The 144,179-nt window shown below is 43.9% G+C and overlaps 3 protein-coding genes across 11 annotated transcripts in view; 1 reads left to right on the top strand and 2 right to left on the bottom strand.

The window, feature by feature from the left end:
* The window catches only part of LOC142151670 (uncharacterized), a 12,154-nt gene extending 8,704 nt beyond the window's left edge, over positions 1-3,450 (bottom strand). The window contains exons 1-2 of the mRNA XM_075207553.1: positions 3,116-3,450; positions 118-149 (exon numbers count right to left, since the gene is read on the bottom strand). Coding sequence (XP_075063654.1) covers positions 118-149; positions 3,116-3,188 — 105 coding nt within the window. The 5' untranslated portion in view covers positions 3,189-3,450. The remainder of the gene's footprint in view (positions 1-117; positions 150-3,115) is intronic.
* Positions 3,451-16,320: 12,870 nt separating this feature from the next.
* On the top strand, positions 16,321-30,509 carry ANP32A (acidic nuclear phosphoprotein 32 family member A). Of its 8 annotated transcripts, none has more exons than XM_075207561.1 (7): positions 16,321-16,495; positions 21,829-21,978; positions 24,530-24,652; positions 24,851-25,049; positions 26,969-27,096; positions 27,790-27,844; positions 28,400-30,509. In XM_075207561.1, exons 1-7 carry the CDS (start codon positions 16,442-16,444, stop codon positions 28,453-28,455), a joined length of 765 nt encoding a protein of 254 aa, XP_075063662.1. In that variant the 5' UTR covers positions 16,321-16,441; the 3' UTR covers positions 28,456-30,509. The 8 variants fall into 8 exon arrangements, with proteins under 8 accessions (XP_075063662.1, XP_075063657.1, XP_075063660.1 ...); XM_075207556.1 differs by having other exon boundaries at positions 16,322-16,495; positions 28,397-30,509; XM_075207559.1 differs by having other exon boundaries at positions 16,324-16,495; positions 26,969-27,051; positions 28,397-30,509.
* Positions 30,510-41,650: 11,141 nt separating this feature from the next.
* CORO2B (coronin 2B) lies at positions 41,651-102,868 on the bottom strand. 2 transcript variants are annotated; one of them, XM_075207563.1, is made up of 13 exons: positions 102,722-102,794; positions 96,568-96,674; positions 48,476-48,676; positions 47,903-48,019; positions 46,060-46,209; positions 45,643-45,807; positions 45,250-45,366; positions 44,359-44,463; positions 43,937-44,033; positions 43,477-43,589; positions 43,287-43,377; positions 42,842-42,981; positions 41,651-42,606 (listed from the first exon to the last, which is right to left on the bottom strand). In XM_075207563.1, the coding sequence occupies exons 3-13, from the start codon at positions 48,674-48,676 to the stop codon at positions 42,475-42,477; spliced, it is 1,428 nt and encodes a 475-aa protein (XP_075063664.1). In that variant the 5' UTR covers positions 96,568-96,674; positions 102,722-102,794; the 3' UTR covers positions 41,651-42,474. The 2 variants fall into 2 exon arrangements, with proteins under 2 accessions (XP_075063664.1, XP_075063663.1); XM_075207562.1 differs by lacking the exon at positions 96,568-96,674 and having other exon boundaries at positions 102,722-102,868.
* Positions 102,869-144,179: the final 41,311 nt, after the last annotated feature.

Genomic DNA, 144,179 nt, shown 5'->3' on the forward strand with positions numbered 1-144,179 from the left:
CGTGGATCCAGGCTTTCTAAGATTAGGCAGAACACCTTGATCTTAATAAGTTTGGCCAGTTTAAGGCTACCCCACAGTTTCCTAGTGCTAATACACATGCAAATACATTATAGTTACCTGTATTAAATCCCTTTCAATGGGAGGCAGAGCTGAAACGAAATGTGAATTGTATTACAATGTTGAATCATAAGTACTTCATTTATTCTTAAGTTCTTATTTCTCTAGAAAGAAACGCTAGGCAAATCTTACAAGACATGTATCTTGGCATCTAACATTTGGAAGTCATTTTAACAGCTTTAAAGAGAAGCATTGCTTTCCTAGTTCCTTAAAACAATGTATATTTCTACTAGATATGATTGAATGGCCCCAAAATACTAATAATTTGTGATATTTGTAGAAACAGAAGATCCTAAAACAGGCCTGGTCGGCCTGTGGCTCTTCAGCTATTGTGAAACTACAAGTCCCAGCATGCCCTGCCAGCTATCAACTGGCTATCTACTGACAAAGCATGCTCTGACTTGTAGTTTCACACCTAGAGAGCCAGAAGTTGGCCAGGCCTGTCCTAAAACATTATAGTGCAGAGTTCAGAGGACCTCTTAACTTCACCTAACGAACAACCCACTTTCATCATCATCATCATCATCTATTTATTTATATAGCTCCACTAATTCCGCAGCGCTGTACAGAGAACTCATTCACATCAGTCCCTGCCCCATTGGAGCTTACAATCTAAATCCCCTAACTTACACACACACATACCGAGAGAGACTAAGGGCAATTTAATAGCAGCCACTTAACCTACCAGTATGTTTTTGGAGTGTGGGAGGAAACCAGAGCACCCGAAGGAAACCCATGCAAACACCGGGAGAACAGATATGGTCAGTGTTACGAGCTGCGGCTTGCTCTCTGTTCTGCCCCGCGTCCCGGCTGTCTCCTTGACGACCAGGATGTCACTTCCGGGTCCTGGCCGACCGTTGCTAGGGCAACGGTCGGACGCCAGTCCTTGCAGCGCCGCGTCCCGGAAACGGAGGGCAGCTAGGCGCGTGCGCAACTAATTCACAAGCATGTGGGATAATTAATATCCTTTGTTATTTAGGCTGAGGCTGGGGGTGATTTCAGAGCTAGGCTCTTATTGGCCTCCCTGCCGGTTATAGCGTCCCAGTACTGGACTGTTGCTGACCTACTCTGGATTCCTGAATTGCTGATTACCTGTTGTGACTCCTGACTGTTTCCTGAACCTTGCCTGTTTGCCTGTGACCCTGACCCTTGACCTGTATCTTGGACCCTGCTGTTTTGCCTTGTGACCCTGACCTTTGGCGATTTACCAGACCATTCTACCATGCTAGTGATCCCTGACCTCGGCTTACGTCTGACCATCCATTACCATCTCTGCTGCCTCCTGGCCTGCCGCTGCGGTACTGTATAACGAACCTACACTACATTGGAGTGAAGTCCTGGGGGCATCTAAGTACCTGTGAGCGTGTAAAGCTCTACGGGAAAGGCAGCTGCTATAGGTGAAGACCTCCGTCTATCAATTCTGCAGGTTCATTATCTGACCAGGCAGCCTAACAGTCAGCATATGTTGTATATCTATATATTTTGAATGTAACTATAATACTCTAACAAAAAGAAAGTAAGCGTGATAAGATAGATAATTAACACAAGCAAATCCTCTGGTGAATACTAATGAAACATGGTCTCTACCAATTGGTGGGTTCAAACAGAGATGGCATGGCCTGTTATATTACATGAGGTATAATGTCTATTCTAGGCTTTGCTATTTTAGTTTTCTAACCTATATCAGATATTACAGATGTCCACTTGTCTGGAAACAGTACGGACAAGCATGAATGTAATAGATTTTATTTGACTGAGTCAACATAAACAATCTTACAATGAACAGTGAAATAAATGAAGGCTTCAAAACTACTGGCCTTTTGGTGCATTTTTAACACTAGCAAATATGCATATCAAAAGCATAAGCGTGTGATTCACACTTGAAATGTTTTTATTAGTATTTGTAGGCAATGTGTTGACCTGCAGAAATGCTTGGAAATGGAACAAGTACTAGTCCACAAATGCAGCAGCAAAGCAAGCAAAAACACCAATGGAAGTGGAAACAAAAGAAATAATGATTTCTAGGGTCAAATCTTCTGCATTGTACAAATGTTAAACATTCTAGCGGGTATGAAGCCTACATAAGACAAGAGTTACTTATTATGAGTGTTTAATCAAAGCAATAGAACCACTTTGATAGTTTAATATGCTTACCGAAAGCAATAGAACCATTTTCAGTAATGGATGATTCAAATTAATAAACTTGGCCAATCATGCATATATAGTGTAATATTAATTGGTATCTGATGATATATGATCGCTGTGCACGAAAAGAAAATTGCATCTGTGAATGGATAAAGTGCTACGTGCTTGCACAAAGCGCTTTCACCCGAGAAAGTCCCAGCAAAGCCGGAGAGGCTTCAGCTGGATCCCAATGAAAAAAAGACAAGTAACTCCATCCTGAGATGGTGTCACTTTCCTGCAAAAAGATTGGCTATTCACTGCTTAATAAATGACCTAATACTGCTTTCCCCATAGAGGTCTATGGGGACACTGGTAAGTGCCGATAATTAGGTTAATAACAGAGAAATCAATTTCTCCAGTGTTAACCCTTTGCTCAATATGAAAAAGTGTGGAAAGAGCCTTTGCAGGCAGCCATGCCAGCATTTTGTTAGATAGACCCCACAGGGACAAATCATTAAAACCTGGGACTGCCCCCTGGAAATTAAGGACAATTACCTATTATGCCCTGCACTAAATAGTGGACTAGAAGGATACACAGGGATCTAAGTGCATACAAAGCTGCTTATATATTTAGGGGAAATGGCCATTAAAGGACCACAAACCAGATCAAATACTTTTCCCCCCAAGCGACAGCACTCATGTGGTTAGTTAGTGACGACGTGTGAAAGTGAAAGTAAGAGTAAGGTGAGTGGTTTATACCCCCTGAGCCTATATCACCGTACGGGAGACACAAGAGATGTCACTGCCGTACAGCAGTATGGGGGGGAATCAGCATTTTCATAACGATATATGCGGCATTTACAGTTAGTCTTACCGGCGGCCTTGCCCGGACACATTACACAGGCTGCCGTGCAGAGTAACAGGTAGAGGGGCGGCCATCCCCGCATGGTGCTCTGCGGCGACTCTGCCCTAACTGACACCGGAGAGCCGTTATCTCCTCCTGCCACAGCGCGAGGGGTACGGCGGGGCACGCGGCAGACAGGGGATGCGAGGGCCCCCCGGAGAGCTGGGGAAGTGAGGGGTCCCCGGAGATCTGGGGAAGTGAGGGGTCCCCGGAGATCTGGGGAAGTGAGGGCCCCCCGGAGAGCTGGGGAAGTGAGGGGTCCCCGGAGAGCTGGGGAAGTGAGGGGTCCCCGGAGAGCTGGGGAAGTGAGGGGTCCCCCGGAGAGCTGGGGAAGTGAGGGGTCCCTGGAGATCTGGGGAAGTGAGGGGTCCCCGGAGAGCTGGAAAAGCGAGGGGCCCCTGGAGAGCTGGGGAAGTTAGGGGCCCCCCGGAGAGCTGAGGAAGCGAGGGGCCTCCAGAGAGCTGGGGAAGCGATGGGCCCCCGGAGAGCTGGGGAAGTGAGGGCCCCCCCGGAGAGCTGGGGAAGCGAGGGGCCCCCAGAGAGCTGGGGAAGTGAGGGGTCCCCGGAGATCTGGGGAAGGGAGGGGTCCCCGGAGATCTGGGGAAGTGAGGGCCCCCCGGAGAGCTGGGGAAGTGAGGGCCCCCCGGAGAGCTGGGGAAGTGAGGGGTCCCCCGGAGAGCTGGGGAAGTGAGGGGTCCCCGGAGAGCTGGGGAAGTGAGGGGTCCCCGGAGAGCTGGGGAAGTGAGGGGCCCCCGGAGAGCTGGGGAAGTGAGGGGTCCCCGGAGAGCTGGGGAAGTGAGGGGTCCCCTGGAGAGCTGGGGAAGTGAGGGGTCCCCGGAGATCTGGGGAAGTGAGGGGTCCCCGGAGAGCTGGAAAAGCGAGGGGCCCCTGGAGAGCTGGGGAAGTTAGGGGCCCCCCAGAGAGCTGAGGAAGCGAGGGGCCTCCAGAGAGCTGGGGAAGCGATGGGCCCCCGGAGAGCTGGGGAAGTGAGGGCCCCCCCGGAGAGCTGGGGAAGCGAGGGGCCCCCAGAGAGCTGGGGAAGTGAGGGGTCCCCGGAGATCTGGGGAAGGGAGGGGTCCCCGGAGAGCTGGGGAAGCGAGGGCCCCCCGGAGAGCTGGGGAAGCGAGGGCCTCCCGGAGAGCTGGGGAAGCGAGGGGCCCCCAGAGAGCTGGGGAAGTGATGGCCCCCCCGGAGATCTGGGGAAGTGAGGGGTCCCCGGAGAGCTGGGGAAGCGAGGGCCTGCCGGAGAGCTGGGGAAGCGAGGGCCCCCCGGAAAGCTGGGGAAGCTAGGGGCCCCCAGAGAGCTGGGGAAGTGAGGGGTCCCCGGAGAGCTGGGGATGCGGACACCACAACTACAGGGCAACAGATGGTGTAGCAGAACTTCTAGTAGCTTTTAATAGATCAGTTATTACACCTTGAATAGTAGTATATTGATTTTGCAAGGCAGGTAAACACTTGCAGGGAAGTAACTAGAACTTTGGGGGCCCCACAGCAAACTGTAAGGGGCCCCCAAGCAGGGCCTTCTCAGCTCTTTGTCTGTTTTACCCAGTTTGTTTCTTACTGTATTTGTCCACAATTGTAAAGCGCTACAGAATATTTTGGCGCTATATAAATAAATGATGATGAAGATAGGGACACCGTGTGTGCACGCTTGCTTAGGAGAGAAAAAACCTTTTACATTCAGCTTCTTTTATGGAAATATGAAAAATAAAGATTGAAACTGTTTGTTCAGCTAGAAACTTTCATCATCCATATAAACAAGTCCATACGTTTAAACCCTACTTAAAGGATTTCCCATTTTAAATATGAATTTTTAGTACATCCCCCTCCATTATAATAGTACTTTGATGGGAAATCCGCTTCAAGCTCTGCTTGGCCCTCTCTGTACCAGGAGGGATTAGGCGCAGTATCTCTAATTGAAAACCTTAGAGCTGCTGTGTCAGATCCCTCCTGTTACAGAGAGGGCTGCAAGCACTAAAGGTGATTGGCAGACCTCCTGGCTGTATGTGAGGGCCCGGACTCTGCTGTGTAGTTAATGGTTGGGCTCCCACGGAAGGGAATGGTAAGTGGGCTGATGAGAACATGGAGGGTCAGTGATAGTTTTATACCATTTATTAATTCATTAGTGAGAGACAAGACGTGTGATTTTGGTTAGTTGGACCAGGATTTTGCCCATTTTCAAATTGACTGATATTATGGGCCAGATCTGTAAATATTTGTAAATGTTTTTAAATGGAACCTGATATCTAACACACAGTCAGCAAATGTATTTATAAATTAGAGCCAAATAGGTCTTTCAGGTGAGTTATACCACAAGATACACTGTGTGTATTAATAAGATTTGGTATGCATGTGCATAAGGACACCAGGGGCAACGCCGAAGATGGAAGTTGCATAATTTGTCCCAAACCAGTAGGCTGTGAAAGTTAATATGGTAAAACGTACTAGGGTACAAGAGTCTGTAGAGGCACCGAATCCATAAGAGATTTGCTAATGAGCAAGACAGGTGACTTTCCTGAATGCAGAAAATGGTGCTAGAAACAGGCTGTAATTCTTAATATTGGGATAGACACGCTTACTGATGTTGCGTCAGTGCTTTAGGTAAGCAGGGTTTGTTTTTTTTCAAATAAAAGCCAATATGAGAATAAGGACCTGTCGAAAGTAGGATTGGCAATGGAATGGTTTGGAATGAGTAGAACATTTTGGGCAGTGTCATAATTTTAAATGCGCTATCCTCCCTAGTCATGAGATGTTATGTAGGCGCCACTTGTCAAATAAGGAAGGATTGGAGCACAGCAAGGATAGGAGCATAGTTGAATTAATAAAGGTCCTGGGGGTATATTCACTAAACTGCAGGTTTGAAAAAGTGGAGATGTTGCCTATAATAACCAATCAGATTCTAGTTAGTGCATTCTACAAAATTACAGCTAGGATCTGATTGGTTGCTATAGGTAACATCTCCAATTTTTCAATTCCACAGTTTAATAAATATAACCTCTGGAGTCTAAAAGGAATGTTAACTTCTAGATCTGTAATAGCTTTATCTGGCCAGGAATATGATATTTGTTTATCAGCTGTCAAAGTATCTTAGATGGAACATTAAAACTAAGAACCTCTGTTTTGTGTTTTTTCAGTTTTTTTATATGATATTCTACTATAGCCCTATTTGAGGATATTGTACGCTCATTTCATATGTTTGCATTCTAATTAAAGAGCCATAATAGAGCCTAATGTGTGTCTTTGGAAACCAAACTTATAGAGGGTGTACTTCATATAGAGCCAGGGCCCGATTAAGTTTTCCGTCCGCCCTAGGCTATCACAGCAGTAACGCCCTCCCCTCCCCCCTATAGGCATATAGGAATACTTCTGAATATGAATATTCAGGAGCATTCTACAGAATTCAAATTTAGACAGATTGTGCATTCTCTCTTTCAGTTCTTGCTCTTCTCTCTTGCCTGTTCTTGCAGCTTTGTTTTCTTCAAGTTGACTTCTGGAAACTTGAATTCCTGTTTGAAAATGCAGCAATTGTATTATAATGCAAAATGTTAAGAAACCCTGAATGATTAGGCTCTAGTCCAAACACAACACTCCATTATGGCCAGATAAAACTACCCCTTAGCACAAGCATATGTAAGCAACAAAATATATGAAATTGTTGTCAAAGAGCTATAATCAAATACAAACATCTACTAGCCCCACCTGACTAATATTTAGCATTCTAGTGACCCTAGAGTCCACAGAAAACATCCTAATAACCACTACACAATAGAGAAATCATGCTCCCCAAAGCTGCTCTATTTTTAAAATACCCCGTTCAGCCATTTCATCTGCCCCCTCATCTTCTTCTCATTTAAATGCCTCACGTTTGTCTCCTGTCCTGCCTGATAGTGGCCCTTTAAAACATACACCCTCTCCTTTGTTTGCTATTGATTGTAACCCCCCCCCCCCCCCTATGCATCGGGATTCACTTACCTGCTGTCGTTCCGGCACAGCAGTCAATGCTATATATGACAGGCAGCCTGGTAGCTAATCTGATTGCTGCTAGCTGCCTCTCAGTGCGGCCACGGAAAGCTGGGAGCGTGTTTGTGACAATATACTCTTTGCAAACATCTTATAAAATAAGTTAGTAAAACCATCAAAGCTCGGTGATATTACTTGGTGTAATGGCTCAATAGTTTTTCTCAATAGAATTTTAGCCAAGGGTATTGGTGGATTCGAACAATTTGGCAGCAATCATGGGTAGATTGAGGGGGTGTAGAATGGCCTGAATTTGATCTAATGGGTGGTCTCTGTTCAGATTTACAAGGTAACATGATAATCTGCAAAGATATGAGCAATCTTACCATTGTTAATTAGTTTGATACAATTAGTGTTGTACAAGGCTTGGATATGAGAGCAGGCTTGCTGGTGTTTAAGCTTAGACACTAACATTTTATCCACTTTATTTCCTTTGTCTAAAAACTTTGTTTCATATTAAGAATTGCTTTCTCTGTATGGACTATGTTGGAATCGTTTAACTGATCTCTAAGGCAGGGTACACACTACAGTGTTTTCAGCTGATTATTGCAGGGCCGTAACTAGGGCTGTGCGACAGGAGCGACTGTCCAGGGCGCAACGCTGATGGGGGCGCAATTTAGGAATATTTTAGGTTCATTTGGTTACAATTGAGGGCTAGGGGGGCGGCATTTGTCATTCTAGCCGCAGGCGCTAGAATTCTAAGTTATGGCTCTGCATTATTGGGCTAATCACATGACAAACGACCGCTCGGCCCAATATACACTACAACAATGAACAATTATCGTTCCAAAAAACATTGTACGGTACCATTTGAGTCATGTTCTTTTCAGCCGATGACACATGAAGAGCACAGATTTGAAGGTAAATTGTGTTTAATGTGTACACATGAATCGGAATGCTGATTAGGACTTTTTTGTTTCAGTGGTTAAATCGTTAAGGATATCTCGTCGGGAGAAATTCTGTATAGTGTTTACCCAGCCTAAAACACAAGTTCTTTTGTAAGTTTTTGGGTTGGGAAGTTATTGTATGTTTATCATAAATTTAAGCTATGAGAAGGACAATTTCTGAGAAGCCGCTTAAATAGCCATGTCTCTAACAGTAGCGGAACTGGGGGGAAATCCTGCACAGCTATTCCAATTATAAGTGAAGGAGGGGCAGGGTTATGCTAAATTGCTCCTGGTCTCTAATTACTGGTTTAATGCATCTGAGTATATAGAGGGTGAGATTTCAAGAGCATTATTGTCAGGGGAGTCCAGTCTTGCCTGGGGGGCAAGAATTGACTCAGCAGCCTGTTAGGAACATTTTAAAGGAAAATAAATGCAGGTGGCTCAGTGACCCAGCCCAAGGTAGCCCACTATGGGACCAGCCCGGAGGGTGGATGCCCCCTGCGCCCCAGGCCAGCCTGCCCCTGGTTATTGTCACTAAATTAGTTAACAACATTTCTGATGTATTTTGCAGGGTGTGGATTGCTGAAAACGTAGCAACACAATCTCCATTGTCTAGAATGGTGCCTGAGTCATTTCCTAAGTGGGGCATGGTCAGACAATCTAGTGTTAAGAACATCTATTTCACTAAACACATGGAGGAACCGTTCATCTTCTAGGGTCAAGTCAAATATGTTGTAAGTGTCATGGACATATGAAAAGTATAGTCTTTCTCACCAGGATGTAGTACACCATCCATCATATTATAACTGAGCTAGGAAGTGAGTTCAGTACAATCACGTCCGAGCTTGAAGATGTATCAAGTGCTGACAATGCTATATTAAAATATTCAAGCACTACCACAGAGCTGCTCTTGTATGTATCTTTTAATGAAACACCCACCTTAAAAATAAACCAATGTGAAACTGTGTCCCTTTAACTTGCCAATTAAAAAAGGTATGTACTTTCCCAGATCTCTAATAATCGCTTTCTGCTATTTAAAGGTGCAATATTTAAAGAATAAAATGGGGTTTGATGTAAAACACTAGGGAAAGTGTTTGTCATGAATTTGAGGTGGTGCTGGCGTACAAATTGGTACCTTGACCTCTGATGAAACCACCCCTTAAGAGGCGGGTCTGTTCTTCATCATTGCTCATTTGAGATTAGTGTGCATGTAGAAGTTCCAGCCTCCATTATGTCTAAGGAAGCTTCTTTCAGATCTAAGGTACAGCAATCAATTTATTCTTTGGTAATAAGAATAATTGATTTTCCAAATGGCCTCTGTTGTTGCCTAAAATGGATTGAACTGGTTGCTCTCTGCATGGCTGTGAAGTTAGCCCATATTGTGAACATAGGATCATATTGATTGCTATTTGCATATGCAGGGAATATCCCTGTGAAAAAAATGTCAGCTCCAGTAAATCATCTTGGTTTTTTTAAGGGGGTATACAATTTGGAACTCTAAAGTACAAACGTTTGAATTATTGGGGACAGATTCAATTCCCCGCATTGTTATTTCCAACAACATGGCTTGCGCATTATTACCGTTACTACGGTAATTTGTCCACAAATGTTTGCTTGCGGCTCATAGAAGAACTAGCAAAAATCAGTGGAGAAATTACCGTAGTAACAGTAATAATGTGCAGCCATCATCACCTTTTATTTATATAGTGGCACTAATTTTGCAGGGCTGTAGAGAGTCCCTGCCCCATTGGGGCTTACAATCTAAATTCCCTAACATACACACAGACAGACACACAGACTACGGTCAATTTGTTAGCAACCAATTAACCTACCAGTATTTGAATCTACCCCCTTTGAGTGGATAAATCTCTTCATAAGGATTGTTGTAGCCAAAGGATTGGAGAATTCTAATGCACATATGAGTAGTCTATAAGCATTATCGAGTCTGAGAAAATTAGACTATATCTTGGAATTTGATTTTTATCTATATACTAGTTACATTTAGCATGTTTACGATATGCTATGTTTTATGTGTGATTTTATTACTGCTTTAAGTTTAAGGTTTACAATAAATGCCAAATATAAATGTCACTTTAACCAGTGCTCTCTTGTTTATTAATTTGTTGTTCTCTTGAACCCCACAACACTGGCTTTGGTATCCTGGAAGGTTTTCAAGCCTAGTTTATGCTTGTTAGGAGAGTTCCATTCTTTATTATTAGAAGTCAATAGTTTATGATACATGGTTGTAGGGAATAATCGTGAGCTGCTGTCCTATAAGGCAATTATCCGGGGAATAGTTTTGAGCTTGTACATTCTGACTAGGTGGGGGAATAGTAGGGACAAATTAGGACATATATACTGGGGAAAAAGTGAAAAAACAGAAACAGCCAAATAGTGTTTTGGTTAAATCATAACTCTTTATACAATGATAAAATGGGGATGATTGTGCATAATGAGTGAGCATACACAGATGGTTTTGAAAATAAGTGGTTTACTTGGTCATTCAGTACAATTAATCTAAGATTAAACAAATAAGTATAAAACCTGAACTCGATCTTACAGAATAAACCATTCATATATACATTAAACTAAGCATATTTGGTAACAAATGTAATAAAACAGAAACCTGTGTAGCAGCAGTGTGTGGGCAGGGACCCATCCAATTGAAGATTTGGTTAGAGTCTTCTATAGGAAATCCCCCCATAATCCTTCAATGATCTGGCATCTGGGAAACTCTTTCTACAGACTATCCGGGGTGGGCCATAAGGCCACATTGGCAATCTGGATCCTTCATACTGTATGAACCGTAAAAGAGCTGTAAGGCTCTATCTACACAAGCGCTATTTTGCTGTCTTTTAAGCAGCAAGTTCACCAATGTGTAAATAAGGCACTAACTGGGCACAGCAGAGGAATTTCTGATGCCTATGATGAATCAAATGGTCAATATACGTGGTTTTAAGAAAACACAATAAACCAGTAATGGCAAAAATTCATGCATGCTGCAAAAGTGATCTGTCATAAATGATTCCTTTGCTGTGTTCAGTTAACGCAGCATTCACACTTGGGTGAATTTGGTGTTTGAAAGACAGCTAAATACGGCTTGTATACACGGGGCCTAAGTCTACATTATTTTGTCCAGACATAGAATGACTGCATTGTAATCCAGACTTCTCCCTACTTAATCATGAGCAACAATTTAACACTGTAACAATCTCACACTTCATAGAATGGCTGAACTATTTCATTGAGCCATTGTAGTCAGACTCGATGTTTGCATAGAGCTCTATAAGGTCCAGACTGCTTCATTCTCTGAAAGATGTTGTAGTATTTCTAGTGGCTTGTTATTATAAGCAAAACATTTCACACAAACCCAAGTTTTGTAGCAGACAGGCCATTTTCCGTGTGATGCCAATTTTGCACTATATTTTAACATTTTCATTTTGTAGAACTCTGTGTTGGTGTTCGGGTAAGAGTAGGGATAGGACAAACAGCAAAGCATTGCCAGAGTAATGATTACAGCTGCAGATATTCATACTATTGATCCTAATTTGCTGTACCAGAATTAATATATATTACTAGTACTAGTTAATCATGTTTTTGCTTCCTTGGCCAGTGACTGTCTTAAACACCTTTTATTTACTGTGAGAATTGCTGTGTTCTTTTTGATTAAGAAATTGCCTTTCACAATCTTATCAAGCAGTGCCTGTAAGTGGAAATTTACTACAGCATATATTTGCCCTCGATACACGCTTTAAATAAACTAAAAAATGACCAGAATATGTCAATGGGCAAACAAGTAGGTGGGTTTGGATTGAGAATGGACTTTGACTTTACACCAGATTGCGTAAGAGAGGCCAGAGAGAAGAGCATACCTGATGGTGGGATGCTAGAACAAAAAGTTATGGGGAAGTAATAGAAGCTGGAACAAAGGTAAATACATTAAAAGAAGTAAGAGTTTGTGTAACATCTAACACATTATAATATAATGATGCATATAACACCACAATTCCAAACAAACAAGAAACCTGCAGTTGCATGTACCAAATTGCAATCTTAATATTAGTGACATATTAGTATCAGCAGAGCTATGGTCAACCACGCATGAACTCCTAACAGTCCTCCATCAGACCAGGAAGGGAAGGAAAGAAAGTAGGATAAAGGATTTAAATGGAGGTGAAGTCTAATTTCATCTCAGGTGAAATTTAGTTAGATGAAGAATCTTGAAATCCAAGCATAGGATTTGCAGACAAAAAAGCTACTCGGGTGCTTGAAGGGCCATTAGGTGCCACCTGCCACTCTTGCTGGTGGCATTTGTAAAGGCTATACACGCCGAAATACAGGTACAAGACAGAGTGACATATATCCGGATTTTTTTAACCTGTGCCACAAATGTAATCACCTATGAATACCAGTGCTTATTTGGCATGATTTGGTCAATACAAATCCAGTGGAATTGACTCCCTCTGACACCTACTGCTACTATCTATTACTCTCTAGTCCTCTGTGATGGTGACTGTGGTGGAAGAATGTGGTGTATCTAGATGAAGCACCAGATTCACCATGCCTACTGCAGTGCAGGGCTAAAAACTTGCTCTGCCAATTGCTTATCCTGCGGTGCTCCAGATGCAGTAACTACTATGTGTGAGGTTAAAGGAGGCAAAATATCCATAAATACTTAAGAGTTGCAACTGGCAAACTGAAGTCTGCAATGCAGTTCGAACCACCACAAAGCCAATGGAGAGACTACAGCAGCTCTTCCTTTAGCTGCTGAAATCTCTGCAGATAGTAAATCCCCTTCTTAATCTGGCAGACCTGGCCATGTGATAATAAATCAAACTTTTTGTTTCTCCGTTTGACTCTCTCATTTTATATTTCTCTCTCCTTTTCATTCCATCTACTATTGCATTCTTACAGCAACAGTTAATGTGACAGAATCATATAGTGTTTTAGGTTAGTGGAAAGGGAAATTCCACAACACTGAATAGAACCAATAATGGAGACGTTGGGGGTGAAACAAAAATGATTGGAAGATTTATAGGGAAACTTTGAATGAAATTCCACTATCAAATTAGAATGAGGCAAATATTCTGCTTAACTTTTCAAAATATTGCCATCTCTACTTGGGCCGTCCCAGAAAAGCATTTTCTAAGGAATACTATGAGATTGTTGACTGGTGTACAATATTTTCTATCACAGCCACTGATATCTGTAGCTTGTTCAATGTCACAGTTAGTCTGTACAGTGATCTATGGAGTGCAGCTGTAGCTTCATAATACCTCTTCCGCTTCTGTACAATGGACTGCACTGAGCTGCAAGGGAGGTTCAATGCCTCTGCAATGGTCTTGTAACCTTTCAGATTTCTGGCGCTCTTGCATCAGATATCTGAATTGTTTTGAATGCTCTGGTCGTTTTACATTTTGTTTTTTTTAAAGTCTCTACAATGCTTTGGGAACTCGTAGAAAGAGGACTATTAATATAAGGATTTACAACATGTGACCCACTAATTTCTTACATTGGTGAATAAATTTTGAGACTTGAAATAATGTATTGCACTTGTGCGAATCTGAGCTTGTAATTTTAAAAAAAATCTACTTGATTGCAAATTTAGGATATGTGGCAACAAAATGTGAAAAATGTCGATTTTTTTTACTGAAACAGGTGGCAACTATCACATAAAATTATATTGGCCCTGAACTTTTTCAGTCCTAGATCTTATGGCCTGAGGATTCTTGTGCAGAAAACATCAGAGACTTTCCAAAGGAATGGGACTATTCTGTGAATGGAGGCAGTGGTGACTTAATGTCATACCACACGCCCAGACTCATTCTTACTCCCACTCCTTTGTTGTTAACTGCTCATGTGGTCAGAGGTGATCCTAGAAGTCTCAGGAGTTCATCAGTCATGTCCTCATTGTGTGAGTGAATGGTTAATGAACTAACAGTGTCTGATCAGCACTGCTATTGCATCTAAGTGTCCTCCTCCATCTATATTGGAGAAAGAGGTGCTGTATAAAAAAAAAGGTTTGAAAGGTAAATAATAATAGAAGCCCCTGCCTCCCATTGTTACATGATTATAGTGTTAAAGTATTACTAGTAATATTAAAGTGAAAAAAAAAATAGAATTGCTGCTTGCCCCTGAATATAGTGGAATAAAAAAACAAGACTGATAGAATAATCACACACCACATATTGAAGGATGCCCACTGAAAAATAAGGTTTGCAAATCTATAAAATAATTAAACTGCTGTAAGCTGTCTCCAGGAATATACCAACTGTGTGAAAACTACCTATTCCAGTGCTTAGGTAAATACTTATCAAACCACCCTCTTGATGTAGCACCCACTAATATGCACGATTGATTTCATTCCTCATCACAAAGATAAGAATTGAAATATCATGTATATTAACAATCTTCAACAGGTACAAAAGTCACGGAAAACTGCTGTTCCTGTGAAGACCCTTTTTGTATCTTTTCTATGGTCACTATTGCAGTGACCACCTTTGCAATAATGACCAGAGGGGAGAGCAGGTAAGTTGCTGTGAGAGATCCGAAGATGCTGTCCCTATGGGCTTCAACTTGCGTTAGGCATCGTGCACAAGTTCCGAAGATCTTTGATTTTCAGAACTTGTTAAATGGTGCAAAATAGCAGTCCCCATAGGTTTCTATGGGGACTGCTTTTGTGTTCAAATGGACAGGGAAAGCAGCAGATATGTTCTAGTCATAAATTAATAGGATACTTTAAAATGTGGCTATCCCCCTGAAAACTGATGTTTTTGGGGGGATTTCAATGAAAATGTGTTTAATAAATATGCCCCTATGAGAGGACCTGAAGGGTATAGGGTAGTGGATCCCAAACTTTCTCAGTTCGAGGCACCCTTAGGGTCTCCATATTTTTTTCAAGGCACCCCCATGTCAAAACAATTACCAAGTTGCCCCCCCCCCCCTTAGGGTCATAAATATTTTTTCTCTAAACAGCTATTTCTTTTGCAATATTAATGTTGTAGAAGAGCAGAATGTAACTGCAAAAATGTTACATATTTATAAAAGCTAATGTACAATTTTTTTTAATAAATGTTCCCCCCAATGTTACCTTTGTATAAGCTTTACAGCCATTTTCAGTCGGAAAAAAAAATGCCAAAACGAACACTTCAAAGCCCTTCTTAGGTTTGTATCAGTGACATATATTGCAGTTATAGCAACTAATAAACATTCATACACATGCCTATTGACAGATAAGTCAGTGAATTATTTATTTAGTGTGAGTAACATTGAGTATTCCATTTTTTACTCTAGATATGTGTTTTGCTGGAACACTCCCATGTCACATTGTGGGGGTCCCTTGTAACTATACAAGGTGCAACAGGGACAAAAAAAACCCACATATTTCTAACCGTCCCCAAAACAGGCACATTACACATTACCTACAACACTGTGTACAGCAGCAGTACTAGGCTTTATAAATAGAATGTGTGATGCGCTAAGTCCTAATCTTCTTTTGTCTTCTAAATACACCTTGACGGATCATGCAGCTGGGATACACCCTGAAACTAAACCAAGACAAATATTCCGGTGTAACCAGATTCCTCAATGAAAGACAGCAAATAACGAAAAATGTATAAACCCTTTAATAATTTATCAAGCATGTGCGATATATTAACATTTGTAGTCAGACCGTAGGTACGAAAATCAAAGTGTATATGTAGTATTAGTAGGCTCAACTTTCATGATTGTAAAAATACACAGTACATAGAATATATGTCTGGTAACTACATTATCTTAGTCCTTTGGGCAGCCAGGAGGCGGTGAGTCCTGGTCACCCAGCTCCCGCTTTGGGGTGTCTACTACAACTTCTCCTAAATATATGTCAAGCTTTGGCAGAATCCATGGGGTAACCATATTGGTATTATATATGACCGTTGTCACCATCACACAGCGCCCTATGTGCGCGGTGCCCCTGCTGCGTCCTACAAGGCACAGCTCCCAAATACCATCCCGATAGATGCACATTTTTGGAAGGCGTCCATGCCTGGCAGTAAGGCATGGACGCAGAAGGAGGGCAGAAGAGGGGCAGGTAACGGGATTAGCTGCCAGGCAGCGCCCGGATCACCCCTGCCAACCTCTCCCCTGCAGTGCGCGCCCTTTCTCCAAGCAGCGCTGCGTGGCGCTGGGCACCTCTGCCCATCTCGGAGATACCAGAGAAGCCGGGAACAGCAAGTCATTGGCTGGCTGTACAAGATAATGCATCGCGATTGGACAGCCAATGTGTCAGTCAAAGCGAACGTTTCCGCCCCCCTGAGCCAGCAGGTTAGTGTACGCCGCGGTGCAGCGCAGGAACCGCGAAGCGCAGTGCCCGGATTCGGGTGAGATTCGAAAGCGACAGATCACCCGCAAGATGGATATGAAGAAGAGGATCCACCTGGAGCTCCGGAACAGAACACCCGCCGACGTAAGAAGTGCTGCCCTTGGGGGGTGGACTGGTAGTAGCTTGACAAGCCGGCTTATAGAGGAAAGAAGTGTGAGATACCGGGGAAGTAGCTCAGAAAGACCCTGGGGATGAAGAGTGACCCTAAGTGGGTGTTGTTGGCGGCCGGGGTGTAATCGGGAATCATCTTTCTAACTTTGTAAGCTCAGGAACGCGCCGCCCTCCCGTCGCTCCCCGGCTGCTGCTTCCACTGATCACACGGACAGCGATCTCCTCATACGGGGCTATCCTCCTCATAGACGGCTATGCTCCTCATACATAGCTATCCTCATACATAGGGTTATCCTCCTCATAGACGGCTATGCTCCTCATACATAGCTATCCTCATACGGGGCTATCCTCCTCATAGACGGCTATGCTCCTCATACATAGCTATCCTCATACATAGGGTTATCCTCCTCATAGACGGCTATGCTCCTCATACATTGCTATCCTAACACACGGCTATCCTGCTCATACAGGGCTATCCTCCTCCGTGCTCTATCCCTGCACGTCCTCTGTGTGCATCCAGTCTGTGTAATACCTGCACATACGTCATGCTGTATATATAGCACTATATCTGCTGCGCACACTGCTCTGTATAATAACCCTCATCTATGTACAACTATCTCCATACATTGTAGCGCTGCCGTCCTGTCACCTCCCCCGCCAGTAACCTGCGCTGACTGCTGGCAGCACACACACCGCTGCCCGGGTATCCTGCCCATGTCAGCACACTGCTCTCATGCCAGGTGCACCCTCCTGCCGCGCACCTCCGCCTCCAGCCTGTACACAATCCGATCCCGATCGGTCGCTTACTCCATTGGTAACGTCCTCACGGTCGGGTAGACGATGGGGTCGCTATGTGTCCTTCAATGCCCCATCCCGGCAGCGGGCAGAGCTGTCTGACCTCCGGGCTGTGGGTAGAGGCAGCGCTGAGGGTGGGGGTAGTTAAGGACAGGTGAGCTCTGGGTGTGGCATGTCGGCTGTGTCGTGAGGGAGCCGCCATGCACATGTCCCAATGACCGGTGTATTCCGAACCGCCGGGTTTTTTTCTTTTTCTCTCTCTCTCATTTTGTGCTGCTTGGGCCGAGGCGCCATCTTTTTAGCATGGCAGCGAAGCTATCTCCTATTCTCGTCGTGCATGTGTGTTGCGCAGCCACCTTGCTCGGGTGACATAATGGCGGATTGGTGGTCACGTGACGGGCTGGCGTGGCCATTTTGTTTCCGTACAGTGTCCTTAGGAAGGACGCGGAGGGAGCAGTGGTGAGGGAGCACCTGCTAGTATAACAGTGCTGCCTGCACTGTTATTACATGGTTATATAACATGCACGGTAGTCATTACACGGCCAGACACTCCTCAGCCCCCCTCCCAGCACATGTCAGCACCGGGCATTGGAGCTCCTCTGCTGGACGGAGGATTGTTTACCTCTGGTCTACCACACATGACTGACAGGGACAGGTGTGTACACACATCACACACGTGTCTATCAAGGTCTTACAGAAATCCCCTTCAGTTTAAAAACGTACTTGATGTCATGTGATGAGAATATATGTTTGTGTCTCTGCTGAGACACAATATAGACAGATCTGTTTCCACTGTCTTAAAGCTATATCAGATGTATGTATTTACTCATATATTCTTTGACATACCTTCCTATTCAGTGTATTCATATGCAGATAGTGATAGTTTATGAGACATTTTCTCTAATTTTCTTCACTCTATAGGTAATGTTATTTATCCAGAATGTGAGTTATTGTTTTTCTGTTGTAGAGCAGTGTGACTATACTAAATGGAATGGACAAAAGAAGAACGAAGTTGGGAAGTAAAAGAAGCTAGGAAGTGCTGTAGGAACACAGGCAAATCACTTTATGTAAGAAGGTGGAATACCGAAAACAAATACACAAGGAAGTGATGTAAATAAGTAGATTATTGCTTTATTATGATATGAACTTATTGTTAGTATTACATTATTAGCAGAAGAATAAAGGAAAAATGGCCGTGCATTAAAAAGGCTGGACATGTGATGTAATCTAAGAAGCAGAACATAAGGACATGCCATGTTCTACATTTTTAAAATGGTATAAAAAAAGATATGTCTTGCAGGAAATATAATGCAATGTGACCTGATATTATAAGGCAAATGTCATGCAGTAAACTGAATGAATGATTTAATAAGAGTATTGTGTGGGGATTTTATGGATTAGTTCGTACTGCCTTGGCAGACGTTTGCAGCTGCCTCTGTTGGTGTTCCCTTTGTCATGGCCGTGACACGCTGGGGTTTACAATGTAAGAGTGTACTTGGTAACCCCACACAAGCAGGAAGGTGAGTACTGGGACACCCTTGGTGACATTTAATCTTGCACTGGATTCACAGTGTTACTGTGCTTTTTCAGTGCTTGGCTTGTTCATTTTTCTATTTTTATTATATACAGCCTTTTCATTTCATTTTCTGCTTGACATGTTAGTTTTATTTCACAGTTAATAGCATAGTTCATTCTATTTCCTGCATGACCTGTCACTTCCATTTCTAATGATATAATACACGTTTGTTCTGTTTGCATTGCATAAGAATATTATTTTCCAAGTTTATATCCAATATAGTGATAATCTACTTATTTACATTAGCTCCTTGTGTATTTCTGTGTTCAGCATTCCACCACTTTAAATTTTAAGGTGATTATTCTTTGTGTTTGTTATAATACTTCCTATTTTCCTTTATTTCCAATGTTCATTCCATTTAGTCATACTATTCATTCAGTTTGTACATCTCACCATTGAACAAGAATATAGTGTGCGTGTCTTCAGAGCAGTCTTTGTGCAGAGGGTGTTGTTTACTATTTTACAATGTCGTTTCTATATTTTCAGAGAAAAGGAAAACTGCATTACATGACAGATATGCATGCCTTGCAACATGTCAGTCCCCGATAGAGGGCGTGGACACTTTGCGATGGGGCGTGGTCACACTGTCAGAGGGGCTGCCTAGTGCTCTAAAGTGTTAGTCTGCCTATTAGATAACTCATCATCATCATTTATTTATATAGCGCCACTAAAATTCTGCAGCGCTGTACAGAGAACTCATTCACATCAGTCCCTGCCCCATTGGAGCTTATAGTCTAAATTCCCTAATATAGACTCATAAATCTGACTTTTCATGGAAGAATGTTTTCAAACACTCTTTTTCACATAATAAACTCCCTGTAATTGCTGTGTGAGTTTACTATAGCTCAGTACTTCCTAACCTCTTGGACTTCGGGGATGAATGTAGCGTAGTGCCACATTGTGCAGGGGAAGTAGACTGGCGAAAAAGAAAATAGTTCCTTTATTTAAAGTACAAATGAACTGTGTATACCTAGTCCATCAAGCAAAGCATAATACAGTGGAAAAATAAGTATCCTCAAAAAGCATATACGTATGAATGGTACATTGCAGACAGATGCAACTCTTTGCCTAGTATAGCAGCCTCATGTGCACCACGTTTCAGCCTATTATTTACATCCCTGTGCCCAGTATAACTTCCACCATACTCCTCTGCTTACCACATACAGAACCATGTGCCTAGATTAGCAGGTTCATGGCCACCCCACTACATCTGTCTGCTATGCACAGGATTTAATTTACTTTACTACTATAGTACACATACTACTTTTTTGCTGCCTCACCCTACATTTCTATACCCACCACACACAGCTCTGTGCCTTCCTTTTCTGTCTTCATTGTTTAATTATTTTTTTTGTCCATCACAATGCTGACTAGTGTCCCCTCCTCATTAGTAGGGATAACAATGACCTGCTAGTGTACTCAGGCAATTAAATGGCGTGGCTTCTGTCCAATGTAGTGAAGTCGTAGCAGTTCGGTATTGTGGCTGCCACTTGTCAAACAAGATCAATGGTTTAAAACAGCTTGTTGCTGTGACAGGGCAGAGTGAGACAGAACTGGCCGCAGTGGTCTGCTTTGCTGTGTGTATATGGGGTGACCGCACTGTCCATCATGCCAAGGGTCACTGGAGGCAGGCTGAGCACTGCCTATTGGGCCTTTTTTATGATAGAAAAAGCTATAGTTCTGAGATATATGGCAAGGTTCATTGTATTTGCTTTCTGGCAGAAATTGAGGTGAACCTGTTATCTGGGCAAACAATTTCAATTGCTTTGTTTAAAACCTCAACAGAAAGTAGTATGTTCAGTTTTATTTCTTATTTAGATGCCAGATGTGGTCAAAATAAAAATAAACAATTCCCAATCATCAGTGTAATTTTTAAAGTCCCTGTAGCTTGTAAAACAAGCTAGATAAATGGTCTTTAATGGAAAAGGATAATTACAAATTAGTTCTAAACATATAATATTATTCAATAAAGGAAGCAATAAAAAAATTCACAGTAAAGTTTTTACTATCCTTGTTTCAAGAATGGCAACTAAGCGACAAGCTTTGTCATATGCAAATCAAATGTTTTAGGGTTATTTGCCTTCAGAGGAGTTTTTCACCCAAAAAGTTAATCCCTTTAATTTGACAGTTTTGGCACATCACCACCTCTAGCCTGTCCTTCCTCCCGAGTGTAGTAAGAACTTGGGTTATTAACCATTCAAGTTCTTAACACGAGATGTTCTGTCAAATGTGATTCAAGCTGACATGATTGCTGTGCATGCTTGTATATGTGGTCAGCTATGACTAGATGTATAAAGGCCAAAATGCAGGGAGCAGTGCACAATAGCTAGCTAACACTTCGTATCTGGTCCAAATGACAGTTCGAAGACAAAATGTGAAACTGTTTCCCTGTCACATGAGCTATTCGACTGTCAAAGATAGTGTAATCAATGCGGCCCTCAACATATGGAAAGCCTTCTGCTTATCACCCACATGGCACGGCCCTTTCTCCACAATAACAGTTATAAATCATTATATTTTAATCCTTTAAATATTGCAAAATGTCTTATTTCTCCTGAATACACACACATATATATATATATATATATATATATATATATATATATATATATGAGTTGGATTCCTCTCTGTGGACCAGTCAGCTCTCTTTGAACAGCATGGTTAATATTCCACTGCATATTACAATTCCCTAAAGTGGTGAAAAAGTTAGGAGAACCCATAAGCGGCCAATTACTACTTATCAGGATTGTACCACTGTTCAAAACCGTAAGGTGCATAGGACGGAAGCTTCCTGGTAATGTAATTCTCAAACCATGTCCCTGTCTTAGAGGATGAAGCTCTAAGACAGGGACTTTATAATGACAAAACCCTTGCCTTAGTTTTTTGTTGTGTATATTTGTTTCACATGAGATGACTGCATTTTATTTGTTCTTAGGTTAAAGAGCTGGTCTTGGATAATTGCCGGTCAAAGGAAGGAAAAATAGAGGGGTTGACAGATGAATTTGAGGAACTGGAATTTCTGAGCACAATTAACGTCTGTCTGAGCTCTGTCGCAAATTTACCAAAGTTAAACAAACTGAAAAAGGTAAAGAGATGACTGTACTTTGTAACTGACACGTGTTACTGCCTGAAAGGCCAATAATGTATAAGGAGTCCATATCCTTCCTTTGGATTAAAGCAGTGGGGTTCCATTTAGATCATTGGCCTGACAACTAGGAGGCATCAAGGTAGGGCTTTTCATTAGTAGACTTGCTGAAGGTATAAGTTTATTACATATTCATAGTTCCCTAAAGGTGAAGTTAACGAGTTGCAATATTAATATATAAAATCGAAAAAAAAAAATGAAGAAATGTCCAAGCGTTTATGTGATCTCTAATAGTAGTGGAGAAAACCTCAACATAAAGTGACAAAATTGAACACAAATACATGGAATACATTTAAATGTTGTGGTCTTTTGTGTGTCTTTGTCATCTATCGTCTTAGATTGATTCACCAAGTAGTGCCATGAAAGCAAACATAATTGAATATAGTGTCATTCGATTAGACAATCATATTATTGTGATACACCACAGTGTAGTACAAATAGATTAGAATTGTGTCCAATCTTTAAAACTTCACAATTTCACTCTGCTATGTAATCGAAATACCACATGTGCTGCCCCCTAGTGGTAGAGAACTTTAGTGTTCGGTCAGTCGTCCAGAGTGTTTTCCTTTTCTTAATTCAATCCCTCATAAAGTGGTAAATATAAAGTAAAAGAAAGCAGATCTAGGGATAAATGTATCAAGCTGAGAGTTCTCCAGCGGGTTTGAAAAACCAATCAGATTCTAGTTATCATTTATTTAGTACATTCCACAAAATGATAGCTAGAATCCGATTGGTTGCTATAGGCAACATCTCCACTTTTCAAACCCACCGGAAAACTCTCAGCTTGATACATTTACCCCCTAGCGTGATATTGGTTAAAACTTTAAATGCACTCACATAAGTTTAAAACATACAATTTTTGTCCAAGTTCTCCTACCAGAATAACTGGATAAAATCACAGTGGGCCTGAGTCATTAATGAGAGCAAAGCAAAACATGAGTAAGTTTGCTCCATGTTATAATGCAAGGGGTGCAAATTAGTTTATTTTTTTTGCACATAAGTAAAATACAGGCTGTTTTTTTATGTAGCACACAAATACTTGATAGCTTTATTTTTACACTGAAATTTAAAGTTGATATAGGACATGCCCTACGCCAACTATAAATGTGTCCCCACATTTTAAATTTACCTTCCCCCTCCATTGCAACATGGTTTTGCCCAGGTGCAAAGTTACTCCTTTTTTATACTTTACTCTCCTTAATGAATCAGGCCCTGTGTGTCTAGATCTTTTGTTTCCCCAGGGTATTGGAAACACTGGAAAATAAAGATGTTAATGTTGGTAGGGTATGTGTCACAGAAACTTTGCCCTCATACTCTTGTTGCACTATTTGAGTTCATACATATGTTTTATTTTGCAGTTTGGAGATGTCTCTATTGTTATGGTTTGCCAGGACTCAAGACAGATCCAAAACCATGAGTAAAAACATAGATAAAACACATGTAATTCCATGTATGCACAATTTTTTTCCTAAGCATATTGTGAAAAAAATATTTTTGCACACTATGGGGGGTAGTCAATTGACGGCGGGATCGCTGAAAATCCTGAATCGAAAAATATTACCGTTAATACGGTAATATTGCGCGTAAATACCGTTAATACGGTAATTTACTCGCTGGATTTCAGCTCGGGGAGCCGCGAGCTGAAATCCAGCGAGATATTACCGTATTAACGGTAATATTTTTAGAGCGCGGGCTTTGCGGCGATCCCGCCGTCAATTGAATACCCCCCTATGACACTTAAGGGGAATTGGCTGTGAGGTGCTACTGAACATCGCCTCGATGTCCAGCTGTGCACCTTGCCGGCTAATATGGTACAGAATCTCTGCTCATTTCCCCTCGCATCTTGATGGGAAATGAAGTAAAGTTAGCAGAGAATTTAGTAAAAACGGACGTGATGTGTCTTCGCGGATTGTTCCAGAGACGCATCATGTCGCTTCACGGCAAAATGAATCCCCCTCCCCCGTAGCTGCAGTTCTGTAAAAACAAAAGTACCCTCAACATAGCCACATCTATGGTAATACTGGGAACTTCCTATTATGCATGTAAAAAAAGGTGCAAAATTAAGAAGTGACACATTAAAATGCACTGTGGTTTTTCTGCCACTTTAAAAGCCAGTAATGAAATAATACAGCAGATGCTGGATTAATAAAAAGTCTGTGTGGCTGTAACCATAGTGACTGGTCATGTTCGGCTTTATCATCATTAGATTTCTTTCCTTGTAGTACAAAAAGCACTAACACATGACTATGTTACCAGTTAATCAATATATTATTGTCATGGGTTTTCCTTAATGGTAATGTCATTGGTTTATTTTTGTCTTCACAGACAATCAACTTGGCAAATGGTCAATTTATGTCTTAAGCACACCTGTGTTTTATGCAGAATTTAAAGTTGTAGCTCATGATATTGCTGATAGTGAAGGAGTCTTGTTTGATGAAAACCCTGTATGGCTGTGTGCAAGGGACTGTACAATGTTTTCTTTGATTTGTAGTTGGAGTTGAGCGATAACAACATCTCTGGTGGACTGGAAGTGCTGGCAGAAAAATGTCCAAATCTCACACACCTCAACCTAAGTGGCAACCGAATAAAAGACCTGAGCACAATAGAACCTCTGGTGAGGCGGCGGGTTCTTTTGGGTATACTGGGGGTTATTTGAATGGATCACAGGGCAACAGTGCGCTTGGCTAAATAGAGCATTCTGATTAATTGAAATGCTTGTCCTTTCTGTATTGCAGATTTATTTATATCAATCCTCTGCTAGATGTTGGTAATATGGTCTCCCTAACTCTAATGTTATTTCTCCCACCTCCAGAAAAAAATAGGGAGCCTAAAGAGCTTAGACCTGTTTAACTGTGAGGTTACCAACCTCAATGAATATCGAGAAAACGTCTTCAAGCTGCTTCCCCAGCTCACTTATCTAGATGGATATGACCGCGATGACAAAGAAGCTCCTGACTCTGATGCTGAGGCCTATGTGGAGGGCTTGGATGATGAAGAAGATGAAGAGGAAGGTGGGTACTGGAGCTATGACCTTCGCTAGCTCCTTATTATAATGTCCTTTTATAGCTTTCCACTCTGGCAGTTCAAAGCCGTTGACATTGGGGGAGTAATGCACTGATGGTGGAGGTCTCATCTTCAGTGCCCCCGGCAGGCTGGAGAAACATTGCAGATGGATACACTCCTCAAGGATGTATCTAAGAAAGAGGAGACAGGTATCATCCATATGTTTACATCAGCATTAAACATGTTTATGACCCATATGTGCATCTACATTGCATTGTAGTGGGTGGAACTCCATGGGGTAAATGTATGAATAATTGTCACTGCAAAGTCGCCGATTTTCAGCGACTTGCAGAGATTGGAGGTTCATACATTTACTCCCATGGCTCATATCTTGCACAACTGAATATGTCACCACTGAGCAAGACCTAATTTCAGAGTTTCCCATTTCACTCATTATTTTACAATTTCCAATGTGTCTCCAAGACGCTGTTTGTTTTCAGTCTTATTCATATTACATTCCTGACATTAAGAGGACATCAGGGCTGCCTATATTTACAGTGACACATGGCGGAGAGTAGCTGGTGGTGCCTTTACAACACAATGCCAGCACTAAGATTAGCAATTTGTTAAATTAGCTATCATATTGTACCAGATTTAGCATATTGAGTTCTGAATAAAAATTGAGGGAGACTTATCTTGTGTTTGATACTATTGGCAACTAGATAATGGATGTTAGGGTGTCGATAGAGCTAGTTGATGATTTGTCATTTATTGCTTTACTTTTAGCGTACACATTAAATTCAGTCCACATACACGAATCACAGTTTGTCCCAAATTGTAACATATAGAGATTTGGGTTTGGGTTGTTTCTAGATGTTATTGCTGTTTGGATGGTTACTTCTCCTGCTTTCCTAATTTATTCTTAGGAGTCCCATTACACCATAAACCTGGCAGTTTTGTCATATATGTAAGGTTTTGCAGTTCTGTGAGTAAAACCCACTCTATTGATTACTCAAGTGACCACATCTATAAGCACTGTGTACATTAATTATCCCCAGAGCTTATACATATCAGCAGGTGATTATAATATTCAGAGAGAGAGGTGGTGAAGGAGGAATTAGTTGGACATGGATGGCGAATACTGGATATATTATGATCGATATTATGATGAAAGAAAAAAGGAAGACAAAATGATAAGCTGTGGAGGCGTAATGAAGCCTTTTTAACCCATCTTGACAACCCATTTTCTGTGCTAGTATATAAATATTCTCAGTTATTGCATGTGCTGGTTACCTTGGAAACTACTATCCGTCCTATAGCAAGCTTGGTTAGCACATTCTAGCTATAAGTTCCTTTTGTTCTCTGTATATGTGTTATAAAGGGCCTCGGCATATGGCTGTCATACAACTAGAACTTACAAGATAAATATTGCCTTTCACACACAAACACATATACATTTCAATAAAATTACTATAGTTTTATGTAAATCGCATTTTGTTATAGTTACACATTTGAACTGCCACATTTAAAATGTAGATTTGTGAAATGGTATTTTCTGTTCTGTGTCCCCTCTGCTAAGCAAGTGAGCAGCACAAGGTAAAACATCTGACATTGCCACGTTTGTTCTGACTTTGAATATTATGCAGCTAAGAAATCTGTCTTCTATAGTCTATTTGGCCACCCTGGCAAGTTATTTATGTACTGTATCCCCACACAGTAAGCTATATACCTTTTATTACTGCTCACTGGCTTTCCCATTAACGTAAAACACTCATTATATATTGGTCTCTTCACATTATGGGCACTCTTCAAAGACTCTGTGTTAGCTGATGTTTTGTTACTCCCTCTGTCTGTGGCTCACAGACTGGAGACTAAATTACACACCTCTCCAGTCTGTTGGTGACTGAGGCTGCCCCCCCTCACACAGAGGAAGAATATGATGATGACGCTCCACCGGGTGAGGAGGAAGAGGACGAGGAAGAAGAAGAGGAAGTGAGCGGCGAGGAAGAGGTGCGGTTCCTGAACCCTTGTTCTTTAAATCCTTTGTATACTCAGGTGCTGTGATTTTTGTTATTCGTGGACGGATTCTTTTAAAATCAACCTGTAGAGATTTTAATTATGATGGTATATTTTTGTAGCACACAGATTGCAGCACTGTGTTTTACAAAATATTTTATTTAGTGAATTCCATGCTTCCAACTAGCGCACCCTCCGGAATTATCCCTTACACTTTCAACATTCAGAATTCATTCAGTCATCAGATGGATTATTTACATTTTGCAGAGATTAATCAGAACACGTGCTATTTTACAGCACTGTATATTCCTCTAGGACATGCCAAATAGTATACAGTTTACTCATATATCCTCTGTAGATGTAAGTTTATTTTATGTAAAGACAGTAATTTGTTGTCGAGTCTTACTACTCCACATCCTGTGAATGTGTATTAAATTGAGGAGTGTAGATATTTTAATAGAGTAAGGAGAGGTGGATGAAGCTTCACCGTTTCAATACGGTGGGTGATACAACTTCATAAATTCAGTTCACTTTCAGATTTTTTCATACCCACATCTGTAATATGCATTGACTCAATGATTAGCAGTATACAAGTACTTATTGTAAATACTTCATTTATTCACTACCAACATATCACGTCCCTTTAAATGTTTGCAGCCTGGTTAGTGGTTATTGTTTATTGGCACTGGAGAAGCTCAGAAATCCAGTATTTATCTGCTATTTGTATTAAAGGAGGAGGAGGAGGAAGATTCCAAGGATGAGGAGGAGGAAGAAGGTGAGAAAGATGGTAAGTAATTAATCCCGCAAGAACAGAAGTTCCAGGCTGCTCTCTGCAATTGTTATCCTGGTATTTGTGTTATTGAAGTTACTGGTTTTTTTGATGTTTCAGCTGCAATTCAATGATATCTATTGGTTAATTCACTGAAGTAAAGCAGCAGGTAGCTAGCATTTTGAATGTCAGAACCAATCAATTATGACAAGTCCCTTAGTTCTATAATTCATTGAACGGTGACAACAAGATCCACTCTTCAAGGCAGACTGGTGTGAACAGAGAATAATACAGTTTAAAAATCCCCTTTATACTTTGATTAAATAACAGACTGCCTCTTCTTATTTGCCAGCATGCAAGTAATGTGATAACAAACCTGTAACCTTACATCTGGGTCATTATTTGTCTGCAGAATGGTTCAATTCATGTATGTAAGAAACTTCAGTTATAATAGCTATTTCCCTGCTTTCCACCCTTTATTTCCTGGCTTCTTTGCCAGGGATTGTAGCCAATAGTATGACCGCCGAGTCCTGCACTGAAATCAATGATGTTTTGTTTTTTAACTTGAAGCAGAAAAAGGTCAAAAAAGAAAACGGGACCTTGAGGATGAAGGTGAAGAGGATGACTGAGCCACAGTGTCAGAAGGACAAGGTACACGAGGACTGAGCCTCGTGACTTAGAGGAGAACTAAACCCCAAGACCCTTTTTTGAAAACTATGTTGTAATTTGACTGTTTTTACCTTCAATTACCCTGCTGTTTTTGTTCCTGAATGTGAGGTTGGTGTGCACTGGACAGATACCATTCAAGCAGAGTAGCGCTTAGTATTTCTGCTGCTGCTCTTGCAGACTTTTATAATTATTGTTGAATTCTTCTTTTGTGTTTAGTACAGATTCCATACAGTCCAAGTCATATAGTCTATCTAATTCCCAATACTAATTAATCTGTTTTCTTTTGAATGTAGTTTGCCTTCTGTGAACTTTTAAACCCAGTAAGAGTCTTAAACGTATATTAAACATTAATCCAGTTGCTGCAAAGCATTGCTAATTTTCCATAGCATGTAAATGTACAATGCAGACAAATCTACAGGAGAGCATATTATGACATTTATGTGTATAATATGTACATACCACCTTACCTGTGTCTGCTAGCTAAGCAGCAGCATATAAATCCATAGGGAGTTAATATCTGATTGAAATAAACCAGTTGTGTTGAAAAAAAGACTTGGGGAAACAGAGAAGTCATATTTAGGATGTTTGATTTGCACAACGATTATTCTTCTGCCATTTGGAGCTGTCAGTGTCTGTTACTACGTCTTACAAAATATAAGTGCTGGTAGCGGTATAGAATATATTTTCTGACTATCATACAGGGAAGCAGGTGCACTTACCTTATGTGGCATCGAGACAGCTTTATTATGATCCAGGGGTAGTTGAGATTGTAAAACAATTATTTGTGTGCTAATATTTCACAAACAGTGACCTGCATTATTACACTTCCTGATAATGTGTAAACACGTTTATTCTTTTATGTTGAAATCACAGGGCTTACTCATTTTTTTTCTATTATGTTAGATCAGGTAGAACGAACTTAAATAGGAGAGGTTCAATCCAGTGCTTTATGTCTCCGCAACAGTCTACAGAGAAACAACGCCACAATGTTCTGAATGAGATCTCCACTTGTTTTTCCTTGCGTCCCATAGAGGTGCGCAGAAAAATGAAGGAAGATTTTTTTTATCGTAAATGGCAGATACATTTGCATCCGAACAGCGAGGCAAAATTCGGCGGCACCCTGCACAGTTTGAATCTCCCACTATGACTAGTTAATTTCTAAATAATTTTGAATAAGGATTTTGCGTCAACTTACTATCACTCAAAATCTAGGCTGTAATAATAGACAGATATTGGATTAATGTATGCTCTCATGAAGTGGCCATCAACCTATTTCCAACAGGGACCAGGCCCAGGTTCTGTTAGTAGATTTCGCTGGTGCTGTAAACAGCTAATTTACTCAGAAAGGAAAGCATTTTGCTTATGAACGGAGAGGGCAACATTGTGTCCTTGTGTAACATCTTGTCTTTGCTGTACAACTTGGCAGAGAAGCAATGCAACATTAATCCCCCATCTCTCTGGGTTTCACAACATGGCACTGTAGCATGAAAGATAAGTGGTAGTCAGACCGAGGTAATGGAGAGGAAGCAAGCTCTATCAACCTTTTTGAATTCATGGCTAATACATTCATTTTATAATAAAGAAATTTGTTTCTATCAATGGTTATTTTGAAAATAACTGTAGCAAAATAACTTAGAGTGATTAATGCATAACCATCAAGTGGGGAAACTTCTACGCTGTAGAACCACTAAGAAGCCATTTTGTCTAAGGTTGGGAATGTCATTCCTCAGACACTTTCTATAAAGATGCTGCAAGTCAATGACACTTTCTTTAGTCTTGCAGAGATTTCAATGTGTTATGTGTGTCCCCCAACCCAGTGAGGTTCTGTCCATGTAGCTGATGGCCATGGAGTCTGAGTGTTTAGTACTAATCTAATCAGGTTTAGGAGTGACTGGCTGCCCTATCTGTATTATAAATCCCTAAAAGGTGATTGGGGCTTCCCTTTTTCCCAGGAAACCTAAACACTATTTCTGTCTGTTTGTAACTGTTCATTTTCAATAAACTTGTTTTTTTACAGAGTTTGTGTAATTTAGCCATTGGCATAGCCTTTATTTTCTGTAAATCTTGATGTCGTGTCTAGACCAGTTAATAAAAACAACATAGAAATGCTTACATATTTGCCCATCTATCCTATGGTGGGCACCTCTGGCATATAGTTACTGTGATTTTGAGCACTGCAAGCTTAAAGGTAGTGATCTCAGCAGGTTGGTCGTTGTAAAGCTGTCTGCATATTTATAACCACAGCAGTTGTGGTTTAATACTCATTGAAGTGCAGAATAGTTACAGTGTCGTCAAGCATGGGGAATAGGAAAGGAAAAACATAGATCCTTGTTAGAAATGAATTCAAACTATTATAATAAGCATGCATTGTGGAAGTAAATCTACACAAGACCTTGAAGTCACAGAATGTAAGAATGTGTATGGAGTGTTACCAGCGGTATACAGAGGAAAGCTTAAAGCACACATTAACACCACAAACTTCCAGAGTAAGCATGTTTATGTAGTTTTACATGTACATGATTCCCCTTTTTCTTTAAAGCCTGTTGAAGACAGGAGTGGCACAGACCTGTCACATAAGATTTGTATCATAACTTTTTCAACAATTTGTAACCTGCCATTTAGTTTAATAGGAAGACTGGTTAATTTAGTGCATCTGGAGCAATCAACATTGGGGCTAAAGGAAGACTTTAGCTGCAGTGGTAGAAGACTACACTGGATCCTCCTTGATGGAGCCAAACATGGTATGGAATGGCTACGAGATAAAGTGGCCAGATGGATCATGGAACATATTGATTACTCACAAAGTATCTTGCATTATAAAATGTGAACATTTCATTTTTCTGAATGCTCACACAATTGTCAGAAACAATCAATGCTTTGATGTGTATGTAGTGGCAAGGTTAGAATAAATAATTGTTTACTGCCTGATCACATTAATATATCATTTGTGTTCTGCATAATTAATATGATTGCTGATGAGGTCACTGGAAATATTTGCATATTTTTCGTAAGGGACCACTGAAATTAAAGATTATTTTCAAGTAGGAGCTGCTAATAGCATTCACAAATACATTTGAAAACTTCCTAAAATAAATAGATTTCAGCTTGTGGGAGAAGCTTCATGTCTATAAACCAATAAAATGATGCTTCAATGAGCTACTCGGAGCCTAAAATAGCACAGAATAATAGACTGCTCCATATGATACCTGCACACAATATGGAACATCTTCCATTATGTTGGGAATACATTTGAATGAATGTGTATTGTATATTTATGAATATTCTGTGTTTTCATAATGAAACAATATTTAGGTTTAGTTGTCCTTTTTACATATATCCCCCCCCCCCCCCCCCCTCTTTGCAAAAAAACAATGGCTTGCCTGATCTGTTTTGGGTCATTCCACATTAAGTCAACACAGGGTTTCAAACTGACCGTTTCAGATTGTAATGAAATTTTGTATAATAAATGCCATGGGTGTAAGGAAACCCCCAAATCTTAGACTGATATGTGCACTGGCTTTGAAGTTATATGCCTTTAAGGCTGCAATTTTTTTAACAAATAATTTGCTTTTGCTTTCAATATTTATCTACATTGCATTTGTAGCTCACCTAATTGAGCTAGAGAGTTGGGCAAGGTCTCACTTTAAACCTCTTTTTATGGGTGTCCATATGATATATAACAGCAGTATGTTTCGATAAGAATTTAAATTGTAAAAAATTTCTCAAAAAGCCATATTTTTAAAATTTTGAAAAACATCCCAATAATTGTTCATATTGTTATTAATAAATCCCCAAAGTTTTATTATCGGATCATTTGCTACAAGAGCTTTAATATTTGAGTGCTTCATGAAAATTTACTGAGGCACTACACATCTAAGAAAATCAACAAAACAATATTTATTCCAGTTCACTTCATTAGAGCAATGCACATTCCTTTTCAGGTGTGTTTGGGGATGAGATTCTACAGAGAGCGGCTGCTCCCACTTCTGTGCAGACGTGTGGACTTAAGTGGAAAAATACTCTACGTCGAAAGACACTTAAATTGTATTGCATTAGCCCGCCTTTTACAGGGACAGGTTAGGTTTAGGTGGGCTTAAATTAGTGTCACTAATTAAAGCTCACCTAACCCTGGACCATTTCTGTCACATTTGAAAAATTGGAGTGTTTAATTACAGTGGAGTATCAGACTGGGAGAATGTGTGCTGAGAGCAGGGAGTATACTGTATATGCATTTGAATTGTTACACAAACTTGTTTAAATTCTAACTGTGTTAATGCTTAAGAAACAGCTGTCAGTTTATCCTCTTGGATGGAAAAAATCCTGCTTCCAAACATGTAAATTTCCACCTCGTTTTGTAAGAAATTCTATAGTCTGACCACCCCTTTAGTCAAATACCCCTTGCTACCCAGCATACCATCTACCAGTATCCTAAGACTACATTTAGATGGACATCTTTCTATATTTAGAAAGAAGAATGTAAAATGAGGCAGTCCTGTCTGTACCTGCTGTGTTCTAAAGAAAAATGCTCATGAACCAGGGTTTCCCAAACCCACTCCTCAGGGCTCCCTAACAGTGCAGGTTTTCCATATCTCCTTGCTGGAGCACAGGTGTATTCATTAGTGACTGACACATTGTAACAGATCCACGCGTGGTCCTAATTATGTCACATGTGATCCAGAAAACCTGCACTGTTGGGGAGCCCTGAGGACTGGGTATGGGAAACCCTGTAATAGACATTTATGAACATTGCCCTTTAGAAGCCTATTCAGATGAATGGAGAGTTATTTTAGGAGCTTATTAAAGTAACTGAAGAGCTCTGACTTCACAAAAGGCCTTAATCCTTTACCATCTCAATTTTCATAAGTGTATCCCATTTAATGTGTAATTTGTTATCATTACTTATGTGCATTACTTTATAATATAGCTATCTACAATATACAGTATTTCAGAATCTCTAAAATGTTTTACCCATGACTAATGTCTATAATTTCCAGCTTTCAGTGTTAAGTTGGATGTGTTAATGATCATCATCATCATTTATTTATATAGCGCCACTAATTCCGTAGCGCTGTACAGAGAACTCATTCACATCAGTCCCTGCCCCATTGGAGCTTACAGTCTAAATTCCCTACTATAGACACACACTCACAGACAGAGAGGGAGAGACTAGGGTCAATTTGATTGCAGCCAATTAACCTACCAGTATGTTTTTGGAGTGTGGGAGGAAACTGGAGCACCCGGAGGAAACCCACGCAAACACAGGGAGAACATAAAAACTCCACACAGATAAGGCCATGGTTGGGAATCGAACTCATGACCCCAGTCCTGTGAGGCAGATGTGCTAACCACTAGGCCACTGTGCTGCCAATTATAACGCAAATCACACAGTAAAGGACCGTTTGATAAGTTATTGCAAGAGTGTGTACATTCCCACGATCATGTTTTATCGCACCAAAACACATTGCATATGTTGATTTGGTTCTATAAACTTCCTAAAAATCACGATCAACGATGGAATGATGTCGGGCAAATGTGGTAGTGTGTAGGTACTCATGACCAGCAGCGTAGGCAGATATCTGTAGAGTGTGCAGAGTCACAATCTTTTCAGCAGATGGTTATGACAGATGAAGATCACAGATCTGAAGGTAAATTGTATAGATGTGTGCGCACAAATCTACGTGATCATCAGGACATCAGTTGTCCGTAAAATCGTTATAGAAATCGCATCTGAAGTAAATACAATAGTGTGTACCCAGCTTTATTCCCTTTGGAATAAGTGACCTCATCACTTTGCCCAGTTTCAGCTGATCCTGCACTTATGAAGATGTCCATAAATAAGTAACATTACAAGTCTGTTAGCACACACAGTAAAGGAGTGATTCCCTAGGTGTCAAGCTGCTAATGCTTGAGATGCACTTTTATAAGCTGTGTGCAGGTAAGACTTAACCCAAATAAAAAGCATAGCATTGATCATGCTTATATTTATCGTATAGCATTACATATTTATATTTAGTGGAAGAATTCAGCTTGAGTTGATCGGCTTAACACATTGTAATATGTGGAACTAACATCCTCTGTTTTAATACAGATTATAGTTTTAATACAGTGTACAGTTTGAATAGCACTAATAATGTCTTTGGTGAGTGCAGAGGATCCTATGTCTTTTTGTTTACATATGCTAAATGCCATCTGGGAAACGTGCATTATCATAATCTTGTTCAGACATTGAAATTAAATTGTGGTTGGGAGCAAAGCCAAAGTGAAGTAAATCATTTAAAAGTGGGTTATTTTGAAGTATTATTCTAAGGATTTCAGATTTTTTTACAGTAACCCAGAAAATCGGATAGGGTACATCATTTTGACATGAAAATGTCGGCCTGCTAAATGCCGACACTTGCATTGTATTGACAGGTGGACAATGTCGTCGGTGTGATTGCATTCACAATGTCGCCAATAACATTGCCGATATTAAAAGAACAATGCTGACGGTGCCGGCGGCTATACCCCGGACCTGCTGGCATTGGTCTTTTCCCGTCGGTTAAGTGCTGACATTTACACTGTCTGAATATTTACAGTCACCGCAGAAAATCTGGGTCTGGCTAATGCTAATATTTACCACTAAAAATATCAATGAAAATGGATATTATTACCATTCGTTAGATGCAGAAAGAGAATTTGTGATAATGAAAGATTTTGGACAACACTCTGCTGTTTCTCCACCGCCTATGACTCCGATCTAGCTGCTCCGTTCTAAGGTGGTCTCCTGCTGTTGCGACTGATGGTGAGCCGTCCTACCTGCTGTCTCTTCCTCTGCATCCTGCCGCCTCACCACAGGACGCGGCTTCGGCCTGCACTTCACCACCAGCCGCCACCCCCCCCTTCCCCCCCTTCTCCCCGGATGCCCCTGTGCCTGCTCCCTTGAGGTCTCCTTGACTCATTGACTCCTCCGCACTGACCTCAGTTGTCCCCAGTTTCTGGCCTCGATATTTGGTTGCCTCATGTGTCCCCAGCTTTATCTTCCTCAGTCCATACACAGGCCCTCACTCTGCCCTGCCACATCTAGGGCCCCTACCTAGTCCTATTGGACTCGCCTAAACTCTGAACCCACCTGCTCTCTTGACCCTCCTGGTCCCATCTGAACCGACCGTATGCTTGGACTCTCCTGCACTCCAGTCCCTCCTGATCGCTGGATCCCTTGGACTACTTGGGATTCACCTGGACTCCCCTGTTCCTGTGTCCTCCTTTCTTCTCACCCGGTACCGGCTCTCTGTAGCCAGTACCGGGTATTTAATTTACTTTATTGTATTGTTCTCCACTTTACATTGTTTTGCCACTGCCTTCCTGTTTTACTCCGTTCCACAATCCTATATAGTCCTACTTACTGTCTTACTTTGCTCCGTCAGTCCTTTTTTAACTAAACTCAATAATTCGCTCTGGTCCACTTCGGTCGACCTTTTGCTGCCTTCACCTCTGTGTTACTCCCTCACCCCATCTCTGCTGCCCCTTTTCTCTCGTTCCCTGTCCCCCCGTCTCACTATGCTGCTCGCTCCTTTCCTATACCCATCCACTCCCCTAGCCCCCTTCACTGGTCCAACTCTCACTGTCCCATCTCTTCACCTCGCTCCATCAACCTCTCCCATAGCCCCCTTCACTGGTCCAATTCTCACCCTCTCCCTCGCTCCATCAACCCCGACATTCTTATCCACATCTCCCCTCTTTCCCCCCTCCCCTTCTCATGTGCCCTCTAGAACTCAAGGTCCAACTGTAACAAACAACTCCATCCACGACCTCTTCATCTCCAACTCTCTTTACCTTCTTGTCATCACCGAAACCTGGCTTACTTCTGATACCGCCTCACCCGCCGCTCTCTCCAATGGGGGCCTCTCCTTCACCCACTCCACCAGACCGGGTGAACGTCCAGGAGGTGGAGTGAGCCTCCTCCTATCCCCCTGCTGTACTTTTCGGGTCATTCCCACTTTACCTTCCCTCTCTTTCTCCTCCTTTGAATTACACTCCATCCGTCTCTTCTCCCCCATCCACCTCCGTGTCTCAGTCATCTACCGTCCCTTTGGCCCCACCTCCCTTTTCCTTGACAACTTCGCTGCCTGGCTCCCCCACTACCTTTCCTCTGACCTTCCCTCTATCATACTCGGCGATTAACATCCCTAGTGTCAACTGCTCTGACCCTGCCACCATCAAATTTCTCACCCTTTCCACCTCCTTAGGCCTCACCCAGTGGACCTCCTCCCCCACCCACTGTCTTGGTCACTCCCTCGACCTTGTCTTCTCTCATCTCTGTGATCTCTCTGACTTCTCCAACTCTCCCTTCCCACTCTCTGACCACCTTCTCCTCTCCTTCGCTCTGTCCTCCTCCCCTGCTCCCCCCCCTCTGCCTAAAGCTACCCTCACTAGACGCAACCTTGAAGTTATCGACCCTACCACTTTCTCCTCCTCTCTTGATACTCTCCTTTCACCCCTTCCCTCCCTGGCCTGCCCTGAGCAGGCGTCTTCTCTCTACAACCACTCCCTCACTACTGCCCTCGATGCTGTCGCCCCACCCTCTTTTATCCGCCAACACCACCTTATTCCTCAACCCTGGCACTCCAAACTCACCCGCTTTCTCCAAAAGTGTTCTTGCACTGCTGAACGCTTTTGGAGGAAATCTCATTCCCTGGCTAACTTCCTTCACTTTAAATTTATCCTCTCCTCATTCTGCTCTGCCCTCTCCCTTGCTAAACAAATCTTCTTTAAGTCCCTCATTTCTTCTCAGTCCTCTAATCCCCGCTGCCTCTTTGCCACCTTCAACTCCCTCCTCTCCCCCCCTTCTGTCCCATTTTCCCTCTCTTCGCCACATTTTGTCTTCCAAAATTGAGGCCATCAGACTGAACATCTCCTCCTCCCATTGTTCTCCCACCGCCCTTATCGCTTCACCCCCCCCCCTCCAACAAACAACTCTGGTGCTCCTTCTGCCCTACATCAGACGAAGAAGTTTGCTCCCTTATTCTTTCCTCTCTATCCTCTACCTGTCCTCTTGATCCCATCCCCTCTCACCTCCTTCGCTCTCTCTCTCCCACTGCCTGCTCCTACCTCGCACACCTTTTCAACCTATCACTCTCCTTTGGTGTAGTACCCTCCTCATTTAAACATGCCCTCATCTCTCCCATCCTAAAAATCCCAATCTAGACCCCACCTCTCTCGCCAATTATCACCCTATCTCACTTCTCCCCTATGCCTCCAAATTACTTGAGCAGATTGTCTGCAGTCGCCTCATCAGATACCTCTCAGACAATTCCCTCCTCGACCCTCTTGAATTCGGTTACCGCCCCTCCACTCCACCGAAACTGCCCTGGCCAAAGTTACTAATGATCTTCTATCAGCCAAATCCAGGGGTCACTTCTCCTTACTCACCCTCCTCGACCTCTCCGCGGCCTTTGACACCGTGGACCACCCCCTCCATCTGCAAACTCTTGTCTCTCTCGGCCTCTCTGGTTCAGTCCACGCCTGGTTCTGCTCATGCCTCGCCAACCGCTCCTTCTATGTCGCCACGTCTGGCTCTTACTCCACCTCCTCTCCTCTCCCGATAGGAGTCCCTCAGGGCTCTGTTCTCGCCCCCTACTCTTTTTACTCTATACTTCCTCCCTCAGTGCTCTCATTTCCTCCTTCGGTCTTCAGTGTCACCTTTATGCTGACGTCATTCAACTCTACATCTCTTCTCCTGATCTCTCTTCCACCCTCCTCTCTCGTGTATCTGACTGCCTCTCTGCCATCTCCTCCTGGATGTCCTTGCGCTTTCTCAAAATTAATATCTCTAAAACTGAACTCATTGTCTTTCCTCCCTCCAGACCCCCCTCCCACCATGACCTCTCTATCATTGTTAATAACACAACCACCTCCTCTGTCACCCAACTCCGCTGCCTGGGTGTCACCCTTGACTCCTCTCTCTTTTGCCCCCCAGTCCAATCCCTTCCCCAGCCTGTCGCTTCCAACTGCGCAACATCGCCCGCATTCAGCCCTTTCTCTCAGAGGATGCCAGAAAAATAAATCATCCACGCACTCATCATCTCCCGCCTTGACTACTGCAACCTCCTCACTGGCTTCCCCCTCTCCCATCTCGCCACCCTCAGCTCTGTACTCAATGCGGCTGCAAGACTCATCCTTCTCTCACGCCGCTCCTCCTCTGCCTCCCGTCTCTGCCATGCCTTACACTGGCTCCCCTTCCCCTACAGAATTGTTTTCAAACTCCTTACCACCACTTACAAAGCTCACTCCCAGTCTACTGCCCCCTATATCTCTAACCTCCTCACCATTCACACTCCTGCCCACTCCCTGCGCTCGGCCAATGACCGTCGCCTCTCCACTCTGATCACCTCTTCCCACTCCAGAATCCAAGACTTCTCCTGTGCTGCCATCTACACTGGAATGACCTCCCTAGCTCCATCTGTCTCTCACCCAATCTGTGCTCCTTCAAACGGGCACTTAACACTCACCTGTTCCTCAAAGCCTACCAACCATCCACTTAATCCCTCATCTCTGCTCGTCCTCCCCTCTCTCCCCTGGCCCCTCTTTTCTCTCCCCCTTGCTTCACTGGCTCCCTTTGTGCCTGATTTTGTTTACCTTCCCTTAGGATGTAAGCTCGTATGAGCAGGGCCCCTCTTCCCTCCTGTCTCCTTACCTGTTCTTCCGCTCCATCTTTACTGCATTTGCCTGCCCGGAGTTTTGGTACTTTGTGTTTATTGTTCTGTACTGTTTCACCCTGTATAGTCTACTGTTTGTACTGTGTACGACGCTGCGGAAACCTTGTGGCCCCTAACAAATAAACAATAATAATAATAAACCTTATTTAGGTAGGTTTTAGCTCAGTAGATGTTAAGTTTCAATCTGCTCTATATGACTGCAAAACCATATCAGTAAACTCACATTGTTTCACCTCTGACACTTGTATCTGCTTATTGGGTTGAAGCGGTTGGACTAGTCCCAGCTTATCATCTAATTTAATGCCACTAGCCAGTGGAGACTGAAACAGCGGCATTCTGATCCCTCACATGATGCTTACATCAGTTCATTGCTGCCCCCATCAGGCAGGAATGTCCACTGCTTCAATGGCTCATGGCTCATCACAATAGGTATACGTAACTAAACTAAGGATATTCCAATGTTTATATTATCTATGAATCATTTTTAGAACTACAGTCTGGAAACAGTATCTTCAGAATGCAGTCATGGCAATTAGGTATTGGCATATATAAGTGGTGCAAAGGAGAAAGGTAGTGTTGCCCCTAGCAACCAGAATTTGTTCTGCTTTCATTAGCAGTAGAAAAATGTCTGATTACCTGCTATGTACAAATCACCTTCAGAAATGTACCCCATTATTTTGCCCATTACGCTGATAAACTCTGGTGACAGATTCTATTGTTTTGTTTTAATCTTCCAGGTAATAAATAGGTATTTTATAATGATGTCTGATTTACTCAGCTATTGGTGGTTGTCATGGGGATGTTTTTTTAAAGTGTTTTGTATGGTGAGTAAAACATGGTATGGAGAATACTTTAATTATTTTTTATTTTTGTAAAAGTTATATGTAAACAAAATGTCTACTTTAGCATGTATTACTGCATTAACGATTTATTTATTGGTCTAAGTTAGTTACTGGTGATGTGGGATGGTGCTTCATAGCGGCATTCAGTAAGCAACTAAACAGCTTTTCTGACTTTCATCCCCATGTAAGTCAATACAAATCATCCTTCTCTTTTGGGTTTATTTCCACCGTAATATCAGGCAATTATCAGGTAAGTGTTCTAGCTAAGCAGATTCCTGTTTCTATTCTCTGATGAGAGAATGGAGACAGGAATCTGCTTAGCTAGAACACTTACATGGTAGCAAGCAGGCCGGGTGCCATAGTGAGCAGGACCAGCAGTGCTGTGACTCAACAATCTCTCTTTAGGCCACTAGGTATTATTATTATCCTTTGCTAAAATAGTGACAACTTAGTACACAGCACTTTATATGGAATGTCCACATCAGTTGCTGCCCTAGTGGAGCTTACATTCTAAGTTCTTTAGCATGCAAACATGCACACACTATGCCTCCCAACTGTCCCGATTTAGGTGGCACAGTCCCAATTTCAGAACAGTTTTGTCTCGCAGGTGGGAAATGTGGGAGGTATTTCTTATTCTCTGCATGGCAGAATAGTGGAGAATGGGTGCGTACAGCAATGTTGATGTTTAGAGGGGAGGACAGTAAAGGTCAGCCTAGCGCTTCATAAGTGCTAGGCACGCTCTTGGATGTATGTGGCCACACCTCCATTGTTAACCTACCGGCATGCCTTTTGGACTGTAGGAGGAAACATGTGAACTCTGGGAGAACATATAAAGTCCATTCAGATTGTGCCCTGGTTGGAATTGAACCCATGGTTCCATCCAGTAGTAATGTGTACATTAGACATGCTACTATAACATGTTTTCTTCTGTTTGTCTTTATAAAAGGGAATCTTCATACTTGCACTGTTGAATGTTTTTTTCCCTCATGTTCTTTTTACTTTTATAGTTGCTTTTGTGGTCCATAATGTCTGTATTCACCGGTTTCGTTACAGCACTTGGTAACACACACTATAATTTGTGAAATAGGACGACCTAAAAGAATCCTGTGTTAACCGGGCGTAAAGAGTTCAATCAGACCTTCTATGTAGATAAATAGCTGTTGATTTGCACTAGAAACAATAGTGAAAGCACCTTCAGAACAACCCCAAATTCAGATCAGGTAGGCAGAAGAGGCAAATGCCTTCAGTGCTATTAGGATTGGGGACACAAGTACAACACTAAATAATCATTTTTTAAACTATCGCAGGTGTCTTAATATATGATGTCTATACCTGGTCATCCCTGATATTCCATGACTTATGTCTTTTATGGCTGTTAGAAAGCATAAAACAGCAACAATTTAGGCTGCTATGCTGCTACCATGCAATTGTAACACGTGTATGTGTGAAGGCCAAGTAAATGTGTGCAACTTAGTATCTTTGCCTTTTGTACCCAAACACCTTGTTCCTCCGCTGCCAATTCCTCAATATACATACTAAAAAATTGTGCAACTCCCGTAGTTTATATGACCAGTACAATTGCATTTTGTAAGAAAAAATAAAAAAAAATAAAGACAAACAACAGTTCTTAACTTTTATTTTCTGCAGCAGTTACAGATTGTTCCTTTAATAAAGGTTTATAGTCAGTTTAGAATGTTAATGATTTTAATGTGTCACTTTGCATAGGAAGTGATTGTTAGCAATAAATAAAAGGCCAACCAGCAAGTCAGGTCCGCCTGATTTAAAGTGCTCTGCTGGGAGTGAGAATAAAGGACTGACCAGCATGGGAATGGTGAAAAGCAGGAGAAACGAGAAAGTGTGACAGGGGAAGAAAGAATGGTGTTGAAAAATGTGTGGGTAGAAGAAAGATTGAGGGACAAGCTCCCTAGTGCTTTATTTCTTAATAGCATATCTGAAATATTCTGTACATTTCTTGTATGGCTTTATGATCATTTAAAACCCCTGATACATCTCCATAGTCTTGTGATTTAGATAAAAATGCTTTGCAAATCTTGCCCCAGGGCTTGTGAGAGGAGATGTAGCAGACGTTATTTGCCTTAGGAGGCCTCGTTTCATAATCCCCTCTCTTGACCTATGTGTCAGGTTCAAAACTAGGAATTGAACACAATCCATCTAAAAGGGATGTGTTAGGCTAGAGGTCTTCTATGGAAGCCCCAGGTTTAGTGCTGGAGGAGTTAGTTGCATTTGGTTATATATAGAGCCCCTGTTGGATAAAATGGGGATTTGGGTAATTAGTACAGATGTATACACATTCCCTTTAGGTACCTGTCATAGGCATTAGAGGGCCGGTTAGTCTATATACAGAAACCCCATGAGATCAGATACATGGAGAAATTATCTGTCCCTAGTACAATGCATGGTCTCTGTGGAGATGTTGGGAGCACTAGCCCTCTTTGGGACTATTCCTCAAATTTCGGAGCTCCAGTTCCAGCTGTCGGATAAGGAGGTCTCTCTGAGCCAGCAGCTCCTTCAGTCGTCTGATCTCATCCTGCTGCCGGTAGAACATGCGTAGCAGCTGCAGGGCACAGGTAAGTGGGCAGGTGAAGGGCACAATCAAAAAGCATAGGCAGTAAAGATACATGCAGAATGAAGATGTATTGACAATACTGTGTGTTGGGTGGTGCTGTGTTTAGCACAGGATTCTGTGGGTGCAAATACATAGCTGCACTTGGTTCAGGTTAGTAGAAGTGCAGAACAAAGGCTGTTATAAGTAGCAGCATGTACAGAAGAAAAACTAATTTTACACTCACTTCATTTTCAGTCCGAGGTGGCACATTTTCGAGAAGATCTATTCCATTTACCACCAGACTCTTCTTATCTCTCACTGGTGCTTTGAATGTGGCCTTGGATTCCTTCCGATAACCCTCTTTCAGGCTCATCAGCACAGGGTCTGATAAAAGTAGTATGATTACCTCTACTCATCTCATACCATCATTTTTGTGTAAAACATTCAGGGGTGGAAGGGCTTGTATACCTTTATATAGGCATAATGTAGACAAAAGGAGGAATGAAAAGGTGTAAATGCTAAACTGCATATAGCAAAGGGGACTCTCCATATAGCTGAACATATCAAATGGAATTTGACAGATTAAGCTATTATTAGGCATCTTTAAATGATGTGCCTCATCCCTTTACCCCAGGCCCAATATATACTCCACGCTATCCAGCTCTGATTGGTCCCTTCCCCAAGTTCACCTTTGTTGATGCCACTTAGCCACTCATGAGGATTCAGTGCCGGTTCTGTTCCTGGGGTCATGGGGTAAATGTCTTCCTGATACGTTTCTGACTGCAACAAGAAAACTTGTGTTACCCTGTGGGGGAAGCTCAGACATCCAGCCACCTAAATGAGCCATAGCACCCAGGACAGATAAGTATACAATCTCACCCTTCTTGGAACTATCATAGATATTGGCTCTATCAGATTCTTCAAGGTGACCAGCTTGTAAAAGCGGAAAATCTCACATGTTGAGACATCCAACCCATGCTTTGGCATCACTCCTGTAAGAAACAAACATCCAGTGTGAGCATCTCCGAATAGCAAGCAGTATATAAGCACCATCAGTTATTCATCTGATTCAATATTACGTATGGTGGGGATTTGTGTTCTCCTCACTGTATGGGACCCTTTACATTAGGTTGTTATGCTTTTTATGTATTTGCTCCATTCGGGTCACTAGCAATTGTGTTGTCACTTTTGTCACTATCAGGATCATTGGCTACACTAACCTGGACAATGCTCCATATGTGACAGGTGCTCAGGGGTTACAACACATCATTGCGCTTTGCAACACGTTATTAAATAATGCGTCTTTATCCACTCCCCATATTCCTATTGTGTGTCTCACCAAGTCCTTTCTGAGGTGCCGCAGAACGAAATTCCATGAGGTATGTCAGGAACGGCTTTTCCACTGTTATCTCATAATATCGAATGTTCCCGTCTCCCTTACATAGGAAAAAGGGATTGATAAATTCTAAGAGGTCTCCAGAAGAAGATAGAAACACAATGAATTGGAGGATGTTCATGAGATGAAGGAATGACGTTGAGCTATAATGTCAATTATTGGGACAAGATATTTGATAAAATGCTGATGCATCCTTTATCAAAATGAGTCTAAAATGCCATTAATCAAGGATTTTAAGTCACCATGGTGTACAAGATGTGTAAGAATCATATTAGCCTTGTAGCTGGCATCTATTGACAACACTGGAAAATGTTCAAAATGGAAATTTCTTTGAAAATAATAAACTAATATAGTACCGTGCATACCTTTCCTGCCAGATACAGCATGTGTGTGTCCATATCATAGAAGGGGAACAGCAGCCCTGATAAACCGTCTATCTCCTCGTCAACCAACGGCATCGACAAATCCTCCTGCATCCACCAGAGACAGTATAACAATGTAGTTGCATAGCCTCATATTGTGTGTGTGTGTGTGTGTGTGTGTATATATATATATATATATATATATATATATATATATTGTTTGTGTATTTGTATGTATATATATATATATATATACAAGTTAACCCGTGCATGATACTCATGCATTCTAGTCAAATCAAGCTACTTAAGGTGTTAAAAAGGTTCTTGTCATGCATTTGGGCCTAGCCCAGGCCTCCTCAGGGGAAGAGCGTTACTTCCCGACGCAAGCGCCCTTTTTTAACGTGGTTTTGTCCACATGTCACCACCTCATCATTTTTCTCCATCACCTCATCCTTCATCTTCATCGCCACATCCTTCATCAAGCTACTTAAGGTGTTAAAAACTCCCCACTGTCACCCCCGGCAACCACCAACCACTCCCAACTGTCACTTCTCCTTCAAGAAATATATAGGTCAGTGTATAACTCTGCCCAGCAGGTGGCGCTGCAGCTTGTTTTTTGTTTTTTTCACACACGCTACTAGGCATTTATATAGTAGATATTTGTCTGTGTGTGTGTGTGTGTGTTTTGATGAAGTAAAATGAACTTTCCTTGCATTCTCTGTAAGAAAAATGTTATTGAATTCCCAACAGAATGGGTAGAGCAAATACGCCAGGTAGGCTTCATATAATAACTCTACCAAGTGCTGTGTGTCACCTCCATTTCATTGGTACAGTCATGCTGGAGTGGGTGGCGTTTGTTGCTGTATCTTGTCCCACTACCACAGTTGTCCTCACCTGGTCCCACAATGCTATCTGCCTTGTGTTCCACCTGGAAACGCCTGTTGTAAGCAAACGCTTCATGTTCCCAAGAAAAACAACACGTGTAACCTTGTGGTTTTTACAGTTGGCTACCTAGGAAAAGAAGGTGGTAGATAAGTTGAGTTAATAATACTGTGCAGTTGGTCATTATAAAAAAGAGAGATTTGACAACAAAATCTTGAGACAAATCTTTAAAGCTTGGGACTGTTAGAAAAAAGGAATAGTTGACAATAATGTGGGAAAGGGCCACAGTTTAAAAGATGGGTACATAAGTAATTGGTAGTAAAAGTCATCCCATAAAGTGGTTGAAGTCTCTTTATGGGATGAATAAGATAAATCATAATAGAAAAGTTTCTGTTGACCGATTACCTGCAGTACTCGCCCTGAGCGAGGTTCCAGGACACGCAACTTCTTGTCTTTGCAGGTGGTGGCTAATAGACTTCCGTCCGTGTTAAAGGACATACAGAGGATGACGTCTGTGTGACAGTCTATCATCTTCACTGCCTCCCCGTCATCCAGATTCCAGATCAATATCTGTTTAGACAGCATAGAAGTTTCTTTATCAGCTAGCCAAAGACAAGTAGATTAAAAACCACTGGACATCCACAAATAGTGCCTGAATATACTATGAGTTAAATGTATTGGCCTCCTCATATGTCACAAAAACATTATATACATTTTCAAGAATTCTGATTCTTGCATAACGATATCTTAATCATGTTACCGGTAGCAACTAAGTGATACCTAAAGCTTTTTTCATATAAATAAATGTATCATTGTACTGACCTTGTAATCATAGCCTGCACTGAACAGTATATTGTTAGCTGTAGGATGCCACTCTATGAGTCCCACCCTTCGACTGTGACCGTATAGCTCCAACACTGCCTCAGTCATATTCCCCTTGAGCCCGTCATCTGGAATTTCCCATATCCGCACCTTAGGAGAGTAAGAAATATTAGTTTAATGTGTCTACATGTAGGGGTCACATGATACATAAAGTACTTGGGCCTGATTCATTAAGGATCTTAAATTAAGAGGTATCTTATTTCAGTCTCCTGGACAAAACCATGTTACAATGCAAGGGGTGCAAACTAGTTTTTGCACATAAGTTAAATACTGACTGTTTTTTCATGTAGCACACAAATATCAACTTTAAATTTCAGTGTACAAATAAGCTATCAAGTATTTGTGTGCTACATGAAAAAACAGTTAGTATTTAACTTATGTGGAAAACAGATAACTAGTTTGCACCCCTTGCATTGTAACATGCTTTTGTCCACGAGACTGAAATAAGATACCTGTTCATTTAAGATCCTTAATGAATCAGGCCCCTTGTTCCCAAAAACATAACAAGAGGCTACATATGTCTAAACTGGGTAGCTACTTAAACTACTTCAAAGCAGGATAGACACATAACACGTTGTAGGAAACTGACCTCTAACTGTAAATGTACCCACTATATTTATACCAAAGTAAGTACACATTCAGCGGGTTAAAGGTTGCTCACCTTATCTACTTATGTCAACATGGCATCAACTGCATTACATAGTGCATTGGGCCTGAAATTCTCCATCTTCATATATGACTATGATACATGGGGTTAAATTGATGCCACGAAAAACTTTTATATTTTAATGGTTAACTACACCATAAAAATCTGAAGTACAGATACAGTATGCATATGTGGTCACTGTCTCACATATCTATCTGGCCTGCCGTAAGAGCACATACTGTATATGCATCATAGATCAGCGGCATCACAGAGTGGTGACGTCTCTGATGTATCATCGTTATCTTTTATTTCTACATCTCTGACGTACTACGCAGCGATGTACATTGAGGGGATCATGACACAAATACATACAATGCCAGGAAACAGAAGGTAAAGATGGGGAACACTTGATACATATGGTAGCGTAATAAGAACTGTGGAGGCTGGTGGGGAAAGTGTGTGTGTGTGTGTGTGTGTGTGGCTATTGTAAGGCAGCAGTATTATCAGCTGCCAATAATAAATCAGTCATTGGTGACTGGCATTTCTGTGATGCCTCACTGTTGGAGTGAGGAGAGACAGCGGAACGCAGGCGGATGAAGTGAATTTATAGGCTGCAATCCCATGAGTTCAATTCCCGACCATGGCCTTATCTGTGTGGAGTTTGTATGTTCTCCCTGTGTTTGCGTGGGTTTCCTCCGGGTGCTCCGGTTTCCTCCCACACTCCAAAACGTACTAGTAAGTTAATTGGCTACTATCAAAATTGATCGTAGTCTCTCTGTCTGTCTGTCTGTCTGTCTGTGTGTGTATGTTAGGGAATTTAGACTGTAAGCTCCATTGGGGCAGGAACTGATGTGAATGAGTTCTCTGTACAGCGCTGCGGAATCAGTGGCGCTATATAAATAAATGGTGATGATGTTGATGAAAATAGCTGCCTCTACTGCGTGCAGGTCATGAGTGCACTTACATGTGACGGCCTCAATAATAATGAGGATCATTGCAATTTCACTATTTGTGCTGGAAGATGTGCAATATATCTTTTTTCAATACATATTATAAGTAGGAATTGATAACGTGTAATGACGCTAACTAATAATTAAATGACTACGTTATGCATTACTAATAGTTAGCATGACTTACCGAAGAGTCCTCTGAGCAGGAGGCGATGATATTCTCAATGAACGGGTTCCATTTAATATCCAGCACTGTGCCCTGGTGCCCGCACACCTTGGCGTAGTTGGGCTCAATGCGTCCAGTCTGGGGGAGGCACAGAATATGTCACAGGTGAATGTCCCACCATGCAGACCTGGGGGAGGAGGACAGACAGATACACCTGTCAGTAGCTCCTCCCTCCACCTGCCTACAGGCTTCTAAAGTACTCCCAAGTATTGCCCGCTGTTCTGTATCTGACAAACCATTGCAAACACTCATGTCAAAATGAAACCACTCCGTTCTGACTGTTGTATCCCTACACTACCGGATAATCCACCGGAACCTCACAAACACTGTACTCTACACAATTAATCAAATAATTCAATCTAACGAAAATATTCACTGTCAACTTGTACTGGGAGGGATGAATCATGTAAATCCTAAATCCCTTCAGTATTATTAACCCACCCAAAAGTCAAATAGACAGTTTCAAGGGTTTGGACAATTTGTCATTAAGGCTAGTACTTTTGAAAGACAAATACCAAGTGATAAGCCACTCACATGGTGAAGGGGGATTACCAGAAACGACCCTCCTCCTGCGCTCTCTGTGACAATCGCTAGGTACTTGGTGTTGACCGCACAGAAGGGGCTATCATGCACGTTCTTGGTGATGGGTACACATTCGTAACAGTTCTCTCGACTTGCGACTTTGCCATACACATTCCGGAATTTAGAGCTGCGATACTGTGGGCGCCATGACATCTGTAAGAGAACAAAAAAGGCACCTGTAACACCCCAAACACAGCTTGTTATTCACAAAATGTAGTTTTCATCATGTTTTATGCAATGTTTAGTTCATCCATGGCTTTCCAGCTGCTATGGGACAGTAAGTATCATCCTGTCATGTCAGCTGGTACATGTAGTTCAATAGCTTGTCTCCATTCCCCTCCACACATCATTACACTGCCTGCTGTACAGCTGTGATTATCTGTTTGTTCTATTCCCATGTACTTTAAAACTTTGCATATATAAGTCAATGTATTAAAATTTCAATTTATGGAAAGGTTTAATATTGGATGTAAAGTAGTTATGAAATGTGTGGCTCGACAACTGTTGATGAACTACAACTTCCAAGATTCTCTGTCTGTGATGTTTTGAGTTTGCAGAGAAATTCCCTGTACAGATTAAAATTTGCCTCTTGATTTGGTAATATTAGTTGCAATTTGCATTCATTGAAAAAACTGCAATTGCAACTGTATGTAAAGCAGAAAGTATCTTAGTATGCGTGCTGGTCGGCAACCGTAGCATATGTGCCCGCTTTACAGCTGGCATCGGCTGGGTACACATTACAGTGTTTTCAGCCAATTATCGGGTCCATCGAACGATAAACGACTGATTGGCCCCGATACAACAGTAGTGTGTACCCTGGAATGGTGATTGATTATCTTTCCAAAGTACATGAAATTGTTGATCGAAACTTTCAAACTGACTTGAGAATCTCGTTCAGCAATGGAAAGATGTGGTTCCATTTCTGCAGTGTGCACACACTCGCAGCCAGCAGTGTAGGCAGATCTCCATAGAGATTACAGAGTCACAATCTTTTCAGCCGATGGTTATAACAGATGAAGAGCACAGATCTGAAGGTAAATCTTGTAAAACATGTATAGTGTGTACACATGAATCGACATGCTGATCAGGACATTTTTTTTATCAGTCATTTTTAAAATTGTTATAGATAACACATAGGAAAAAAAATTTTGTATTGTGAACCCAGTCGTACACCACAGACACTCCCATCTTGCACACATGCTTTTAGCCATTTATTTTATTTGCAACAAACACATTTGCTGTTATGCATCAATAAAAAAAGTAAAAAAAAAAGGTAAACCGCTCTAATACAGCAGAAACAACTTACAGGAAAACTTAAACACGCACACAAAATCATAATATATTCCTCGAGTGTTAGGAGCCGCGGCGACCACGGGCACCGCCGTGACTCAGCTATTGCCCCGCTGAGCGTCCCGGCCGTCTCCTTAGTGACTGGGACGTCACTTCCGCCAGCTGGACCGACCGTTGCCAGGACAACGGCCGGACGCCGATTCCCTTCACAGCGCGCCCCGGCAAACAGGTCAGCCAGGCGCAGGCGCTGAAATCTCTCCAGCCTGTGGGCTGATTAATGTGGCTTTGATTAATTAATCCAGGCATGTGTATTGTTACAGGGCTTAGCCCTGATTGGTTGCTCTATGTATTTAAGGCAGTGAGGACTGATTCATACTGACGGTTATAGCGTTTCTGACCCAGTCTTGCTAACCTGCTCTTGTTTGTTGTACCCTGTCCTGTGGATACTCTGTTGGATTCTCTGTGTATGACCCCTGCCTGGATTTTGGACTCTGCCTGTTTGCTCGTGACCCTGACCCTTTGGCCTGTACCTTAGACTCCGCTACCTTGCCTGTGACTCTGACCTTTGGCGTGTTAATTGACTACCCTGCTCGCCTGTGACCCTTGACCTTGGCTATCGTTTGACTATCCGCTGCTTTCTACCAGTCTCCTGGCCTGCTGCTGTTGTCTGCATTACCAACCCACACTACATCTAGAGCTAAGTCCTGGGGGCATCTGAGTACCGGTGAGTGCAGCTAGCTCTAAGGGAAGGCGGCTGCTATAGGTGATAACCTCCGTCATCTAGTTCTGTGGGTTGGTGATCAAACCAGTAGCCTAACACCAAGCCTAACACCGAGCTATGAAGAAATCACCAGTCAGCGTAAGCAAAGCACTCACAAGAAGCCAATCACCAACAGTTTGTTAGTGCTGGGGGCCGCCATATTACCATCCATTATTTGCATCTGGCCGCGAAAATACGGCAGTCTCAGGTGCAGATGCATCTCTGTCCGGATCTGCTGCTGTTCACAATTGCACAAACGCGCCTTTATTGGGCCTATGTTTTTACGCCCCCTGCCCGCTTATCCAGGTGCAAGCAGGAGTAACTGACAGAATCACGCAAATCTGCATGGGCACATATGTAGGCAGCCACATTTTTGGGCATGTGCAGAGCGATTGCCAGCAAAATGCAGTACACAATCTCTTCCAGTACTTATCAGCCCCTACATATCTTGGTTGTCTCTTCTTGCTGAGAAAATGCTTAGCTCATTTTTAAGAGCTGCTTAGCTAAATGGAATCAATGTGAAATGCTAAACAAGCTCTCTGACATTTTTTGTATGAATGTGCCTACTTGGGCACATTCCATGGAGTCTATAACTTAATGTATCATTTTTCCTTGGGCTAATAATAATCATGATCAAGGTCACTTGAAACTGTACCCATTGCCTACACGCAATGGACGCAGCCATTTTTCAGTGCAGACCCAGCATTCCTGATAATGCAGTCTATCAGTTCACTGGGAACCTCATATTTCATTTACACATGTGTAGCCAAATTGAACAGACCCAGCCCTCTTTGGCCAGAGCTACACACTGACTGGAATCATAATCGCAGCCCAAAAGAGAATGAGAGGAATAACACCAAACTACTAAACAGAACATTTCGGTAATATATCAAAAATATTTTGACTTTTGACTTTTAGAATTGAAATCTGTGTTTTTTCAGCATATGCTGATTTGTCACCTTATTTCCTGTATAATGACTATACACTGCTAGTATATGAATATTACGCCTTCATATTACAGGGCTATATGTGATATTTATGCAGCTATAACCCTAACCCTGTGTGCCCTTTCTGGTTTATACCACACGCATTTTTGAGAACATGCTGTGCCGCAGGGGGAGGGGTGACAAAGGCTTTACTGTGTACTGCCCCCCACCCTCTTCTTATTACCCTTCCTACAATCTTCCTCACAATGAATGGCCCTCTCTCTCTCTCTGCAGCATCTCCCACTGACACAAAGCATTAACCATTTCCTGTATTGAAGTATGCCTCAATATGACCCTTGACCTTTCATCTCCACTATTTAAAAGACCACCCTAAATTTAGACAGGAAATCACTGCGCCTACATTTAACATATGTCCTATTTGTGTCACAGTCTTTACTGCGTCCTTCCTCATAGGTCTTGGACTGGTCTTCCTGTCAGTGACCTTCAGACAATGCTCCACAGAGCAGGCTGAAAGAAACACCACAGTGAAGCTGGGTACAGACCACAGATTTTACACCCGATTATCATGCCAATCACATGATAAAGGAACATTTGGTCAGATATTGCATTAGTGCGTACACTCCCATGATCATGTTTTATCCATACTTGCCTACTCTCACGGAATTTCCGGGAGGCCCCCAATGTTTGGGGGGGTCCTCCCGGACTCCCGAAAGAGTAGGCAAACCTCCTAGACCCTGTAAAATGCCGAAATTCTCGGGATTAAATAGCGGGGGGCGGGCTTAATCACGTCATTAAGCCCCACCCCCCCACTATTCAATAATTTTCTGTATTTTATAGTAGGGGCGAGGCTATAGTGACGTAACAACGTCATCACGCCCCTTTCTACCCTCTGTCACATGCTCTGTACTCCGTGGCCTAGTGGTTAGCACTTCTGCCTCACAGCGCTGGGGTCATGAGTTCAATTCCCTTATCTGTGTGGAGTTTGTATGTTCTCCCTGTGTTTGCGTGGGTTTCCTCCGGGTGCTCCGGTTTCCTCCCACACTCCAAAAACATACTAGTAGGTTAATTGGCTGCTATCAAAAATTGACCCTAGTCTCTCTCTCTCTCTTTGTCTGTCTGTGTGTGTGTATGTTAGGAAATTTAGACTGTAAGCTCCAATGGGGCAGGGACTGATGTGAATGAGTTCTCTGTACAGTGCTGCGGAATCAGTGGCGCTATATAAATAAATGGTGATGATGATGATGATGATCTCCCGGAGTACAGATGTAAAAAGTAGGCAAGTATGGTTTTATCGTACTTAAGCACATTGTATCATTTTATTTGATTTTATAAACTGACTAAAAATCACAATGAACAATGGAGCAATGTTGTTTCAATTCTGCAGTGTGTACACACTCACGACCAGCAGATCTCTATAGAGTGTGCAGAGTCACCATCTTTTAGCAGATGATTATGAGAGATGAAGATCACAGATCTGAAGGTAAATCATGTAGGTGAGTACACATGAATCTGCACAATCATCAGGACTTTCAGTCGTTGGTAAAATCGTTACAAAAATCGCATCTGCAGTAATTTTCTGTAGTGTGCACCCAGCTTACCACATACTTGTACATATCTTGGAAGAGATCCAAAGGTGGAAGGTGTCACACTTTTACACAGGGAATATCACTGGCTGGTATTAGCGCAACTAACCTGAGAGGCGCGGAGTCTAACACACCACCGGTGTTCACCAGGGACCCCCGCAAGGAGGTTTGGGGTTTGCTGCGTGTGATGTGCAGGTCGCGGTTCTCCCAGGAAGTCACCAGTGCAGTGATTAGAGGGTAGTCAGACAGGCCGAGTTGAAACCAAGGAAGCGAGGTACAACGGAGAGTAGACAAGAGTAGTCAGGGACGGTCCAAAGGTCAATTCCAGTGCGGGCAGCGAAGTACAAGGGATATACGGAAGAGAGGTCAAACAAGCCAAGGAGTAAAATACTCAGGAGGTCAGGAACAGTAATATAAACTAATTGCTGGAGCTGGTTAGAACCAATACTCTGGCACCCTAATGGTGCCAGAGTGGAGTTTAAATAGTGGCTGGCAGGAAGTCCTAAGGGAGAAGTTCCGGCGATCAGTCTCAGCTGATCGCCGGGAAGCGTCTGGGTTGCCGGGCAACCGAAGCGACGCATTGCACATGCGCGAGCGCCGCGATCATGTCCCGTTGCCTAGCAACGGGACGTCTCTTCCGGGCAGCGGTTGTCCGTCCCTGGCACCCAGCGGAGGTGCGGAGGCGGCACCTGACAGAAGGGAATACCGTCAATTCCCCCAGCCACAGATTTTTTACATTTTATTTTTTTGTGGGTGAAATGGTCAGCTAAGAACTCCACAGTGACCCCACCCATTCTATGATTAACTCCACCAGTGTTTCATAACCTGCTATTGTCAATGTTTCCTGACTAACTTCTGTACCTGGCACTCAGTGGTCCCAGAGGAAATTGCTTGTAGTAGAGATCACACAAATGATGAACAGAAGAAGACCACAGCTGGAGCCAGATAATGGACCCAGCCAGTTTAATGGGAGACATGCATACGAGCAGGGCCTGATCATCCACTAGGCTGCAGCAGGGCTGTAAGTAGGGCTGTACAAGACGGGTGACTGCCCAGGGCGCAGTGCTAAAGGGGGCGCAATTTATGACTATTATAGGTTCCTTTGGTTAAAATTGAAGGCATGGGGGGCGGCAGTTTTCTTTCTCGCCCCGGGCGCTCAAATTTTAAGTTACGGCGCTGGGCTGCAGCCTAGGGCGCAAGGCTTTAGGGGGTGGTAGAAACTGAAATTAATTTTAAAATATAAGAGAAGAGTTTTTATCCATAGTAAAATGACAACATGAAAGAAAAATGTAGTCATCCATTGGCGGGCAATTGAGAATAATAATAATGCTACAGGTCTATTAGCCTAGGGCGGCATGAACCCTTGATCAGTCCCTGTATACATATATACATGTTTTAGATAAAAGTAGTGGGAGACATAAGGCACAAACTTTAATACAGTATAATACCGAATTCAATATAAAATACTTTTACTAAGCTACAAGGCCATCAACAAAGCTGCACCAACATACATCTCCTCTCTTGTCTCAAAATATCTCCCAACTTGGCAACTCCGTTCTTCACAAGATCTGCGTCGCTCATCCACACTCATTACATCCTCCCATTCCCGGTTACAGGACTTTTTTCGGGCTGCACCCATTTTTATGGAATTCTCTCCCTCGCACAATAAGACTTTTCTCTAGTCTACAAGCTTTCAAGCGTTCTCTGAAAACCTACCTCTTCAGACAAGCTTATAATATTCCTCAACCACCCTCTTAACCTCACTACCTTACCCTATTATCACCCATTACACAATTTCACACAAGACAACTACCCCTTGACCAACATTGTTGTGTGACAGGATCATTTAGCCTATGAGTCACTTTTACCTTTGCAGCCTGGCTGGAGACCAAAATGTAAAATGTAGACTTAGCCTCATGTGTCAAACTCCCATTGTCCCATAGATTGTAAGCTTGCGAGCAGGGCTTTCTCACCTCTTTGTCTGTTTTACCCAGTTTGTTTATTAGTTTACTATGTTTGTCCCCAATTGTAAAGCGCTACGGAATATGTTGGTGCTATATAAAAAAAATGATGATGATGATACAGTGTTGCCTTTGTGTTGATTGAAGCAATATCAAGCCGTTCAACTGACTAGGAAATAGGGATATCACTGAGGTATGAAGCGCCTCATGCCTCAGTAATTATACTAGTCCTTAGTAAATTAAAAGCCGGTATTTTTGCTGTCTCAAATGCTTCTAAGCAAAGATAACACTTTAAAAGGAAAAGCTGCTTCTGCAAGCCAGCTCTTATGAATTATGTAGTACATCTGGAAATATTTAAAACATTTTATATCCTGCCAAGCTGTGAAAAGTTTTACATATATAATTGTGTGCGACATAAAAGGCACTTTCATGTAGCAACAAATACCATACCCCCAGTTTTTGTTTCTGCACAGTTGAGACTGTGTGTGCTTAATAACAAACAAAACAATGACTATTGTATGAGCAATTATTATTTGCAAATATCTAACTGCATCTAACTGTATGTGGTCTTGTCTCAAAACTTACAACTGTTTATTAATATAAGCTTTGCTGATCCTAAAATTGTAAGAAAAATAATATATATAAACTGGGACAGCAGGCAAGAGTCTGTTTATATAGAGCGTGATATTTATAAAACTGTAAAACCTTTCTTAGGTGAAAATCCCTTTCTACATATTTAAATGTATGACAGCACAAGCATAAGAGATATATATACAGGGCCGCTGAGAGGGGGGGCGGGTACTAATTACCCGGGCCCGGGCCCTCACTCTGGATTTTTTTTTTTTTTCGCGCAGCCGCGATCATGTGTGTATACAAATACTCACATGCTCACGTCGCTGGTGTCCCTCTTCCCCTCTCTGTTTGCAATGAATGTTGGGCGTGACGTCACGCCCGACATTCAGTGAAGAGCCGCGCACAGAAGAAGACAGAAGACAGAAAAGAGAAGAAAATAAAATAAAGATGAAAGAAAGCAATACAGAGGTAAGTGATAGAGGAGAAACGCAGAGAGGCACAGGGGGTTGAAGAAAGGGGGACAAAGGCAGCATGGCACAGGGGGATGAAGAAAGGGGGGACGAAGGCAGCATGGCACAGGGGGATGAAGAAAGGGGGGGTAAAGGCAGCATGGCACAGGGGGATGAAGAAAGGGGGGGTAAAGGCAGCATGGCACAGGGGGATGAAGAAAGGGGGGGTAAAGGCAGCATGGCATAGGGGGATGAAGAAAGGGGGGGGTAAAGGCAGCATGGCACAGGGGGATGAAGAAAGGGGGACAAAGGCAGCATGGCACAGGGGGATGAAGAAAGGGGGACAAAGGCAGCATGCAGAGGGGGATGAAGAAAGGGGGACAAAGGCAGCATGGCACAGGGGGATGAAGAAAGGGGGACAAAGGCAGCACAGGGGGATGAAGAAAGAGGCAAAGGCAGCATGGCACAGGGGGATGAATTCAGGGCCTAGCGCTTTTCCCCACCAGCCATGCCCCAATGATGCATAGCCACGCCCCCAATTGTTTGACCACACCAAATTTTAAGCGACGGCGCACAATGACAGAAAATCTGTTGTACAGTTTACCAGCAGTTAAACTTAAATCAGACCTGTAAATGTGCACTAGAGGTGGATGAAAATGCACAAAAATATTGTTTTGCAGCAGAATGGACCCTTGACCTGAATGCAGGCTTGGAGAGTGGGAGGTGTGTGTTATTTATTTTTTATTGATATGTAATGTTATTCTAATTAACACATAGTGACTAGAGATGTACACTGACCCCAGTGTTTTGGTTTTGGATCTGTATTTTTTTTTTCTTAACTTGCCAAAAAATGCTAAAATCACATAATTTGGCTCTTTTGTGGTCCTACATTATTATTAACCTCAATAACATTAATTTCCAGTCATTTCCAATCAAATTGGATGTCAAGCAACAAGAACACTGCTACCCCTCCTGTTTCTGTGTGAACAATGGCATTGAGCTATGGCACCGGAGAATAGAGAGTAACGAGAACACTGCTACCCCTGTTTCTGTGTGAACAATGGCATTGAGCTATGGCACCGGAGAATGGAGAGTGACAAGAACACTGCTACCCCTGTTTCTGTGTGAGCAATGGCACTGAGCAATGTCTCTGGGGAATGGAGAGTGAAAAGAACACTGCTGCCCCTCCTGTTTCTGTGTGAACAATGGCATTGAGCTATGGCACCGGAGAATGGAGAGTGACAAGAACACTGCTACCCCTGTTTCTATGTGAGCAACGGTCCTGGATCTCCTGAGGAGGGAGGTACTTATGGAATTGAAAACCCGCACGATCCGATGACGGAACAATGATGTTTTGCCTCGATTCAGATTTGAGGAAGCGGGAACGTACCGAGCCGGCTCGGCTCGGTACTCGGATCTACAATGTTCAGGTGGGCTCCGTGTTCGGAAAACCGAGCCCGAGCATCTGTAATAGTGACATTTGTTTTAACACGGAAGCAGCTGTGTCCCTATCTGTCTACATTATTTGCCTATGTAATTCCTTTAGCTGCTATAGTATTTGATCCTATCTACTTTATTCTGACTTCTCTGAAATGTCTGTTTCTCTTCCTGATGAAGGAGTTGCAGGAAGTACACAGACAGTGACATCACATCCTCTCTCAAGCCATTAGAAGCTCCTAGAAAGATGCCGCTGAGTACAGAGTAACATGACAAGAGGAGCATTGAATAACACCGAAAGAAAACACCACTGATGTTATTTATTAGTGCAGTGTCAGAAGTAAGGCTGCTTTTTTAAATGTAATATTATAAATCTCCTGTCCTTATTGTCAGAAATTGACCGATGTCATGGATTTGACTTGAATGTCAGGCTCACCCTGCATCAGAGAACTGTTTCTGCTCAAGTAGAACATAATAATCTACTAAGTACCCTAAACACCCAGGATTCCCTCAAGAGTTGAGGCCTGGTTGATGCAGCTGAAGGCTAGAATCTAGTGTTGTTTCTTCTTGCAGGAAGATATAGGCAGAGGAAGAAGTACTGCAGTACTTTCTACTTCTGGTCGGTCAACGTCCCACTCCAACATGCCAATCAGACCCAGGGCTGGATTAACGGAATGGAGGCACCTGGGCTAAGGGGGCCCCCATTCCCCGTTAGGCCCCCCTGTTAGCAGCCTGGGTCCCCTGTTAGCCGACCACCCCTCCCCCCCCAAGCGCTTACCTTCTCCTGTCACTGCAGTCCTCCTTCCGCGGCGCGCTCTAAGCTGCTTATTGAGGAGATCTCGTGACACTCTCGCGAGATCTCCTCAGTAAGGAGATTACTGAGCGCCGGAGAAGGAGGACTGCAGTGACAGAGCTCAGCATTGATTGGGCCGGGGGCGCCCCCGTCCCGATCAGTAATTCTGCGGAGCTCTGTGAAGGGCCCCCTGGATGCTCGAGGCCCCGGGGCTGTAGCCCAGTTAGACCTCTGGTTAATCCGGCCCTGATCAGACCTGACAACTCGTTTTCTTTTTTGGACATCTCTAATTGATCCCCTGATTCCCAGTGTCAAGAATACATGGGTCATTCTGCCAAAATTCGTCACCAAACCTCTTTATCCTGAACTGAGGCACTGCCCCAATGAACTGCCTGTATTTGGTGTGCTTTGTATGTGGAGTGCACTGAGCACTGGGACAAAAACTATGTCCAGTGCTCTGTTATTGCAATGCTCAGGAATCCACCAACCTTTCTGTAATGAGGAATATTGGACATTGGAATAAATGCACAACTTTCAATAAAGATATTGCACCCTTACTGTCATATTAAAACCCCCCACTTCACACTTTATATACAAATACACAAAAAAAAATTGTAAAAGAAAATAAGGGGTCCCTTTTTTTTTTTTTTAGGACTTTGTGATTATTACAAGTTATTTCTACAAGTAATTTTTGGACTATATAAGGGACATTTCTCTTGTGCATTTATCCTCAGCTACAAATTTTTTCTTTGTATTTGTATACCATTTATTTTGCCTTTATTATTAGCATTGAAGCATCCATTTTATCTTACCTTGAAATCACCACTATTTATACCCATATGTCCAATTTCCCATACATCTGTGTATAGCGCTGGTTCTATGTACTCTATTTTGTATGCACTTAATGCACGATTGGATCACCTTGAATATATTGTACCTAGCTGCTTTTACAGATTTCCTTATTATTTGATTAGTGCGCAGTTCTTACTGTTGTTTCTTTTTTAGTTTAGTCTACTGTCTGTAATGACCTCAAGAATACAATAGAATACAAATGGGGGCTCTATCTCCACCTGTTGGTTATAAGTGGCCCTGCAGGGATTTTCTTGGTGGGATTTTATGCACCTGCTACCTTCTCCTAAATATGCCCATGGCCATACACTCAGTCTGTCTCTCTGCACTCTGCCATATCTATGGTGTTCTGTGAGGTGGTTGGCTTTACTTCAGTGTCAGTGCTGGCTGCATGGAGAATAAGAGTTACAGAGGAATGAGGCCGTCTCTAATTATTCATACTTTGTGTATGAACCCATCACCATCAGATGTGGGTCTGTAGTATGAATTTAGCACAGATCAGAGAGCTGGCAACAAGCAAACTCCTTCTTGTCTTGTCTCCAAAGCTGCATGTAATGAAAGCCTTGTGAGGATCGCAGTGTGAAAGAAAGAGAAAGATCCTATTCACAGATTTCTGCGGGACTGCAGCTGGGTGAAGGGTGGGGGTGCAGATCTGTGCCAAACACTGACAATCAGCCAATCTAGCAGCAGGCTGAAACTAACAATCTCTCTAAACCGTGGAAAGTACACAACCATTTGTGTGCTGGGGGCTGGGGCTCTGGGCAGACATGCCGGGCCAGAAGAAAGGATTTTTAAAGAACATGTCTTGAGGTTGAATTTAACCACCATATAAACAAGGGAACTGTAACATGTGAAATAAAGCTGCAATTTCTACTCTGTTTTTTCTGATAGGATCAATTTTCATTTTAATCATATTTTTCCTTTTGCTTGTATATATAGTATTATTATTATATTTTATTGATAAAATGCAAACATATGCAGTACTGTACATTGAGAACATGACACAAGCAAGTAACACAATGACATCAAACAGAAGTTAAAGATGGGCCTGCCCACATGAGCTTGCAATCTAAGTACAATGCATAAATAAGGCCATTCCCATACATTGACAGAACCCATTTAATATTACATATGCTGAACTACTCCATCTTTAAGTGATTTTCTACCTTCAGAAGACTAATTTATTGGTGTACCTGATATTTTTAATATATTACATTGTCTTTATAGATGTCTTTATCTGATGAAGTACAGTTATTTATTTTCTTGTCTATGGATAGCACAAAGCTACTTTCTGTAGGGCTGACATCTAATGCATAGAGCGCAGTGTAGGGCTGACATCTAATGCAAAGAGCGCAGTATAGGGAGGACATCTAATGCAGAGAGCGCAGTGTAGGGCTGACATCTAATGCAGAGAGCGCAGTGTAGGGCTGACATCTAATGCAGAGAGCGCAGTGTAGGGCTGACATCTAATGCAGAGAGCGCAGTGTAGGGCTGACATCTAATGCAGAGAGCGCAGTGTATGGCTGACATCTAATCCAGAGAGCGCAGTATAAAGCGGACATCGAATGCAGAGAGCGCAGTGTAGGGCTGACATCTAATCCAGAGAGCGCAGTATAGGGCTGTGCCGTTACCCAATGCATCTCAAATAAACAACTCTGCCTAATGCTACATATACATGTTTAAAAAGTACAGACGGCAGCAGGAAAGATAAATCAAAGTATTTAGTAAAAATTGCTAAATAACTAATTAATATGATCTGCAGGTGTTTAACTCCTTTCATTTCCTTTCCTCCCTTCCTGAGTAGATGGTTTCTGCTTAAGAAATCACAAGGGATGAGAGGAAGAGAGTGCAGAGAAATCGATTCACTCATCTGTCATAAGTGGCTTTGCTGACATAATGGACTAAATGGTTCATTCTGCTGTCAAAGTGCATATTCATAGGTGCTTCTCCTTTAATGGACAACAAAAGGTACATTATTATTTGCAATCAATGGACTTGTCTCCTAATCTTTAGTCTGCAAATCTGATGTTGCCAACTGACCCTGGTTTGAGATGAACAGACCACAGCTAGTTTCAAATCATATAGCAATTGTCTTCTCTAACCTCAAACATCCTTTGCTTTCCGTCTCTACCTCATCGACAATGAGTGCAGGAAGTACACAAATACTTTGCAGTGTATAGTTGTGTGATTTTCCTCTCTAGAGACTTTGCATTGTGTCAAATGCACATATAATATATTTATATGGACCATGTGAGCCTTTGTTCTGAATGGAGTCCCTACTACATGATTTTCTGAAGGCAGTGTACCGGAATGATAAGTGATGTCGCCGTTGACTAGACACTACACACAATCTCTACTCATGGCACATATGAAGGGCTAACAGAATATAGCTGCCAGCCTATCTCATTGACTGACCCACTTTTCTTACCTATACATAAGCCTGAAATGGAATCAATAACATATAGGCACTTATCAAGCACAATTCCATATCTACTTACAATGACATTGTTGTATATCTGCCGGGTTATTTTATTGTTTATACCAAACGTACTTTAAAAAAAGTGACCTAGCAATAAGCAATCCTGGGGTTTCATATTTGCATTATATGAACTAGTGAGCACAGTCTACTGCTCGTGTACAGTAGATGAGACACATGAATGTATCTGTAAGGCCTGACTTGGTGAAAGCTTGGTTTGAGCTTGGTTAGCAAAAGTGCAAAATAAAATGCATAGCAATAGTACTTTTCACTCTATTTTAAATCCAGCCACATAAAAAAGGCTGTATTAGGAAATATGGTGTTTCATGTAAAAATTATACAGAGCTGCAGACAATGTTCGACATTTCATAATAAAGTATGGTAATCCAAGAAGAAACGTTAAGTAATACACTTCTATTCTAATACACTACTTATTTGGTAACATAGTGCAAAGACCATTGATATATCTATGTATTAAACATGAATGTAAATGCAGTGTTCAGTGTATCACCCAGTTTTCAGTGCTAAAAAATAGCACATCCCGTGACTTGCACCCAAACATTAAAAGACTGGGCAGCCTTCCCTTGTCGCACATAATGCCTCCAAACTTCCATTGTCACACATTATGCCCCCAACCTTCCCTTGTCACACATTATGCCCCCCAAACTTCCCCTGTCACACATTATACCCCCAACCATCCCTTGTCACACATTATACCTCAACCTTCCCTTGTAACACATTATGCCCCCCAACCTTCCCTTGTCACACATTGTACCCCCAAACTTCCCTTGTCACACATTATGTCCCAACCTTTCCTTGTCACACATTATACCTCAACCTTCCCTTGTAACACATTATGCCCCCAACCTCCCTTGTCACACATTATGCCCCCAACCTTCCCCTGTCACACATTATGCCCCCAACCTTCCCCTGTCACACATTATGCCCCAACCTTCCCCTGTCACACATTATGCCCCAACCTTCCCTTGTAACACATTATGCCCCCAACCTTTCCTTGTCACACTTTATGCCCCCAACCTTCCCTTGTCACACATTATATCCCCAACCTTCCCTTGTCACACATTTTACCCCCAACCTTCTCTTGTCATACATTGTACCCCCAACCTTCCCTTGTCACACATTATGCCCCAACCTTCCCATGCCACACATTATACCCCCAACCTTCCCTTGCCACACATTATACTCCCAACCTTCTTTTGTCACACATTATGCCCCCAACCTTCCCCTGTCATACATTGTACCCCCAACCTTCCCTTGTCACACATTATGTCCCAACCTTTCCTTGTCACACATTATGCCCCCAACCTTTCCTTGTCACACATTATGCCCCCAACCTTCCCTTGTCATACATTGTACCCCCAACCTTCCCTTGTCATACATTGTACCCCCAACCTTCCCTTATCACACATTATGCCCCAACCTTTCCTTGTCACACATTGTACGCCCAACCTCCCCTTGTCACACATTATGCCCCAACCTTTCCTTGTCACACATTATGCCCCAACCTTCCCATGTCACACATTATGCCCCCAACCTTCTCCTGTCACACATTGTACCCCCAACCTTCCCTTGTCACACATTATGCCCCCAACCTTCCCTTGTCATACATTGTACCCCCAACCTTCCCTTGTCACACATTATGCCCCAACCTTTCCGTGTCACACATTATGCCCCAAACCTTCCCTTGTCACACATTGTACCCCCAACCTTCCCTTGTCACACATTATGCCCCAACCTTCCCTTGTCACACATTGTACCCCCAACCTTCCCTTGTCACACATTATACTCCCAATCTTCCCTTGTCACACATTATGCCCCCAACCTTCTCTTGTCACACATTGTGCCCAAACCTTTACTTGTCACACATTGTACCCCCAACCTTCCCTTGTCACACATTGTGCCCAAACCTTTCCTTGTCACACATTGTACCCCCAACCTTCCCTTGTCACACATTGTGCCCAAACCTTTCCTTGTCACACATTGTACCCCCAACCTTCCCTTGTCACACATTATGTCCCAACCTTTCCTTGTCACACATTATGCCACCAACCTTGCCTTGCCACACATTATACCCCCAACCTTTCCTTGTCACACATTGTACCCCCAACCTTCCCTTGTCACACATTATGCCCAAACCTTTCCTTGTCACACATAATGCCCCCTACCTTCCCTTGTCACACATTGTACCCCCAACCTTCCCTTGTCACATATTATGCCCCAACCTTCTCTTGCCACACATTATACCCCCAACCTTCCCCTGTCACACATTATGCCCCAACCTTCCCTTGTCACACATTATGCCCCCAACCTTCCCTTGTCACACATTATGTCCCCAACCTTCCCTTGTCATACATTGTACCCCCAACCTTCCCTTGTCACACATTATGTCCCAACCTTTCCTTGTCACACATTATGCCCCCAACCTTGCCTTGTCACACATTATGCCCCCAACCTTTCCTTGTCACACATTATGCCCCCAACCTTCCCTTGTCACACATTGTACCCCCAACCTTCCCTTGTCATACATTGTACCCCCAACCTTCCCTTATCACACATTATGCCCCAACCTTTCCTTGTCACACATTGTACGCCCAACCTCCCCTTGTCACACGTTATGCCCCAATCTTTCCTTGTCACACATTATGCCCCAACCTTCCCTTGTCACACATTATGCCCCCAACCTTCTCCTGTCACACATTGTACCCCAAACCTTCCCTTGTCATATATTGTACCCCCAACCTTCCCTTATCACACATTATGACCCAACCTTTCCTTGTCACACATTGTACGCCCAACCTCCCCTTGTCACACATTATGCCAAAACCTTTCCTTGTCACACATTATGCCCCCAACCTTCCCTTGTCACACATTATGCCCCCAACCTTCTCTTGTCACACATTGTACCCCCAACCTTCCCTTGTCATACATTGTACCCCCAAGCTTCCCTTATCACACATTATGCCCCAACCTTTCCTTGTCACACATTGTACGCCCAACCTCCCCTTGTCACACATTATGCCCCAACCTTCCCTTGTCACACACTGTACCCCCAATCTTCCCTTGTCACACATTATGGCTCTCTTGCCACACATTATACCCCCAGCCTTCCCTTGTCACACATTGTTATCCCAACCTTCCCTTGTTACACATTATGCCCCCAACCTTCCCTTGTCACACATTAAACCCCAACCTTCCCTTGTCACACATTATACCCCAACCTTTGCTTGTCACACATTATACCCCTAACCTTCCTTTGTCACACATTGTACCCCCAACCTTCCCTTGTCACACATTATGCCCCCAAGCTATCTTTGTCACACATTATACCCCAACCTTCCCTTGTCACACATTGTACCACCAACCTTTCCTTGTCACACATTATGCCCCCAACCTTTCCTTGTCACACATTATGCCCCAACATTCCCTTGTCACACATTATGCCCCCAACCTTCCCTTGTCACACATTATGCCCCCAAACTTCCCTTGTCACACATTGTACCCCCAACCTTCCCTTGTCACACATTATGCCCCCAACCTTCCCTTGTCACACATTGTACCCCCAACCTTCCCTTGTCATACATTGTACCCCCAACCTTCCCTTATCACACATTATGCCCCAACCTTTCCTTGTCACACATTGTACGCCCAACCTCCCCTTGTCACACATTATGCCCCAACCTTCCCTTGTCACACACTGTACCCCCAATCTTCCCTTGTCACACATTATACCCCCAACCTTCCCTTGTCACACATTGTTATCCCAACCTTCCCTTGTTACACATTATGCCCCAAACCTTCCCTTGTCACACATTATACCCCAACCTTCCCTTGTCACACATTATACCCCAACCTTCGCTTGTCACACATTATACCCCTAACCTTCCTTTGTCACACATTGTACCCCCAACCTTCCCTTGTCACACATTATGCCCCTCTTGCCACACATCATACCCCCAACCTTCCCTTGTCACACATTATGCCCCCAACCTTCCCTTGTCATACATTGTACCCCCAACCTTCCCTTGTCACACATTATGCCCCAACCTTCCCTTGTCACACATTGTACCCCCAACCTTCCCTTGTCACACATTATACTCCCAACCTTCCCTTGTCACACATTATGCCCCCAACCTTCCCCTGTCACACATTATGCCCCAACCTTCCCTTGTCACACATTGTACCCCCAACCTTTCCTTGTCACACATTATGCCCCCAACCTTCCCTTGTCACACATTATGCCCCCAACCTTCCCTTGTCACACATTGTGCCCAAACCTTCCCTTGTCACACATTGTACCCCCAACCTTCCCTTGTCACACATTATGCCCCAACCTTCCCTTGTCACACATTGTACCCCCAACCTTCCCTTGTCACACATTATACTCTCAACCTTCCCTTGTCACACATTATGCCCCCAACCTTCCCCTGTCACACATTATGCCCCAACCTTCCCCTGTCACACTTTATGCCCCCAACCTTCCCTTGTCACACATTATATCCCCAACCTTCCCTTGTCACACATTGTACCCCCAACCTTCTCTTGTCATACATTGTACCCCCAACCTTCCCTTGTCACACATTATGCCCCAACCTTCCCATGCCACACATTATACCCCCAACCTTCCCTTGCCACACATTATACTCCCAACCTTCTTTTGTCACACATTATGCCCCCAACCTTCCCCTGTCATACATTGTACCCCCAACCTTCCCTTGTCACACATTATGTCCCAACCTTTCCTTGTCACACATTATGCCCCCAACCTTGCCTTGTCACACATTATGCCCCCAACCTTTCCTTGTCACACATTATGCCCCCAATCTTAGCTTGTCACACATTGTACCCCCAACCTTCCCTTGTCATACATTGTACCCCCAACCTTCCCTTATCACACATTATGCCCCAACCTTTCCTTGTCACACATTGTACGCCCAACCTCGCCTTGTCACACATTATGCCCCAACCTTCCCTTGTCACACACTGTACCCCCAATCTTCCCTTGTCACACATTATGCCCCTCTTGCCACACATTATACCCCCAACCTTCCCTTGTCACACATTGTTATCCCAACCTTCCCTTGTCACACATTATGCCCCCAACCTTCCCTTGTCACACATTATACCCCAACCTTCCCTTGTCACACATTATACCCCAACCTTTGCTTGTCACACATTATACCCCTAACCTTCCTTTGTCACACATTGTACCCCCAACCTTCCCTTGTCACACATTATGCCCCCAAGCTACCTTTGTCACACATTATACCCCAACCTTCCCTTGTCACACATTGTACCACCAACCTTTCCTTGTCACACATTATGCCCCCAACCTTCCCTTGTCACACATTATGCCCCAACATTCCCTTGTCACACATTATGCCCCCAACCTTCCCTTGTCACACATTATGCCCCCAAACTTCCCTTGTCACACATTGTACCCCCAACCTTCCCTTGTCACACATTATGCCCCCAACCTTCCCTTGTCACACATTGTACCCCCAACCTTCCCTTGTCATACATTGTACCCCCAACCTTCCCTTATCACACATTATGCCCCAACCTTTCCTTGTCACACATTGTACGCCCAACCTCCCCTTGACACACATTATGCCCCAACCTTCCCTTGTCACACACTGTACCCCCAATCTTCCCTTGTCACACATTATACCCCCAACCTTCCCTTGTCACACATTGTTATCCCAACCTTCCCTTGTTACACATTATGCCCCAAACCTTCCCTTGTCACACATTATACCCCAACCTTCCCTTGTCACACATTATACCCCAACCTTCGCTTGTCACACATTATACCCCTAACCTTCCTTTGTCACACATTGTACCCCCAACCTTCCCTTGTCACACATTATGCCCCCAAGCTACCTTTGTTACACTTTATACCCCAACCTTCCCTTGTCACACATTGTACCACCAACCTTTCCTTGTCACACATTATGCCCCAACCTTCCCTATCCACACATTATACTACCAACCTTTCCTTGTCACACATTGTACCCCCAACCTTCCATTGTCACACATTGTACCCCCAACCTTCCCTTGTCACACATTATGCCCCTCTTGCCACACATCATACCCCCAACCTTCCCTTGTCACACATTATGCCCCCAACCTTCCCTTGTCATACATTGTACCCCCAACCTTCCCTTGTCACACATTATGCCCCCAACCTTCTCCTGTCACACATTGTACCCCCAACCTTCCCTTGTCACACATTATGCCCCCAACCTTCCCTTGTCATACATTGTACCCCCAACCTTCCCTTGTCACACATTATGCCCCAACCTTTCCGTGTCACACATTATGCCCCAAACCTTCCCTTGTCACACATTGTACCCCCAACCTTCCCTTGTCACACATTATGCCCCAACCTTCCCTTGTCACACATTGTACCCCCAACCTTCCCTTGTCACACATTATACTCCCAATCTTCCCTTGTCACACATTATGCCCCCAACCTTCTCTTGTCACACATTGTGCCCAAACCTTTACTTGTCACACATTGTACCCCCAACCTTCCCTTGTCACACATTGTGCCCAAACCTTTCCTTGTCACACATTGTACCCCCAACCTTCCCTTGTCACACATTGTGCCCAAACCTTTCCTTGTCACACATTGTACCCCCAACCTTCCCTTGTCACACATTATGTCCCAACCTTTCCTTGTCACACATTATGCCACCAACCTTGCCTTGTCACACATTATACCCCCAACCTTTCCTTGTCACACATTGTACCCTCAACCTTCCCTTGTCACACATTATGCCCAAACCTTTCCTTGTCACACATAATGCCCCCTACCTTCCCTTGTCACACATTGTACCCCCAACCTTCCCTTGTCACATATTATGCCCCAACCTTCTCTTGCCACACATTATACCCCCAACCTTCCCCTGTCACACATTATGCCCCAACCTTCCCTTGTCACACATTATGCCCCCAACCTTCCCTTGTCACACATTATGTCCCCAACCTTCCCTTGTCATACATTGTACCCCCAACCTTCCCTTGTCACACATTATGTCCCAACCTTTCCTTGTCACACATTATGCCCCCAACCTTGCCTTGTCACACATTATGCCCCCAACCTTTCCTTGTCACACATTATGCCCCCAACCTTCCCTTGTCACACATTGTACCCCCAACCTTCCCTTGTCATACATTGTACCCCCAACCTTCCCTTATCACACATTATGCCCCAACCTTTCCTTGTCACACATTGTACGCCCAACCTCCCCTTGTCACACGTTATGCCCCAATCTTTCCTTGTCACACATTATGCCCCAACCTTCCCTTGTCACACATTATGCCCCCAACCTTCTCCTGTCACACATTGTACCCCAAACCTTCCCTTGTCATATATTGTACCCCCAACCTTCCCTTATCACACATTATGCCCCAACCTTTCCTTGTCACACATTGTACGCCCAACCTCCCCTTGTCACACATTATGCCAAAACCTTTCCTTGTCACACATTATGCCCCCAACCTTCCCTTGTCACACATTATGCCCCCAACCTTCCCTTGTCACACATTGTACCCCCAACCTTCCCTTGTCACACATTATGCCCCCAAACTTCCCTTGTCACACATTGTACCCCCAACCTTCCCTTGTCACACATTATGCCCCCAACCTTCTCTTGTCACACATTGTACCCCCAACCTTCCCTTGTCATACATTGTACCCCCAAGCTTCCCTTATCACACATTATGCCCCAACCTTTCCTTGTCACACATTGTACGCCCAACCTCCCCTTGTCACACATTATGCCCCAACCTTCCCTTGTCACACACTGTACCCCCAATCTTCCCTTGTCACACATTATGCCCCTCTTGCCACACATTATACCCCCAGCCTTCCCTTGTCACACATTGTTATCCCAACCTTCCCTTGTTACACATTATGCCCCCAACCTTCCCTTGTCACACATTAAACCCCAACCTTCCCTTGTCACACATTATACCCCAACCTTTGCTTGTCACACATTATACCCCTAACCTTCCTTTGTCACACATTGTACCCCCAACCTTCCCTTGTCACACATTATGCCCCCAAGCTATCTTTGTCACACATTATACCCCAACCTTCCCTTGTCACACATTGTACCACCAACCTTTCCTTGTCACACATTATGCCCCCAACCTTTCCTTGTCACACATTATGCCCCAACATTCCCTTGTCACACATTATGCCCCCAACCTTCCCTTGTCACACATTATGCCCCCAAACTTCCCTTGTCACACATTGTACCCCCAACCTTCCCTTGTCACACATTATGCCCCCAACCTTCCCTTGTCACACATTGTACCCCCAACCTTCCCTTGTCATACATTGTACCCCCAACCTTCCCTTATCACACATTATGCCCCAACCTTTCCTTGTCACACATTGTACGCCCAACCTCCCCTTGTCACACGTTATGCCCCAATCTTTCCTTGTCACACATTATGCCCCAACCTTCCCTTGTCACACATTATGCCCCCAACCTTCTCCTGTCACACATTGTACCCCAAACCTTCCCTTGTCATATATTGTACCCCCAACCTTCCCTTATCACACATTATGACCCAACCTTTCCTTGTCACACATTGTACGCCCAACCTCCCCTTGTCACACATTATGCCAAAACCTTTCCTTGTCACACATTATGCCCCCAACCTTCCCTTGTCACACATTATGCCCCAACCTTCTCTTGTCACACATTGTACCCCCAACCTTCCCTTGTCATACATTGTACCCCCAAGCTTCCCTTATCACACATTATGCCCCAACCTTTCCTTGTCACACATTGTACGCCCAACCTCCCCTTGTCACACATTATGCCCCAACCTTCCCTTGTCACACACTGTACCCCCAATCTTCCCTTGTCACACATTATGGCTCTCTTGCCACACATTATACCCCCAGCCTTCCCTTGTCACACATTGTTATCCCAACCTTCCCTTGTTACACATTATGCCCCCAACCTTCCCTTGTCACACATTAAACCCCAACCTTCCCTTGTCACACATTATACCCCAACCTTTGCTTGTCACACATTATACCCCTAACCTTCCTTTGTCACACATTGTACCCCCAACCTTCCCTTGTCACACATTATGCCCCCAAGCTATCTTTGTCACACATTATACCCCAACCTTCCCTTGTCACACATTGTACCACCAACCTTTCCTTGTCACACATTATGCCCCCAACCTTTCCTTGTCACACATTATGCCCCAACATTCCCTTGTCACACATTATGCCCCCAACCTTCCCTTGTCACACATTATGCCCCCAAACTTCCCTTGTCACACATTGTACCCCCAACCTTCCCTTGTCACACATTATGCCCCCAACCTTCCCTTGTCACACATTGTACCCCCAACCTTCCCTTGTCATACATTGTACCCCCAACCTTCCCTTATCACACATTATGCCCCAACCTTTCCTTGTCACACATTGTACGCCCAACCTCCCCTTGTCACACATTATGCCCCAACCTTCCCTTGTCACACACTGTACCCCCAATCTTCCCTTGTCACACATTATACCCCCAACCTTCCCTTGTCACACATTGTTATCCCAACCTTCCCTTGTTACACATTATGCCCCAAACCTTCCCTTGTCACACATTATACCCCAACCTTCCCTTGTCACACATTATACCCCAACCTTCGCTTGTCACACATTATACCCCTAACCTTCCTTTGTCACACATTGTACCCCCAACCTTCCCTTGTCACACATTATGCCCCTCTTGCCACACATCATACCCCCAACCTTCCCTTGTCACACATTATGCCCCCAACCTTCCCTTGTCATACATTGTACCCCCAACCTTCCCTTGTCACACATTATGCCCCAACCTTCCCTTGTCACACATTGTACCCCCAACCTTCCCTTGTCACACATTATACTCCCAACCTTCCCTTGTCACACATTATGCCCCCAACCTTCCCCTGTCACACATTATGCCCCAACCTTCCCTTGTCACACATTGTACCCCCAACCTTTCCTTGTCACACATTATGCCCCCAACCTTCCCTTGTCACACATTATGCCCCCAACCTTCCCTTGTCACACATTGTGCCCAAACCTTCCCTTGTCACACATTGTACCCCCAACCTTCCCTTGTCACACATTATGCCCCAACCTTCCCTTGTCACACATTGTACCCCCAACCTTCCCTTGTCACACATTATACTCTCAACCTTCCCTTGTCACACATTATGCCCCCAACCTTCCCCTGTCACACATTATGCCCCAACCTTCCCCTGTCACACTTTATGCCCCCAACCTTCCCTTGTCACACATTATATCCCCAACCTTCCCTTGTCACACATTGTACCCCCAACCTTCTCTTGTCATACATTGTACCCCCAACCTTCCCTTGTCACACATTATGCCCCAACCTTCCCATGCCACACATTATACCCCCAACCTTCCCTTGCCACACATTATACTCCCAACCTTCTTTTGTCACACATTATGCCCCCAACCTTCCCCTGTCATACATTGTACCCCCAACCTTCCCTTGTCACACATTATGTCCCAACCTTTCCTTGTCACACATTATGCCCCCAACCTTGCCTTGTCACACATTATGCCCCCAACCTTTCCTTGTCACACATTATGCCCCCAATCTTAGCTTGTCACACATTGTACCCCCAACCTTCCCTTGTCATACATTGTACCCCCAACCTTCCCTTATCACACATTATGCCCCAACCTTTCCTTGTCACACATTGTACGCCCAACCTCGCCTTGTCACACATTATGCCCCAACCTTCCCTTGTCACACACTGTACCCCCAATCTTCCCTTGTCACACATTATGCCCCTCTTGCCACACATTATACCCCCAACCTTCCCTTGTCACACATTGTTATCCCAACCTTCCCTTGTCACACATTATGCCCCCAACCTTCCCTTGTCACACATTATACCCCAACCTTCCCTTGTCACACATTATACCCCAACCTTTGCTTGTCACACATTATACCCCTAACCTTCCTTTGTCACACATTGTACCCCCAACCTTCCCTTGTCACACATTATGCCCCCAAGCTACCTTTGTCACACATTATACCCCAACCTTCCCTTGTCACACATTGTACCACCAACCTTTCCTTGTCACACATTATGCCCCCAACCTTCCCTTGTCACACATTATGCCCCAACATTCCCTTGTCACACATTATGCCCCCAACCTTCCCTTGTCACACATTATGCCCCCAAACTTCCCTTGTCACACATTGTACCCCCAACCTTCCCTTGTCACACATTATGCCCCCAACCTTCCCTTGTCACACATTGTACCCCCAACCTTCCCTTGTCATACATTGTACCCCCAACCTTCCCTTGTCATACATTGTACCCCCAACCTTCCCTTATCACACATTATGCCCCAACCTTTCCTTGTCACACATTGTACGCCCAACCTCGCCTTGTCACACATTATGCCCCAACCTTCCCTTGTCACACACTGTACCCCCAATCTTCCCTTGTCACACATTATGCCCCTCTTGCCACACATTATACCCCCAACCTTCCCTTGTCACACATTGTTATCCCAACCTTCCCTTGTCACACATTATGCCCCCAACCTTCCCTTGTCACACATTATACCCCAACCTTCCCTTGTCACACATTATACCCCAACCTTTGCTTGTCACACATTATACCCCTAACCTTCCTTTGTCACACATTGTACCCCCAACCTTCCCTTGTCACACATTATGCCCCCAAGCTACCTTTGTCACACATTATACCCCAACCTTCCCTTGTCACACATTGTACCACCAACCTTTCCTTGTCACACATTATGCCCCCAACCTTCCCTTGTCACACATTATGCCCCAACATTCCCTTGTCACACATTATGCCCCCAACCTTCCCTTGTCACACATTATGCCCCCAAACTTCCCTTGTCACACATTGTACCCCCAACCTTCCCTTGTCACACATTATGCCCCCAACCTTCCCTTGTCACACATTGTACCCCCAACCTTCCCTTGTCATACATTGTACCCCCAACCTTCCCTTATCACACATTATGCCCCAACCTTTCCTTGTCACACATTGTACGCCCAACCTCCCCTTGACACACATTATGCCCCAACCTTCCCTTGTCACACACTGTACCCCCAATCTTCCCTTGTCACACATTATACCCCCAACCTTCCCTTGTCACACATTGTTATCCCAACCTTCCCTTGTTACACATTATGCCCCAAACCTTCCCTTGTCACACATTATACCCCAACCTTCCCTTGTCACACATTATACCCCAACCTTCGCTTGTCACACATTATACCCCTAACCTTCCTTTGTCACACATTGTACCCCCAACCTTCCCTTGTCACACATTATGCCCCCAAGCTACCTTTGTTACACTTTATACCCCAACCTTCCCTTGTCACACATTGTACCACCAACCTTTCCTTGTCACACATTATGCCCCAACCTTCCCTATCCACACATTATACTACCAACCTTTCCTTGTCACACATTGTACCCCCAACCTTCCATTGTCACACATTGTACCCCCAACCTTCCCTTGTCACACATTATGCCCCTCTTGCCACACATCATACCCCCAACCTTCCCTTGTCACACATTATGCCCCCAACCTTCCCTTGTCATACATTGTACCCCCAACCTTCCCTTGTCACACATTATGCCCCCAACCTTCTCCTGTCACACATTGTACCCCCAACCTTCCCTTGTCACACATTATGCCCCCAACCTTCCCTTGTCATACATTGTACCCCCAACCTTCCCTTGTCACACATTATGCCCCAACCTTTCCGTGTCACACATTATGCCCCAAACCTTCCCTTGTCACACATTGTACCCCCAACCTTCCCTTGTCACACATTATGCCCCAACCTTCCCTTGTCACACATTGTACCCCCAACCTTCCCTTGTCACACATTATACTCCCAATCTTCCCTTGTCACACATTATGCCCCCAACCTTCTCTTGTCACACATTGTGCCCAAACCTTTACTTGTCACACATTGTACCCCCAACCTTCCCTTGTCACACATTGTGCCCAAACCTTTCCTTGTCACACATTGTACCCCCAACCTTCCCTTGTCACACATTGTGCCCAAACCTTTCCTTGTCACACATTGTACCCCCAACCTTCCCTTGTCACACATTATGTCCCAACCTTTCCTTGTCACACATTATGCCACCAACCTTGCCTTGTCACACATTATACCCCCAACCTTTCCTTGTCACACATTGTACCCTCAACCTTCCCTTGTCACACATTATGCCCAAACCTTTCCTTGTCACACATAATGCCCCCTACCTTCCCTTGTCACACATTGTACCCCCAACCTTCCCTTGTCACATATTATGCCCCAACCTTCTCTTGCCACACATTATACCCCCAACCTTCCCCTGTCACACATTATGCCCCAACATTCCCTTGTCACACATTATGCCCCCAACCTTCCCTTGTCACACATTATGCCCCCAAACTTCCCTTGTCACACATTGTACCCCCAACCTTCCCTTGTCACACATTATGCCCCCAACCTTCCCTTGTCACACATTGTACCCCCAACCTTCCCTTGTCATACATTGTACCCCCAACCTTCCCTTATCACACATTATGCCCCAACCTTTCCTTGTCACACATTGTACGCCCAACCTCCCCTTGACACACATTATGCCCCAACCTTCCCTTGTCACACACTGTACCCCCAATCTTCCCTTGTCACACATTATACCCCCAACCTTCCCTTGTCACACATTGTTATCCCAACCTTCCCTTGTTACACATTATGCCCCAAACCTTCCCTTGTCACACATTATACCCCAACCTTCCCTTGTCACACATTATACCCCAACCTTCGCTTGTCACACATTATACCCCTAACCTTCCTTTGTCACACATTGTACCCCCAACCTTCCCTTGTCACACATTATGCCCCCAAGCTACCTTTGTTACACTTTATACCCCAACCTTCCCTTGTCACACATTGTACCACCAACCTTTCCTTGTCACACATTATGCCCCAACCTTCCCTATCCACACATTATACTACCAACCTTTCCTTGTCACACATTGTACCCCCAACCTTCCATTGTCACACATTGTACCCCCAACCTTCCCTTGTCACACATTATGCCCCTCTTGCCACACATCATACCCCCAACCTTCCCTTGTCACACATTATGCCCCCAACCTTCCCTTGTCATACATTGTACCCCCAACCTTCCCTTGTCACACATTATGCCCCCAACCTTCTCCTGTCACACATTGTACCCCCAACCTTCCCTTGTCACACATTATGCCCCCAACCTTCCCTTGTCATACATTGTACCCCCAACCTTCCCTTGTCACACATTATGCCCCAACCTTTCCGTGTCACACATTATGCCCCAAACCTTCCCTTGTCACACATTGTACCCCCAACCTTCCCTTGTCACACATTATGCCCCAACCTTCCCTTGTCACACATTGTACCCCCAACCTTCCCTTGTCACACATTATACTCCCAATCTTCCCTTGTCACACATTATGCCCCCAACCTTCTCTTGTCACACATTGTGCCCAAACCTTTACTTGTCACACATTGTACCCCCAACCTTCCCTTGTCACACATTGTGCCCAAACCTTTCCTTGTCACACATTGTACCCCCAACCTTCCCTTGTCACACATTGTGCCCAAACCTTTCCTTGTCACACATTGTACCCCCAACCTTCCCTTGTCACACATTATGTCCCAACCTTTCCTTGTCACACATTATGCCACCAACCTTGCCTTGTCACACATTATACCCCCAACCTTTCCTTGTCACACATTGTACCCTCAACCTTCCCTTGTCACACATTATGCCCAAACCTTTCCTTGTCACACATAATGCCCCCTACCTTCCCTTGTCACACATTGTACCCCCAACCTTCCCTTGTCACATATTATGCCCCAACCTTCTCTTGCCACACATTATACCCCCAACCTTCCCCTGTCACACATTATGCCCCAACCTTCCCTTGTCACACATTATGCCCCCAACCTTCCCTTGTCACACATTATGTCCCCAACCTTCCCTTGTCATACATTGTACCCCCAACCTTCCCTTGTCACACATTATGTCCCAACCTTTCCTTGTCACACATTATGCCCCCAACCTTGCCTTGTCACACATTATGCCCCCAACCTTTCCTTGTCACACATTATGCCCCCAACCTTCCCTTGTCACACATTGTACCCCCAACCTTCCCTTGTCATACATTGTACCCCCAACCTTCCCTTATCACACATTATGCCCCAACCTTTCCTTGTCACACATTGTACGCCCAACCTCCCCTTGTCACACGTTATGCCCCAATCTTTCCTTGTCACACATTATGCCCCAACCTTCCCTTGTCACACATTATGCCCCCAACCTTCTCCTGTCACACATTGTACCCCAAACCTTCCCTTGTCATATATTGTACCCCCAACCTTCCCTTATCACACATTATGCCCCAACCTTTCCTTGTCACACATTGTACGCCCAACCTCCCCTTGTCACACATTATGCCAAAACCTTTCCTTGTCACACATTATGCCCCCAACCTTCCCTTGTCACACATTATGCCCCCAACCTTCCCTTGTCACACATTGTACCCCCAACCTTCCCTTGTCACACATTATGCCCCCAAACTTCCCTTGTCACACATTGTACCCCCAACCTTCCCTTGTCACACATTATGCCCCCAACCTTCTCTTGTCACACATTGTACCCCCAACCTTCCCTTGTCATACATTGTACCCCCAAGCTTCCCTTATCACACATTATGCCCCAACCTTTCCTTGTCACACATTGTACGCCCAACCTCCCCTTGTCACACATTATGCCCCAACCTTCCCTTGTCACACACTGTACCCCCAATCTTCCCTTGTCACACATTATGCCCCTCTTGCCACACATTATACCCCCAGCCTTCCCTTGTCACACATTGTTATCCCAACCTTCCCTTGTTACACATTATGCCCCCAACCTTCCCTTGTCACACATTAAACCCCAACCTTCCCTTGTCACACATTATACCCCAACCTTTGCTTGTCACACATTATACCCCTAACCTTCCTTTGTCACACATTGTACCCCCAACCTTCCCTTGTCACACATTATGCCCCCAAGCTATCTTTGTCACACATTATACCCCAACCTTCCCTTGTCACACATTGTACCACCAACCTTTCCTTGTCACACATTATGCCCCCAACCTTTCCTTGTCACACATTATGCCCCAACATTCCCTTGTCACACATTATGCCCCCAACCTTCCCTTGTCACACATTATGCCCCCAAACTTCCCTTGTCACACATTGTACCCCCAACCTTCCCTTGTCACACATTATGCCCCCAACCTTCCCTTGTCACACATTGTACCCCCAACCTTCCCTTGTCATACATTGTACCCCCAACCTTCCCTTATCACACATTATGCCCCAACCTTTCCTTGTCACACATTGTACGCCCAACCTCCCCTTGTCACACATTATGCCCCAACCTTCCCTTGTCACACACTGTACCCCCAATCTTCCCTTGTCACACATTATACCCCCAACCTTCCCTTGTCACACATTGTTATCCCAACCTTCCCTTGTTACACATTATGCCCCAAACCTTCCCTTGTCACACATTATACCCCAACCTTCCCTTGTCACACATTATACCCCAACCTTCGCTTGTCACACATTATACCCCTAACCTTCCTTTGTCACACATTGTACCCCCAACCTTCCCTTGTCACACATTATGCCCCCAAGCTACCTTTGTTACACTTTATACCCCAACCTTCCCTTGTCACACATTGTACCACCAACCTTTCCTTGTCACACATTATGCCCCAACCTTCCCTATCCACACATTATACTACCAACCTTTCCTTGTCACACATTGTACCCCCAACCTTCCATTGTCACACATTGTACCCCCAACCTTCCCTTGTCACACATTATGCCCCTCTTGCCACACATCATACCCCCAACCTTCCCTTGTCACACATTATGCCCCCAACCTTCCCTTGTCATACATTGTACCCCCAACCTTCCCTTGTCACACATTATGCCCCAACCTTCCCTTGTCACACATTGTACCCCCAACCTTCCCTTGTCACACATTATACTCCCAACCTTCCCTTGTCACACATTATGCCCCAACCTTCCCCTGTCACACATTATGCCCCAACCTTCCCTTGTCACACATTGTACCCCCAACCTTTCCTTGTCACACATTATGCCCCCAACCTTCCCTTGTCACACATTATGCCCCCAAGCTACCTTTGTTACACTTTATACCCCAACCTTCCCTTGTCACACATTGTACCACCAACCTTTCCTTGTCACACATTATGCCCCAACCTTCCCTATCCACACATTATACTACCAACCTTTCCTTGTCACACATTGTACCCCCAACCTTCCATTGTCACACATTGTACCCCCAACCTTCCCTTGTCACACATTATGCCCCTCTTGCCACACATCATACCCCCAACCTTCCCTTGTCACACATTATGCCCCCAACCTTCCCTTGTCATACATTGTACCCCCAACCTTCCCTTGTCACACATTATGCCCCAACCTTCCCTTGTCACACATTGTACCCCCAACCTTCCCTTGTCACACATTATACTCCCAACCTTCCCTTGTCACACATTATGCCCCAACCTTCCCCTGTCACACATTATGCCCCAACCTTCCCTTGTCACACATTGTACCCCCAACCTTTCCTTGTCACACATTATGCCCCCAACCTTCCCTTGTCACACATTATGCCCCCAACCTTCCCTTGTCACACATTGTGCCCAAACCTTCCCTTGTCACACATTGTACCCCCAACCTTCCCTTGTCACACATTGTGCCCAAACCTTCCCTTGTCACACATTGTACCCCCAACCTTCCCTTGTCACACATTATGCCCCAACCTTCCCTTGTCACACATTGTACCCCCAACCTTCCCTTGTCACACATTATACTCTCAACCTTCCCTTGTCACACATTATGCCCCCAACCTTCCCCTGTCACACATTATGCCCCAACCTTCCCCTGTCACACTTTATGCCCCCAACCTTTCCTTGTCACACATTATATCCCCAACCTTCCCTTGTCACACATTGTACCCCCAACCTTCTCTTGTCATACATTGTACCCCCAACCTTCCCTTGTCACACATTATGCCCCAACCTTCCCATGCCACACATTATACCCCCAACCTTCCCTTGCCACACATTATACTCCCAACCTTCTTTTGTCACACATTATGCCCCCAACCTTCCCCTGTCATACATTGTACCCCCAACCTTCCCTTGTCACACATTATGTCCCAACCTTTCCTTGTCACACATTATGCCCCCAACCTTGCCTTGTCACACATTATGCCCCCAACCTTTCCTTGTCACACATTATGCCCCCAATCTTAGCTTGTCACACATTGTACCCCCAACCTTCCCTTGTCATACATTGTACCCCCAACCTTCCCTTATCACACATTATGCCCCAACCTTTCCTTGTCACACATTGTACGCCCAACCTCGCCTTGTCACACATTATGCCCCAACCTTCCCTTGTCACACACTGTACCCCCAATCTTCCCTTGTCACACATTATGCCCCTCTTGCCACACATTATACCCCCAACCTTCCCTTGTCACACATTGTTATCCCAACCTTCCCTTGTCACACATTATGCCCCCAACCTTCCCTTGTCACACATTATACCCCAACCTTCCCTTGTCACACATTATACCCCAACCTTTGCTTGTCACACATTATACCCCTAACCTTCCTTTGTCACACATTGTACCCCCAACCTTCCCTTGTCACACATTATGCCCCCAAGCTACCTTTGTCACACATTATACCCCAACCTTCCCTTGTCACACATTGTACCACCAACCTTTCCTTGTCACACATTATGCCCCCAACCTTCCCTTGTCACACATTATGCCCCCAAACTTCCCTTGTCACACATTGTACCCCCAACCTTCCCTTGTCACACATTATGCCCCCAACCTTCCCTTGTCACACATTGTACCCCCAACCTTCCCTTGTCATACATTGTACCCCCAACCTTCCCTTATCACACATTATGCCCCAACCTTTCCTTGTCACACATTGTACGCCCAACCTCCCCTTGACACACATTATGCCCCAACCTTCCCTTGTCACACACTGTACCCCCAATCTTCCCTTGTCACACATTATACCCCCAACCTTCCCTTGTCACACATTGTTATCCCAACCTTCCCTTGTTACACATTATGCCCCAAACCTTCCCTTGTCACACATTATACCCCAACCTTCCCTTGTCACACATTATACCCCAACCTTCGCTTGTCACACATTATACCCCTAACCTTCCTTTGTCACACATTGTACCCCCAACCTTCCCTTGTCACACATTATGCCCCCAAGCTACCTTTGTTACACTTTATACCCCAACCTTCCCTTGTCACACATTGTACCACCAACCTTTCCTTGTCACACATTATGCCCCAACCTTCCCTATCCACACATTATACTACCAACCTTTCCTTGTCACACATTGTACCCCCAACCTTCCATTGTCACACATTGTACCCCCAACCTTCCCTTGTCACACATTATGCCCCTCTTGCCACACATCATACCCCCAACCTTCCCTTGTCACACATTATGCCCCCAACCTTCCCTTGTCATACATTGTACCCCCAACCTTCCCTTGTCACACATTATGCCCCAACCTTCCCTTGTCACACATTGTACCCCCAACCTTCTCTTGTCATACATTGTACCCCCAACCTTCCCTTGTCACACATTATGCCCCAACCTTCCCATGCCACACATTATACCCCCAACCTTCCCTTGCCACACATTATACTCCCAACCTTCTTTTGTCACACATTATGCCCTCAACCTTCCCCTGTCATACATTGTACCCCCAACCTTCCCTTGTCACACATTATGTCCCAACCTTTCCTTGTCACACATTATGCCCCCAACCTTGCCTTGTCACACATTATGCCCCCAACCTTTCCTTGTCACACATTATGCCCCCAATCTTAGCTTGTCACACATTGTACCCCCAACCTTCCCTTGTCATACATTGTACCCCCAACCTTCCCTTATCACACATTATGCCCCAACCTTTCCTTGTCACACATTGTACGCCCAACCTCGCCTTGTCACACATTATGCCCCAACCTTCCCTTGTCACACACTGTACCCCCAATCTTCCCTTGTCACACATTATGCCCCTCTTGCCACACATTACACCCCCAACCTTCCCTTGTCACACATTGTTATCCCAACCTTCCCTTGTCACACATTATGCCCCCAACCTTCCCTTGTCACACATTATACCCCAACCTTCCATTGTCACACATTGTACCCCCAACCTTCCCTTGTCACACATTATGCCCCTCTTGCCACACATCATACCCCCAACCTTCCCTTGTCACACATTATGCCCCCAACCTTCCCTTGTCATACATTGTACCCCCAACCTTCCCTTGTCACACATTATGCCCCAACCTTCCCTTGTCACACATTGTACCCCCAACCTTCTCTTGTCATACATTGTACCCCCAACCTTCCCTTGTCACACATTATGCCCCAACCTTCCCATGCCACACATTATACCCCCAACCTTCCCTTGCCACACATTATACTCCCAACCTTCTTTTGTCACACATTATGCCCCCAACCTTCCCCTGTCATACATTGTACCCCCAACCTTCCCTTGTCACACATTATGTCCCAACATTTCCTTGTCACACATTATGCCCCCAACCTTGCCTTGTCACACATTATGCCCCCAACCTTTCCTTGTCACACATTATGCCCCCAATCTTAGCTTGTCACACATTGTACCCCCAACCTTCCCTTGTCATACATTGTACCCCCAACCTTCCCTTATCACACATTATGCCCCAACCTTTCCTTGTCACACATTGTACGCCCAACCTCGCCTTGTCACACATTATGCCCCAACCTTCCCTTGTCACACACTGTACCCCCAATCTTCCCTTGTCACACATTATGCCCCTCTTGCCACACATTATACCCCCAACCTTCCCTTGTCACACATTGTTATCCCAACCTTCCCTTGTCACACATTATGCCCCCAACCTTCCCTTGTCACACATTATACCCCAACCTTCCCTTGTCACACATTATACCCCAACCTTTGCTTGTCACACATTATACCCCTAACCTTCCTTTGTCACACATTATGCCCCCAAGCTACCTTTGTCACACATTATACCCCAACCTTCCCTTGTCACACATTGTACCACCAACCTTTCCTTGTCACACATTATGCCCCCAACCTTCCCTTGTCACACATTATGCCCCAACATTCCCTTGTCACACATTATGCCCCCAACCTTCCCTTGTCACACATTATGCCCCCAAACTTCCCTTGTCACACATTGTACCCCCAACCTTCCCTTGTCACACATTATGCCCCCAACCTTCCCTTGTCACACATTGTACCCCCAACCTTCCCTTGTCATACATTGTACCCCCAACCTTCCCTTATCACACATTATGCCCCAACCTTTCCTTGTCACACATTGTACGCCCAACCTCCCCTTGACACACATTATGCCCCAACCTTCCCTTGTCACACACTGTACCCCCAATCTTCCCTTGTCACACATTATACCCCCAACCTTCCCTTGTCACACATTATACTCCCAACCTTCCCTTGTCACACATTATGCCCCCAACCTTCCCCTGTCACACATTATGCCCCAACCTTCCCTTGTCACACATTGTACCCCCAACCTTTCCTTGTCACACATTATGCCCCCAACCTTCCCTTGTCACACATTATGCCCCCAACCTTCCCTTGTCACACATTGTGCCCAAACCTTCCCTTGTCACACATTGTACCCCCAACCTTCCCTTGTCACACATTATGCCCCAACCTTCCCTTGTCACACATTGTACCCCCAACCTTCCCTTGTCACACATTATACTCTCAACCTTCCCTTGTCACACATTATGCCCCCAACCTTCCCCTGTCACACATTATGCCCCAACCTTCCCCTGTCACACTTTATGCCCCCAACCTTCCCTTGTCACACATTATATCCCCAACCTTCCCTTGTCACACATTGTACCCCCAACCTTCTCTTGTCATACATTGTACCCCCAACCTTCCCTTGTCACACATTATGCCCCAACCTTCCCATGCCACACATTATACCCCCAACCTTCCCTTGCCACACATTATACTCCCAACCTTCTTTTGTCACACATTATGCCCCCAACCTTCCCCTGTCATACATTGTACCCCCAACCTTCCCTTGTCACACATTATGTCCCAACCTTTCCTTGTCACACATTATGCCCCCAACCTTGCCTTGTCACACATTATGCCCCCAACCTTTCCTTGTCACACATTATGCCCCCAATCTTAGCTTGTCACACATTGAACCCCCAACCTTCCCTTGTCATACATTGTACCCCCAACCTTCCCTTATCACACATTATGCCCCAACCTTTCCTTGTCACACTTTGTACGCCCAACCTCGCCTTGTCACACATTATGCCCCAACCTTCCCTTGTCACACACTGTACCCCCAATCTTCCCTTGTCACACATTATGCCCCTCTTGCCACACATTATACCCCCAACCTTCCCTTGTCACACATTGTTATCCCAACCTTCCCTTGTCACACATTATGCCCCCAACCTTCCCTTGTCACACATTATACCCCAACCTTCCCTTGTCACACATTATACCCCAACCTTTGCTTGTCACACATTATACCCCTAACCTTCCTTTGTCACACATTGTACCCCCAACCTTCCCTTGTCACACATTATGCCCCCACGCTACCTTTGTCACACATTATACCCCAACCTTCCCTTGTCACACATTGTACCACCAACCTTTCCTTGTCACACATTATGCCCCCAACCTTCCCTTGTCACACATTATGCCCCAACATTCCCTTGTCACACATTATGCCCCCAACCTTCCCTTGTCACACATTATGCCCCCAAACTTCCATTGTCACACATTGTACCCCCAACCTTCCCTTGTCACACATTATGCCCCCAACCTTCCCTTGTCACACATTGTACCCCCAACCTTCCCTTGTCATACATTGTACCCCCAACCTTCCCTTATCACACATTATGCCCCAACCTTTCCTTGTCACACATTGTATGCCCAACCTCCCCTTGACACACATTATGCCCCAACCTTCCCTTGTCACACACTGTACCCCCAATCTTCCCTTGTCACACATTATACCCCCAACCTTCCCTTGTCACACATTGTTATCCCAACCTTCCCTTGTTACACATTATGCCCCAAACCTTCCCTTGTCACACATTATACCCCAACCTTCCCTTGTCACACATTATACCCCAACCTTCGCTTGTCACACATTATACCCCTAACCTTCCTTTGTCACACATTGTACCCCCAACCTTCCCTTGTCACACATTATGCCCCCAAGCTACCTTTGTTACACTTTATACCCCAACCTTCCCTTGTCACACATTGTACCACCAACCTTTCCTTGTCACACATTATGCCCCAACCTTCCCTATCCACACATTATACTACCAACCTTTCCTTGTCACACATTGTACCCCCAACCTTCCATTGTCACACATTGTACCCCCAACCTTCCCTTGTCACACATTATGCCCCTCTTGCCACACATCATACCCCCAACCTTCCCTTGTCACACATTATGCCCCCAACCTTCCCTTGTCATACATTGTACCCCCAACCTTCCCTTGTCACACATTATGCCCCAACCTTCCCTTGTCACACATTGTACCCCCAACCTTCCCTTGTCACACATTATACTCCCAACCTTCCCTTGTCACACATTATGCCCCCAACCTTCCCCTGTCACACATTATGCCCCAACCTTCCCTTGTCACACATTGTACCCCCAACCTTTCCTTGTCACACATTGTACCCCCAACCTTCCCTTGTCACACATTATGCCCCTCTTGCCACACATCATACCCCCAACCTTCCCTTGTCACACATTATGCCCCCAACCTTCCCTTGTCATACATTGTACCCCCAACCTTCCCTTGTCACACATTATGCCCCAACCTTCCCTTGTCACACATTGTACTCCCAACCTTCCCTTGTCACACATTATACTCCCAACCTTCCCTTGTCACACATTATGCCCCCAACCTTCCCCTGTCACACATTATGCCCCAACCTTCCCTTGTCACACATTGTACCCCCAACCTTCCCTTGTCACACATTATGCCCCAACCTTCCCTTGTCACACATTGTACCCCAACCTTCCCTTGTCACACTTTATACTCTCAACCTTCCCTTGTCACACATTATGCCCCCAATCTTCCCCTGTCACACATTATGCCCCAACCTTCCCCTGTCACACTTTATGCCCCCAACCTTCCCTTGTCACACATTATATCCCCAACCTTCTCTTGTCACACATTTTACCCCCAACCTTCTCTTGTCATACATTGTACCCCCAACCTTCCCTTGTCACACATTATGCCCCAACCTTCCCATGCCACACATTATACCCCCAACCTTCCCTTGCCACACATTATACTCCCAACCTTCTTTTGTCACACATTATGCCCCCAACCTTCCACTGTCATACATTGTACCCCCAACCTTCCCTTGTCACACATTATGTCCCAACCTTTCCTTGTCACACATTATGCCCCCAACCTTGCCTTGTCACACATTATGCCCCCAACCTTTCCTTGTCACACATTATGCCCCCAATCTTCCCTTGTCACACATTGTACCCCCAACCTTCCCTTGTCATACATTGTACCCCCAACCTTCCCTTATCACACATTATGCCCCAACCTTTCCTTGTCACACATTGTATGCCCAACCTCGCCTTGTCACACATTATGCCCCAACCTTTCCTTGTCACACATTATGCCCCCAACCTTCCCTTGTCTCACATTATGCCCCCAACCTTCTCCTGTCACACATTGTACCCCCAACCTTCCCTTGTCATACATTGTACCCCCAACCTTCCCTTATCACACATTATGCCCCAACCTTTCCTTGTCACACATTGTACGCCCAACCTCCCCTTGTCACACATTATGCCCCAACCTTTCCTTGTCACACATTATGCCCCCAACCTTCCCTTGTCACACATTGTACCCCCAACTTTCCCTTGTCACACATTATGCCCCCAACCTTCTCTTGTCACACATTGTACCCCCAACCTTCCCTTGTCATACATTGTACCCCCAACCTTCCCTTATCACACATTATGCCCCAACCTTTCCTAGTCACACATTGTACGCCCAACCTCCCCTTGTCACACATTATGCCCCAACCTTCCTTTGTCACACACTGTACCCCCAATCTTCCCTTGTCACACATTATGCCCCTCTTGCCACACATTATAACCCCAAACTTCCCTTGTCACACATTGTTATCCCAACCTTCCCTTGTTACACATTATGCCCCCAACCTTCCCTTGTCACACATTATACCCCAACCTTCCCTTGTCACACATTATACCCCAACCTTCGCTTGTCACACATTATACCCCTAACCTTCCTTTGTCACACATTGTACCCCCAACCTTCCCTTGTCACACATTATGCCCCCAAGCTACCTTTGTCACACATTATACCCCAACCTTCACTTGTCACACATTGTACCACCAACCTTTCCTTGTCACATATTATGCCCCCAACCTTCCCTTGTCACACATTATGCCCCAACCTTTCTTTGTCACACATTATGTACCCAACCTTCCCTTGTCACACATTATACTCTCAACCTTCCCTTGTCACACATTATGCCCCCAACCTCCCCTGTCACACATTATGCCCCAACCTTCCCCTGTCACACTTTATGCCCCCAACCTTCCCTTGTCACACATTATATCCCCAACCTTCCCTTGTCACACATTTTACCCCCAACCTTCTCTTGTCATACATTGTACCCCCAACCTTCCCTTGTCACACATTATGCCCCAACCTTCCCATGCCACACATTATAGCCCCAACCTTCCCTTGCCACACATTATACTCCCAACCTTCTTTTGTCACACATTATGCCCCCAACCTTCCCTTGTCACACATTATGTCCCAACCTTTCCTTGTCACACATTATGCCCCCAACCTTGCCTTGTCACACATTATGCCCCCAACCTTTCCTTGTCACACATTATGCCCCCAATCTTCCCTTGTCACACATTGTACCCCCAACCTTCCCTTGTCATACATTGTACCCCCAACCTTCCCTTATCACACATTATGCCCCAACCTTTCCTTGTCACACATTGTACGCCCAACCTCCCCTTGTCACACATTATGCCCCAACCTTTCCTTGTCACACATTATGCCCCCAACCTTCCCTTGTCACACATTATGCCCCCAACCTTCTCCCGTCACACATTGTACCCCCAACCTTCCCTTGTCATACATTGTACCCCCAACCTTCCCTTATCACACATTATGCCCCAACCTTTCCTTGTCACACATTGTACGCCCAACCTCCCCTTGTCACACATTATGCCCCAACCTTTCCTTGTCACACATTATGCCCCCAACCTTCCCTTGTCACACATTATGCCCCCAACCTTCCCTTGTCACACATTGTACCCCCAACCTTCCCTTGTCACACATTATGCCCCCAAACTTCCCTTGTCACACATTGTACCCCCAACCTTCCCTTGTCACACATTATGCCCCCAACCTTCTCTTGTCACACATTGTACCCCCAACCTTCCCTTGTCATACATTGTACCCCCAACCTTCCCTTATCACACATTATGCACCAACCTTTCCTTGTCACACATTGTACGCCCAACCTCCCCTTGTCACACATTATGCCCCAACCTTCCCTTGTCACACACTGTACCCCCAATCTTCCCTTGTCACACATTATGCCCCTCTTGCCACACATTATAACCCCAACCTTCCCTTGTCACACATTGTTATCCCAACCTTCCCTTGTTACACATTATGCCCCCAACCTTCCCTTGTCACACATTATACCCCAACCTTCCCTTGTCACACATTATACCCCAACCTTCGCTTGTCACACATTATACCCCTAACCTTCCTTTGTCACACATTGTACCCCCAACCTTCCCTTGTCACACATTATGCCCCCAAGCTACCTTTGTCACACATTATACCCCAACCTTCCCTTGTCACACATTGTACCACCAACCTTTCCTTGTCACACATTATGCCCCCAACCTTCCCTTGTCACACATTATGCCCCAACCTTTCTTTGTCACACATTATGTCCCCAACCTTCCCTTGTCACACATTGTACCCCCAACCTTCCCTTGTCACACATTATGCCCCCAAACTTCCCTTGTCACACATTGTACCCCAAACCTTCCCTTGTCACACATTATGCCCCCAACCTTCCCTTGTCACACATTGTACCCCCAACCTTCCCTTGTCATACATTGTACCCCCAACCTTCCCTTATCACACATTATGCCCTAACCTTTCCTTGTCACACATTGTACGCCCAACCTCCCCTTGTCACACATTATGCCCCAACCTTCCCTTGTCACACACTGTACCCCCAATCTTCCCTTGTCACACATTATGCCCCTCTTGCCACACATTATACCCCCAACCTTCCCTTGTCACACATTGTTATCCCAACCTTCCCTTGTTACACATTATGCCCCCAACCTTCCCTTGTCACACATTATACCCCAACCTTCCCTTGTCACACATTATACCCCAACCTTCGCTTGTCACACATTATACCCCTAACCTTCCTTTGTCACACATTGTACCCCCAACCTTCCCTTGTCACACATTATGCCCCCAAGCTACCTTTGTTACACATTATACCCCAACCTTCCCTTGTCACACATTGTACCACCAACCTTTCCTTGTCACACATTATGCCCCCAACCTTCCCTTATCACACATTATGCCCCAACCTTCCCTATCCACATATTATACTACCAACCTTTCCTTGTCACACATTGTACCCCCAACCTTCCATTGTCACACATTGTACCCCCAACCTTCCCTTGTCACACATTATGCCCCTCTTGCCACACATCATACCCCCAACCTACCCTTGTCACACATTGTACCCCCAACCTTCCCTTGTCACACATTATACTCCCAACCTTCCCTTGTCACACATTATGCCCCCAACCTTCCCCTGTGACACATTATGCATCAACCTTCCCTTGTCACACATTGTACCCCCAACCTTTCCTTGTCACACATTATGCCCCCAACCTTGCCTTGTTACACATTATGCCCCCAACCTTTCCTTGTCACACATTATGCCCCCAACCTTCCCTTGTCACACATTGTGCCCAAACCTTCCCTTGTCACACATTGTACCCCCAACCTTCCCTTGTCACACATTATGCCCCAACCTTCCCTTGTCACACATTGTACCCCCAACCTTCCCTTGTCACACATTATACTCTCAACCTTCCCTTGTCACACATTATGCCCCCAACCTTCCCTTGTCACGCATTATATCCCCAACCTTCCCTTGTCACACATTGTACCCCCAACCTTCTCTTGTCATACATTGTACCCCCAACCTTCCCTTGTCACACATTATGCCCCAACCTTCCCATGCCACACATTATACCCCCAACCTTCCCTTGCCACACATTATACTCCCAACCTTCTTTTGTCACACATTATGCCCCCATGCTTCCCTTTTCACACATTATGCCCCAACCTTCCCATGCCACACATTATACCCCCAACCTTCCCTTGTCACACATTATACTCCCAACCTTCTTTTGTTACACATTATGCCCCTAACCTTCCCTTGTCACACATTATACCCTCAACCTTCCCTTGTCACACATTGTACCCCCAACCTTCCCTTTTCACACTTTATACTCCCAACCTTTCCATGCCACACATTATACCCACAACCTTCCCTTGTCATAAATTATTCCCCTAACCTTCCCATGTCACACATTATGCCCCCAACCTTCCCTTGTCACACATTTTGCCCCCACCTTTCCCTTGTTACACATTATGCCCCCAACCCTTCCTCCTCATGCCACATATGCCCTCCACTCTCCTCTTGTCCCATATGCCCCCCCATCCAGCCACTCTTATCGCATATGAATACTGCCCTGTCCCTATTATCACATTTGACCACCACCCTCCCTCCTTCTTATAGGGTGATGGATAGATATAACAAGGGGAGAATAGTGGTGAAGTGTATGTATGAAGGGTAGAGTGGTGAGGGCATATGTAACATATGCTGTACCCAATCTCCACTTGTCACATATGCCCAAAGTCACCTTGAAGCCCCCCTCCCACCACTCACAACATGTCAGTCCTAGGTTGGCTGTGTCCCGGATTAATGCAGAACGGTGATTTGTCATATACCCTGTCAATGAATGTACACCATGGCCTACCAATAAAGGGAGCACTATTTTTTTTCATTTGTTAAGTTATGGTTTCTAAATCTAGGTCTAAGAAGTGTGTTTGTGGGATCTTCCCACATGTGGTACCTAGACTGTATCACTTGTCACCTTCTGGCTGAACTTAAGCACTGATTGTTCAATATATTAGCAGGTCAGGCAGTACAGATCCTTATAAGTACAATCCTTTCCCTGGCTGCTAGTGTTTACTATTCATCACTCCCATGGCCATGGCTTTGTCTGCAACCTTGCAGTGTACTTGGAATATGGTATGCCTGTGGTCAAGAGTCTATGGTCTTCAGTACTTGTTAATACCAATGTTATATAACATATTAATGTAAAATATTGTTTATACTCCACAAAGCCCACAACCTCTATTCCTTTATCCTGGAATAAGCTGACAATCAGAATGCCTACTCCCAATTAAGTTGTGTGTCACTGGTGCCCTTCATTACTTCTAAATGCCCACAAACGTAGTGTGTCTGGAAACTGATGTATGTTCTTTATAACTATAAGAGAAAAACATCAATCAGTCATTGAAAAAATGTGGTTCAAATAATTTGTCTCCCAATCAGCTACCTCTTTGTTTCAGCATACATTTTCCTTTGACCTCTTAAGTTGATTTTCTGTTTCCAACTAGTGGAAATTTCCAGACCCTGTAGCATAAAAAAAAAAATATCTGCAGAGATAAAGTTGGACGCAGCTCAGCTGAATGTGTGCCAGTTACCTACACTGAGCTTTCAAACTCCAAATGTATCCCAGTGATTCACTGCAGTCCATCAGTAAGTGGAATTAGTACTGGGTGAATCGGGTCTAGCCATAACAAAAAGGCTTGACCTATGGTTCTCCCTCATCTAGCTCCATCTCTCAGAGGCTTATCTGATAAACTACAAAGCTGGTAGAGATTATCTTCTGAAGCGGTAGTCAGAGCGGCTTTTCTAATAAATAACCTCCTGCTATACTGAGGGTCTGCGCTTCACTATGGGCTCTTGTAAGCAGGACCCTCATTGCCTCTTGCTTCAGTTGAATTCACTACAGGGTGAATTGTTGCTAGTGCTATTCTGATTAATTCGCCACTTAATTTGTCGCTTTTACTTTTCAATGAATTCATAAAGTTGTGGTTATAAAATACAAAGGGAAAAACACAGGTGATTGTTTATTGTAAAATTTGACCATCATGTTTTAAACCATCCTAAAAGTGGGGGTAACTTACTGTTTACCAGAATATTCATGATTATCTGGCGGCTAATCAGTTTGTTAGCGTGAAAAATTACGCTTTACCAAAATATGGTCCAAAGCTGAGTTAGGAGCAAAGGAAACAAAAGGAGCAAATTTGCACCTTGCCAAAACCATGTTGCATTGGAAGGGGACGTCAATTTAAAATGTGGGGACAGTTTTATAGTTGGAATAGGGCATGTCCTAGATCAACTTTAAATTTCAATGTAAAAATAAATCTATAAAGTATTTGTGTGCCACATGAAAAAGCAGCCAGTATTTTCATTGTGTAAAAAAAAAAAATCATATGCATCCCTTGCATTGTACCATGGTTTGTCCAGGGGCAAATAACTCCTTTTTTTTCGCTTTTTGTCACAAATAATGAGTGTGAGCTGTCATAGTAATTGCTTTGGTCAGTCGAACTGTAATGTTAGCAATATCATGCAATGCCAGTGACCTTCCATCAAACCCCCAGAACTCCTGAGAAAAGGTAGAAGAGCTGCATGGCTTTACTATGCTACAGCTTGTGAAGAAATCATATACCAACCATGGAGCTACCCCTATCCCCTGTATAATTAGCTGATCAACAGCTATCAAATTAAATTGCTACAGAATGGTCTCATCTCCTGTCATCAAGATTATATATATATATATATATATATATATATATATATATATATATATATAATATATATATATACATAATATATATATATACATAATATATATATATATAATATAATATATATATTTATATATACATATAATATATGCACATTCAGTAGTCGAAGAGGCACTAAGGAAAATATAAGTGAATGGAATTTAATAGCTTTACAATAAAAGCAGTAGACATGGCGGTATGGCATACCACCGTATACACCCCCACTTCAGTCACTAATTATATATATAGTACGGCCTCTAGCACAAACAATATATATATCACTGTGTCACCATATACATAAATAGGAGAATTATACAATATAGCTATGTTGGGATAAGCTCACCTGCCAATATCAAGGCATCTCCTGTAGACGAGTCCCTAGTATTTTAAACAAATAAATATTCAGGGTATGACAGTCAAAACCTTCTCTAAACATCCATTTTCAAAGCTTGCAGCACCTGAGAGGACTGGTCTGTTCACCTTAAATTTTACTTAAAACTTTGAGAAATGTGAAAACCAGGACAAATTTATACTAGTCTTACAGCAGCATTTTTGTTCATGTTTAAATATATTTTAAAAGGGTTATACCTGATAATGGGTCTGATTCTTTGATGAGCAAAATTTGTTGGATTTGTTGCATATAATGCGCATAATTACACTGCGCAGGCCAGAACTGGACCATCTGCCATAGAACACAGCAACTTGCCATTCATCTTCGCGCACAAAGGACACTTACATCAGCTGATGATTTCAAGAAGCGAACGAGTGGGATAGAGGCGTTTACCGGTAGTCAATGTACAGTAAGGGCGTGCCAAGCTCCAGTGTACGCAGCAGCGTCCAATTCTTGTGTTTCCGCTGTATCTCATGCTTCAGCTACAGGTCACATGTAAGTGCCAATTACTAGTGATATCGGCTGAGTATGTACTGTGTGCTATAACATGTGTTTGCAATCAGGAACAACTGTAAACACCTTTTTTTTATGTACAGTAGTCATCAATAACATCCTAATAAATCTTTTTCATGGGAAAAAAAATAAAGCTTTTTTTAAATGTTTTGTCATTAATGACTATATTGCTAACAGGTGAGATTTATTGAATAATTGAATAGGTGTTTTTCTGTGCATCCTTTTCTGACTTTTTCTGACTTTATATTCCTCATATGTATAGGATGTTTCTGTTAGAGCAGAGCGGACCTAGACCCATAGTCATCACCACACATATCGTCACATCCGCTCCTTGTAGAATACGGACTTGTGCATAACCATTTCACATGCTTTTTTTTAAAAAAATACACACATTAAGTTCGTTTTGCATGCCTTAATGAATCAAGCACAGTGGGCCTAATTCATTAAGGAAAGTAAAGCAAAATAAATAAGTAAATTTGCACCTTGGTAAAACCATGTTGTATTGAAGGGGAGGTAAATTTAAAATGTGGGGACAGATTTATAATTGGGGTAGAGCATGTCCTAGATCAACTTTTAAAGTCAGTTAAAAATAAAACTATCAAGTATTTTTGTCCTACATGAAAAAACAGCCAGTATTTTCCTTATGTGCAAAATAATAAACTCATTTGCACCCCTTGCATTGTAACACGGTTTTGCCAAGCTTCAAAGTTACTCATTTTTTTGCTTTACTTTCCTTAATGAATCACGATCAGTGTCACCAAAATGTATTCCTTAATTGAATCCACTTTTATACTTAAAGCCATTTACATTCTGTGGAAATTTCACAAAATCTAACTAAAGGTTTACTACAGCAAGGAATGAGGTTTATGAATTTAATATAATTTGGTATGAAAAGCAATGATGTGCAACCAATCATCTATTAGCATTTAGCTGTCCAGTAGCATGACCTAAGAAGGCTAAGAACACATGTATTAAGTCGTACACTTGTACTACTTATTAAATAAGCCACAATGACTGGTGTTTGTTTTATCTATGACTAGTCCATGTGTCCTACGCTCTGAAACATGGCCCTTGAGATGTTGTCAACTTCATGGAACGTCAGTCTTAGTTTTTCACATTATGAGTTTCATTTTGCCTGTGTTTGCAAACGAAGGAAAAAGCTGCTACATATTATTGGTCGAACGCAAGGCAAATTGCAATGTGATTTAAAGGAAATTAAGACTGATAAAGCACCTGGACCAGATGGCATCCACCCACATGTGCTAAGGCAGTAAAAGGATAAGTCCAATTTGAGTGGATTTTATATATTTAACGTAATTCGATTCTAATAAGGATTTTTGTTTATGTATGAAAAATGTCCATTAGGATATAATAATAAAGTTAAATGCATAAAGTCCACTAAATGTGGATGTATCCTTTAAATTTAGCAATAGATAAACCAATATTGCTTATAATTAAGGACACTTGTGGTACCCCAAAGCCCTGTTGAACAGCACAGAGGAGTGCATAAACGCTTTTAAAACGCAGGGCTACAAGGGGTTAATTGTGCTCCTGAAAACTTGTGTCCAGGAGTGATTGACAGGAGGAGGATGAAGGCCCTGATTGGATGGGGGAGTAACAGGAAGAGGTTGTGCAGGAAGGAGGAGAGAGAGAGCAGCATGGTAGAAGGAACAAGGGGGAGGATGTGCAACCGAGCAGAGAGAAGATAAGCTGCTGCCAGAACTGTGACATTAACAGCAAAGCAGACGGAGAACAGCTGGGGACACGCAGTGGGGCGCCAAAGACAGTATTCACTAACTACAGAACTCTTTTCAAGGTAAAACCTCAGCCTGCAGTGTACTGCACACACCCCAGTGTCAGAGGGAAGAGTGATGAGAGAATCTATCCAAAACTGACATTGCATTCTTGTACAAGGAAGGATTGTGAGAGCTTTTCCCCCAGATCATACCTATACACAGGCTGCATGGAACAATTAAGACGGTCGTTTCAGCTATATCCTGTGTGTGTGTGTGTGTGTGTGTGTGCTGATATCTGGACATTATACCCTGCTGCAGAGTACATGTGCTGATAGAGATTCATTGACTGTTGAGAGAACAGCGCCATCTTGTGGCTGAAATGAGCAACAGCCCTGCTTTCTACTATAATACTTAACCCTTGATGGAAACCTCTGCAGGACATTGGAACACTACCAAATTCCTGTGCACAGGTCAGCCCAGGACTGAGTCGAAAATATGGTAACGTTACCGGGGATAATATTGGTGCACCAAATGTTTTAGATGATGTTAATGTTATGGGATTTACCTAAGAATTGATTTATTAATATTGAAGGTGTGACATTCAGTGTTAGTGGTACCGCTGTAATTCAAGTTAACTCAGCAGTAGATGCTAAAAGTGGGGCGCCTGACCCATAGGGAATAGCACGGTACCCCAAACACCTGAATAAGAAGTAGCCCTCTAGTGGGCGCGGTAGTGACTGCAAGAGTCTTGATGGGTTATTATTGATGGTTATTGCATCATCACCAGTCAGATATTGTTAACGTGAAAGTAGTAACTGTGATTACCAGGGTGCCTTATTAGACAATGTGTATTGAAGATGTTATCGTTATTCTGCCTTATACTCACCAGGTGTATGTTATATGTTAAATGCTATTGTGCTCTATGCTGATCAGACGCATTATTTTGTCGTTACTATTGAGGTGAAGGGGTCAGTGGCGCGGTGGCTTACCAAAACTATCCTTACCGCATTCTCAATAAAATCAAGTTGTTTGACCAATCTTTGTCCCTTTCATTGAAGTATTTATCTCCTGACCACCGGATATCCAAAAGAGAAAAGAACCTGACTCGTATCTGGGAGACAAGGTAAGGGAAGGATTTCCCATCAGTACTCGACCACCACACACTTATAAAAAATATTGTCACTCTATAGATTGGTACATAGGACTAGGTGAAAGCAGTGGGTTGTTATATTCATACAGGACTAAAGTTGCTACAGGAGTATTACAGGGATATGTTAGCATATAACACTAAACAATGGATAGCTCTCAACACAGAAATATGAGAATCAATGTAGATATATAAAAAGTAATGCACCAAGACCATCATAACGTGTATGATAATTTCACATTTAAATGGGATAATGTTGGACAAATCAAAGATATATAAGGACTTCGGTATAATTGTATACAGTAAGCTGAGTAATAGCACTCAGTGCCAGGCAGCTGCCGCAAGAGCCAATAAAATGTATTTAGCACCTGGCTTTAAGAAAACCACGGAGAACTGTGGAAGGTGTAGTAGGGAGACAACGTTATTAATAAAGGTAATGGAGAGGTCATATTCTATAGAAAGGGTGGCAAATTGGTTTAAAAGAAAAAGAAAATGATTTGTTGTAAGAGTAGTTGGACACGTCCAGTCCCCAACCTATTCCGCCCCTGAAATCACAGGCCGCAGTTAGGGTCCTTTGCGCCCGAAGATGGATTTCACGTTGCTGGTGTATGGCCTGGCTCTGGACACACGCAATGAGACCTTTAGTAAAGTACGGCACGTATCGGCATTTACGCCCGTGAATAAATCAGGCCTGGTATGTCTAGCTAGATGTAGTAAATAGCAATATTGGCTGGGTAATTTGGGTGATTAATCTCTTGTCAGTATGGGGTCAGGTAGGAATTACATTGCCTCCTTGCTGAAGGTTATGTTTTGCTTTCATCTGAAACAACAACAGAATTTTGGAATTTAAGGAACTGTGTTTTTTCTCTGCCTCCAAACAATTCACTCCAAACCTCCCAAACACACAACTCTCAAATATGTAATCTATTATTGGCTTTTGAAAATATATTAAGCTGCCAAAATGAACTCCTTTAAAAAACAACCTTCAAATCACCCTATAATAGAGAGGGAGATTTAACTGGAACCTCTGCATTGTTTTTTTTCCATGTGCAGGTCATGCATAGCTAATGATGTCTGATGGTTAATGCTTAACCACCAGCTACTTTCCCATGCATGTTATTTTTCTTGTCTGCATAAGGTTTAAACTACCAAGAACTCATTAAAGAAATACATGGGGGTACATTTATCAAGCTGCAGGTTTGAAAGAATAGAGATGTTGCCTATTGCAACCAATCAGATTCTAGCTGTCATTTATTTAGTACATTTTACAAAATTAAAGCTAGAATCTGATTGGTTGCAATAGACAACATCTCCACTTTTTCAAACCCGCAGCTTGATAGGTTTACATCATGGTGTCATTGGAGAAATGTGAGCAGCTAAAATATTTTGTCTGGGATGTAAATATTGACCACTGCTGAAATATGAGACAGTAAACTCTCCCCGTAACCCATCCACTACTAGATGTCTCTCCATAGTTATTTGCTTGCAGTGATAAGGGTTATGTATGTGCTGCTGACCTGAGTGTTCTGTCAGAGACCAGAAGTAACGCAGTGGTGCTATAATCCATGCAGCGCATCTCACCTTCCATAGATCTCTGTATCCTGTGTGATGTCACTTACTCTGATTGCTGCAGACTGGCAATATAAGGTTCCTCCCTACTGCAGCATTCTCTACACGTTTACACACAGAGCTATGGGGTGATACAGAGATGCTCATGGCATGGTACCAAGGGGCATCTGATGAGACGCAGACATTTGTAGGACAGATCTGTTCTGCACTGTCACCAGACTGTGCTCAGGATAGGTGTGGCAGTGGACAACACCCTATATCCTCTCCAGTAGAGAGGATAAAATCACTGCACCTCTACAAAATGGCCTGTTCTGCTGCAAAAAAATCCACAACATTTTAATGTGATTTTGCTCCTCTCTCACTTTCCAGCAAGGCTCTAGAAACGACTCTCTGAGGGTATTTCTACTTCTGAAATTCTTTACTATTAATTAATGAAAGCTAACACATAAAAGTAGGTTATTTTATATTACCATTTACACAGCTTTGATAAGAATCAGTGAAGACTATAGGAGAGGTACTGATAAAGAATATATTGCTGTTTAGGCAAACAACACACCCAAAGTGCTTTGGCATACTTCCAAGTCCCTAATTTGTTCAAATCAACCTGTTCTTCTGTTATTGTGCAGCAGGGCGCTGGCACCAGTACCGTGCAGAACCTGTAACTCTCTGAGTGCAGCAGGTAGTGAGAAGTGATGTTTTATGTTCTACCAGTAAATCATGCAATTAACATATCATGCAATTATATGGACTGACTGCTGTGGATTGACGTTATTAGCGCTGAAAGTACAAAACTTAGACCCTCTAGGCCTTGTGGGCAGAACATCAAATTTGCATATTCTGAGTATTAACCTTATTATTTCCAGATAAGTGTAGTGGAGAACCCACACCTGTTTCTATTACCCTCATCCACACCTATATCAACCTAGTCTGTTTCTTCTCTTCAGTCATTCAGCTATAACTATCCATTACCATGGCCCAGCTGCAGTCATAAATATAATTTTGTCTTTCAAAGATATCAATATATAAATGGTACAATTAGTCATCATAATGCAAACTAAACACCAGCACCATTTAGCATTGTCCAGGAATGGTTTAATGTAGCACTTGTCAGGTTTACATCTGTTTTTCATGAATGCACAATTATTGTTCACTATTATCCAGCTCCACTCAAATTAGCCAACGTATTTCATCTTGCCTAACATATAATCTTAACCATATTCGATCCATAGCCTCATATATGATTCAGTGAGATCATTACCTTCCTTCATAACTTCTTGGGTGTGCTTATCTTTACCCAACACTACTCCAAAACTGTCCTAACCTGCTCTGTTCTCTAGTACACTACACCATAGTGACAAGAAACAGCTCTATTCTCCACTACACTCCTCCATACCTTTCTAAATCAATTCTCCAACACTCTCCTCCATACTGTACCTTTCTACATCAGCTCTATTCTCTTCTACACTCCTCCATATCACCCCAAATCAATCTTCTCTCCACTACATTCATAAATAACTCTCTAAATCAGCTTTATTCTAATAAACTTATCCATACCTGCCTGACCCACTCACTCATACTACTTGGGCAAGGTCACCTCTCCATTACGCTCATTCATACCTCCCTAAATCAGCATTTGCATCTGCTACTCATCCATACCTCTCCTAAATGAGGTATCTTATCTGCTGAACTCACCCATACTTCCTTGGACAAGCTTGTCACTCCACTAAATAATCCACACTTCCCTAAATTTCCTCTTACACCATTACACTCACCCGTCTATCAGTGAACCGGCTGGCTGTACTACACTTATCCATACTTCCCCAAATCAGCTCTTGTCTCCACTACTCATCCATACCTCCCTCAAATATTTCTTATCTCTGTGCATTCATCCAAAAATACACATATTTGTTTCTTCTTTCTATTACACTTGCCCATACATGTGAGAACTAGCTATTTTCTTGACTGCACCCTTCCATACCTAAATAAAATTTGATGAATTGAATTTGATTGACTTCATAAATTACCACTCTCCATTAAACCCCTGAATCAGCTCTTCTCTCCCAAACCAGCTGTTCTCTCCATTATGCATGCCTTTGCATGCCTCATCTACATATATAGCACTCTAAATCAGCTCAGTTCTCCATTAGACTGCTCCATATCTTCTTTTTGTTTTTCAATAATGGTTTTTATTAAAGTTTTTCATTTACATGGTATAAAAGAAAAAAAAGCTCCACATCTTTTTAACCAGCTCATGTCCTCACTGTACTCATCCATAGCTCCCTGATTCAGCACATCTCTTCATTACACTGATCCATTCCTCCTGGAACCAGCTCATCTCTCCACTACACTCATCCAAACCTTTCTAAATCAGCTTATCTCTGATTATACTGATCCATACCTCCCTGAACCATATCTTCTCTCCACTACACCTTCCATGCTTTCCTAAATGAGTTTGTCTTTTCAGTACAACAACCTATACCTCCCCCAAATCAGTCCTTCGCTCAACTCATTAACATTTTTCTGAACAGCTTGTCTCTCCGCTATACTGATCCACACATTGCTAAATCAGTTCTTCTGTACTCTACTCATCTATATTTCCATGAAAAATCTCCTTTGTCCATTATACTCATCCGCACCAATCTGAACCAACTTGTCTTTCTTTTACAGCTATTCATCCCTCCCTGAACCAGCTGTTCTTTCCTTAGTACTCATCTAGTCCTCAGTTCAATTCCCGACCATGGCCTTATCTGTGTGGAGTTTGTATGTGCTCCCTGTGTTTGCATGGGTTTCCTCCGGGTGCTCCGGTTTCCTGTGCTCCCTGTGTTTGCATGGGTTTCCTCCGGGTGCTCCGGTTTCCTTCCACACTCCAAAAACATGCTGGTATGTTAATTTTCTGCTGACAAAATTAACCCTAGTCTGTGTGTCTGTGTGTGTGTGTTAGGGAATTTAGACTGTAAGCTCCAATGGGGCAGGGACTGATGTGATAAAAATTCTCAGTACAGCGCTGCGGAATTGGTGGCGCTATATAAATAAAAATTATGATAATGATCTATACATCACTGAACTAGCTCATCTCTCTATTTCACGCATTCATACATCCCAGTTTTGCTATCCACTATACTCAATCATACCTTCCTAAGTCTGTTCTTTTCTTCAGTACACCCAACCCAAACCTACATAAACTAGCTTGTCACTCACCTATACCTCAATCAATCAGGTGCCCTCTTCAGCACAACTCTCTAGTTACTAGTTCTCTAGTTTTAGTTACAGCTACTCTCTAGTTACCATGGAGTCTGAATTATCCTCATCCCTAATCCCATTAGCCAGCTTTTTCATCGCCCAAGCCACACCTCTTTCAACCAAAGCCTCATTATTAATCAACTCTGTCTTTCGCAATAAAGTGTTCTCTCCACCACATGTAACTGCAGTAGCTCTCATTTGCAACTAACTTTTCTATACAACCATACCTGTCACAATCAATACTTTCTACTCAACCATACCTGATCTACAGTATACAAACCAACATTTATCCCTTACAAACCTCACTACCAATGACCTCACATTCATTTATAGATTCTTAATATATCTCTCCCAACGTTCCTATCTACCATCATATCTATCCAAATACTCTACTTTTCTCCTACACTCAACAACTGATCCAATTGACTCTGTTTTAGCTTTAGTATACAATATTTGTCTTGTCCTGTATACTGTCTACATGCAAACATGCCATCAACAGCCATATGTTCCTTAAATTTAGCTTGGCCATCTTTCACCTACACACTGTTATGTTCCGGATATCATGTAGTCGTTCTTCCCTACACTTTGACGTACATTCCTCAGCCATCCTCACTAGAATCAACTCTTTCTGTCAAGCTTACAAGTATCTCCTTGTAACTCAGCTACTCCTCACCCACGCCCCAACGTCACAAAGCTTTAAGCAGCAGGTTGCATAAAGGGTTTGGTTGGCTATCCATGTGTTCTCTCTACAGATGTCTATGGATTAAGTAGAGGGCTATGGGAGCCTGTCAGACACCACTACATAGGAAGCAGTAATATGTGATTAATCCTTTGCTTCTTGGAATAGATCCAACAGATTAGATGGGTGGGTGATTATTATGTACTTGGTTGCATGGTTGTGTGTGAGAGCGTTGTGGGAGTACAGAGCTGCAGAAAACTCCTACAATCTCTAAAGTCCAAGGGTATAAACACTATGACTTCCGACATCCCATGTAATGCACTTCCCAGCCATATTAAACACACTCTTTACCCCAGTGAGGTCTTTTGGATAGAAAGCCCTTAATCTATCCAGATGGAGAGGATGCTGACACACATCCAGTGCCGCATTCTATGTATCTCCCTCATTTTATCTCTCTCTCCCATTCTCTCCCCCTCCTTGTGCTATTCTGTCTCCCACATGCATCTGTGTTGGCTTGACTTACCTTGGTGACAGTCATATAGCGCTGTGTCAGAGCGGGGGGACCAGGCGCCCGGGCAACTGGATTGTGACTGCAGATCTCTGTGCGTGGCTGCCTCCAGACACACTCACACACAATGTGCTGGCTCCCCTCCTCCTCATTATTCCCATCCTTTGCTGGCTGACTTGTGATGTCACTCTGCATCCATACTGATCAGGCAGGAAGCGGCTTTGCTGCTGTTAACCCTTTCTCTGCTGGGGCCAGGGGAACAGAGTAAAAAACATTTGCTGTGAAAGACAATACCTCACCTGACAAAACTTTCTAAGACCCTCAAGCAAGTGAAGGGCTCATGTGTAGGTATGATTCTGCGGACTGGCACACTGTGAGGACAAGTTTGTAGGTGTGTCCCCCCTCGTTGGCAGGAGCATCATAGGAGGAACACCTGTCTGTGTCACATTCCACTGAAACACTAGAGATGATGGTATCTGTCAGATCTGTTACCTGGTATTTGAGACAGGTGACATCTGAACTCACCAGGGTGTGTTCAATACTTCTATGATGCTATGTATAGAATGATGCTGCAGTGCTGCAAGTATAATGATTATGCAGTGCTAAGAGTATAGTGATTGTGCAGTGCTAAACTTATAGTGATTCTGCAGTGCTACAAGTATAATAATTATGCAGTGCTAAGAGTATAGTGATTCTGGGGTGCTACACTTATAGTGACTCTGCAGTGCTACAAGTATAGTGATTATGCAGTGCTAAGATTATAGTGATTGTGCAGTGCTACACTTATAGTGATTCTGCAGTGATGGACAGTCAGGGATGCACTGATAGTTTTGGGATTCCAGGTACATAGAGGATATTTTCAACAGTGATCGATCGCCTTTTTTATTTTATTAACGAGACTGGAAAAAAATGTGGTGTTTTTTCCATTATATTTTTGCAACTTTCTCCATTGAAAAGATGTATAAAAAATGTGTTTTTTTTTCATTGTAATGTATTCATTTATTTAAAAGTCGGCTACTTCTGGTAATCCAGCACTTTCACTTGAAAGACTGGAAAATATACAGACTTACTTGTCTGGTGTTAAATTAATACCAAAAAATTTTCCCGCATTTTTGAATATAAAAAATGTCATATTTATGTGGTTTTAATCATGTTATTTTACTAAAATAGTTTTAAATATTTAATACGTTTCTGATATGATATCCAAATCAAGTATAAAATGTTCCTTGCTTGTTCTGAAAATATCAGTTCTTCCTATATATCAATGTCATTTTTTGATCTTTCAAGGAGAAATGAAAAAAATTTGGTGTTTTGTAAAAAAAAACCAAAAGAAATTTCAATGGGAAATAGCAATAAATTGATCTAAAAAAGGTAAATATTGCAGAACATTGTTTCTTCTCTCCAATGTCTCTTTGGAAAATATCCCCCCATGTCTGTACATACTGTAAGCTGGATGTGCCAGAAATAGGCTGCTGAATCAGAGACCCTTGTGCCACCTTGTGGTATTGTGTGGCAAACAATTTATTCAATTTAGCAGAATTGTGCAACAAAAAATTCATAATGTAAATTGTTAAATAAAACAGTAAATATGAGTTTAATGTGTGACACTCTATAGCGGAATGTCCTTTCCTCTGTCATGTACATAATACACATTTATGCACTCAAGTACATACATAAAACATAAACTATGCATTTGAATACATCTTATTAAAGAATGTTTAGCTAACAATGGACACTGACACTAAAGATACATTGGTGGAAGTGGGAGATGGCTGCACTTTACATCAGCGCTGTACAATATCTCCCACATATTCGTCTTCTCACAAATATAAAACATCTATAAATTAGTCATGGCAGTGGGAAATGATTGCAGTGGTGCCAGGGAGTGTCATCACACCAAGGACAAGGTTGTTTTGCAGACCTACTGGATTATAACCTCAGCTAAGATTCTGGACCCATTGGGTTTTTTGTCATTGCTGTTGCCATCTCGATTCTTCTTTTAGTGATCTCCTTGGGGACAGCAGCAGCCATTGAACAAAGGGAACAACTGTCCTGGCTGCTCTTCCAGGAAGAGCCATGACACTGAAGAAAAACACTGGGCTATGTATAGATGCCCCAAGCTGACAGATAACCTCTATACTGGAGTATGAAGGCAAAAGTCTAATCCGCTTATTGGTTGACATTTTACCTTTACAGTGTTACCCAGCAGAGTTAACATACCACCATGAAATAAAGACATGGAGACTTGTTTTGGCTAAAATGAAAGGTCAGCAATTTATTGAAAAGACCAATATACTGAGAAGAGGTGTCCAATATAAGCAGTCCAATCAGCCCCCAGGCCACACCCATAAGCTTTAATCTCTGCCCCAATAAATTGGGCACGGCTGAGGTCCGCCCGCCTAAGCGGAGCCCCATAACCCCGAAGGGGTATTCTCACTAATTGCCTGATCCCTTTAGGGGAGAGTGCCTACCACGCCTTGAATGTGACCAAATTGGCTGCTGATTGGGCTGTTTACTGCCACAGCTAGGTTGCCGCTGCAAGGAACCTAAGCCCGCCACCAACTGACCTCTCATAGCCAAAGCACTGAAAATCTGCTCTATGAAATACGACAACCCTGTATCCGACAAATGTACCCCATCGGATCTATAAAAATTTGTGAAACGTGCTCTGATGCACGGGCAGCTGATAAACTCGCCCCCTTCCTTTCAAGAATATTCTCCTTGCAGCCCTATTAACCTTCCCGCAAGACTTTTCAATACGAGCTGGCCTATCCGCTCCCCTCCAATTAATTATAGGGATGATGTCTGACCAGATGAGGTACACTGCTAGCGAATGTAACTTAATTTCTCCAATATCTGCTTTGATCCTTACTATGAGTTCCAAACATTTCCACTTACCCAAATCATTGCCCCCGAGGTGAATTATAAGTACAGAAGGGCGCCCAAATCTCACCTCGCTATCCATCAGACCTTTCAATAGCGACTCCCAACGCAGCCCCCTGTGGCCTATCCATCTAACTGAACTTGCCCGGGGGTATCTGCTCAAGTTATGAGCAGGGCCACTTTTACCGAGCCAAAAAACGAATGAATGGCCAACCAGCAAAATATTTTGGCCATCCTTTCGAGAACCTGCAAGATGGATTGAGATGCACATAAACAAGAGTCATAATACACACCTAATAAATAGAGGAAAGGAACACTACAGTTTGTGCAAGATAGGGTGACCCGTGAGGAGGTAAAACCAGAAACCCTGGGGCGCCAACAGCCAATCAGGCCCCCGAAGAAAAGAAAATGGCAAATCCCTCGGCGCCTCCTTTCAACAAGACAGGCAACACATGTCATGGGTCAGCCTCACGAAATCGTAACAAATACGCTAAAGCGCAATAGGTGGACGAACATATTTCCTAAAACTCTTTGACTTCTACCTACCCAACGCCATAATAGACTGTTATGGAGTGCCCTCTTCAGCCGCTACTGTAGCCGCTCCTATTCTAAAGGAATGAGTCCTATAATCAGGGCCGGATTAAGGGAATGGAGGCCCCGGGCTAAGGGGCCCTCCATTCCCCGCGAGGCCCCCAATGTGAGCCGTCCGCCGCCCCCCACCCCCCGCGAGGACCCCCCCAAGCACTTACCTGTCAGTGCAGTCCTCCGTCCCGGCGCGCTGTAAGCTCCTTACTGAGGAGATCTCGCGAGAGTTCATGAACTCTCGCGAGATATCCTCAGTAAGCAGACTACAGCGCGCCGGGACGGAGGACTGCACTGACAGTACTCAGCAGCATCGATCGGGCCGGGGGCGCCCCCGCCCCCGACCGATCAATAATGCTGCTGAGGAGTTTGAAGGGCCCCCTGGATGCCCGAGGCCCCTGGGCTATAGCCCAGTTAGACCTCGGGTTAATCCGGCCCTGCCTATAATATGCCGTATTCAAGCCAAGCTTCGCAATGGACTTCTTAAAGACAGCTGAAAATTGGTACTTTGTAAGGGGGGACCCATCATGGTGCCTAAGCCAATTTCCACCAGGGGCGGGGGCCAAAAATCTATACAATCTAGCTAGGTCAACTGGACAAACTGCGATGTCCCTATTGCGATGCAAGGAAATCCACCGCTCTCTACCCAACGGATCCGTCTTTGATCTATGTATTTTACACGCTATGCTATCATCTTTAACCACGACATTCTTGCGAAGTAACCTAGACCCAATCGCCAATCTGGAAGACGCCACCAACTCACCTATTCTGAATGCCCCAAAAAAGGCCATAGCAAAAGGCAACCGAAACAAAGCTGCCTCAAAAGCAAAAGCTAGCGACTGCCGGGATAATATTAACAAGACCAGCCAACAATACTTTATCAATGGGCCTATGTCTGTCTTCCACCGCAGGGGAAATCCTAGCCCAACCCCTTAATGCCCTGCGAACCAAAACCTGCTTAGTTACATCCCGACTACCGTGCAACTGCAGAAAAAAGGAAATACCTGCCAAAGCCGACACCATATACGGCTTCGATTTACCCACATGGAAACAATGCCACACAAAAGACAGTATACGCTGCTGATCAGTCTCACCTTCAGCCTTCCTTGATGAACAAAACCCTTCCCAGGACGACCAAGCCTCCTGATATTTCTTCAAGGTACCCGGTGCTACCGAATGCTTTGCAAGATCCACTATACCGGCCTTATAATCTGCCAGACAAAATCAGGGCATGAAACACCAATCTCATTAGCCCCAGGGGCTAGTGAACGAAACTTCAGCCAATCAAATCTAGACAAAGCGTCCACAATCCCATTATCAGACCATATCAGACCCAGGCACATGTCTCGCCCCTAAGGTAAAGTTAAACGATAAGCATTTGTACACCAAATGCCTCAATAACCTCAGCGACGGAGGGGAGGTAGCGTTCTGATTATTGATAGCATGCACTACCCCCATATTATCACACCAGAAAACTATACTTCTATTGCTAAGGCGATTACCCCACAATTCCATTGCCACAATAATTGGGAACAATTCCAGCAACAGGAGATTCCTCATGAGACCTTCCTGCCGCTAAGAAGGGGGCCACGAGGCTGCACACCACTCCCCTTCCAGGTAAGCACCAAAACCGGACGAGCCAGCGCGTCCGTAATCAATTGAAGCTCCACATTATTGGCGGCAGGCGACATCCACAAACAAACCCCATTGAAGTTCTCCAGAAACAAACACCACATACCCAAATCATCCCTAATCTCCTTGGATAGCCTTACCAGATGACAGGCTTTCGTAACCCCAACTGTAGCTCTCTCCAACTTCCGACAAAAAGCCCTACCCATGGGGATAACACGACAAGCAAAGTTAAGTAGACCAAGCTGGGATTGAAATTGCTTTAACTGAACCTTACCCTCACCCTGCAACAAGTCAATCACACCCTTCAACTTAGCCACTTTCTCCATAGGCAGCCTACAGCATCCTGCTCTAGTGTCAATTTTGATACCCAAGTATGACAATCTCTCCGTCGGACCTTCCGATTTGTGCGTAGCCACTGGAACTCCCATTACTCTAAACAATGACTGAGCAGAAAACAACAAATCCTGTCACACGGTGGACCCACTTGGCCCAATGAATAAGTAATCTTCCAGGTAATGGGCCACACTTTGATGCCCTGTCCCCGTAACAATACACCAATGCAGAAAATTGCTGAAACACTTGAAAAATGCGCAAGACACTGAACAGCCCATAGGCAAACATTTATCCACATAATAACCACCCGGCAAACGAAAACCCATGTATTTAAAGGAAAATGAATGCAAAGGCAGGAGCCTAAATGTTGACTCAATATCGAGCTTCGCCAGCAACGCCCTGGCCCCGCAGCGCTGCACTATCAACAAAGCATCCTCAAAGGATTGATACACCACCGGGCACTCAGATTCTGCAATCGCATCATTCACGGACATACCATGCAGGTGAGACAGATGCTGTATCAGCCTAAGCTTACCCACTTCCTTCTTCGGTACTACACCCACCGGGGAAATGACCAAACCCTGAATCGGAGGCATAGCAAAGGGACCACATATACTGCCCAACCCGACCTCCTTATTCACTTTCTCCTGCACAACCAAACGCAACTCCAAAGCTGATTTCAGGTTCCTGGGAGAACCCGCATGCACAGTTCCACTTACCGGTAATTTAAACCCATGCCTAAAGCCATCCTCTAAAAACTCTGAAGCCAGTCTATTGGGGTACCAACCTAGCCATTTATCCAGCTCTGACAACACAATAGGAGAAAAAGCCTTAACACGCAGGAGCTCCTGCGGTGGGTCTGTCCGTGGTAGCTGGACCACTCCTTTTAGGACATTCTCTTCTAGGATGCCCTCCTCCACATGCAGCACAGGCATGCTTAAACCTACAGGCTGCACCTCTGTCACAATGAACCCCGTTGCATACAAAACATCTCCCCCGAAAGCGCTGGGTCAATCTATTCGGGAGTTGCCTCTGCCTTGTCACACTTGCCTTACTCACTACCGATCTAGGCTGAGTAAGCTCTAGCCACACCTCCACACCCTTACAACCCAAATCCATCACTAATAAACCATCCTGTTTCCCTCGAAATGCCTCGTCATGACGCCTCCACATGTTACCTGAGCGGGTATACACCCCTTGGGTCAAGAATATGTATTTGATAATGTTCATGTGCTCCTCAGGCCTGGTTTCCAAGTAACAAGCCGCAAATACCAGGAAACCCTCCAACCAATTGGAAAAACTTCTGTAAACCTCCTCACCCACGCCAGAGCGTGACATTGCTGCTGCCAAAGCATCCTTAGCCTTGTTAGTAATGGCAAACATATCCACAAACCAGCCTGTGCGTATCTTACCACTCACCCTGTTTCTAATGTCCCGCAGGACGGCTGTATTGAAACAGCGCACCACGTCATCATCCCCGAGGCTGGTATTCTCCACCCCCGCTCGCCGGCGGGTACCACCCGACTTCCTCTCCAGCAGCCTTAATAACCTTGTGTCCGAACTCCTGAACCTAGCTGGAACCTCACTCCCAGAGGAAGAAGAGCCTGAATCAGAGCTCATACCCAACATCCCGCTGGCATGCTCACCGACTGCCTCGTGGCCCCCACCGTCCGCTCCTGATGATGTTCCCGCTCCAGCCGTAGAGGCGGCTTCCGCATAAGAAGCGTGCCTGGACCCTCGACCCGATGACGTACGCCTGGTCGAACCTGCAGAGGAGGAAACAGAAAGAGAGCTCTCTGATACCAGCCCCTATAACATTGGTGGCAGTGGAAGGGAGGATAATTCCAATATGGCCACCACCATCCTGGACTGCAACCACTCATGTGCGGCTGGATGCACCCGTACACGAGCGCATCGCCACGCATGCGCAGACGCATTTTCGACGCGGAACGCGGTGGACACCCCTCGCATCTTAGACCCCCGGCCTGCAAGGGGGACGGTGGAATCACCCAGCGGCGAGACCTGGGCCGCCTGGGATTTGATGCAGGAGGGGAAGCAGCCTCTAATAGGCAGTGGGGGGACACGGAGTCGCTTTGCCCTCAACATGGTGGACAGGGGAAGAAAAAATTTGCAAGGAGAAAAGAGATAGGAGGGGGAGAATCGAAAAAGGAGAAAAAGAAAAAAATAGGGAGAATATAAAAAAGGGAAGAAGAAAGAAACAGAGGTAAGGTGCAATAGAAGGAGACAGTCAGGTAAAGCAGAGGAGAGGAATAAGCAAGGAAAACAAAATACAGTAACCAAAATACAATGCAGGATAAAACAACTTTGCACAGTATCTACTCACCAGGACAGCAGAGCCGGATATACTCACTCCAAACTCTCCAGATGGTAAGGGGAAAGCTAACTGCTCATACCTGAACCTTATCCTTCTTTCTCCCCTATAATCCTGCCCCCTACGTTCCGACTGATTGGCTGACCCTTGCCCCCCCTGGCAAAGTTAACTCTTGCTATACTCGGGACTCTCTTTTACCTGCCCCCGCAGCGTTTGTTACCTCGGGCTAATCCCTGCCCTCTGTTATCCTTCTCTGCAACCAGCAGAGGAAGGACGCTCAGTGTTATGGATGGTGGAGGGACTGTTGAGGTTGCCAACAGCGTACGGTTTTGGGATTTTTGCCATAACTGGTTCTTGTGTCTGCTCATTCCTACTGTGTTGCACAGAAATGCCATTTGCCAATTGACTGCTAACAATGGCCACCAGCGCTTGTCCCACTAGTTGTTATTCCGCTACCTTCTAAATCACCTGCTCCTCACACCTCTTAGATTGTAAGCTCATTATTGTATGTAATTTGTGTCATGTCATGATCCCCTCAATGTACAGCGCTGCATAATGTGCCGGCTCTTTGTAAATAAAAGGATAATAATAATTACTGTCTTTGTATTATTTTAGGACATTTCTTCAACCAAGGTCAACAGGCTCATATTATCTCAAACTTGTAGAGAATCCCCCTATTTATCAATACAAATTTAATATGTGGCAGCACTTTATCTATCGTGTGTCCACTTCATCCACCCATGTAGGAAAGGTGATGAACGATCCAAAAGCAAGCAATATATTTTCTTGCAAAAGCGTCTGTTTGTAAAATGAAGTTATATGCATGCAGCCTTCCCAATATACAATTCTACGTGCTCACATGTAAGGGTTATTTGCAGCCTGTGGTAGTCAGCATATCGATGCTGACTACCCCGACAAGACTTACCCGGACGTCTTGACACCGAACGGCTCCTTCCCGACCAGACTCCAGGACGACTAATGTGACAACTGACTGCAAGGCATCGTGACGAATGAAGAAGCCGGCGAGGCTTGATGGCGTCACCGACGACCGCAACGCTGTTATTGGTGCTGTAAGTATGCGGGAATGGACAATGTACAATGCTTTGCAGAGTACATTGTCCATGCCCGCATACTACATTACCCCCTTAACAGCACCGATAACAGCGCCGCGGTCGCCAGTGACGTCATCAAACCTCGCCGGCTTCTTCATTGGTTGCGAAGCCTTGCAGTCAGTTGGCACATCAGTCGTCCTGGAGCCTGGTCGGGAAGGAGCCGTTTGGTGTCAAGACGTCGGGGTAAGTCTTGTCGAAATAATCACCATCATTATTTCGTACCGCACCCATTTGCAGCAAAGTTTTCAATCACTCCATTCCAAAAGTGTATGATTATACAGCAAGTCCATGTAAGATGAAAGAATGCGCCCTCTTCTCCACTGTCACATTTGGGGCAGATGGCAGATTATCTCATTTCTCTTTTAAACATCTCTAGAGGATTGAGATATGCCCTATTTAGTAGGAGACTTTGTATAAATCTACAACAGGCACTAACAGAGATCACCCATGGAAGCTTCAGTACGCCCATTTACTTCTCCTTATAGATATTACTGACATCTCCTACTCAAGCATCCAAGAGCGATAATGAGACCATGGGGTAAATGTATCAAGCTGAGAGTTTTACGGCGGGTTTGAAAAACCAATCAGATTCTAGCTATGATTTATTTAGCACATTGTACAAAATGATAGCTGATTGGTTGCTATAGGCAACATCTCCACTTTTCAAACCCACTGGAAAACTCTCAGTTTGATACATTTACCCCCATAACTCTTTTGGGGCATAGAAGCAGATCTACTCTGGCAGTCAGTTTTCAAGGTCCCATAGACAGTAAGGATCCCAGCAGGGGCATAGCAATACATGGACCTCCAGGGTCTCACTGTGCAAATGCAGCATGTCATAGTTGTAAGTATCTATAACACGACTTTTGGGATATATCACTTTGATGCTGCAGGTCCTGAGACGGGAGTGAAAATCCCCTTTAATGTATAGAGACCCACTGTCTCCAAAGATATAACTTCTGTCAACTTTGTGTTATTCCATAAGGAGTGTGAGGATAGCCCTGGGAACTTTGTATTGTACTCATATATAAAATAGTTGTTTATTGTATATGGGTAGAGCATGGCACACAGGCCTGTGGGGCAGTAAAAATGGCATTCCTAAGATCTGTGAAAGTCCCACAGCAAGCCTTATCTAGCATCTAAGCTGTGTTTCATACATATCCTGTTGACAATGAAGGCAAATATTGAAAGTACACAGCTATATTATTATTATTGTTTATTTATATAGTGCCACTATATTATGAAGTGCTTTTACATAGAATAATAATCATTCAGATCAGTCCCTGTCCTCAGTAGCTTACAGTCTAAGCGCCTGATTCATTAAGGATCTTAAGTTAAGAAACTTCTTATTTCAGTCTCCTGGACAAAACCATGTTACAATTCAAGGGGTGCAAATTAGTTTTCTGTTTTGCACATAAGTTAAATACTGACTGTTTTTTCATGTAACACACAAATATCAACTTTAAACTTCAGTGTACAAATAAGCTATCAATTATTTGTGTGCCTTGATTCCACGTTGAAGGTTGACTTTTTCCCTGAAAACCACTTCTGGCCAGACTTCTGAGAACAGTAGATGGTTGTACCTGAGTCCCACTGGTTTTTTCCAGCTCTGAGTTGAAGGGCTGAAGAGCGGTACAATAATGAGTGTCTGCAGGCAATAGTGAAGCATGGTGGAGGTTCCTTGCATGTTTGGGGCTGCATTTAAGCAAATGGAATTGGGGATTTGATCAGAATTAATGGTGTCCTCAATGCTGAGAATTAGAACTGAGGGATGAATTAAAAGTTGAAGTTTACGTAGTTAACCGCTCATTGATATGGTGAAGTACTTGCACCAAACCTAAGCCAACTCCTGGAGGAGAATGGATTCCCAACGCCTCACTACAATCATTGTACGCTTTACCAACCTTACCTATCGCCTGTACAGTGTTCTCCTGCCACGCTAAAGGCTGCACCAGCTTCAGGACCCTAGTCCAGGCATCGAGCCCGTGCACCAAGTGGCTCCACATACCTCTGGGGCTGAAGCAGCACACCCATACCCTACCAAGGCCCGCACACCAATTTGCCCATCATACCTCTGGGGCTGAAGCAGCACACCCATACCCTACCAAGGCCCGCACACCAATTTGCCCATCATACATCTGGGGCTGGACCAGCACACCCGCACCATATCACGGTCCGCGCACCAAGTGGCCCATCATTCCTTCGGGGCTTCACCAGCACACCCATACCATACCACGTCCCATGCACCAAGTGGCCCAACATACCTCCAGGCCTGTACCAGGACCCATACTATACCACAGCCCACACCAAGTGGCCCATCATACCTCCGGGCTGAACCAGCACCCATACCAGATACTGGAACTCGTGCAACAAGCTTGTTACACAGACTCGGGCCAGCACAAGAACACGGGCAACGACTTGGGGAGAACCTCCCTTACCTCAAAGCACATCAGCAGGAAGGCAACTCCGTAACGCAACAACAAACTTTGGAGCCAGCAGCCGGGAATGGGAGGGAGGGATGCTGTCCTAGCTACAAAAGAGCTGGATGACTCATCCCTGAGATGATATAGCCTGTTCCCTTTATCCTGCCCCCCTATGACACTCACATAGGCATCACCACACCGTCCCTGCATTGCTATACCTGACTCTCTCAACTGCTTTTCCCACTTACTTTTTTTTTGTGCTGCAGCTACAATGAATGTAGTTAAAAGCATCTTGCATATGAGTTAGCAGGTGGAAAATCAGAAGCTGCTTATTATAAAGCTTTGAAAAAGTGTCAGGTATGTTCTATATCTATTTATTTATGCTGCTAACCTGGCAAATGTTCATGCCCTGCTTTCCCGTAAGGACATGTAAGCCCTACCTCTGATCATGCGGTGTTATTCAGACATCCTGGCATGCCAGTAATTTACAATCACAGATTTAAAGCCACATGTAGTCAGGACAGAGTATCTAGATGAGCTATTCAGGGCCTGTGGATCTCCTAACTGGACCAAAGGTGGTTTTATCAGTCTCCCCAACATTGGTGTTGAGCAACAGGCTGCCCCCTGAGCCGTTACCTGAGGCCCCAGCTCATCCATGTTGCATGTTCTGTCAATTATTTTATCTGCTTTATGTCCTGATTGTCCTAGCTGTTACTCTCTGCTTTATGCCTCGCTGAGCTTAACCTGCAGCCGTAGCCTTTATTCTGAGGTTAAGGGTAATGTGTGGCCCTTTGGAACTTTGATTCCCTCATTTGCGGCCCTTGAAGGGTATCCGGTTGCCTATAATTGCTCTAACACCTGTGAGGAGATCCATAAAACATGTCCTGCTAGGGCAGAGATCCACTGATCTGTATATTGTAGTAATATTTTACACAAAATGTCACATTCCTGTTCATGGGCCCTGTAATTTAACCCCTTGAGCCTTAATCCAGCTCTGGTTAGGGGAAGGGAACTAATAGCTGCTCTCAGTTCCCGGACAGGACACAGCCTGCAGAGCAAGCCGAGGAACTCTAATCACAAGATTTGGTAATCTCGTGAGACTAAGAGCTTCCCTGCTCACTCTACAGCACCAGAAGCATCCCCAGTGGGCTGGGGATGGCGTTATGTGGCTGGGAGGCCGTGATAAATGTAATGTTTTATTATAATGTATGTATCAGTGCCCCATGATGGCCACACCCACAACACATTGTGGCCATGCCCTTTCGGCGCCGCCGCTGCGCGGCCACACACAGTTTCTTTCATGCTGGGACTGAGGTGGGCCTGTGTACTTTAAATGCCAGGGCTGATTTTTAGTCCCAGTCCGGCCCTGTATAGGGATATAGGACAAATAAATCATTTAGGCTTAAAAAAGAGATTGCTCAGTGATATTATGGTATAGATTGGGAAACAGCAACTCTCATTAGCTTGAATGCTCTCATGATTTTTATTCACAAATCTCAGCCTACGTGAAAACATTTCAGGCTAGGATAAAAGCCAATAATAGTATAAAAACACTTTGGGTTACCAGTAGAGAGTGAACATCAACTCCTACTTCCTTAGTTCTCAGCTGTAGACTGAATTAAATTAGTTGTGTGTGGAAAACCAATAGAACTAGCCAAATCACAGAGCTCTGATTTATGGGCTAAATAGCAAACAAAGACACTTAAAAAAACCTGTTATATAACAATTCTTAGATGACAATACTAATCAGTGTGCCAAAAATTCTAAACATAAATAAATATAATAAAATATTGATCTATTAAACATAAAATACACAATGCCAAGTTATAATGGTTATAAATAACAATACTACCATATAATACAATAATCATATCCAATGTATAGTGAAAGCAAAAATGGCTTTTCTTGAAAAAGGCAGTGTGAATACAGGCCCTTTGGAAGTATTGCTGACAACCAAGATTTCAACCAGAGGACTCAACTGTATTTATTGGGGACAGCCTCGGACTGGCCTGCCGGCCAGCCGGGCTGTAGACCGGTAGGCCCAGCCGAGATTAAGCCCCGCCCCCTCCGACATTGGGGCGGAGCTTGCAGGGAGCACCTCGTAGACGGTCGTCTGTGTAAGAAACACACTACCGCGCAGGCGCAGAGAGCCGTGCCTTGGCTCTCTGCGCCTGCGCGGTAGTGTTTTGTGAACTTCAGCAGGGGAGGAGGACGGAGTTTCTACCGCGGCTGTCTTCTTGTCACTAGCCGCGCCGCCCAGAGGAGCAGGATGCCGGAGCTTTTCAAGGTAAGGTAAGTGGCAAAAAGAGGGGTTACTATTACTACTCGTTTCCCACAGTGAATGAGGGTTACTTTTCACCTCTTTTTTTTCCCCCTCTTTGTACTGCAGTCTGCAGGTACTGTTAAATTGCACACAGATAGCTGACTAGCATTCACCATAAGTGTGTACAATGCTCTGGATCTTAGGAAAAAGCTATAAAGGGTTAAGTAAAATCAGCAGTGATTAGACTCCTTTGTTGACATTTATTGTGGGAGTCTATTACATTCAGAATTTGTGGAGCAACAACCAATGTGAGGTCCAGAAGTAATACGTAGCACCTCACTCCCTGCCAATCGAGGAGCCAGAATTGGGAGTGCCCAACCTGTACCCAGAAGCCTCCACAGGAGGGGGATCCAGGTTAACCAGTACTACCAAGAGGTTACGACTCATGCTGTACCAACAAGATGCAGAGGCTGCAAGGACCAGATATCTTTTTCCTCATTGCCTGTGAGCCTTGTATAAGCGTGTGCCCCAAAAACAGGCTGTCATTGGAGCAGGACTGCCTTGCTGGCTGTAAGAGGGGGAGAATGCTAGTAACCACAGGACTGTGCCCAGGGGTTGGCTAAAGAGAGACTGATAATTATAACGTATTCAGTTGTTATGGTATAATTGTTTAACCTTTTAATAAAAAGTACTATAGCTCCGTTGTGTTAAATAAACTTAAGTTTTCATTATTCAGATGTTTGCCTGGATGTGAAAATACCAGTGTACACAATTAATGAAAAACTTTTGTTTTATACATCACGGAAACATTATCATTGTAAAATTCTGTAGATGGTTTAGCCAAACGGTATTGTCACAAGGCTTAGCAAGAGAGTTCCCCTGCTTTGGTTCTATACACTGTTAAAAACACCACAACTCCTGGGAAACAATAAAGAATATATATGTATATATAGTGTGAATTGAGAGTACTATAGCTGCACAGAGAACACTAAATGCTGAGTTGGTTTGGGTCTATAGTTGAATGTGGGGCTGAGTGTGGGGAGGAGGCTGAGTGTGGGGAGGGGGGCTATCTATTAAATGTGAATATTATTTATTTAATGCTAGGAATGGTAGTGGGAAATGGCTGTATTAAACGTAAATGCTATTGATTTATTGCTGGGGCCGTTTGGAGGGAGGGTAATAGGTTTATTTATTAAATGGGAATACTATTAATTTAATGTTGGGGTTGGTTGGACGGAAATAGATCTATTTATCAAATGTGAGTGCTATTACTTTAATGTTGAGGCTGGAGAGAGGCCTAATTATTAAATGTGGGTGCTGTTGATTTAATGGCAGGGATGGTTGGCGTTTCTAAATGTACCAATTATTTTTTCCAAATAGGGCCCTCAACATTCCAGGATGCAGACAAGCCGCAACTAAAGAAACCAGCAGCCACAGGTGGTAAAAGTGACAACAACAGGTAGGACAGTCTGTCAAATGTTCTGATTCTAGTGTAGGCTTGGCTAACCTGTGGTACTCCAGGTGTTGTGAAACTACAAGTCCCAGCATACCCTTCCAGCAATAAGCTGCTATATATTGGCAAAGCATGCTGGGACTTGTAGTTTCAAAACACCTGGAGTGCCACAGGTTAGCCAAACCTGGTCTAGTGGGACAATCCTGATTTTTGGTGACTGTTCTCCCCAATCTAAGAGGCAGGTCAAGACTGTGTATTCTTTATACACACAATGCATTCTTTATATACTACACTAAGGTGCTAGCTGTCCTTTGTGGGCTGACCGCTCCCCCTCTAGTGTCTGGTCCCGCCTCTATGATGGCTGACCACACCACCTCTGGTGGGCCCCTAGTGTTGCATTCCCGGTGGGCCCTTCATGCCCCAGTCCGACACTGATTGGGGATCTCCCCTAATAGAATCAAAAGATGGGTCCTCCCTGTTGGATAATGGCTGGAAGATATTAGAGGCAATTTCCATCACCTCCTCCTGTCACTCACCGGACTGTGAGTGCTTCTTCCCGGACATTTAGGAACCGTGGCCGTCCTCCATCCTGAGGGACTGCGCATGCGCAGCCCTTTCTATACCTCCAGTGTATGTTCCTTTAACTTAATTGGCAGATCAGGCAACCTCCCTATATTAAGCACCTGTGGTCATCACCACATTGCCTGATCTTGGAGTCTCATTCCCCATGAGTCTCTGAAGGTGTTCCTGTGTTTCCTGTTTATTCAGCCCTGCTGATTCTGTGGTTTCCAAACCACTTCTACCTCTGTGGTTTCCAAACCACTTCTGCTACTGTGGTCCCCATACCACTTCTACCATCTACTGTATCATCGTGACTGTGAGCTGATTCCTATCCGCTGCCTCCGTGCACTACAGTCTTCTAATCACTTCAACTCTACCAGGTATCATTGGGACTGTTAGCTGATGCCTATCCGCTGCCTCCGTGCATTACAGGCTTCAACCACATCCACTCACCTGTTCATGATTGTGACTGCCAGCTGATTCCTATCCGCTGCCTCCGTGCACTACAGGCTTCAACCTGCTACTCGTCTGTGTTTCATCATCGTGACTGTTTGGCTGATTCCTATCCGCTGCCTCCGTGCACTACAGTCTTCAACCTGCAACTCGTCTGTGTTTCATCGTGACTGTTTAGCTGATTCCTATCCGCTGCCTCTGTGCGCTTCAGTCTTCAGTCCTTGTCTACTCTACCGTGTTTCCTTGAGTCTGCTGCCACTATTGCTACCCGCTACTCTCCGTGATCAACTGTTCCAGTTCAACTCTGCTCTGGTGTCCCATCGTTACTGCACCTGCTGGTTGCTATTGGCTACCTCCGTGTTCCCGCAGAGACCCGCTGCTGTTACTTCTCAGCGCTACGCATCCATCTACTGCTGATCCGCTCTCCACGCCTTCCTGGGTTCCCTGCTGGTCTACCTACCTGTGCGCTGCACCTGCTAGACCACCGCTTCACCCATCCAGGGACTTTGCATCCTGCCGGCCTCCTGCCGTTCAGGTATCTCTGCACTTCTGTCTGACTGCCTTCTCCTGAACCACGGTATGCATACTTCCCATTGACTGTGCTGTGTATTGCATACCTTGCTGGACTGTGTTGGTTCTCCTCTGGAGTGTACTATCCGCTGAGTCTATTGCCATCATTGACTGTGTTATCTCATGCTGGATTACTTCAAGAGACTTTCTATATTGGCAGTGTTGTTCAGTCATTTACACATTTATATTGTGCATATTACTGTGGATCAAAGTCAAGGTGCCCGTGTATATATTGTGTTGCAGTCTCTCCCCGTGCACCTCCTCACATATATATTCAGTGGTACAACTTGCTAGTGGCAGACCACTGACCCCTGTTTCCAGTTTCACCTGCTCCAGTATCCTCTCACATAGCAGTGGTACAACTTGCTAACGCAGACCACTGACTCCTCGGATACCTCCACTTGGATTCCATTCCTTCACTCAGACAGCGGTACAACTGGCTATCCGCAGACCGCTGACTCTCATCACTTCCTCGTTTCTGTTGGACATTCCTCCTCACTATAGCAGTGGTACAACTTGCTACCGCAGACCACTGACTACCTTCACGTGTCCTTTGTCCATACAGTTCCTCGTGTATTACTACCTCCATATTGCCAGTGCTGCTAGTCATAGACTTTCCTGAGCATCTCATCATCTGCTATTTCCTGTTCCGTGATCACCCTGCTACCAGAGTACCATATTACCACCTATACTGCTCTGGTAAGCCTACCACCTGGTGATTCCTGGGTAAAGACTCCTAGTGCCCGTGACAGTAAGATCAGGCCATGACAGACCCAGATACGGAACCTACCGCTAAAGAGATGCTGCAGCATCTGGTCAGCCGTGTGGAGCAACAGGATGCTCGCCAACAGCTGTTACTTCAATGTTACCAATCATTAACCTCCCAAGGAACATCTGGACAGACTGTTACAGCTAATATTGAAGCTCCTGTGCTTTCCTCCGTTTCCCCAGTGCCATCCCAGGTGTCTACAGCTCCTACGCTTCACCTGCCTACTCCGTCAAAATATGACGGGGACCCCAAAACTTGTAGAGGTTTCCTTAACCAATGTTCAGTCCATTTTGAACTCCAACCTCAAAATTTTTCTACCCATCGTTCCAGAGTGGCCTATCTTATCTCATTGTTTTCGGGACAAGCCCTGGCTTGGGCCTCCCCCCTGTGGGAAAGAAACGATCCAATTCTACAAGATAGTGCCAAATTCATTTCCACGTTCCGAAGTGTGTTCGATGAACCAGGTCGTGTGACCTCCGCTGCTTCCAGCATTCTTCGTTTGCGACAAGGCTCCCATACAGTAGGACAGTATGTCATTCAATTTAGGATCTTAGCCTCTGAACTTCAGTGGAACACTGAAGCATTAGTTGCCGCCTTCTGGCAGGGGCTCTCCGATAAAATTAAAGATGCACTGACTACCCAAGAGCTTCCTTCGTCACTAGAAGATTTGATCTCTCTTTGCCATCGTGTAGATATGAGATTTCGTGAAAGAGAGTCTGAGAAAACAACAGCTGTCAAAGCACCTCTTCGTTTAAACCCTCAATTTCGTCCAGCTCCATCCTCTGTGATTCCCATGGAGATAGGACGTTCCAAATTATCTTCAGAGGAAAGGAAACGAAGAGTAAAGAATAGACTCTGTATCTATTGTGCTGATTCCACGCATATGCTCAGCTCTTGCCCTAAGAGATCGGGAAATGCCAGGCCCTAACTAGTTCTGGAGAGGTGAAGTTAGGGTCCCTGGAGTCCTCTCCATTGTCTATGAAATCTAAAGTCTGCGCTTTTGATGTTACGATTTCCTTTGCTACCAAATCCTTTGAGTCACAGGCATTGATTGATTCCGGAGCAGCAGGAAATTTCATTTCTAAATCACTAGTGAATCAATGGTCCCTACCAGTGATCACTTTAAAAACACCCATTACTGTGACGGCTATAGATGGATCACGCCTCATCAATGGTCTCATCACCCAGAGTACGTCTCCAGTAACCCTTCAGATTGGTGTACTACACCATGAAGAAATTTCGTTTTTAATTCTTCCAGTTACGACAAGTCCGATTGTCTTAGGCCTTCCATGGCTTCAGTGTCACTCTCCCCAGATTGACTGGCGCACCCCTCAAGTTACGTCTTGGGGGTCTGAATGTCACCATCGTTGTCTCTCTCAAGTTATTCCTCTTAAAGTACAGCGATCTTCCATCTCATCTTCCTCCCCGGGACTCCCTCCTCAGTATGCTTCATTTGCCGATGTGTTTGATAAAGCTCAGTCTGAACGTCTTCCTCCTCATCGTTCTTGGGATTGTCCGATCGACCTTCTACCTGGCAAGACTCCTCCCAGGGGTCGGGTCTATCCTCTCTCGTTACCTGAAACTCAAGCCACATCTGAGTACATACAGGAGAATCTCCAGCGTGGGTTCATTCGACCTTCCACCTCTCCCGCTGGAGCTGGGTTCTTCTTCGTCAAAAAGAAGGATGGATCATTACGCCCTTGTATAGATTTTCGTGGACTCAACGCCATTACTATCAAGAATCGGTATCCCATTCCGCTGATCACTGAGCTATTTGATCGCATCAAGGGAGCTCGGATATTTACTAAGTTGGATCTTCGTGGTGCTTACAATTTAATTAGAATCCGTTCCGGTGACGAATGGAAGACCGCGTTTAACACCAGAGATGGGCATTACGAATATTTAGTAATGCCCTTCGGGCTGTGTAATGCCCCCGCTGTTTTCCAGGGTTTCATCAATGAGATCTTTCGGGACTTATTATATGTATGTGTCGTTGTCTACCTAGACGACATATTGATCTTCTCACAGGACCTGCCTTCTCATCACCAACATGTGGCAGAGGTCCTCTCCAGACTACGGAAAAACTCGTTGTTCTGTAAATTGGAAAAATGTTCATTCGAGTTACCCCAGATTCCATTCTTGGGGTATATAGTTTCCGGAGTTGGCCTGAAGATGGATCCAGACAAAGTAAATGCTGTACTACATTGGCCTCGGCCAACTACTCTTCGTGCCATCCAGCGTTTCTTAGGTTTTGCCAATTACTATAGACGCTTCATTCAAGACTTTTCATCCATTGCATCTCCCATTGTGGCCCTAACTCGGAAAGGGGCTAATACTAAGCAATGGTCATCTGAGGCTCTCCAAGCCTTTCAAATCCTCAAAGAGGCCTTCTCGTCTGCTCCCATTCTGCGACAGCCTGATGTGACACTCCCCTTCTTCCTAGAAGTAGATGCCTCTAATGTGGGCTTAGGAGCTATTCTCTCCCAACGCTCGGAGCAACAAAAATTACATCCTTGTGCCTTCTACTCTCGGGGTCTTCTGCCCGCAGAGAAAAATTATACTATCGGGGACAAGGAGTTGCTGGCCATCAAAGCTGCATTAGAGGAATGGAGATACTTGTTGGAAGGAGCTCGCCATCCGGTGACGATCTTCACGGATCATAAGAACTTGTCATATTTGCAATCTGCTCAATGCTTGAACCCTCGTCAAGCAAGATGGTCTCTTTTCTTTTCCCGTTTTGAATTAATTATAACCTTCAAACCAGCCGCTAAGAACAAGAAAGCTGACGCTCTATCTCGAGCTTTTGTGACGTCCTCTGATGTAGAAGAGGTTCCCAACCATGCTATTCTAGACCCCAAATGTATTTCTCTGGCTGCTTCATCCACCAAAATGCTACCATTTGGGAAGACCCTTGTGCCTCCTACTCTGAGGAGGAAAATCCTTTCGTGGTTCCATGCCTCTCGTTTTTCTGGACACGCCGGTGAACACAAGACCTTTGAGATTCTCTCTCGTAGTTACTGGTGGCCTTCAATGAGGAGAGACGTCAAAGAGTTTATTGCTTCCTGTGATTTATGTTCTCAGTTCAAATCCTCCCGCAGAACTCCAGCAGGGTTGCTGCGACCACTACCCATTCCGTCCAAGCCTTGGACCCATATTAGTATGGATTTCGTTACTGATTTGCCACCAAGTAAGAATCACAATACTATTTGGGTAGTGGTAGACAGATTTTCGAAGATGGCCCATTTCGTCCCTCTGTCCGGTTTACCTTCCTCGTCTACTCTGGCTGAACATTTCATTAAAGAAATCTTCCGCATCCATGGATGTCCGTCTGAGATTGTGTCGGATAGAGGAGTACAATTCGTTTCCAGATTCTGGCGGGCCCTTTGTAAAACCTTGGGCATACGATTAGCACTCTCATCGTCTTACCATCCGCAATCTAACGGACAAACGGAACGAGTCAATCAAGATCTTGAGACTTTTATTAGGATGTTCTCTTCAGCCAACCAAGACAACTGGGTAGAATTGCTCCCTTGGGCTGAATTCGCCCATAACAACATGTACCATGAGTCATCATCAAAAACTCCATTCTTTGTGGTCTACGGTCACCATCCGTCTTTTCCGGAATTTCCTGCCCTCCCGCCCACCCAAGTTCCTGCTGTGGAGACTGCTTGTCAAACCTTCAAAAATATCTGGTCTCAGGTCAAAACCTGTTTAAAGAAGACATCTAATAAATATAAGTCTTTCGCAGATAAGAAGAGGCGGGCTATTCCACCACTAAAAATTGGAGATCGTGTCTGGTTATCTACCAAAAATATTCGTTTGAAGGTTCCATCTATGAAATTCGCCCCTCGTTTTATTGGTCCATATAGGATCATTCAAGTTATCAATCCAGTATGTGTTAAACTTCTTCTTCCTAAGAATCTTCGGATTTCCAATGCCTTCCATGTGTCCTTGCTCAAACCTCTCATCATCAACCGTTTCTCGACTCCTCCCTCAGCACCGCAGCCAGTTCAAGTTCATCAGGAGGAGGATTTCGAGATTACTGAGGTATTGGATGCAAAAATTTCGCGAGGAGTCCTCCGTTTCCTCGTTCATTGGAAGGGCTTTGGTCCTGAAGAGCGTTCATGGATCAAAGCTGAAGATCTTAATGCTCCTGCCCTTCTGAAGAAGTTTTATTCCAAAAATCCGGACAAGCCCGGTTCCAGGCGTTCTGTGCCCACCTTTAAAAGGGGGGGTACTGTCACTCACCGGACTGTGAGTGCTTCTTCCCGGACATTTAGGAACCGTGGCCGTCCTCCATCCTGAGGGACTGCGCATGCGCAGCCCTTTCTATACCTCCAGTGTATGTTCCTTTAACTTAATTGGCAGATCAGGCAACCTCCCTATATTAAGCACCTGTGGTCATCACCACATTGCCTGATCTTGGAGTCTCATTCCCCATGAGTCTCTGAAGGTGTTCCTGTGTTTCCTGTTTATTCAGCCCTGCTGATTCTGTGGTTTCCAAACCACTTCTACCTCTGTGGTTTCCAAACCACTTCTGCTACTGTGGTCCCCATACCACTTCTACCATCTACTGTATCATCGTGACTGTGAGCTGATTCCTATCCGCTGCCTCCGTGCACTACAGTCTTCTAATCACTTCAACTCTACCAGGTATCATTGGGACTGTTAGCTGATGCCTATCCGCTGCCTCCGTGCATTACAGGCTTCAACCACATCCACTCACCTGTTCATGATTGTGACTGCCAGCTGATTCCTATCCGCTGCCTCCGTGCACTACAGGCTTCAACCTGCTACTCGTCTGTGTTTCATCATCGTGACTGTTTGGCTGATTCCTATCCGCTGCCTCCGTGCACTACAGTCTTCAACCTGCAACTCGTCTGTGTTTCATCGTGACTGTTTAGCTGATTCCTATCCGCTGCCTCTGTGCGCTTCAGTCTTCAGTCCTTGTCTACTCTACCGTGTTTCCTTGAGTCTGCTGCCACTATTGCTACCCGCTACTCTCCGTGATCAACTGTTCCAGTTCAACTCTGCTCTGGTGTCCCATCGTTACTGCACCTGCTGGTTGCTATTGGCTACCTCCGTGTTCCCGCAGAGACCCGCTGCTGTTACTTCTCAGCGCTACGCATCCATCTACTGCTGATCCGCTCTCCACGCCTTCCTGGGTTCCCTGCTGGTCTACCTACCTGTGCGCTGCACCTGCTAGACCACCGCTTCACCCATCCAGGGACTTTGCATCCTGCCGGCCTCCTGCCGTTCAGGTATCTCTGCACTTCTGTCTGACTGCCTTCTCCTGAACCACGGTATGCATACTTCCCATTGACTGTGCTGTGTATTGCATACCTTGCTGGACTGTGTTGGTTCTCCTCTGGAGTGTACTATCCGCTGAGTCTATTGCCATCATTGACTGTGTTATCTCATGCTGGATTACTTCAAGAGACTTTCTATATTGGCAGTGTTGTTCAGTCATTTACACATTTATATTGTGCATATTACTGTGGATCAAAGTCAAGGTGCCCGTGTATATATTGTGTTGCAGTCTCTCCCCGTGCACCTCCTCACATATATATTCAGTGGTACAACTTGCTAGTGGCAGACCACTGACCCCTGTTTCCAGTTTCACCTGCTCCAGTATCCTCTCACATAGCAGTGGTACAACTTGCTAACGCAGACCACTGACTCCTCGGATACCTCCACTTGGATTCCATTCCTTCACTCAGACAGCGGTACAACTGGCTATCCGCAGACCGCTGACTCTCATCACTTCCTCGTTTCTGTTGGACATTCCTCCTCACTATAGCAGTGGTACAACTTGCTACCGCAGACCACTGACTACCTTCACGTGTCCTTTGTCCATACAGTTCCTCGTGTATTACTACCTCCATATTGCCAGTGCTGCTAGTCATAGACTTTCCTGAGCATCTCATCATCTGCTATTTCCTGTTCCGTGATCACCCTGCTACCAGAGTACCATATTACCACCTATACTGCTCTGGTAAGCCTACCACCTGGTGATTCCTGGGTAAAGACTCCTAGTGCCCGTGACACCTCCTTTGGGGCCTGATTTACTAAGGAACACAAAACAAACGTAATTTGAGCATCTGCATGTCTGTATTCAGCTGTAAACGGATCTGAAGACGCATCTCTTGTTGAATATGGGTCTAGGTACGCTCTGCATATACAGCACTTGCCGTATTTACGCAGACACAATATATATGTGCAATATTAAGTCCCAGCAGAGTGCACAGAAAAAAAAAATTCAGTTATTGTCACCTCTTAATAATTTCATTATTAATGAAAAGACATTGAAAAAATAGTTTACATTTATCAATGCATACTGTATATAAGATGACTTTTTACAGTTGCTCCTAATAACACTTCCATCATCACTATCACTCGGCATGTACACCTGCCCTGTAGCTGGTGCAAATTACCCGACTGAAATGTTGGTATATAGGAGCGCTATCGCTCCGTCTTCCCTGTTGTGTTGCTATGGCAACCGCAGCACAACCCCCTGTGGTCTAGTGAGGAAACAGGAAGTGTCTGACCAGTAAACATACTGTTAGCTGCACTCTGTATGTGTATATATATATATATATATATATATATATATATATATATATATAGAGAGAGAGAGAGAGAGAAGGTGACCGGAGGCTCCCCACTACTTATATATACAGTCTGTATGCCCACAAGTGATTCCTGCACGGATGTGCAGAGCTATTGAGACTAAGTGCATTACCAACCTACGTGTATCTGTATACTGTATATAAAGTGCATGAGTGCATACTCCATAAACCTACATAAACTGTTACTACTGTTGAACACTGCTGTACTACCAAGTTAACCACTATTGTGAGTACCTGCATTTTGTTGTTATTAGTCTTTAATAAAGAGAAACCTGTTTAAGTTACAATGTTTAAGTTACAAAAGTGTTGTGACTTAACATCCATATTAACACCGCTGAATGGCTTTATTAACATCAAAAGATATAACCAACATGAAAAACATGTACCTTAGAGCTGCCCAAAGCTTGATTTTGACACTGGTGCATGTGCGTTACCACTGACTATGTGCCTATGCCCGTCCCTTCACCATTAGGCCCAAGAAATCGTAGACTGTGTCCTTTCCAAAGGAAGTGTCCTTTGTATTCGAATATTATTTGGATGTACTTGCGTTCACTGGCATAAAGGCCATTTCTGGTCATGCGCAGTGCAATTTTATGAAAAATACGTCATGTATCTGCATTTAAGTTACTTAATAAAAAGTCATATTAGCCACCCAAGCAACTGTAAAGACTGAGATAAGGCATATAGACTTTTTAGAAGACCACATAACTTCTAGGTCATGGGGTCCTTGAAGAATGGCGGGTCCAGGAGTAGATACATCGTATTTATAGATAGCTGCAAACATGAATGGTCTACAGCTGGATAAGATTTTCAGAACTTCAAATCTCTCTGGGGAAAAAAGGTACATGACGTACAAAATTTTGTCTGGATCCACCTATTCTCCCAAGATCAATTCATTGAAGAGCTGGTCTGGGGCAAAAACAACAGGGCAACAAAATCCAATTGGTAGAAAAAATTGTCTATTCTCAGTAGCAAACCATGGTTTTGTCACCCAAGGTATTACCCATCCCTCTTGGTCTTTGTACATGCATATGGTATAATTCTGTGGTGGTCGAGTATTGATGGGAATCCTTCCCTTACCTTGTCCTCCAGACACGAGTCAGGTTCTTTTCTGTTCGGATATCCGGTGGTCAGGAGATAAATACTTCAATGAAAGGGACAAGGATTGGTCAAACAACTTGGGTTTATTGAGAATGCGGTAAGGATAGTTTCGGTAAGACACCGCGCCACTGACCCCTTCAGCTCAATAGTAATGACAAAATAATGCATCTGATCAGCATAGAGCACAATAGCATTTAACATATGACATACACCTGGTGAGTATAAGGCAGAATAACGATAACATCTTCAATACACATTGTCTAATAAGGCACACTGGTAATCACAGTTACTACTTTCACGTTAACAATATCTGACTGGTGATGATGCAATAACCATCAATAATAACCCATCAAGACTCTTGCGATCACTACCGCGCCCACTAGAGGGCTACTTCTTATTCAGTTGTTTGGGGTACTGTGCTATTCCCTATGGGTCAGGCGCCCCACTTTCCATCAAGGGTTAAGTATTATAGTAGAAAGCAGGGCTGTTGCTCATTTCAGCCACAAGATGGCGCTGTTCTCTCAACAGTCAATGAATCTCTATCAGCACATGTGCTCTGCAACAGGGTATAATGTCCAGATATCAGCACACACACAGGATATAGCTGAAACGACCGTCTTAATTGTTCCCTGCAGCATGTGTAAAGGTATGATCTGGGGGAAAAGCTCTCACAATCCTTCCTTGTACAAGAATGCAATGTCAGTTTTGGATAGATTCTCTCATCACTCTTCCCTCTGACACTGGGGTGTGTGCAGTACACTGCAGGCTAGGGTTTTACCTTGAGACGGTTCTGCAGTTAGTGGAGACTGTCTTTGGCGCCCCGCTGCGTGTCCCCAGCTGTTCTCCGTCCGCTTTGCTGGCAATGTCACAGTTCCGACAGCAGCTTATCTTCTCTCTGCTCGGCTGCACGTCCTCCCCCTTGTTCCTTCTACCATGCTGCTCTCTCTCTCTTCCTTCCTGCACATCCTCTTCCTGTTTCTCCCCCAGCCAATCAGGGCCTTCACCCTCTTCCTGTCAATCACTCCTGGGCACAAGTTTTCAGGAGCACAATTAACCCCTTGTAGCCCTGCGTTTTAAAAGCGTTTATGCACTCCTCTGTGCTGTTCAACAAAGCTTTGGGGTACCACATTCACCCCCGCTTTTTCAGGTGCGTGTCCTCACGCATTAAGACATAAAGGTGGTTGTTCTTTATCAACTCAAATCACACATCTACAACAGTTATAATGGCAAACATTTTCAATGACAGCAGTTTTAATATACATTATATACAACAGTTTCAGTAGATCTCTAATCCTGATACCGCCAATAGTAGCTCGAAAGGGTCAGTGGGCAGCTGAGGCAAAGTCCCTTCACCATCGTCTGGCTCTTCGTCCCAGTCATCCCTTGATGTGTCTTCTGGCCCTTGGTCTGGCCTTGGGCGGAGCTTGATATGGGTTCGGCCGTAATCACATACGGGTTCAACTTCCACTTGGGATCCAACTTACTCCGGGGTCGATTATTCTTCTTGAGGACGATGCTCCTTTCTGGCAGTCGACAGGCCTGCGCATCCCGGTCGTAGTCTTTCTTCTGCCGTTTGTAGAAGAACGGAGGAGGGCGCCTGCGCTGAACAGGTCTCTGCTGAGGGGACACTTCCTCTGCTGTCACTCCCTCGCTCACTTGCTCTGCACTTACTTCTCCACCAGATTCTGCAGCATTCTCTCCTCTTGGCCGGTAGAAATGTCTGCGGAACCTTCGTTGGTAGGGTGCAAATCTGCTTCCTTTTACTGGTACACCACCAGGGCCAGTCACGTTTGCTGCCTCGGCACCCTTCTCTCCCTCCACAACATCAAATTCCACAATCTCCCCATCTCCAACACTGCGCAGAAACTTCCGTGGGTTATTTCGCTTTATTGCTGTCTGGTGGACAAAGACATCTTCTTTGGTGTCATTTCTGTTGATGAAGCCATATCCATTCCGCACATTAAACCACTTGACAGTGCACAAAACCTTTACATGGGGACCAGAGGACTTTTGATGACCTTGTAGGAGCCGAACAGTATGTTGAAAGGCCTGATGACCAGGGGACGCCGTTTGGGTTAATTTACCCTTCAAAGTTGCAATCGCCATACATACTCGCGAGGTGGTTCCCACCTGCCTCGGACTGGTCTTTGTCTTTCGGGCCTCCACTCTAGTTCCCCGTAGGTGGGTGCCGGTGGCATCTCCATTTGGCGCATCTCTCGCTGGATTTCTACCATTCCGATGGCCAGCTCCTCCATTTGCTTTTTGAACGTTTGTATTGGGTCTTTGGTGGGATACTGACCGCTCTGTATTACCGATTCTTGGGCCTGTGTTGATTTTTCTGTGCTGCTTGCCATGGCTCCCCTCGAGCTTGCGCTTTTTCTGAAACCCACCAATTCTGGGTATTCTTCCTCCCTTCCCCATTGGTTACCGACAATGGCGATGGTGGTCTCTTTAGACTCTCGGAAGGTTTTGCCTGGCATCTGTGCTTTCATCAGTCGTAGCTGAATCTTAACGCTTTCTTGGGTGACTCCTTCAACGAACTGTACGGTCAGGGCTTCGTCTGCGTTTCGTACTTCCTCTTTGTCCACTGCCTGAATGGCTCTTAGCATCTCTTGTAGGCTCAGGGCATAGTCCCGCAGTGTCTCGTTCGGTTGTTGCTTGCGAGCATATAGTTTCATCTTCAGCTCCGGAAGAGTTCTTGTCTCAAACGTTGTGGAATTTTTTTTAAAACCTGTGCCGTTTCTTTCTTGTCGTCCATCGGCCATGAGATTACTTCTCTGAGTGCCGACCCTGTGAGTTGCCCTATTAAGATCTCCACTTTCTGCTGTCCATTCAACGGGTATAGCCGGAACATGGATGTTCCATATATGGGGGCCCAGGTTACCTGCTGTATTGCTGCTGGTGAATTGTAGACCTGAAACTGAAGACACATTTCTCCTTCTGCTCCGTTAAAGTAGAAAAAACTGTGTAAGGCCATTAACAAACACAAAACGTCTTGTTGTATGCCTTATATACACAAGTCTGCTTAGAAGTCCAGCAGGCACAGAGATTTACAGATCAAGGTGGTCATGTTTATGGAGGAGGACCATTTAAACAGAGGTTAGAAGTTGGTTGCTGAAGTATACTGATGCGCCTCATTTTACAGAGCAGTGTAGAAATGAGATTTGACTTTGTGGAGTGATATTACTGTGGTCAGGTAAAGAGGTGGGACATTTCTACTCTGTAAAAGGGCTTTAGTATTGCCTTCTAAACCGAGCCGTATTTTAGGAAATAAACAACAAGTTTATTTAATGAAAGAGGTGGTGTTAAAGCTGTAGGAGGTTGAACTTTGAATGTGATGTTTACACTTCTGCATAGTGAATCTTTTCACATTTTTCCAACCCTCCCCACACCTATCAGGACTACTAGTTTACTGAAGCATCTCCCAAGATCTCCCCGGCTTTGTAACAGTGATCAGTGTTTTGCCCGTCCCCCCTCTGACCTTGTTCTGTGGAGTCTCATTGACCACATGTTATGAACTACCCAGTGTCGCTGCTCATTACACTGGATGGGCATCAGGTGACCGTCATGCACAGATTAAACAACAGGTGGAATATCTGTGAGCCATTGATTTTCTGACTCTGTCTTAACAGTTTCTGTCCTTGTAGAAGGAGGTGAATAGATGAGATAGAGAACAAAATGTATAACAAAAAATTTGAGATATATTAAAACATAGATAGGGAAATAATTTTGGGTTCCTCTTTAATTCAAAGTCTTGGGGATTATTAAATATATATTTAATAATTAATATAATATTAAATATATATATATATATATGTAGATATATATTATATATATATATATATATATATATATATATAACACAGGTATATATATATATTAACACAGGTAATAGCTGTGACAACTAGTGTTAAGGTGACACTCCTATTTAAGTCAGATCACCATCCTTGTCGATATGACAGCAAAGTAATTTAACGCACTCCCCTCTATCTGGGTGGCTGCCGTCCTTATCACCTGCTGTTTGTTCACTCAGGATAATATGAAATCTGTAGAAAAATATAAAAGGTGCCTCCTTATTTATATACAGAAAATGTGTACCGTATATAAGATCATTGACAGCTCATCTGTAAACTGTGGATGTCCGATACTTCTCACATAGCACTCAGCTCCGTGTATCCAGGCACTTTTCTGGATCAAAAGAATGAAAGGATAAAAGAAAAAACAAAAGTGCAATATTGTTTTTCTAAAAAACATCTTTGCACAGACCACATACAATAGTGTTTTCGTAACAGAAAAGTTAATTTCGCAAATATTTATCAAATCAACCATGAAACTCCAACATGATAAATGTCCTGGGATGATAGATTAGGGCCAACTTCAGTGTTCTGACCAATCACCAGTGATGCAAAGATAAATTGCCTACATATAATTAGGCGCTTATCTCCTCTTTATGTCTAAATTCTCTCACATGTATTAATCAAACAAAAAACAATAATGGATGTACATATAACAGAAGGATAAAAGACTTAGCTGAGATTCTGGTACCATATCCTCCATTCTTATTCGGAAACTGTATGGTGACAGAAACCTCCTTACACTGCTTTATAAGAGACCTAAGGCTGATTTATACAATCCACGGTGTACTGTACTGCTTAGTGCATGTCAGGTGTGTTGTGGTGTTCTCTATTTTTAAAAATAGCTTGCACGATTCCCACAACATAATCTTGTGTTGTTTAGTCACTAACAAGGGATTTATTGGGCAGCACGGTGGCTTAGTGGTTAGCACTTCTGCCTCACAGTGCATGGGTCATGAGTTCAATTCCCGTGCATTGGGCTTATCTGTGTGGAGTTTGTATGTTCTCCCTGTGTTTGTGTGGGTTTCCACCAGGTGCTCCGTTTTATTCCGACACTTCAAAAACATACTGGTAGGTTAATTGGCTGCTATCAAAATTGACCCTAGTCTCTGTCTGTCTGTGCGTGTATATGTTAGGGAATTTAGACTGTAAGCTCCAATGTGGCAGGGACTGTTGTGAATGAGTTCTCTGTACAGCGCTGGGGAATCACTGGCGCTATAGAAATAAATGATGATGATGATTTATTGGAAAAATAAATATACATTTCGACTCCTGCGTGGGCAGTCCAAAATCAAGGAGAGATCTATACTTTTTTACATGGTAAAATGGTCTACCATGAAAAAGTTGATGCAGGAATAAACCTTGTGCAGTACCAAGAATGTGAACATTACCAGAGATTGTGACTTCCCAGAGATGTATGGGGGGAAAGGGGTATAGATTGGTCAATTTTAGGGTCCAGGTATGTGCTCATATCCCCACCTATTATAACACTGTATGGGAGTGTATGTGGAGACTAGTAGTATGGTAGATTGTCTGTATTTACCTACAAGAACTACAAAGCATCCTTGAAGATCAGATAACTAAATGTCTATTGCAAGGGGGACCCTGTTATGTAGTAATACAGCTGTGTCTCTACAATTAGTACTTGTCGTTGTGCAGAATGTGTGATAGGTCTTGCTTGAGAGGCCGGGGTGCTGTAAAGTCTGCCGCTTGGAACATTAGACTATCAGAGTTCTGGGGGTTTGAAATGCTGCATGGCCATGTATTTAGAGGGGAGTTGAGGCCTTTCACATTAAGTGGGATCAGTTTCATATTCGTGGTGGCTTGTTTTTCTTTATTTGCTTTTTATTTTTGTTTCTGGCTGGGCAACCTGCAGGGGATGGGAGTGGTAGGAAAGGGAAGTCAAAGCTTGGGTAAAGAGGGTAGGGTAGAACTATGTGTTTAGTTTCATCCAATTTTAGATGGATGGCCGTTTGAGAGTTGGGGTATATAGCCCGTAAATGAGGTGCGCAACATCTCATGGATATCCTTTGCGACTGGCGGTGTGCATGACGCCAAAGCATGGGCATTCCATGCATGTAATATAAAATGATTGGACAGACACTGACCGACTGAACATGAAACTCATAGATAGAAAGTTGAGTTCCTTAAACTTAAGAACAAGTACATTTCCTGGAGAAGTCTCAGATATTTATTTGATAACTAGCCTGAGATCTAAAAGATTTTATGTCGATCTTTGCTAAACAGATGAGCTAAAGTGTCAGTCATCCCTCTAAAGGGTCTATAGTGAGTCTCAGGCAACAGCAAAGAATTCCATTAGACTGGGGAACAAACTCCTAAATATAGGCTTGGCCCGAGGACTGTGTCACTATTAGGCAGAGCATCACGCATCACACTCTGTTAAAGGGAGGCTTATGGAAAGCAATTCTGTCCCAGTGGGATGTGCTCACTGCGTTTTTTAAGTGTAGAAGGCGCTAAGTCACTAGACATTCGTGACAGAGCATGTCAGAAACGTCTCTGATAGCTACCATGACTTTCTCCTTGGTTCAGAACTAATGAAAGTGAAGGACTTGTACCATGGGAGCTGGTCTCTAGCTGGCTTAGGGCATACCCAGTGTCCCCTACACTACTCCGGAACCTAGTGTCCTGCTAGACCTGGGCCGAACGCCCACTACCAACAATAAGGGCCTACTGCCCTGTTAACCATCGGACCTTCTTTCCCTCTAACCGCAAGCACCCAATGTCCTTGTTACACTAAAGGGCAGCCTCCCTGCTACTCTGGCAGGAGCCTATCGCTCCCCTCACTCAGAGGCGTGCGCCTCTCTACACTACTGTAACTCAAGGGCCTGGCGCCCTGCTACAACTCAAGGGCCTTCTGCCCTGCTACAACTCAGGGGCCTTGTGCCCTGCTCAACCTCAAGGGCCTTGTGCCCTCCTAAACCTCCAGGGCCTTGTTCCCTGCTACTACTGGCAATGGGGTCTTGTGCCCTCCCTAACTGGCTATGGGTGATTGCCCCCCCCCCTAAATGGCTATGGGGCCTTGTGCCTCCCTAAGTGGCTAACTATGGGGCCTTGCGCCCCCCTAACAGACTAACTATAGGCCATACAATAAATGCCTACAGTGGCCACCCCTAACTGTGGCACAGGCCTAGTGCCTGGAACGTGCTCAGGTGCCTTATGCCTGACCTAAATGAGGGTATGTAGTTACCTGCTCCGCGCAGGAAACTCTGATTGCCACATCAACTTTGGGTTCCAGCCGCCGGGGCCTCTTCTCCCGTTCAGCGATCTGCCACCCGCAGTCTTCGTGGCGGGAGCGCTCTTAACCATTACAAGGGCTTCCCGCCGATGCTCGATGCGTCGGCTCCTTTTACGGCGTCTTTGCGTGGCAGGGTAGCTCACAGCCCTTACAAGGGCTCCCTGACACTTTTGCCGGCGTCTCCGGCGCTGGACGTCCCACGACGTCCTCTTCTCTCTCTTTTGCCGGCGAACTCTGAAGATGGCGGTGCCCAGTGGCTTATTAAGCCGCAGGCGCGCCAACGTCCTTGGCCGTCGCTGCAAGCCCTGATTGGCTATCAACGGCGCCAAAAGTTCAAATGGCTCGCCCGTCCGGTTGGCCAGCAGCGAGAATTGATCCCTGATTGGCTCACTTGCCCGCTGCCTCCGGGACCTGTAAGAAAAGAGGAGGAATACTCACCATTGGAACGGTGAGTAGCTTCCGTCTTCCTTCTTCGCCCTCTTCACGGGCACAGCAGTTGCAGGGCCCTTCTCCACAGTCCTTCGCTCACACCCCTGTTATGCAGCAATATTAAAGTAATCAGAAATGTTCACTACTTTTAGTGGTACTGCAGAATCTAAAAAAAGTCTAATGATAAAATCAAGTCCCTATTAAAAAACTTCCCATGCTAAGGTGCGGGTTGGTAATTTTTTTATGGGGATTTTTCTTTTTCTTCCGATTTGCACTTTGGAAGGGGAAGACATGTTTTTTCTAACTAAAGTGCTGAGCAAGAGATTTGTGAAGTCTGGAATCTTGTATTCAATTAAAGTTTATTTCAAAATTGTTATGTCCAACTCCAGGCAAGGTAATAAAAAGTTCAAAGACCCGGAAGTGACACAGAATAAAAACCGCCCCAATGTTCCCTTACTCTCGTGGTGTATTAAAGACAAAAATAAGGCTAAAAAGAACAGCATTTTAGGAAAGAAACAGATATGTTTATTATATTGAAAGAAAAGAGGTATAATGAAATGCGCAGGAGGTTGGATTTTGATGTGATCATTACACTCTTCCAAAGTGCAGCTTTAAAGATTTTTCTGCCTCTCTGCAAATTGAGAGAAGCTTTCAGTTTAATACCACAGCCGTATTTCTCATGCAGTCCACAAGCAGCTTCACCTTGGCAGATATGATGTGGGCAAAAGCTTAGGAAAAATTGATGAATGAGCTCTAAGCTTAAATACGGTACTACTACTTATATCTCTAACTGGCTTTTCACAATACACGCTTTTCTTTCCAGATATTAAAACAATGCAAGACATTGTGCAAACGTTATAGCACTTATACACCCATTCATTTATATAAGCAGGAGCTCTCTGACTTAGGCTAGGTACACACTGAAGAATTTTCCAACCGACGTGTTATCTCAAACGATTGTACCTACGTCTGAAAGTCCGATCAGTCTGGTGATTCATGAATACACACTGACACGATTTACCTTCAGATCTGTGCTCTTCATCTGGTCCTTCATCTGGTCCTCTAGTCTACAAAGAATGACAGCACAATATTCATTCATTCATTCTTGTCACATTGATTAAAACAGCCTTGTTATAGCTATCCACATGTCCTAACAAATTTCGTTTCTGTGACTCTGAAACAAAACATTCTGTCTCAGAATGAACAAATTAATTATTTCTTCTACAGCACTCTTTACATTTATTCACTGTGACATCCATTGCTAGCATTAGCTGAAAAGAGCCAGACTGTAAATTCTATGGAGATTGTGAGCATGAGTGCATACACACTACATGAGCGGTCTGGGATTGGTTGGAAAATATTAAACTGTACGACCAACCAAATGAGCCGACAATAGACACTTTGTAACGACTTTCGACCATCGTGTCACTATATACACTGACCTGACTTCCGACTGAACGGTCATATGTCGGCTGATTTGCCCGATTATTGGACGAAAACGCTCCAGTGTGTACTGAGCCTTACAAGTATTATTTTTATTGTAATATTCTTTTTATTGATTTTTAATAAATACTGCAGGTGAATTAGCGCTTCCCTATTTTTCTATATATTACAAGTATTAGACAGAAAAGGCATAAGTGACCCATGCATTAATTAAGCAAGTACCATTATGGTCACGTATAAAATTGCTGGACTGCCCTGGATGTCCATAATTAGGGCCTTAGTAGAAGGTGTTTCAATGACCAAAACAGCTCAACTAATTAATGTTTAACGAGTAACGAGGAAATACATCAACAAAGAGCAACAGTGGACAAAGCACATATTCCAGGATTGTTGTATCCATGCATTAATTAGGAGTGCAAGGCAAAACAGGCAACTGCACGTTTCAAGCTCAGGCGGGAGCAGCCAGTTTAATCAAAACAAGAACTTCAGAGAGCAGAACATTGGTCAGGTTGTAGTACAGTTGTTACTTAATCCACATTTGCCAGTTTAGGGGTTAAAAGTGCACAGGCAATGAACTACCAAGCAGTGGAGAAAGGGGATATGGGGAAAAGAATCATCTTTCAATATACAGCCCTAAGTGATTGTTTCCAAGACTGAACGGTTCTGGTGCTCCTATAATGTTTTGGGACACATTTATCACACTTTATCACACTCAATGTTGATGGTCTCACTTTGGTTAAGAAGACTGATTTCAGATAAAGTCCCCTTTATCCATAATGCTTATTTTCCTGTTTCGAAAAATGAGGACCCGAATGGGTATGAATTCTTTTAAACCGTGTCGGACTGGGGCATGAAGGGCCCACCAGAGGGAGTGTGGCCAACCACTAAAGAGGCATAACCAAACCACTAGAGGGGGTGTGGTAAACCCACGAAGGACAGCCAGCACCATAGTGTAGTATATAAAGAATACAGTGTGTACATAAAGAGTACACACTCTTGGCCTGCCCCTTAGATTGGGCAGAACAGTCACCAAAAATCAGGATTTTCCCACTAAAATCAGAACATTTGACAGACTCTCCTGCTCTCTCCTACCTGTTCTTGTCACTTTCACTACCTGTGGCTGCAGGTTTCTTTAGTTGCGGCTTGTCTGGATCCTGGAATGTTGGGGGCCCTATTTGGGAAAAAAATGAGTACATTTAGAAAATTCCAACCAGCCCCGGCGTTAAATCAATAGGACCCACAATTCATACTCAGGCCTTCCTCCAGTCCCAACATTAAAATAATAGTATTCCCATTTAATAAATGGATCTATATCTCTCCAACCAAACCCAACATTAAAGTAATTCTATTCCCATTTAATAAATAAACCCATTTCCCTCCCTCCAAACAGCCCCAGCAATAAATAAATTAATATACTCACTATTAAATTAAATAGCCCCACCATCACCCCACAAACAAACGAGTACCACCTACCTCTCACACATACACGCATTACATTGCTACAAGCCCCCTGTGCCATCACACACACACACATTACATTGCCACAAGCCCCCTGTGCCATCACACACACACACATTACATTGCCACAAGCCCCCTGTGCCATCACACACACACACATTACATTGCCACAAGCCCCCTGTGCCATCACACAAACACACACACACACACATTACATTGCCACAAGCCCCCTGTGCCATCACACACACACACACACACACACACACACATTACATCGCCACAAGCCCCCTGTGCCATTGCACACACATTACATTGCCACAAGCCCTCAGGTGTTGTGAAACTACAAGTCCCAGCGTACCCTTCCAGCAATAAGCTGCTATATATTGGCAAATCATGCTGGGACTTGTAGTTTCACAACACCTGGAGTGTCAGAGGTTAGCCAACACTGGAATAGATACACTAGTGTGGTACCAGCAATGTATGTTGCAGCTAACATTTTTATTTTTAAAATAAATGTAATAAATACAACTGACAGCAAAATGTTTCCATGTCTACACGCACAGGCCACACACTGATCTAAGTGTTCATTACAACCCCTATTGTCACTGTAGAATAATATACCAGATCTGTATGGAAAGTGGTATGCAGAGAAATATTGGCCAGTTGATAAGATAACAATACTACAACTTAATTTCAGTGGTGTAGTTCCTCTTTAGATGTTAAAGATACAGGAAAGAATAGTGTAGTAGATAATTTTTATATGAGATGGAGCAATTGGTTTGATAAAACAATGTACTAGCCCTATAGACCCACGGTGGATGGAATGTGAAGAAGCTAATCGTCAAAGATTAAGAAACGTGACAGTCGCCTTATAAATGGAGGTTACAGGCACTGTCCCCTCATAGGTCAGAGCGTGGGAAAACCACTCTGTATTGGTGGCGCATATCCACAATTAATGAACTACATTGAAACATGGTATCAGTCTATTGCGCTGCGGTATCCTGCTAATGCGATTGACCTTGGAATTCCCTTTACGACTGCATGATAAAACTGGATATATTTTGAGCATTAGTCATATTGGTTTAAGCTGGTGCTGGTCTAGTCCCCCTCATACATTTTAGCATTGATTGATTTGCCTATATTTATTTTAAATCCTGCTTAGTTAGTCCTACACAAACTATTATTTTCCATAATACAAATTGCCTATATTCCACATCTCCCAATTTTTATTTAATTCAGTACTGTAATTACTCCCCTTTGAAAGTGCGGTTGAAATTCTCAATACCACCTCGCGGCACCAGGGGGCGTTGAGGGCCCCCTCTTACTGGTTGTGATAATTACAGTTATGGCTGGAGCTAATGGATGCTGTTTTCTTTGCTACCTTTCAAAAGATGGATTGTAAAATAAAGCTGTGACCTCTTTTTTACCAAACAAATCTCATGTTTTTATTTCAAGGAAAAGGGGATGGGTAGCCAGAAAGGTGGGCATCTGCCATTAGGCAGTTTAGAAAGATATAAGTGGGGAAAATAATAATATGACATATATCTACAGTATAATGGGTGTGTTGCCCACAGCAACCAATCAGACTCTATCGCTCATGTTCTAGAATATACTAGATAAATGATAGAATCTGGTTGCTATAGACAACATCTCCACTTTTCCTTTTTAGAAGGTTCGATACGTCTACCCCCCAGTCTTTAGTTTTCAGGGCCTTCGTTTTCAAAATATAATTTTATGTAAATGCATTTGTGTGAACGTAAATATCTTGGAAAACCTGCAAAGTGTTTCTTTTTAATTTGCAATATTAATTTGCAATATTTTGGACAATGTCTTGTGACAGTCCACATGTCCCTATTTTTAGTACTACATGTGAACACTTGTAATTCAATGGTTCGAATAGTTGCAACTGTAACATTTGGCTCTATCTTCAGCAAAAGTGGGTGATAGGTCTTCCCGTACCTCACAGCAGCAGAAGAGGGGGCGTGGTCACATCACGAAGGGGAATGGTCGCATCATGAAGGGATGTGGTCATAGCGCGACAGGGGGTGGTCACAGCGCGACATTGGGTGGTCACGTCCCCCAGAGGGCTTCCTAGCACTGTAAAGCACTAGACTGCCCCTTACATACCTCTCTTCCTCCGCTATTCCCATCCGCAGGACTAACATGTAACCGGGAGAAGCAAAACCATAAAATCGGGTCTGTTCCATTGAAATCAGAACAGATGGGAGGTGCTGGGACGTAGTCATAGGGAGGATACGTCTAAATGGGGTCAATTTGAATGCTACAGTTGACAGCGAAGGAGAGAATATGTAAGTATTGTTCAGACGTAGTGAAAGGACAAATGTGGAGTATATTATCGTGGTTAGTCTCTGCCATGGATGAGGAAAGTCCTAACATGGCCAATGTACTGAAATATATATATATTTTTTTTATCTTAGATGACCAGCAGAGCTTGGCAAAAAGTAGGGATTACAGCTATTTTATACAAGTAATCACAGTACTCATATATTATGTTTGTATATCTTGTTTATGTTTGGTATGTGGAAGTAATTATTTTTGGTACTGTGTAATTTGTTACTTTTTATTTAGCATATTTCACTATATAACCAGGACTTACCAACCTATTTTGTAAAAGTACAAGTCCCAGCATGCCTTGTCAGCTATCCCAATTTTTACAGGTCAGTCCATTTTTTTCCACCCAAAATCTTAATGTCACAATTATTTTTAATACTTCGGACTACTGGCATCCCCAAATAAATTGCATAAGTGCGAATAGGTTTCTATAACTGTTTTACCTTATTTGGGACCTAAAAGGTAATAAGGAGCGGATTTTATGACCCCAAGTAAACTTCAGGTCCCATTGGTGCCCTAATAATGACTCAGAAGACACTGGCAGATAATAATACATTTAGTTTCCAAGGTCAGTACAAAGTTTTAAACATTTCTCCCTATGTCCCTAATTTTCGGTATTGACAATCGGCACAATAAGTAGTAGGTATCTGTGACATTTTAACCCCTAGGATGAGCCAATTGTGGCTTGTCACCAGGGTCTATTTATCCAATAGGCTGACTAGGTTGCAGCCTAGGGCATAGGGCTTTTGGGTGGACGTAAAATCTTCGGAGGTGCAAAATTGTGACTACAAACTGTCCACTGAAATTAATTTTAAAATACGAGAGAATGTTTGTTCCCCGAAGTAAAAATAAAACATAAAAGACAAATGTAGTCAGGTTTTAATCTTGACATGCTCTCACGTTAAAGGCTAAAGACGATGAGTCCTCCTTGGGTGGGCGCTTGAGGATAAGCAAGTAGGAGAGACAAGGATAGCGCAGGCATGACAGCTCCCTTTTCATCTCCACCCCAGGGCCATCTTAACAACATTATGGGCCCCCGGGCAAAACAGTGCACCGGGGCCCCTATATATATATATATATATATATATATATATATATATAGATATAGATGTATAGAGATATAGATATGGATATATAGAGATAGATAGATGTACTTGCTCAGTGACCCTTGAAGGTTTTTTTTTTGCAGGTTTTTTCTTTTGCAGGATTATTTATTCTAATTAAGAGCCCTGCCTATGGGGCCCCCTTGCTCATGGGACCCCCGGGCAACTGCCCATCGTGCCCAATGGAAAAGATGGCCCTGCTCCACCCTCAGTAGCGCTTGTTCGTACCTCCATTCTGATTTCAGTAAAAATAATATGAGTGACAAAGGTTGCCGTGACCCTTTTAAAAAGTGAAAACACAGGAACATAAACATTGGTAGGGGGGTGTTGAAGGAAGTCGGATTTTAAATTAAGGACAAGTTGGTTTTGAGGGGGCGCTACGAGCGTATTAGTCTATAGTGGCCACAACCCTTAATAAGGCTCTGCTCACAAATTCACGTGATTCCTCATAAATATAGGTGCATTTGTGGAAAAATTATGTGTGTGATGTCACAAAACAGCACTTGCACTGTGCATATTTCCACGGTCATAAATTAATTTCTCAGGCAGAACAATAGGCAAACTATCATAAGGTGCAGATGCTAGCTAAAAACAAGATAGAAGAATTACATTTCCCTCTTGGGGTAGGTCTCGGAACTGCAAGTAATATTTATCCACGCTAATACAACATAACCAAATATACTGCAGTTTTACATTGGTATCCTTTTAAGATGTGTGCATTTTGTTTAAAATAAAAAGCAAACGATTTTTAGCATAGCAATATAAGTTTTTTTTTGTAAAATGCTATTTTGAGGACAGATATATCCTGTAAAGGAATTTATGCTCATGGTTGGTTTTGTGTGAGTATTGCCTTAGGATGATTGTAGAATGTAAAATGTAAATCAAGAAAGTTTTGGCATTCCCTCAGTTTTGGTTCCCTCTAGTGGACAAGCTATATTACTGCAAACCCATATGGTGAAAGAAAGAAAGAGCTGCTGAACAGGCTATAATTATCCAGCTATACTGGAAGGCTCTTGATGTTGGCCATGTGGAATATCTGAGTAATGTCTGGTGTATGAGGCAGTGGCCAACCAGCTGAGCTATTGTAACCCTCTGTTACCTCCAGATCAAACACAGCTCTGGTCACCAGGGTAGAGAAGCGAAGCTGTTACCTCTCAGTTCCTGCACAAAATTACTGCAACAGGTCATATAATGTGTTTGAGCAAATTTTAAAAGCAGAATAAATCTGGAACTTTGTGTATTGTTTTGTGAATACCGCAGTTTATCTTTCTGTCCTGAAAAATGTTTATTTTATTTCCATTAGTACAAATCCATGGTCCTTTGTCAGACAACTGCTACCATTGTGTGGGGTCTATTTACTAACCTGCAATGAGCAAAACATTTGCCAGAGAATGGCCATCACAGCTGATCTTTTAATTTTTTAAGGGATTAAAGCAGGAGAAATCTCTGATTAACCTGCTAACGCCGGTCCCTGCAGTACCCATAGACTTCTATGGGAACTACAAAATGATCCAGATTTAACGAAAGATGTACAGAGGAGCAATGTGTTTACCATTTTCTGCCGTGCTTTCCTACATCTTACTATTTATTGTTTTACTCATCCAAATACAGCTTGTCCCTCTGCGCTGAACAACTTCTGTTATGTCTGCATTACAACAGTTCTCTTATGCAGTCCAGAGCACCTGATTGTATGGGGGGGGGGAGGGGGGCACCAAAATGACATCCAGTAACATGATGTAATAGATACTAGAATGCACAATGAAGCGTTACTACTATTCTAGAATTTATTACAATATATATATACTGTACCTCTCTCTCTATATCAGGGGGCTGGTCTCATAGTGGGCTACCTTGGGCTGCGTCACTGGGCCACCGGCATTTTTTCCCTTTTAAAATAGACTGCTGAATCGAATCTTGCCCCCTGGGCCAAAATTTGCCAACCCTCTCCTGCTCTATATTGTATATGTTTCCTATCTAGCACTGGGATTAGGATTTGTGGAGGGGGTATACTGCCTGATATTTTATTATTTATTTTATGCAATGTGCATGGGAAATACTTTGACTCATTAAACACATATGGTGAGACCTGATCTCTGCCAGTTCTGAGCTGGTGCATTATTCCAATTCTTTTTTGGAGGGGGAATAATCGTGTGCGGCAAAGAACGCCCCTTCAATGTTCCTGCTCCACCCCTTTCCCTTTGCAAAATGGAATCTTGTTCTGAACTTCCCCACAAAACAAGCGACATGGAAGTGTCTACTAAATTCTGCGCTTGGAGCAGATTTACTCCTCCCCACTACCTGTGTAAGCCCCTGCTCCTCTGCAGCTTTGGTCCAAACACCTAAGCAGTTTGACAGAAATACATGATCACTTGGTGAAATCAAGGTGCATTATGGGTACAGAGTTGCACTTTTTCCTTCATAAGTAGTCTCCACCATCTTTAATTGGCACCAGTCTTATCCTGCTCATCATTTACAAAAATGA

This window comes from Mixophyes fleayi, chromosome 4 (assembly GCF_038048845.1).
Source record: "Mixophyes fleayi isolate aMixFle1 chromosome 4, aMixFle1.hap1, whole genome shotgun sequence".
Lineage (NCBI taxonomy): Eukaryota > Metazoa > Chordata > Amphibia > Anura > Limnodynastidae > Mixophyes > Mixophyes fleayi.

Excerpts from the sequence above, each read along its gene's own strand:
- ANP32A (XM_075207554.1), top strand. The coding sequence starts at position 18,304 with ATGGAATGGACAAAAGAAGAACGAAGTTGGGAAGTAAAAGAAGCTAGG. Across the intron at positions 18,385-21,828 it reads ACACAGGCAAATCACTTTAT|GTTAAAGAGCTGGTCTTGGA; the intron begins GTAAGAAGGTGG and ends ATTTGTTCTTAG. Across the intron at positions 21,979-24,529 it reads AGTTAAACAAACTGAAAAAG|TTGGAGTTGAGCGATAACAA; the intron begins GTAAAGAGATGA and ends TTTGATTTGTAG.
- CORO2B (XM_075207562.1), bottom strand. Across the intron at positions 45,367-45,642 it reads GCTCAGGGCGAGTACTGCAG|GTAGCCAACTGTAAAAACCA; the intron begins GTAATCGGTCAA and ends TTCTTTTCCTAG. Across the intron at positions 44,464-45,249 it reads AGATAGCATTGTGGGACCAG|GAGGATTTGTCGATGCCGTT; the intron begins GTGAGGACAACT and ends TGGTGGATGCAG.